Below are 105,896 nucleotides of genomic sequence, written 5' to 3'. Positions count from 1 at the left end.
CTCTGCAGTGTGGTCATTGGATGAACAGGGGTCAAGCTCTATCTTACAATCTAGGAACTATTGGTCATGTTATTGAAATGCAAAGAAACCCGAACAGACCAAAAAAATAGCTAATATGTTTGGTCATAAAGTGGGAAATGATCAGTTTTATGAACAAAAGCTATGATGACATCCCCATAAATATAAAAAGTATGTTTATATCATTGCACTCACTGCAGAGAAGCACCTCGCTAGTCCCTGTTTGGTCCCCCTTTGCCTTCAGAACTGTTTTAATTGTTCATCGATTGAACAAGGTGCTGGAAACATTTCTCAGAGGTTTTATTCCTCATTGACATAAGTTCCACCACATTCCAAAGGTGCTCTAATGGATTGAGATCTGCTGACTGTGGAGGACATTTGAGTACAGTGAACTCTTTGTCAAGTTCAAAGAACCAGTCTGAGGTCATAAAGCAATGGACATGGTCAACAACAATATTCAGTTAGGTTGCAGCATTTACAAGTTAGTACTAAGAGGCCTAACGTGTGCCAAGAAAATAAGCTCCCACAGCACTGCACTACCGCCACCAGTCTGAACCACTGATACAAGGTAGGAGAGATCCATGCTTTCATGTTGTTTACACCATATTTTCAATCTACCATAATCGACTCATCAGACCAGGTAACATAATTTCCAATCATCTGTTGTCCAATTTTGGTGCGCCAGTTCTAATTGTAGCCCAAGTTTCCTCATCTTAGCTGAGTGTAGCCCATCTGCTTCAAGGTTTGACATGTTTGGAGATGTTCTTCCGTCTACTCTGTTTGTAGCAAGTGGTTATTTGAGTTACTGCTGCCTTACTGTCAGCTTGAAGCAGTCCGGCCATTTCCCTTTGACCTCTGGCATCAATAAAGCATTTTTGCACACAGAACTGCCGCTCACTGGACATTTACACTTTTTTGGACCATCCTGTGTAAATCCTAGAGATGGTTGATCAGCTGACACCAACAACCAAGTCACATTCAAAGTTACTTAAATCACCTTTATTTATCATTCTGATTCTTGACCATGTGTACGTGCCTAAACATATTGAGTTCCTACCATGTGATTGGCCTTTGAGTGCATGAACTTCTGCATATTATCTTCCTGTCTTATTCTATGTTACGCATTCCCCTTAACTGTACAGTAAGGGTCTATGAATAAGGCTCAACAGTGTGTTCTTTGCAGTATAAGCAACATACTGGAACAGCTGTGGTATTAAAAATTTCACCATTAGAATATAATCCAGTGCTGGTGCTGATGAGGTTGGAGGTATTACCATCACCTACAGCCACCCATTCTTCTTAAGTTCCACAGCCACAGCGTGTCCACAGCATATTTCTTGTTGCTGGTCTGTCACTGGTGGAATTTCCATAATCCAGTTGCCCAGGTAACCCTCAAATGTATCTATTTCCCTGTCAGATGTCAATCAGCAGTATCCCTCCCTGTCATTGTGGCAGTCACTTCAATTGCTTGCCTCAAAGATGAGAAAACTTTAACACAGGACAAGCGTTCTTCAAATTGCCAGCAGTTAAATGTCATTGACAGTCTGTGGTCTCGAGCTGCCATGTTGCTGTGAATAACTTCCTGTATGGATACCCATTAAAATGTGGTTAACTGGGAAATAAGCCAACCCAGAGCTCTGGAGTCTCTACTGAACAGCTCTGCTCTGTAGAGGATTGCAGAATGCCCACTTTAATAAAGAAACGACTACTTCAGTTCTAAAGGAGACGCTCGTATAGATCCTGCTGCTGTCTGATGGTGCAGATGTTTGATCATCTCAGCGCAAAGAATACCTAGCTCTTATTTAAGTCAAGATACAGGTTAGGTAGATGCTTATGGATCAGTTTTATTGCTAAAAATAAAGAAACCTCATGCTGCGAACAGATATAATCGATTCATCCTTTATAACCTTTTTGTTTTTATTCCATAAAGTAGAGACTTTAAGGCTTCTTCTGATTTTGCTTAGACTTTGAAGTTAAAACTGGGTGTCTTGTGCTAAAAGCATGCGTTAGCATTTGACCTGGGCTACATGCTAACTTGGGATTGCTAATACAGCCATAACGACTGCTCAACATGATATACTGAGCAAAGCATGCTAAATATAAATCAAGTATCGGGCCAAGTGAAAAAGAAATTAACCTGCTAGTGAAACAAGATGAGAATTTAGCTGATCTGGAGTCAGCGTTTAGACGCTTTATAAATGCATTTAAAAAATAGTACTGATGAGGCTAAGTTTTTCAAACCCTGGAGGCCTGAAATTAGGAATGATCTGTAGGTGCTGGACAACTTTGAGGACTCTCAATGCATAAGAGCTCAAAAGGTTTAAAAAACGATAAGTCACTGGCATGCTATGCAAAGTACAGTGATTGCATCTGTGTTTGTGGCAAGTTCACAGTCTTTGCAGCTAATTAAATGTGTTGATTGTGGGTTTCAGGGTCAAATTAGTGTAATGAGAGGACAAACAACAATTCTCTAATCAACACTTTTGTCAACTCCAAATGATTATGGAAATTAAATATATTGTACTGTTACAAAGCATTCTAATGTGCAATTTTGTGCACACACAATTAAGAAAGCCTCATGTTAAAATTCCTAGATATGCATATATATCTTCGAATCAATATGCATCTATTTTATGGGATTTGTATTATATATGATATACATTATTGTATAGTGGCAATAGTGTTGTGAAAATAAGAACTACAGAAGGAGACAGTAGGAGCGTCACATTTATAAAGTCAAGCCTGTTGAAAACTACACGGCCCATTCTCCCCAGAAAGAGATGTGTCTTTAGCAGTTAGAAAAAGCCCTCATAACTTAGCGCCACATCTCATTTCAACCTTTTCCAGGATTTTGTTTGAATGCCCTGTATGAAAATGTGCTTTTCCACCTCAAATCTCTTTTTAATTGAAATTGCTGGAGTAAAAGGCGAAAACGGGCTTATCTCCATCCCTCTGGCTCACGGCTCCCAATAGCGACAGGTCATGTGTGGAGATCTCCAGGAATGGGTGGAATAACTCGGATTCCTTAAAACAGCGGGGACTACGGCCAGATTTAAGGCTGAGGCGTGTGACCGGTGACCACCCCGCATTTGAGAAAATCACCTCAGCTGATCGACATGCAGCTACTATGAGAGTCAAAGGCAAGTTTATACCAATAAAATCTCTGCCTGAAAGCAGGAGGGGAAAGATCAGTGTCACTTTCACAGTGAAGTGGAAAAAGCCATCTATTGTGCTCAATCCTATGTGTGTGTGTGTGTGCAAATGTGTGAATTCACATTTGGCTCTGTTTGTCTGCGACCCTGTGCACATGTCGGTGTGTGTCGTTACATTATACGCCTGCAATGTTTGTGTTGGTCCACGGGCTTCTTTGTCTGTACTCCTGGTGATGTGTGTGCTGCCCGCTGGGAGTGTGTGTACACGGCTGCGATTGGAGCCCCGTGGTGGCCCAGATAACACTATCTCTGTGGAGCCAGAGCCCCGTGGTTCTATTCAGCGTGGAGGATGAGAGGCTGGGACTGCCCAGCATGCGGACCTGCTGAAAGGAGAAGGAACAAGTCGTGCTGTCACTGTAGGCTAACCTGGCTTATAATGCTTTATAACCTCTTCTTTGGTGCCCCTCTGGGAGGCTGTGCATAGGTCTGAGTGTGCCTATGTGTGTGTGTGTGTGTGTGTGTGTGCACTTGTGGGCCCATGGAGAAGGGCAAAGGTAGGGAACAGACACAAGATGAGGGTGTAGTCAGTGTTTTATTGCCTTCATGACACCCTCTGGACAGCTTCTGATTAGAGTCAGGCATAAACGGGGTCAGCCAGCTTTGCTGAAGAGCACTCCTCCTAGCTTGACATAGACAGTGGGTTCAACTCCCCGCTCATTGTGCAAAACCACACGGTTATTCTTTATATGGAAGGGAAAGCAGACAGAAGACACATGATGGGGGTCCCTAATTAGATGCTTCATTGTGCCACAAAGCAAAAACCAACAGTGGGAAAGTCTTACGGCTGCTTTATAGCCCCTGAGGAACCCCTGTGCACGAGTGATTACACGTACGGATAAGAGAAGGAGCTCACTGATAAAATAAATGTCCTCACTGTGCACTGAAGCACATGCATTCATAGAAGATCTTCATTAGGATTCTCCTTCACCTCTCTGACCTGGCGGGAAATTGTAATCCGTCCCTGGTTTCCAAGGCCATCACGTATTGATAAGGGGAAAAAAAGACTTGGGGTGATATTCAGTGGTCTGGCCATCTGTTAATGCCTCTCCAGCCTGGCTTGACACAAGAGGAGGGGCTTAGGGAGGAAATACACCTAAATAATCTTTCCAAAAGGCTGTTGTTTATGCATGAAATGCTAATAAGGGTTCCATTTAGATTGCCTGATCCATTTTGAAAGGAAGTACGGATGGTAAATTAGAATAAAAGGGCTGAGGTGTAACACGGGTAAGTGGAGGGGGGGGGTTCTTTTATTGAAAAAGATTATCAAGGACTCACCCAAATGCATAATTGAGCAGCGTCCAAATGGTCATGTTTATATACAATAAGATGAGAATCATTACTCCAAGTGCTAGATTTTTTTAAAAACGCATTTTCCCTCAATGAAAGCTTTATTGTTGTAGTTTTTCCAGAGGAGTCTTTAGTCCCTCGAAAATGAAGACTGGATCTCGTATTTCCACACGTCCGTCCAGAACCCCCCCCCCCCCCCCCCCCCCCCCCCCAGATGTTGTTTAGTTTTGATGTGCTAATTTTTATTCATTCAGGGCATAATGTGAAAAAAAGGCGTGCAAATGAGTGCAATTGCAACAGTAACGCACAGATGGCAATCATGAAAACATATAAAAACATATGTATTCTTGAAGGCCAAAGAGGCTCTTATAATATCAGGGATGCTTGGGGCTTAAGTCACATCAGATGTGTCCCATTCTCTTTTCCACCGCCTTTTTCTCTCCTCTGTTTCTATGATCATCCACTCTCAACTAGTCATTCGCTGCAGGAGCATTTTTTTAACCATTTTCATTACTTCTGTTATGCTTTTCAGCGTTCAGAGTGCCTTAACCTTGGAGGCCTTAGATTTCTCTTTACTCTGTTATCCTTGACTTTCTTTCAGCAACAGTGTTGCTAAGAATGAGTGAGGTCGAACTTGAGAAAAACGCAGACTGTACAGTATGCCCGCCACACCGCATACCGCACGTCTTCAGAGGCTCTATCAGCAAATTAGGCCCGATATGGATGCGACTCCAGTGTAGTGCTGCAACTGTATTCCCATTTGGAAGATTATCACTGTTAAGCAGCCCAACATCAATAACAATGTTAACAAAATGCATGTGATGTGCATGCATGGATTCATATTACTCTTTTTTTAATGACAGAGTGACCTCGAAAGAAATGTATTTTAATGAAGGTTTATTAAATGCCGGCACCACTTCTGTTTATGGAGACTCCTTTGAGACGTGTAACTCTTTTGTATAACTAAGAAAATGAAGCTTTGAAGCAGGTGGTGAGTGTTGTAGTTCACGTCTAACAATGTTCTTTTTCTAAACCTAATCAGGTAGTTTTGGTGCCTGAAGACGCAAATTAAGTGTAAAAGTAGCAACAAAGAAAAGTGACCTACAGCACCTTCTCCTGTCTCCTAATGCAGACTGTGCTGTCATGCTTTCGGTAGAAGGATCAGGTAGAGGGCCATCTCTCTGGTACCCTTCATTTATTCTCCACTTGTCCAGCTACTTCAAATTTGGTAAAAATGGAACAATATTCACCTGCTCCAAGTTTTCTTGTCTTTATGCTTGGCTAACAAGCAACCAGCAATAGCCTTGCACACAATGAACTGATATAAAAATAGTATAGATCCTCAGCTGTCACCCTTTGCTTTAAAAAATGAAGGCATAATATTAAGTTTATTTTACAAAATTCTTTTTTCTTTATAAGGACTTTTTTTGTGCAAATTCATTCCAGGCCCTGTAGTGATTTAACCAACGATATATGACTTTTTTTTAGCAGTGTTTGTGGGTAATGTACTAAAAAGTAACACATTTACTACTTGAGTAACATGCTGCACTAGATATAAAATTTATATAATCTGTTGTTATCATTTTCTTTCCCTTCCTGACACACAGCTATGTTTTAGCGTCAGCACGCGGGAACCTCAGCTAGCAAGATGGTAGAAAGAGCAAAACTGTGCTGTGAAAGTATTCACTTTATATTGAATGCACTTCATATTGAAAAAAAAAAATCCCAAACGTGCTCCAGACATGATCAAGGACACCTGGTATTTAACAGAGCAGCTTCAAAACACAAAGCGCTATCATTTCTCTAGCCCAAAAACAGCTAGCTGTTAGCGTTGCTATAGCTGTGCTACGAGGCTGGAGTGGATGCTACCAATATCAAGCTGTAGAGTAAACCTGCCCTCTGAAAACTATACCCAACATGCACAGGGAACTGCAAGTAGATAATGAGGTAATGCAAGAGCAGAAACAGTGTTTGTTAATAAAAAATTAATGGTGATAGTCATCAAGTATTTTTTTCTTTGAGCAGAGCCTTGCTGGACTCGGTGTCCAACTCCAGGCCTCAAGGGCCAGTGTCCTGCAGGTTTTAGATATTACCCTGGGTCAGCACACCTGAATCAAATGGTTACTTCATTTAGCCATTCAGCTAATTTAGCAAATTAAATAAGCTGTGTTGGATCAAGGACACATCTAAAACCTGCAGGACACCAGCCTTTGAGGCCTGGAGGTGGACACCCCTGATCTAGTATCCTGACACTTACTGCATATTAAAAGTATTATCATAAAAGTTCTTATTTTTAATCTTTTCATCAAACAATCTGCAAGAATGTCAGTGAGTGCATTTCCAAAGATCTTGTATTATTCCTTTGTTACATACAGCTGCTTTAAAAGAAAAAAAAGGGAGAACAGAGCCAAGTTATTAAGGCAGCAATAAAAGTGCCAAGTAACATTTTTCTGGAGTTCCTTAAAGAACAAATGCACTCACATTTATGTTTACAATATATTCACAATGGAATAATAAAGAAATCTGTGGTTCAGCATATATGTCTGTTGCTTTATGTGTGTGCATCTTGGCATCCAGCACATGGTCAGAGAAAGACATTCTTGTCCCGTGCCTTCGGTCTCTGTGGTCGCAGGGAACAGCCGTTTGTCCCACAGGCAGACAGGAGGAGGGCGCACAACTGCCCCCCACAAACACAATTATACACCCAGACTTAGGCCAGTCACACAGATACAACTGCATGAACCCTCACAAGGTCCAACAATCGTGCCCACACACAGAGGGCTAGCCAGAGGGCAGCGTGTCAGGAGGCTGAGCGTGGACGAGAGCGTAGAAAACGAGCCAGGACGGTCCTGGAGCTGTGCCACTCACACAGCATCAGTATCGGTGCCAAGAAGCAGAGCAGAAAACAAGTCTGGACCAATCTCCTCAATGTGGCCTGCTGCTCTGCCAGGTTCTCAGCCAGAAAAACTGCTGGTTAGATCGTTGTGGAGCTCACAAAAAGTTTTTGGAGGTACTGTTCTGACCAGAAAGTTCTTCCTCCAGAAACTGTTTCTGACAGTGGCCCTGAGAGGTCAAATTTACTGCACCTTAAAAAAAACAGCAGGCAAAAGAAAAATGCTGAAAAAGTCGAATATTTGCTGCATTTGAAAAGAAATGCAGCAGAAAGCTCACTCTTTTTTTCTAGTTCCTTTGTGTTGGTGTTTTCTCAAGTTACAGTGCATTTGATCTCTCAGGACCACCGTAGTATCTCAATTCCATATATTTTAAAGGTAAAAAAAAAAAGGGAAGTCAAATTATTTATGCTGTGAGCCATCCATTAAGCCTTGGACGTGGTGAAAAGTGTTACTCATTCATCATCATTTTTTAAAATATTTTTTTAAAACCTTCTCCCACAACTTTCTCCCGCTTACATGGAAACGATGGAACTGAAGGTTATGAAGACATTCTAAGAAGCTAAGACATAAAGATAAGACAGACAAAAGGCACTGGATATGTGTTTGCACTTACCTGTGTGTAAATGAGAAAAACCACACTTGCATGCAGGTGTACGTGTGAGCGTGGGTGTGTGTGGGCGGGCACACGTGTGTGTGTGTGTGTGTGTGTATCCATCCACCCCCTCCTACTATCCAGGATATCTCAAAGCCACTAGACAGCCTCCACCACCTTCTCCTCCAGTCACACAGTTTTTCCATTCTTCACCCTTCGTCCCTGTGCTGCTGTTGAGGGCTCTTATTTGATTAGCTGCGATTTGCTTTGTGAAGCAGTGAAGCATTTGGCTCAGCCAGGGGAGCCGCACACACACACTCTGACAGACACATGCGTGGGTTCTCAGACAAAACACAAAGACACACACAGGGCACACAAGTGTATTTCGCATCTAGATTACCCCAACCATGTCTCCATCCTTGAATCGCATATCAGAGGATTTAAAAGCTAACTTACATCACAAGTAGTTATATCACATAGCACAGCTCTTTGTCTCAGGATATGAATGACAAAAAAAAAAGAAACAGGCATCTCCAAACCTGTGAGGAGATGCGAGGGTCATAGCCATGACTAAACGGTTTCTTTAATGCTGACTCACCAGCATCTGTTTACATGACTTCATGCCGCGAGCTCAAGAAATTACCTCTGATTGTATAGGAATGACAGTAGAGTGACACTCTATCTACCAGGCCTTAGTTGCACTAACAGTAAACCCGTCAATAATGAATGTGAGGTCACTGTGTTAGCGAGGGTGTGTTAGTTTGAGAAGTGTGTGAAAAAGATGCACGCAAATACAGGTTGTCATTGTCTCAATATCAGGCTCCCTGTGCCAGCAGAACATGTCAGATGTTGGGTCACCATACGCAGCAAGAACAGTTCTAATGATGGGTAGCGCTTGAGTCTGCTGCAGGCAGGTATTTTGTTTGGTTTTCCAATTGTGCACGTTGTGGAAGCATTTGGTGTCTTTCTCTGCACATTATAGACTGTATATAAAAGACAAATCTATGATTAATGAAATCTAGTTGTAGGGCCAGGAGCTGAACATTTTTGCCTTCATCATCTTGTTGTTTTTTAAGCTGAATGTGATGAGGAAGGGGTGGATCTGGGAAAAACAAAACAACAACAACAGCAAAAAACTGAGGGATACTTTTATCTTGACAGCAGTTTATAAATCACTACGCAAAACCCTGCTTTATGGCCTCTGTTGTCATGGTTCTGGGTCTGTGGCCCAGAGTTTTGGGAATATTTAGTAGTTTTCTCATTTGTTATCCTTATATTATGGTTCTGTGTATTGTTGTCATTCAGGCTTTTGTTATAATGTGGTTAAGTTTGTGTTCCAGGTTTTGGGTCTTATAGTTGTCATTCTGCTGTGCTCTGTATTTGTATTTCCTGATCTTAGTTTTGTTAATTAGGCTTTAGATCACTGGTATCATCCTACTTTTGTTCCTGTCCCTCTGTCAAGCCCATGTGTCTGAGGCTCGGTGTGTGTTACTTCCTGTTTTGCTTTGATAGTCTCCTGCCTCATGTGTATCGTGTTCAGTTTTGCTTCCCTTGTCTTGTTAACCTCGATTTATGTCATCTGTGTTTCCACCTGTGACCTGCTCCCTCTTTATCCCGTGTGTGAGTATATTATCTGAGTTTCCCTTTGTTCTTTGTTGTGTCATCCATCTATTTGTGTGCTCAGGGTATCTGTGTTTCCTGAACTGAGTAGTTCTTTGTTTCAATAGAATTTGAGGGTTTTTTTGTATCTTGTGTTTTTGGTAGTGCATAGCAGTAAAGCTGTTTTTGGACTTACCTTTGTGCTTCTTGAGTCCTGCGTTTGGGTCCTAACCTGCCTGCACGCAGCAGATTATGGCATCTTTTGACAAACAGGAACCATAATTTCAGAAGTGAACATCCTTTTGTAATTAGAAAGATGTGAAACCACTAACAAAGACAATAAACTCACTAGGAATGTGTTTACTGAGGTCACAGTACTGGGAGCTGAAGAGTCTTAGCAAAGAACAAATTTCATAATAGCTTAAATCTTTAACGATTTATTCCCATTTTATAACAGAATCTATGAAAAAATGCCAGCAATAACACAATTTGACAGACATAAAATAGTAATTTTGAACCAACAATCAAAGAGCTGTTAGCTGATATGGGGTGTCCTCAAAAAATCTGAGGAAACTGAACAAGTGAAAGACAAAAGAAGAAGTGGCAGTCCTAAAAAACAAATTCTCCAGCAGATCAAGAAGGATGGAATTATCAATACAGAAAACTACCATCAGATTTTGAGCTTCGTTTATCAGCATGTCAGTGATCTCAAACACACTGCCAAACACACAATTGATCACTACCAGTCATGGATTGGCCTCCCCAAAGCCTGGAGCTCAACATCATTGACGTGGTGTGGGATCATCTTAACTGACAATTGAACAAAAGGCAGACAACGTCCAAAGAAGTGCTTTGAATGTCCTTCAAGAAGCCAGGAGAACTCCTACTGAAGACTACTTAAAGACATGACAAGGAAGCTGCCTGAGAGAGTTCAGACTGTGTTCAAGAATAAAGGTGATCATACTGAATATTGACTTTCAAGCTCATTAGAATTGTGTGATCTCCATTTTGGCCGTATATACTGCATTTCCAGTGTATTTAAAATACAAAATATGAGTAACTGTATTCCTTTACAGTTACCGTTTAAAAAGGTGGTATTTAGAATACAGTTACTTTGTTGAAATAAAGGGATTACACGGCGGTCTTTTCCTGTTTCATATGTTCGGCTGTCCCCTCTCTATTTTTGGTAATTCCACGCCGGTGGAAACCCAAACAAAACACGCATTAAGAGGCTCTAATGTCTGTGTCTCAATCTCGCGGCCCATGTCACCCCTACTTGCAGCCCACATAATGACGTGAAGAAAGAGTTTTTAAAAAAATTAGTGTTCAAAAATTATTTAATATGAAGGCAATAGGCAGATTGTTACAGGCATAGCCCTAAAGAATGTAGCCTCATGGGCAGTGTAGCCCAACTGTAAGTAAGCTATTAAGACTCGACTGTACACTGTGTTCGTGTTTTCCTCCGAAACAATAAATGGTAAATGGCCTGTATTTGTATAGCGCTTTACTAGTCCCTGAGGACCCCAAAGTGCTTTACACATCCAGTCAGCCACACACTGCTGATGGTAAGCTACATTGTAGCCACAGCCACCCTGGGGCGCACTGACAGAGGCGAGGCTGCCAAACACTGGTACCACCGGGCCCTCTGACCACCACCAGTAGGCAACGGGTGAAGTGTCTTACCCAAGGACACAACGACCGAGACTGTCCAAGCCGGGGCTTGAACCGGCAACCTTCCGATTACAAGGCAAACTCCCAACTCTTGAGCCATGATCGCCTGTTCCTTTCCGTTGGAGCAGCCTTTCAACGCCTCTCTCTGTCTCTCGCTAGCAAAGTTGACCCAGATAACAAAGTAAAGCTAGTTTTCGACTATGAGCCGACAGGGAACCCGACGTATTAGCCAGAGTTCCCTTTACTAATAGTTTTCTATACGAGATCGCTGCAAAAAGTGCAGCCTTACCTAATGTCCACCCTACTGTTACTCATTTTATATTAACATTTAAAAATCCAGTTGGTATTGGTATGGCGGCTAACCTTCAGTAATAGTAATAAGTCACACAGCAATAGTACATTCATGTAGTTGTAAAAAGCTTGATAATATATTAAGTAATCCAAAGTATTCCGAATACGTTACTCTCATTGAGTAACGTAACAGAATACGTTACAAAATACATTTTGGGGCATGTATTCTGTAATCTGTAGTGGAATACATTTTAGAAGCAACCTTCCCAACACCGTGCATTTCCATGTATGTTTTTATATATATATATAAATAAATTACTGACTCAATGATTTTGCACAATATTATATTTGTACAAAGACAGAAACATGATCAGATATATTCATAACCATCATTGAACCCAAGACTCGTATTACAAAAATCACTTTCAGGCAAAACTAGACCTGCGACTTACAAGACAGCCCATTATCCAAACATCCTACATCAGCAAATATGATTTTCCAGGAGAGGTGGATTGTTTTTCCTGTTTTTCTCTGTTAATTCCCATCTGTCATCCGTGTCTCCTGCAATGACAAGCACAAATTTCTCCTCACTTGGTTGTCTCTCACTCCACCCTTGCTGTTCTATCTCTCCCCATCTCCCACACCCCACACCCACCTGCCCTAAACCACGAGGGGTTAATTAAAACTGATTGGGTCCTTGGAGACCACACCTGCCTCTGACAGTAAGGCATCAGGCTCATATGATCCATGTGTGTTTGTGCGTGTGCATGACTCTGTGCGGATATGTGCTTAGCACATCATGTGCTCTGATACCTATCCCGCTAGAACACCAGGACAGCTTTCAGTGTGTGCGCGGGTTTATGTCATTAGATCTGTGTGTGGCCTTTAGTATTTCACTCTATATTTGCATTCTCTGTGGATAGATACATATACATTTTAATAGTGTGTCTCCCATCTTTTCAGAGACACTTAAGGATCTCATGCTTGATGGCTGATTAGACTCCGCTCAGTGGAACCAATGGCTGCTTTGCTTTAACTTCACACCTGTCTGTCACATAGAGAGACCCTGAAGAAGGGACATATATATGATTTAAACCTCCTATCATCATCTTTACCACTGCTGAGATTAGACACACAATATAAAGTATAGTCAGCTCAAGAATCATTCTAGTTCATGTGGAAGCTGATAGGGCCAAAGCTTGCACATATGCATGTTAACAATGAAATGCATGAATGACAGAGTGATAAAGGCTGTCGTTTTGTAGGTGTGTGTATGTGTGTATATGTTCTGGCAAGGGATGTGTTTGTGTGTAGAGACAAGAACTAGTGTTGTATAACAGCACCTGGCAAGGGAGAATTGCAACAGGCACACACATACACATACACAGAGCTCCCGCTGCTAAGTTGGCAAGTAGAACAGTCAAATTAGCCACTGGAGAACAAAGCACAAGACCACCGCTGGGAAAAGGTAAAGGGAAAAAAAGTGGTAGAAGCCAGAGGAAGAAACAGAGAGGCTGAGATGGAGATGGAGCGAGAGGTGAAGAAAGAAGATGACAGAGAGGGGGAAGATGAGAAGCACAACTGGGAGTTGTATGTGAGTTGTAGAAAATAAAAGTAGGGAGCATGAGAAAGGAAGAGGAGGTAACTGAGAGACTTTATGTGCAAGGAGCTCGGGGGGTAGGAAAGGTTGTGTGGATGAACAGATGAATACAGCAATGTAATTGTATCTTAAGACAAGATGTAAAGTTCTATTAACTGAAGTAAGCCAAGGTTAGAACACGAAAGTGAATTAACTACAGTGACAGTGAAAAGGAAGAAATTCTTCATCTCAGTATACTAAAGTTTCAAACTGGGATTATATATTAGCATGTATCTATGGGAGTGATAAGGGTCATCTAACGGCTGGTAACATTTGAAGCAGGTTTGATGACTTGGTTCCAAATTTACCCCATTGCTAACAACCCTAAACATGTGGCTGTGTATCAACAGATGAGAATTTAGAAGTCAGGTTTAGGTGGAATCTACCTCATAAATGGCCTGGATAAAACTTGGCCCACTTGGATTTTGCAGATCTTTATCTACTAAAGAAATTCAAATATGTTTAAGTTCCATTTATGCAAGCCAATCAGCTTTTGTCAAAATAGGTTTATTAGGGTTAATAGTTCATAGCTTAGAGTTTGGGGGTTTTCATTGAGTTTAGGTCCTTGTCACACAAGGGCTAGAGACTGGTTGGCAACCACCAGGCAACCACTGGTCACTTTGGAAAAATGAGTATTCCCAACCAGTTTCAAGTTATTGCTGGAGATCAGTGACAGTTGCTGTGAAATCAATTCCCAAAGCTCCAGCCATGCAAGCCTAGAGCCCGGACAATGACCTCCACCCCAGCCCTAGTTAACTACTGTTCACTAGACCGAAATGTTTATTTCCAGAAGGGAGGCTGCTCCTGACTCTAGGTGAAATTGGTTGCAAAAAGGTATACACCAAAAACCTCCTTGCAATTTTTTAGGTAATAATGCTGTAGCTTTCTGCAGTAATTTGCTACTATGAAGTGGAACATGCTCGATTTGGTTTGCTTCACACTAAAGTTCCGCCACAGCTAAGTGATTACTTAGTGTTCCCATGCATACTACAGATGACTGTGTCTATCTGCAAGTGACCAAAGCAATCGCCCACTGACCAACTTTACCTAGCAACAGCCAAGAACCTTTAGTTACCACTCACCACCAGTTAGGTCAATCTACATTTTACCTTACCAACTGAGGGGGGGCGCTCATTGTGTTGACCTAGACCTTACATAAAAAAAAGGTTCAGCTGACCTTCAGATAGACTCACATAACACTTTCTATGTCTTGTTTAAGGGCGTGGTGCTTAACCTCTAGAGGGCACAACACATGCGAGCAGGTCTATCTCATAACTTGGTATATAGATTTGGAGAAAAAATACAAAATAAATTCCACAACTTAATCTTACTAAATTATCCAATCAGTGTAAACATTAAGAATAAGTGAACCCAAAAAATATTGTTAACGCCTAAAATATTCGCATGGATTTTATGCATATGATGTGGAAAGTTGCCCACTCAGTTAATGGGCATCCTCTGCACACGGCCATAAACAATCAGAAGAGTCTGTTCAGTGACAGGTTGCTTCTCCCCAAGACAAGAACTAACAGACTTAAAAACTCCTTTGTCCCACACGCCATCAGACTGTTTAACTCCTCTCTGGAGCGGAGAGGGAGGGGAAACAGGAGGACAAAGGAGGGGGGAACAACTAAGCTGTAGTGCCTCTTCACCTCACTGTACAATACCTTGTGCAATACTTTTTGTAGATAGTCAACAGTGCAATAGACTCAATACTTGAAATGTGCAATTCACTTGTATTTTTATTTTTTTTATTCCTATTTATTCTATTTATCCCCTTTGTATATTTTATTTATATTTGTCTCTGTATTTATATATGTGTGTGTGTGTGTGTGTGTGTGTGTGTGTGTGTGTGTGTGTGTGTGTGTGTGTGTGTGTGTGTGTGTGTGTGTGTATATATATATATAACAATTCTGTAACTGTAACTTCGGTCGTTGCTGTGCTTTTTTTGGAAGTCGAATTTCCCAGAGGAACCCACCCGAGGGATTAATAAAGTTCTATCTTATCTTATCTTATCTTAAAGGTTTAATAAAGAGTAGTTAAAGTAGGTTTAACCTATTGCAGATATTTTACATTTCAAACTGTCCCAATATGTGACTAGAGTTTGCCTAACTATGATAGTCACATAAGAATTGTTATCTAGACATCATTTGTCAAAATATTCTGTTTCATTAGGTTCGGTTATGGTAAACAATGAATCCATTGCAACATTCAGTGTTTTACTGCAAAATCACTATTTTCTGTTTTGGCAAATGCTGAATTGAATGTCACCAAAATATACACCAGTACACTTTTATCGTCTTGAAAGATGTCGGTTTTCTACATTTAAAAAAAGGACAAACAAAAAGTAGTTTTGATTACGTGATATCAAAACTAGTATCTTATTCAGGGTCACAAGTCCTCTTTGTCAACGATAGCAAGTTTTCAAGTTGTTATTGAAAATAATGGTGTAAGTATAATATCTAATCTATGCTTGGATTTCACTTATTGCCCCCAGCAGCTGTATTTTTGGTTAACCCTGTACCGAACACGTGTCAGTGCCAATTTCATTCCCAGTGCATCTAATACACTTCAAAAGTATAGCTGAAAACATCTGAGCAAGTAGATGTTGTGCCAAATATGTTGTTACATTTTAAAAGGTTTTCGACATGAGGCGGTCTAAGCTGCCTAATAGTGGCGTAATGATTGAAAACCTCCCAGTGGAACAGCTTTTAACTTTTGTTTTAATCTGACAAGTTTTCTTGCTTCGGATGTAGAAAACCTTTCATTTTTGGCATATGCTGCATATTGTTGACTATTTACCTTTTTAAAAAATGTCACTTAGAGAGCAACGTGTGCACAAACAAACTTAGTTTGCAAGATAAATTAATTTAATAATGTGGATAAAATGTCACGCCATAAAAAAAGGTTCAGCTGACCTTCAGATAGACTCACATAACACTTTCTGTGTCTGAAGAGATCTTGTTATGCTTCAAGGGTAGACAGTTCTCCCTCTGATGTCAAATAATAAACGACACAGCAGTCGTTGTAGTTAGGGACTGCACTGTGAAAAAGGGATTTGGTTTTACACTTTACACTTTGATTTATTTGAAAGGTAATGTCAGAAAATGCATGTTTCTGAAGGCTGAGCTGTTGTCTCACAAGTAAGCTGCATTTGAAAGCAACATGCCGACAGTCAGGGGTCACCAGATGTGAATGTAGAGGACAAAAGTTCTACTTGTGCCTCTTTAACACAACATAGAAGTCATACAAAGCCCAATGTGGTTCCATGAAAAGGACAAGGCCTCTGTTTTTCAGTTAGTATCAAAGCCTTTCATGCATGGTTACATTCTTTATATCAGTCCAATACACAAACACATAAATTCCATTTTCTATTTTTCCTCCGCATTATAATCGCAGTCCTTCACATTCATCGCTGAACCCTTGCTTGGTTGTGAGCCTCTACAAAAGTGTTTGGAACGAGGGCATCATGGCACTTGTGAACAGGCATCACAAAATTGGACATTCTTGCTTGCTGTGGGTAACTTTACATTAATGATAAATATAAATATTGAGTCTGAGGTATTTGTAGATTAGATTATACTCACGTTCACTGCTGTGCTGAGTTGCTGAGACTGACACAGATAAGTTAAAGTTACACTTAAGGACCAACTTAACATAACATAACCTGTAAACCCCTGCTAAGTAATTATTTACATTCTGTGTAATAGCATTCATAGCTAAGATATGCACAAACAGCTATGGGCAGTATAGCGAGTTTGTGGGGCTCCAGGAACCTGTCTCTTTTTCTGTACGTGCTAGCTTAGTAGCAGCAATTATAGCAACAGTTTGCTATTGTACTGCTTAGCTAAATTTAATTAGTTTTACTTCCCATTCTATTTTCTGTGTTGTTGTTTGCTCTATGTCATGATACTTGATGTTACCATGCAAGATCTGCGGATGGTTTTATAGCCATGACAACCTAAAAACACAAGGGTGCTAGCACAATAGGATTATCATGCTAAGGTTAGCTTATTGAAGTTTTGCAAACACATGATCGCTAACAACATGATGTGAACTTGCCCACTATTTTGGACGTGTGACAAGTAATTAAAGTCTCAATCACTCAATCTCAATCTCTGACCATTCGCAAACCATCTGGTGATAGGGAAAAGCATATTCCCTAATCAGTTGGTAAAAACCAGCTAGTTATTCCCTCGGTAGCTAGCATATTGCTATGGTCATAGTTTGAATGGAAGTGATGGACTTGCATACAAACACTTTCCAGCTACTCTCTGAGCTGTAGTGAAACTAAAAAGTGTGACACAACCTTGAAATGGGGACCGTTTGGTTGCCTTCAAATTAAATGTTGCACCTTTTGAAACATGCATTTACTACTGCTCGGGTTGTATTTATAAGAAAAACTACAGGCAACCATGGTAATCTGCAGCCAGCGGAATTGCCAAGAGGTTTTTGGTCCAGCACCTTCTTTACATCAGATTTCACTGAGCAAGAGCCAGCAACCCCCATGAACAACTGCAACCTAATCAATGAACGCACATTTTTCCATAGCAACCAGAGGCTGAATCACGTCAGATATAGTGGACAACCTCTCGTGCAAAGTGTGCTTGATATCACGTGACAAACATAAATACACGAACTTACATTCTTTTATTTGTTCACTGTGGTACATAATTCTTGTTAGTTTTTACTCTCTTTTCTGTGCTTCAAATGTTTTCCATTTGAAGTGCCTTGAGGCGACCGATGTGATTATTATATGAATAAAACTGAGTTAAAGAGTATTTCATGTCATACTTTGACATTAGAATTTTCACAGAACATTCACTTTCTCTGCCTGTCAACTATGGCATTGCTGGGTTTGCATTGACAATGCACACCCATGAATTTGGAGGCTGCAGCTTCTAAAGGAGGACTTTTTTATTTTATTTTTTTGGCTTTACCAACCTTTAAAACAACCAAATACAACACGTGTTGCTTGGCTTTAGTGACCAGAATTTGAGTTTTGATTTTTAGAAGCAGTTAGTTAGACGTAGGGCTGGGTATCGTCACTGATTTCTAGAATCGATTCAATTCCGATTCACAAGGTCCCGAATCGATTCGATCCACGATTCGATTTAATATATAATTTGTATGTGCATACAAATTGTATATCACCCATGTTACAGAACACTTGTTACAACAATAATGAGAAAAACCTCTAAAGGACACTTAACTACCCAGTTCTGATATTTAACCTTAAGGTTCTTATACCACCCGTGGGTGATCTCTTTCAATCACAAGGCTGACTGGAATCACTCTCAGACAGATTTGAGAAGATTTGCAAATATTGCTGCCTAATTTAGAAATACAGACAGACTGTTAGCACATACTGAGTGAGTCTGCGCTGATGATCACAGCTCATGTCATGTTCCAACAGAGGACTCAGCTGTCTGACATCTGACTGTATTCTGGTAATGTTTATATATAAAAAACGAGGTTGGACACAACTGCAGTTTTGATGACTCATCACAGTTATTTACAATGTTGATGTAATTGTCAATTAGAACCCATTCAGTTGCAAAAACCGATAAACCAAACTGATTCTGCCAAAGTTGCTTTAAAGACAGCAACTGTCTGCAAGGGGCTGGTCCGTCTTCAAAGCAGCTAATTCAAAGGCAACAAGATCAGATTCATTGCGCCTAATCACGCCATGATCTCCAACCACTGTTTCCCCCTAGTGTGATGGTTTATTAAAGAGACTCGGTTCTGTCTTTTTACTATTTCGATACATGAACGCGCCCCCATATAATCTCTTGGACTAAAGCAGAAAAGGAGGATCAGGTAGGAGAGACAGGCATATTCTCTGTAATGAGTCGGGCTGAGCCTGAGCCAGATTTGGACCAGACCCACGGCAGCTTGGTCCAGCTAATTATGCAAGACTGCAGGCAGCTCTGGCAGACAGAGCGGGACGGCAAAAGAAGAGAAGCGATGAGGAAAATGAAAGAGAACGAAGGGAAACGAATGAAAAGAAGATAGAGACTAAGTAAGTGACATGTCTAGAGAAAGCAGATGAAAGACAGGGGGTACAGGCAGGACAAAGAATGAAGGAGTGAAGGGGGTGACCGGCACAAAGAGAGGATGAGAGGGAGCGGGGGGAGGGATGCAGCAGAAAGGGGTGAGGTTTGTCCTTTGGTCGATGGTCAATTAGTGGTGGGGAGAGTAAAAGGCCACGGTGATCTGTGTGAGCGGCTGCAGAAAGCTCTCAGCTTGTTTACTCTTCTCCTGAGGGAGACAGCTGAAGAGACAACACCGAGGCCAGCGAACGTCATCAAGGGAAATATTAATGGGGAGAGAGATGAAAAGTTTCATGTATTTAAGCAGAAGAGAGAAACAAATCCATCCACTTTATATTTAGTGCAGATTCAGCTTTGTAAATATTGCAGTAAAAAACCCCGAAATTACTACATTTGAATTCTGGAAGAAAAAAAGCTAGGAATGATCTTTTGGGAAGCATTTTAGGATGAACTGGGAATCACAGATTTTATGTAAGCAAATGTAAAACTTCTGGGAAGGTGTAGGACACTTGTTCCAGTTCCAGCATTTTCCCTTTCAGACTTTAGAGTCACACAGTAAAAAGAGAAAAGGGAGAAAAAAACAAAAGAGAAACCCCACTTTACTATTTTACTCTTACTGGGCCAGTTTACGCGTTCCTGGCCAATCTCTATTGAGTGCTGGCTGATGTGGGCAGACGTACCGTTTGCACCATCCTCTCTCCAAGCATTCCTCTGTTTGTCTGCACCTCCATTAAGGGCATGCAGTCTGGCCTTTCTGTGTTTGTGTGACTGGCCGGGCTTGGCTAGATGGCTGGCACAGGCCTGGGCAAAAGAGGTGCGTATGTGTGGGCGGAATGCTAACTCGGTTTTAATTGTTCAGTAGTATCAAAGCATGTAAAAGTGTGTGGGTGTGTAGGACTGTAGTCATGTTTGAGTCATGTTTGAGGACACCAAGGTAATTTTTCTTGAAAATCCCACCCTCCCTTCTCTTACTGGGTTGATTTTGGAAGCCCCTAGTCTACATTTAATGGATGAAGAAAGCCGATACAAATGAGGTAATGACAAGTAAACCCTCTGAAGCTTTTCGGGAAGAGATGAAAGCATGATGTCAGTAGGCTATAAAGAGGAAAAAAACAAAGAAAAAGAGATGTGATTGAGGATGATGGACTCAAAGAGAGGCTGTCACAAGGGGAGTCTTTGCTCTGGGTTTACACAAGAAGGAATTCATGTCATTCATATCTACCCCATAACTGTAAATATAATTAAATAAAACAAACAAGGGCGTCTTTTACTTTAAACACCCTAGATGAATACAAATGATGTGCAAATGCTGGAAATGTCCTAACCAGTAACAGAACGGCTGCAGGAGACTCGAGAAAATGTAGCACTTTTCATTTTCTTGATATCCTGCCTGAAAACAAAGGGAAGAGTGGGGAACATATTTTGTGAAAGCTCCAGTTTCTCTGCGACACCCCTTCTGTGCTTCCCTGTGATTAGGTTCAGAGCACATCACACGGGGGGGTGAGGGGCGTGAAATCATTTGTGGTTGTAATTATGGCCTCCCCTCTCCAGAGTAATCACGAGCTATTAAAAACCACCCAGAGCTCAGCCCCGCCACCCCAACAATACCAGTTAACGTCTAGGTTTCCTCTGGGAAGCTGGAAGAAGGAAGAGGAAACCTACCTTTAAAATGACGACAAATGTTAAGCGGTAGTAAAATTGCATTAAGATAGGAAAAAGATGCAGAATATATGACACATAAATGCATTGTTTTCCCTGCTATGGTGCGAGTTCCCAATTTAGACTCAGGTGGTGAAAAGTTTTTGCACCACAGGTTCCTGGGCCCAAAGTTGGAACCTTTTAAATCATTGGTTACATAAAAGAATAATGCATGAAATTCAATCACAGCATTTCTGTCCATCGTGAACTTCCAATACCTAAAGCTACAAAACATTTTAATAGGTTCTCAGGCCTGAAATGTACTCTGGCTTTCAAAATGATGGGTTTGTTATTGCAGTGGTAATGACACTAGAACAGTGGAAAATAGCAATCAAAGAAAAACAAAAATGTCAAAATGTGTGCTGCTCTAATGCAATGAAATGTCTGGTGAATTTAATACACTCCTTTAAGAAATCTTCATATAAAAAATATAAGTGAAGGTGTCATTATATAAATGTATAAGAGTGCGGTGCTAAGAACAATGCTACTTTATATACTTCTGTATATAAAGTAGCATTGTTCCAAGGTTATTAAAGGGCAACATACATACAGAAATATATGAAAACAGTGTCATAAATTTGTGTATTTTTCGGTCTAACCTTGTATTGTTCAGCCAGGTTTAAAAAAACAAAAGTGAAACCTCACAACTTATATTATTTTTGTAAGTAATTCAATTCAATTCAATTCAGTTCAATTCAATTTTATTTATATAGTGCCAAATCACAACAAAAGTCGCCTCAAGGACTTCTAGACTCTAAATATGAGAATATATAAACAGAATACACACACATTTGTTTCATGTACGTTTACATTGACCCTGCTGGATCAGCTGGTGCTGTTTGTTTCTGCATGTTGCAAACAGGGAAATAGCAGAGTGCCCTCTGGTGGCTAAACTATGCAACGTCAATGCCTGTAACACAGTTGAAGGGTGTTTCTCCGGTCTCTCGTTTACACTATTCGTTTTAATTTATCCGCAGCTATAAATGCCAAAACCCATTAGCAAGTAACTAATATAAATAAAGTGGCTGACAGACAATGAATGATGCCCTCATTCACACCTACATCTGATTTAGAATCAGTAGTTAACCTAACAAGTACGCCTTCTTAGGTCTCGTATAGAGAGAACCCATGCAGATACTGGGAGAACAGCGTGGATTCAATCCTAGGATGTTCTTGCTGTGAAGTCAGAGTGCCAAACTCTGTATCATACTAATTATTAAAATATCAAAAATCTAAATGTTATGACTGACTAAAAACTATAAAGTATGTTAGCATGGGAATCCTCACTTTAACAACTTTTGAAAAAACAAAACAAAAACAAAAAACTAAAAAGCTAGAAAATAAATTCAAAATTTAGTCTATTTATTGAAAATTATGGGATGAAAATGCAAATAAGAAATCTGGACGTTATTAGGAAAGAGGATCATGTTTTCTCTCCCGCCTCTCTGACAGGTTCATGGGCTGTGTGCTGCCCTTCATAGCACCCTAGTTCAATAAACCTAATACCATTATCAGTGACAGTCAATTAAACATCTAAATGCCAATTTCTGAATGCTTTATGCTACGGCACAGAGGGCAATTGAAGATCGTTGGCCATTGACTGATTGGTCTGAATATGCTTTGGGGGAAATATTGAACTAGAGACACACTGAAAACATGCTTCATTTCTCTAGAAGTAACCTTTGTAATATCGCCTTCTTCTTCTTGCCCGTACATACGTTGCTTTTTTTCAATACAGCTGTCATTACGGGCTCATTTTGTGGATGAAAAAAAGGTCGTTTTTCTGGTCTCGCCAGAAAAGTTTTGTCTCGCGAGGCGGCCCCACTGCCCGCAAAGACAGGCCGCGGCAAACAGCACAAGTAAGAAAGGGCAGAACAAGACGAAGACGGATGAAAAGGTTGTATCATGTGTTTGCTTTATTGAGAGGGAACACTGGTGAAAATTTCTGTCACATTGTATTGACACAGCAGGGAGTGGGAGAAAGGAGAAGCAGAAGAGGGGCTGAGCGATACAGAGAGAAGAAACAGTGAGAAGGAGGAGTGTTTGTTCTCTTTTTCTTCCCTCCTCAGCCTCAGACTTTTCCCTCCCTTTTTGTCCATTTGATGGTGTATGTGCTTCTGTGTGTGTGTGTGTGTGTGTGTGTGTGTGTGTGTGTGTGTGTGTGTGTGTGTGTGTGTGTGTGTGTGTGTGTGTGTGTGTGTGTGTACACAGTCTCTGGCACACTTGAATCTTTTACTGATTACTTCGCACACGTCACGTCTTTCTGAAGGGCTTTTAACGCTGGAGGATTATCAGGCAGTCGGGCGCTTTTTAACCCTTTTTCTGCCCTCCCTGCTGCAAGCAGGCAGTTGATGAATGCTTCAATGACGTCCCCATTCCAAAAACTTTGACATGCACTATTTTCTAATCTTAACGACAAATTAATACACAGTTATTAAGCAGCAGGGCGTCCTCATGTTACTCGACGCGGCTGTTATACACCCTGTCATTGTCCTCTCCTGTTCACAGTTCAAATAGGAATTGAAAATGTTGCATGAACAGAGAACTATCGAGCATCATTGGCACCAGCAGTCGTGCTTAATATATTGTTTTCAGTTGTTTTGATAAGATTTTTTGTGTCTATATACTGATTACACATTAGCAGCTCCTTTTTGCAATGCAGTGCAAAATCAAAGGCAAAAAGCCTGAAAACCCCCCAATAGATACATATTTAACGTTCAATCAAATGAAGATCATTTCATGTGTCTGAGATGAGACCTAACGCACAAATTTGTAAATTTGCACCTAATCGACAGCCTTGCAATTACTGGCACTGCAGATGTCATTCGTTGACTTCAGCTCGAGGACATTTTCGAGATCCTTCCTCCTAGAAATAATAGTGAAATCTTGAAGCCTGGATTTTTAAAGCTTTTGATTAAAGACGGAAGATTTGTCAAGTTTAGTGTGGGCGTAGGGGAGTAACCAAATTAAATACGGGAAACAAGACCTTTCTGCTTGCTCACATGTGTCATCTCTAAGGTGGTCGTGTGTTTTGTCTCCGCTCCCTCCTTCTCCTCCTCATGTTTTCCTCTGTTTTATGTGTGTGTCCTGCTCATCCTTTTCCATTCAAACCCCCGTTTACCATGACAATAGTTGCCTGCAGAGACCCTCTCCCATGTATAGCCCGACCACCGCTACTGGCAGGAGCCCATTCAATCCCATAACTCGACTCAGGCTATAAAGACCCTGGCAAGACCAACCAGGCCCCCCTGTAAATGGTCGAAACCACACTTGTTCTGTCTGTCGGCTATACTATCAGGGAAGGGAGGCAGGGTGGTAGAGCAATTGGGTTTAAATACTTGGCTTTGTCAGGGGTAAAAAGGAGGCGTTCAGCTTTATGTGCCCAACAGTATAGAGCTGCAGACTGAATGGACAGGAAAACTGTTAAGGACAAACTGTCAAGTGTTTACTTTGAAAAGGAGGAACAAAGGAAATAGTGTATGACCAGATTGTTTCAAGATGAGATGTGCTCATGTGAGCTTATGTGCTAATTTACTCTGAGAAACCTTAATTATGCTGTATAACAAGTACTGGGGTTACCTTTTTAACTATGTGACCTTTCACATCTAACTTGAAATGTCAGAGAAAGTCCAAAAATATTAGCTAATCTTGTTTTAAAGGATAAGCTAAGATTAGCTAAGATTAGCTAACTAGCTAAATGATGTCTACTTTTCATGTACACATTAATTTATCTTCTGACTTTCAGGGAAATTTGAACTCATTACCAACTTTTAAAGACAGTAAAGCGACAGATGGAGTTGCCATTTATAATAGTATATAACCATTTATTTGTTTTTGCTGAGTAAGGAAAATATGGACAAAAACTTGGTCCCTCAAGTCAGGTAAAAAGAGGCCTCAAAGTCCCCTCTTAATGAAGTTAAACAGCTACAATGCACACTAAAACATAATTTCTTTGTACCCTTTCATCAATTTAGACTCATTACAAACTTGCATATGACTACTGTATCCTTACGTTCTTTTGCTTACCATGTATACGTTTTTAAAAAAAATATATACTATTATATTAGCATTGCCTAAAGTTTTACTTGCTTACTTACTATTCAAGATTTGTTGAAAACTATAATTTACTTACTGTTGCTTGGTGACTGCACCAAATTATTTGGTAGCTGCGGTGAGCAACTCCTTCAATCGCAGTTTGATTACATGAGTCACCTGTTGGAAGGCAACCTGGCTCTAAATGATCATGGCCAGAATGACTGCAGTCTCTCAGATTTACAAGGTTTGCAAATAATCACAGTCTAGTCTTTAAACACAAACTTGACTGCAACTTTTTTGCAACAATTTTTTTGCAGCAGGGAACTCTACTCAGCTGGTTGCTAACTGCTTGAATTCCTGTTGTATTCCTACATAAAAGCAATGAATCTCTGTGCATGTTTGCTGATTTTTCACATTTTGTGATCTTGTTGCCATTGTATTGCCATCTTGACCAGTATTACCACGTATAGACGCATTACATAGTAAAGTGTTGATGTAACATTTCAGTAAAACTTACCTTTTTGTTCCTGCACACCTGTAGCACAGTCGTGTGATTTCAGTTCCTGCACTGGGAAGAGGAAAATTGTGGGTTTTTGAAAAAAAAATTTAAAACTCAAATAAATATTTTCCTGTCACGTTATCTTTTTAATTACACATTTGTCACTGTCTCACACTCACATCTATGCATTAGACAAATGTAAGTCTATTATTCTTATTTTTTAGGGGCTTGTATTACTGGGCACCATGGGTGAACGGCTAGTGTCAATGCTTTAGGTCATTTTTACAAATCTTTCCTAAAATGCTCTGAGCAAAATGAGTTACAGCTGCAGAAAAGAAGTCAATTCAAAATCCAGCTTGCCTTAAAAATGCAGCCTGACAGTCTAATATGAGGACGTTTGAAACTGTAATGTACCCACTGATTCTGGAGGTCATTCTGTTTTGTGCAGATGATTGCCAAATTATAAGAAACACAGTCATAAAATGTTGCCCGCTCTCCTTGGTGATACTTGGAGGTCATATGGGTTAGCAGGCAACTGTAGCCTCTTTAGCAGAAGCCATGTATGATTGCTCCCCATCTGAAGAGCTGCATTTGCTCCAAAATCAGTAATTTACTTGTGGGGCTTTTGCAAGGTCTCCATTTGATTGGGCAAGCTGTGTTTTGTGTGTGTGTGTGTGTGTGTGTGTGTGTGTGTGTGTGTGTGTGTGTGTGTGTGTGTGTGTGTGTGTGTGCATATATGATTATGTGTGTGCATGCCTTAGACCTTGGGAGGGCTGGCTGTGCAAGTCCCAGCTTGCCCCAGCGATGCCACACAGCCTGTCAGAAATGAAAGATAATGGCAGCCTACAGCCGGGAAATGTACGATATACACCAGTAATTCTTATGAGAACAAATACACAGCCAGCTGTAACACAAAAGCTGTGATATATGAGCCAGCCACACTTACTGGCATTTTTTTTCCTGTTACAAATCTGGGATTATCTCTCTAGAGAGAGAAAGAGCTGAGAAAAGAAAGAACAAGGCACTTATCTGGAGGAAGAGTTGCATCCAACCGTTATTGACGCAGGTGACCCACAGTCAACAGATTGCAGTGTTTAAGATAAAACAGCTGACAAGTACTGCTTGTGTATCAGTGTGTGTGTGTTTGACTGTGTGTGTTCACTGACCTCACACAGCCAAACACCTATAAAGAAACAGAGCACAAATGCCTACAAATAAGCAATGAGAGGAAAGAGATTGTCATTGATTTTACCTTAATCCTTTTTAGAGGGACGACAGAAGTTGTCGCAGAAGTTGTGATCAATTGGAGGCACCAGGTCGGATGTGGAATTTTCCACCAATTTGACCCAGGAAGTGTCACTTTTGTCTCTAGACTGAATCCTCTGAGCTGTCAGAGGCCAGTTAGCCGATTACAAGATCCTGGTATACAGTAACAAAGTAACGAAGAATAAAACCAATCAATACTATAGCTCATCAATGTTAGAATTTTCAAGCAAGTGTCAGAAATACAAAGCAAGGGAGTTTTAAAGATTAAAGCAGCATGGCTGGTGATAGTGTTTGGTCTGAACTCATCTTATGGATGAGTTCATGAAGCTGTGCCAAAAATATTCATGAGATGCTGAATTGCCTGTCAAATTGTATCTCCGAAAGGAGAGGCTCTGATTTGTTGCTCTGTGGAGAGATAATGGGAGTAGATGAGGAATAAGAGCGATGGGATGTTAAGACATTTCAAGAACTAAAATTGGGATTGAGGTTGATTTGGATTGTGATCATCGGAAGCTGAATGCATTTTCTTTGCATAAATTTGTAACGGAGATAAACATACAGTATCTGATCCAGTTTTGTGGTCGTCCTGCTATAAAAAAAACAAAACAAAAACAAAAACCCAAAAACTGAAGTGAAGTTTTACATTAAAAAAAACAAATAATCTGCTGCTTAAAAGAAACTAAAATGGGTGAATACAACCAGAGGTGAAAAACGACATGATATTACATTGTGTCTTTATTAATGGAATAGAAACTGAGCCAAAAAGCATTTTATGTGATGTTATTAATCTGTCATGTGGCAAACGTTAAATCCTGCTACAGCATTTCAGTCAGGTTGAGGTCTGGACTTTGACTGGGTCATTTCAGCACCTTTATTCTTTTCTTTTTCCGCCACTCTGTAGTAGATTTACTGCTGAGCTTGGGACCATTGATCTGTTGTATGATCTAATTTCAACCAAGTTTTAGCTGTTGCACACATCGTCTCACATCAGACTGTAGAATATTTTCAGCATACAGAGTTCACGGTTGACTCAGTGACTCTAGGTGCTGTGGCTACAAATCATCGCTCCTTCACAGCTGATGTGACGTTTTTGTGCTGATGTGCTGTGGCTGTTCTTCACTGTGCATTATAATCGGAAATCTCCGCTTTGGTATTCTTAGTCCATTGTTCCAGAAGCCTTATATTTCATTCGGGTGCAACTTTGCAAGCTTAAACCATGCTGCCATGTTCTCTTTTAAGAGGAGAAGCTTTCTCCTGGCAACCCTTCCAAACAAGTCCTACTTGTTTGGTCTTTTTCTAATTGTGCTGTTATCTTTAACATTTAACATACTAACTGAGGCCTGCAGAGCCTGAGATGTAGAGATGTAGCTCTTGGGTTTGTTGCAGTTTGACCATGGAGTGAAATTGCTTGGATGTCCATTTCTGGGAAGAATAGCATCAGTAGTTCAATAAGGATGTAATTTCTGTCAAATTTCATAAATGTAAGCTATACACTGCTAAAATTAGCCCTGTCTTATCCCCCCTGTGAAAACTTTATTTGTTGACAGGTACAGGTGTAGTAAATGACTTAATAAAAAAAAAATCATCATTCAAAAACTGCATTTTGTATTTACTCTGGTTATGTTTGATTAATATTAAAACTCGCTTGATGATCTGAAACATGTAAGTGTGACAAATATGCCAAAAATTAAGAAATCGGGAAGGGCATAGGATGTGAACAAGTGGCCTCAAGCCCAAGTGATGGACTGTGATGTGCTCAGTTCCTTCAAGTACCACAATCAAAAGAAGAACTGAGGACATGTCAGATGGTACAGATGGTTTTTTGCGCAGGTATGATGATGGCGTGCTTTGTGTGCAAAATGTTTGCAAAGCAGTCACTTAGAGAACGAAACAATTAAAATGCTCAAGTTTTGTTTGGATCAAGAATACCAGCGGCACTGGTTTTACTTTCACCACGTGTCCATATCCTTCACATATACTGAGTCGTAATGGCCCCATAACACCATCGTGACTGACTGGTAACAGCCAGCAGCTGCTCCTCAGTCCGGGCAGGTCCAGGCTTGCCTTGTTCAATGATTATTCCTGCTTGTCTTACACTGGACACAATGGCCCCTTCCTCTTAGCCTTGCACAGCTATTGACCCAGTGCTAACCAATTGGAACAGAACGAAACGAGCGGGGTAACCAAACCGTTTCATTAAGAACAATAAGAGAAGTGCGATGTGGGAGAGCCACATTCCTGATGTCTGTAATGACTGCGTATATTAGTGGAAATGTGACAGGCTGTTGCCATTCTTATTCACCTCACAGAACTACGCAGTGCTTTAGTGGCTACTTGGCACTGCCACATCATTCAAGCCTGCGACATACTAGATAGTAATGATATAGTAATGATATCTCTGCAATAACTTTAAGGTACTGTGTTAAAGTCCGGGGCACTATTTAGAAATAGATTTACTTTTTATATCCAAGACAGGGATCTAGTAGCTCCCCTATTCATTCATTTATTCAAATTTTCCAGAAATTGAGCATTTGGTTAGTTTAGGTAAACCATAGTGTGAAGCTAAGCAGCAATCCTACCATGTCAGCTGATCTCAGTTCCTGCCCACATCAGCTGAAGGCTCAGCTGATACCCTTCTGTACATATGTCTGGCAAATCTCATAGCAGTTACAGCACCTGTGCAGGCCGCTTTGCAACCCACTTCCAATTCAGCTTTTAATCCTCTACCATTATCATATCTGTTGCCATGGATGCCTCCTCTTTTCTTAGTGGAGGTTATGTTTCCTAAAATAAACTTAAAACCAGTGGTGGACCATTATGTCTTTGTTCTGGATACTGCAGGTCTTCTTCCTCAATTTCACCTTATCCCTAGCATCCTCATCTATCACGCCAACCGTCCACATGTCTTCCTCCACTACATCCCTCAACTTCCTCTGAGGTCTTCCCATTTTCTCTATATTGACTATCCTTTGTCCAGTATATCCACTATCCCTCCTCTGCACATGTCCAAACCATCTCAGCGTTGCCCCTCTACACCATAAAAAAATACACCCTAAAAACAGTAATATTCCGGCAGCTGGGGCACCAAAATAACACCAGAAAATAACAGAAAATAACTTTCCCATGAAAATATGGTTATTTTCAGTAATGACAATACAGTTTGTTGCCCTAATTTTTCATTGGATTTTGCCTTTTTCAAGTGCTTTTAAACATTAAATTAGGAACAATTTAATGTGATTAAACAATGAAATTACCTATAAACAAGGTCAATGAATGCGGCAATATGAATAATAATATGGTACTTAAATGTACAGAAATATACAGTTAACAGTTGGTTTAAATAATAACGGATTGCATTCATATAGCACTTTATGAGACCCTAAAGGCACTTTACAATTCCCCTCTGGCCATCACCAGTAGGTGGTAGGTGAAGTGTCTTGCCCAAGGACACAACGACCGAGAGTGTCCAAGCCAGGGCTCGAACCAGCAACCTTCTGATTATAAGGCAAACTGCCAACTCTAGCATTATATTTGAATTTAGCAGTTCAATCTTTCAAATAACTGACACATATTTGTGAAATTATGATGCATTTGTGAATGTATTTTAACAATCTACATATGCATATGTACAGACAAATACATTTAAAAAACAAGATAATTATGTTTTATTACATTTACAGTGATTTTACGTTAATTTACATTTGAAATGTAAGATCACAGTCTATTTATGTGAATTTAATGTTATTCTAAAAGAACAGTACAAAACTGTAAAATACACAGTAAACTACTTTTATATTACAATTTTTCTTTACAGTGTAATTTAGTCTCCAAACCACTCAACCCGAGTTGTCCCTCTAATATACCATCTTATAAACCTTCTCTTTCACTCTTGCTGCTATGCTTATGTCACAAATCACCCCTGATGCTTTACTCCACCCACGCCACCCTGACCACCCTTTACCTCCTTTGTACACAGTCTATTGTTGGCGTAATACTACAAATTTCAGTTTACAATTGCTGGGCAGATCAAATTTAACGGCACAATGACAGAACAGCACTTTACATGTATACACACTTCAGCATTGTTTTTGTTTTTGTTTTGTTTGGCAAACACAAGCACAAATCATTGCATAAAAAGCAAAATCAGGAAAAAGAAGAGGACGTGGTTAAACAGCTGAGTCACAGATTGGCTGGTTTTCTTTCTTGCAGCTCTGGTGTTCCGCGTTGATTCCAAACTGCAGTTTAATGAAAAGTTTGTATGAACTATTAGAGGGATTTTTTAGTAAGAAGAACAAATATATTAAATAGGTGAATTGAATATGATGATATAGATCCATCCTTTTATTTATAGCTTTTAAGATTAGTTTGAAAAGGGACTGATGGTATAATTATTGCTTCCATAGCATCCATCCTATATGTAATACACTGATGTTAGTACTGAATTTCTCTAAATTTTATTTTACAAATGTACTATTTTATTTACTGATGAAAAATCAGTGTTAATGGGCTGCACATTGGCTTTGAGGAAAATCATTCCTATTGTCTTGTTAATATTTAAACCAGGACAGAACAGGTCAAGCTGCTATGTTAACCTTTCCATAGCCATTCTCACTGTTGCTTCACAGCTGTTAACTCAACTGTGTAAACCATGTCTGTCTAAGTAGTTTTTGCACTTATGGACAGATGCAGTGAAATAGTTGCTGCACATTTAAAATTTGCGTCAGAGTCTGCAGAAGACAACTGGGTTGGATGTTGGGTGTTCACAGAGACCAGCTCAGAGACCTGGCTTTGCATTCTGGTTTTGGGCAATGATCCCATGGTGGATTTGTGTTTCCAAGAAGCTACCAACAGTGTTTCTGCCTCTTGGCAGAAATCTTAGTCCTTGTCCTCTTCTTCCCTTTCTGCCTCTAAAGTGACCGCCTATAGGATTCTCACTTGACATCATGTCCACATTGAGATCTGAAACGACCACCGGTTGTTGGAGAAAAATATGGATTTCCTAACTGAGTGACAGTGGTTCCTGGAGGTTGCTGGTGTCATTACTCTAAAAAAAATAGACGTATTACACACATTATACAGAACACTTTTCTTAAACGTAATTCAGTACGTTACTTAATTATTCCCAGGTCTGTTTGCTGGACATTCACTCAGCTGTAACATCATTCTGGGTTTTTGCCTAGCTTAGTGTCTGCATGCTTTCTGTGCAGATGCTTGCAAAGAGCCAAAGTTGTGTTAGCAGCATAATGCAGTTGTTTCTGTCCTGGATGCAGTTTGCACTTTAGCATTGCGCTCTCATCCTTTTGTGCAATAAAAATAAAAGTCATGCCCCTATCCACACTGTAGACTGCAGCACTGCTTTCCTCCTCTGGCACAAGAACTCAAATCAGCTGATTGTAGTGCAAGTGCAAGAACCAATAAGCGGAATCAGTCGGTAAGCAGACTAACAATTCCAAGCAATTGTTTGTTGCTTTAGAACGACAATGCACCACTTACCTATCTAAAGCATCAAAACCAATGTTGGCACATGAAGTCTGGACTCCATTTACAGCTGCTCAGCACTATAGGGGTGTGCTGCAACAAACTAGAGATGCATCCCTAAATCACTTTCTTTAAATTTGCAAGAGTGTGCCCTTGCAGATGACCACGCTCTCTTAAGACGCTTTGAGCTTTGCTTTCATTTTGGGGAAGGGACTTGCTGTTCAGAGGCATTTGGTATATGCTACTAGTATATCAGTTACTCTATAAACATGAGTGGAAAAGAAAAGTTTAATAATGCTGCAGCCTACTACAAGGGGATATTGTTACTAGAAATTTGTTATAACTTTCTTCACAGTGTGGATAGAAAGCATCATCGGGTTACAAATGATGTTTGGTTCAGAATGTAGCTGTGTATATGTAATGTAATTCCTCTGATGCAATGTGTGTTACAGTGTCGGTGTTATTGTTATTTTTTTGTCACAGTTCAGTTGTAGAATATTACAACATATAACCTAAATAATAGGGGTCCTAATACAGTTCCTTGAGGAGCACCCACTGATGACTTCATGTCAGCCCACTTAGTGCACGGTTAATTTTAGCACGCTTTTCTATTTTGCTTTTGAACGTTCTCTTCTCTTTCCCCTCCTCCCGTGTGTACTGTGTGAACATCTCATAACAATTCCATGAAAATGAATCCAGTGAGACGTAACCTACACACAGGGGGGAGCACAGGAAGGAGGGGGTGGGTGGTCACATAAACATGGACACGCAGAGCGAGGGGAAGAAAGAGAATTACTAACCATCGGAGAGAGTCTGAGAGGGCATTCAGGGAGAGAGCATTGTCAGAGTGATCGCTAATGAGGTACGTGCATGTCGGTGCACCTATGTGTGAGTGTTTGTTTGTTTGTGTGTGTATGTGAGTGTGTGTGTAATTAGTGACTGTGAGCCCATGAGTGCAGGATAAGAGCAAGTCTTCAGGGCGGCTGGAGGACACATGGCATAGAAGGGGAGGATTGTCCTCTGGAGACGACAGAGACGTGTGTGTGTGTGTGTGTGTGTGTGTGTGTGTGTGTGTGTGTGTGTGTGTGTGTGTGTGTGTGTGTGTGTGTGTGTGTGTGTGTGTGTGTGTGTGTGTGTGGACGGTGTTGCACCACTTTGATATTATTTGGCACAAGTATCAACAAGATAATGTTGCATATAACAAAGTCCATTAAGAAACTAATGTCAAACCCAGCCCACAATTTCATGGAAAACATGAAACAAGACACACACACAGACACACGCACGCACATATATGTGCATGACTTGTTGTTTGGAAAACATGAACCAGGTCTGTGACCACTCGCAGTCAGTTGCCACCCTCATCTTGAGTGTATCAAGATGGCAATAAAACAATAATTTGCTATCAGCCTGCTATGAGTTTGCAACTGAATGGGGTCAAGTCGGCAATTATATGCAGTCTGTGATGATACGGCAATTAAATGTGATAAATTGGCAAAGAGCAGGCACAGAAATTTGTATGAACTAACTCATATTCAGAGTCCATTCAGAACCTCATTGATTTGAAGCAGAAATTCAAATATTCACAAGATTAGTGACATCACATAGGTGCTCTGCAACCTAGCTTTTATGTAGAAATGTAACCAAAATGCAACCAGATGGCAACCTATTGCAAAGAGACACGCTGCATATGAGTTGCACTTAGCAGCGTAGGCTGACAGACCGCAGCGTGTTGCCAATCATCAAGCAATCATCAGTTTTTTTCTAGTTGCAAGGAGGTTGCTATCTTATTTTTGCTCTGGTGTGACTGAGCCATAATGGATCCAAGCTTTAAAGAAATGCAAATGAGCTACAGCTATAGTTGCAAATACAGGGAGTGCAGAATTATTAGGCAAGTTGTATTATTGAGGAATAATTTTATTATTGAGCAACAACCATGTTCTCAATGAACCCAAAAAACTCATTAATATCAAAGCTGAATGTTTTTGGAAGTAGTTTGTAGTTTGTTTTTAGTTTTAGCTATTTTAGGGGGATATCTGTGTGTGCAGGTGACTATTACTGTGCATAATTAGTAGGCAACGTAACAAAAAACAAATATATACCCATTTCAATTATTTATTTTTACCAGTGACACCAATATAACATCTCCACATTCACAAATATACATTTCTGACATTCAAAAACAAAACAAAAACAAATCAGCGACCAATATAGCCACCTTTCTTTGCAAGGACACTCAAAAGCCTGCCATCCATGGATTCTGTCAGTGTTTTGATCTGTTCACCATCAACATTGCGCGCAGCAGCAACCACAGCCTCCCAGACACTGTTCAGAGAGGTGTACTGTTTTCCCTCCTTGTAAATCTCACATTTGATGATGGACCACAGGTTCTCAATGGGGTTCAGATCAGGTGAACAAGGAGGCCATGTCATTAGTTTTTCTTCTTTTATACCCTTTCTTGCCAGCCACGCTGTGGAGTACTTGGACGCGTGTGATGGAGCATTGTCCTGCATGAAAATCATGTTTTTCTTGAAGGATGCAGACTTCTTCCTGTACCACTGCTTGAAGAAGGTGTCTTCCAGAAACTGGCAGTAGGACTGGGAGTTGAGCTTGACTCCATCCTCAACCCGAAAAGGCCCCACAAGCTCATCTTTGATGGTACCAGCCCAAACCAGTACTCCACCTCCACCTTGCTGGCGTCTGAGTCGGACTGGAGCTCTCTGCCCTTTACCAATCCAGCCACGGGCCCATCCATCTGGCCCATCAAGACTCACTCTCATTTCATCAGTCCATAAAACCTTAGAAAAACCAGTCTTGAGATATTTCTTGGCCCAGTCTTGACGTTTCAGCTTGTGTGTCTTGTTCAGTGGTGGTCGTCTTTCAGCCTTTCTTACCTTGGCCATGTCTCTGAGTATTGCACACCTTGTGCTTTTGGGCACTCCAGTGATGTTGCAGCTCTGAAATATGGCCAAACTGGTGGCAAGTGGCATCTTGGCAGCTGCACGCTTGACTTTTCTCAGTTCATGGGCAGTTATTTTGCTCCTTGGTTTTTCCACACGCCTCTTGCGACCCTGTTGACTATTTTGAATGAAACGCTTGATTGTTCGATGATCACGCTTCAGAAGCTTTGCAATTTTGAGACTGCTGCATCCCTCTGCAAGATATCTCACTATTTTGACTTTTCTGAGCCTGTCAAGTCCTTCTTTTGACCCATTTTGCCAAAGGAAAGGACGTTGCCTAATAATTATGCACACCTGATATAGGGTGTTGATGTCATTAGACCACACCCCTTCTCATTACAGAGATGCACATCACCTAATATGCTTAATTGGTAGTAGGCTTTCGAGCCTATACAGCTTGGAGTAAGACAACATGCATGAAGAGGATGATGTGGACAAAATACTCATTTGCCTAATAATTCTGCACTCCCTGTAGACAAGCTGGAACATTAGTACAAAAATGTCACTGTGGATACACATCTTACAGTTTCAGAGAGCAGAGATTGTCTTATAACCTGCACATGCTTGATGTTTGTGAAGCTCGCAGATTAAGCAGCTACTAGATAAAGATTTATAGTGAATACACACACACACACACACACACTAGAGGGAGAAGGTTTTTCAGCATTAGTCCAGGTGGTGTATGGGACCATGTTGGGGGAGGGTGCTATAACATTACTCTCCATCAGCTCTGACATAGGTGGGATCATCAGCCAGGTGTGTGCAAGCCCTGCGGTACAGGTACACCTCCCCCTTCTCTCTCTCTCTCTCTCTCTCACTCACACACACACACACACACATATAAATACAGCCACCCCTCCCTTGCCCACTTAGTAGCCTCCTTCACCTGATGGCCAGGGTGCTGAGTCGGAGGAGTCTGTGTGTATTATTATGTGTTCCAGGCACAATGAAGAGAGAGGGTCTGTCAGTTGCCACCTGTTGGCCAGCTGTCAGGGTCCCATTTCAGGGTCACCTTTCCATCTTTCCACGCAATAGTTACATCTATCTATCTATCTATCTATCTATCTATCTATCTATCTATCTATCTATCTATCTATCTATCTATCTATCTATCTATCTATCTATCTATCTATCTATCTATCTATCTATCTATCTATCTATCTATCATACCTGCAAGTGACATAAGTTTAATTTACTCCTATCAGGCCCGAAAAACCAACCAACCATTACGACACTACACAAGGAGGTGGGGGGAGGTTCAGGGAGCACCGAAGGGGTATCTAAATGTGTCTCGTTTGATGCTGATCAATGGGTCGCAGATACCACCCTCTTCATGTTACATTACCATCTCTATGGGAGCCTTGATGGAGAGTTTCAGGGGTGGGGGTGTGCAAAATGGATGGATGGACTAGAAAAACCAAATGATGAATGAGTGATGGAAAAAGGGAGGCATGAAATGAGCATGAGGAGGAGGTGGACGTGACAGGGGTTGGATTGGAGAAGGGATCAGTGCAGAAGTGTGTGTGCGTGTTTTGGGGGGGGGTTGTGAGAAGGGAGAGATAATTTCCTCTGAGGAGTCTGAGTGGTGAGGTTGGGATGGGGAGGTGGGCAGGGTGGTGGTTGTTGTTGGGCGGGGGGGGGGGGTGTAATGGCTTTGGGTGCTGCCTTAATTACACCAAGCAGCCAGTAGATGACAGAATGAGATTATTTTTCAGGAATTGTACGCAGGGTCATTAACTTGTCACTGTTAGTTGCTCAGCCATACAGCATATACACAACACAGAAAAAGGAGATCATAGGAGACTTCTTATAGTATAAAATCACAAATCACCACAAAGTTTTAGTTTATGAAATTTAAATAAGCCCACAGAGAAAAAGGAGGTTGAACTCGGCGCCTTCTTCGTGTGAGGGAACAGTGTTACCCATTTATCCATCCACTGTGCCACCATGCTGTCCAAAGAGTCCAGACAGTTCCAACTGTAGAAATTGTGCAAACAAAGCAGTGCAGTGATTTTTTTATAGTGCTCAAGTTTTATTTCACTTAAATGCTACGTATAAAAATCTCAACTCGGTTACTGGCAGTCTCAACTTGATCAACGTATAATCAAATTCATTTAAAAAAAACAAAACACAATCTGCTGGTGATTACAAAACAACAAACAAAAAAACAGCCTTTGGAACAAAAGGTTTGGGGTTTGAATCCTGACCATGGCAAACGTCCAGTAAGTGTCCCCTGGCTAGGTCCTTCATGCTACTCAAGCTTACTTTGGGGTATGATTGAGAGACACATAACTGAAGCCATACCGGCTCAGTTGTTGAGGAACCAGGACACCACAGCAGGCAGGTCCCCAGGTACAGGGTGTGCAAAGATACCCCTGAGACAATCCAGCACATAACAGCAGGGAGCAAGAGGCTAGCAGGCAGGGCATACATGGAACACCAGAACCAAGTGGCTGGCATAGTATAGGGGAAATTGGGAGTGGTGGTTGACCATAACCAAGCAAAGATCCTGTGGAACTTCTAGATACAGACGGACAAACCAAGTGATAGTGATAGAAAGTGACAGCAATATCAGGAAGAAGGAACAGGAGAAGCTGGGGAAATAGGGTGGAGGGTGAAGGCAACAGTGGTCCCAGTGGTAATCGCAGCAGTCGGGGCAGAAACCCCAAACTGGGCCAGTGTCTCCAGATCCCAGGAACATCCAAGATCTCGGTCCAGAAGAGCGCAGTCATAGGAACAGTAAAGATACTGCTCAGGGCCCTCAAGCTGTAAGGAGTGGGGAACTTTTCTTTTTTAAATTTATCTGTCTTTCTTTCTTTTTATGCATTCATATATAATTATTATTTGTTTGTTTCTTATAATTACAATTCAATTTAAAGTCCATTTAATTACTGGGGAATTACACCCTTGCACAGGCTGTATTATGAAGCGTTACTGTTTTTTCTTTCATGCTTGCAGAACTGTCTTAAAGCATCTAATCAAGCCGGATTTTGATCAAATATGAGATTTTTAGATTAATTAATTAATTGTCAATTAATTGTTAATCCTGCATTCCTGGCCCAGTTGCATATTAATAATAAAAGAGAGTAGGACAACAATTATCACAACACCAAAGTCAACTCCAGCTAGTCGTACAAAGACGACTTCTGCTCCATTGTGTATGCAGATCAGTGTTGTCCTCTTAGCTCCTCTCTAGCATAAGTGCGCACTTATTTAGAGTCAATTACAGACAAGACTTAATGAATGCCAGAGCAATCACACGTGTGTATGTGCATGCAAACGCCAGCGTGTGCGTGTGTCCGTGCACGCTCAAAGAGAGGAGGAAGAAAGCGCCGGCGTCAACAAACCCATCGGTGCAACACGCGGTGAGCATCAGGGGCCGCAATAAGCGCTCTGCACGCTAATAAACCTTCTGCTTGAATTAATGACATTCAAATCCCCGAAAACACCACAACAGCATTGCTGTAATTTGAGCTTCGCACCCTCAGCGGCGGTCATGTTTCACCCAACCTGTAAGTTATTGGTCTCGGGTTGCCATCTATTGGCCGTTCCCCAAACGCAGCAAGACTTCTATTTGTCCGGCTCTGGGCTCTGACCAGTGTTAAGAAATTAGCCATCAGTATTTAATGGTGTTTATAGTTTCAGTGTAAAAGGGCACTATCATCATTGTCGGCTTACGTTATTGCACTCACGAGGCGTCACATCTGATTTGATTCTTTCTGCGTGCCCAAGAGAGGGTTACTGATTATCTGACAAACCGAAAAGGTCAGTTTATATGCCAATTTCATTATGATATACCATACTCAGAATTTTAAAAAGAATCACTTCTGTTAGCAGTAACGTAAAGTAAAATATCTATATTCACTGAAACAAAAAGTGTACGTGTTTTTGAATTCTGTGTATTATAATGGATTCTCCATTTCAAGGAGTGATTAATGATGTTAATGTATTAAAAACACAACTTCAAAGTTAAGAAATAAATGTGTAAAATGACAGAAAATGATCTGGTAGCTCACTGGCCAGACTGTCCTGTAATTATAAAACAAAGTTTCTGTGTTAACTCACAGAAAATGTCCTTTTTTGTGGATTTGTTGTAAATAAATATACATTTATATAGTCAGTAGTGAAAAAACAGGAACGTTTTTGTTATGTTATTGTTTATCTATTACTTGATTACTGTGGTGCAATATGAGCAGCTGTGGTGGTGGGGATGGGGTGTTGTTATCAGAAAAAGTTGTAAAATGTTTTCAAATAATTTAAAAGTCCAAAAAATGCAGCTTTTCCAAGTCCATTCAGCGGACCAGATTGGAGTCTTTCCCAGGCCAGTTCTGCCCCTGGTTGTCGACCATGGTCTAAAATAGGGGCGGGGAACTCCAGGCTTCAACGGCTGGAGTCCTGCAGGTTTTAGATCGCACCCTGGGTCAACACACCTGAATCAAATGATTAGTTCATAACAGGCCTCTGGAGAACTTCAAGACATGTTGAGGAGGTCATTTAGCCATTTAAATCAGCTGTGTTGGATCAAGGACACATCTAAAAAAAAAGATCTGTGCGAGTCACAGTCATTCATGACAATTCACAAACTCAAAAACCACAGACACAGTGGGCTCCAGTGGTGCAGTCTGGTAGAGAGTACTAACTTATGAAGCAATGCTGAGGTTGTGAGTTTAAGCATCAATCTCTGGCTATCTGAGAACAGACAACACACAGTCACGGATTTTGTCCTCTTGTGTTCATTGCCAGGTAGCTAAAACGCCACCACTTTTAATAAAACACACACACATACACAAATTCACCTTTTAACAGCTTTCTACGATTGAGCGCATGAACCCACCTGTTTTTGTTTTTGTTGTTGTTTTTTGTAAACATATATATATATAAAAAAAGAGGTGAATATTAAAAAAACAGAACATCCATTTGTGACTGGAGTGCTTTAAAGGCTGTGGTTTCCAGAGTGGTAAACAAATAAACAAAATGGCATTCCAGCCTCCAAATACTGAAGTAAAAAACATATTTGACATGATTTGTGTCTGAAAGCAGTTTCCACAGACATTAAAGTCAGAGGCTGTGCTGTATCAGTAAGGCACGCTGATGAATTTAGAGCCTTGTGTCCTTAGAGTTCACGGCAGAGCGTCCAGGAAGCTGTGACTGCTGGGTAAAAAGTACCAAATAAAACTTCCATGTGGCCACTAAGGTGTACTGTTACTGGCCAGTGCAAGTGGACATTGAATAGCCCAGGACAAGATCAGTCACACACAGATCAGTTATTAGTCCATTGTTCTCCTTGTTTTCATGCATATTGAAGGCTTTCATGCATGTTGTTTTGTATATTGAAAAAATACATCTGGAATTCACCAGTCCGTACAAAATCTAGAAATACTGATGGTTTTATCAGTCGTAAGTGCTGCCAAGCACCATTTCACACATCCTAATCTTATCAGTGGACATCAGCTTGGACTCCAAGGACTAACAGTCAGAGGAGATGTGCGTTTAGGTCGTACTTCTCGCAGAACTTGTCTGTGATGGGGATGCAGGTGAGGTACTCGCACCAGTCGCACTTCACGGGGTAGATGTAGAAGAGAACGGCCAGAGCGGAGAACAGACCCAGGAAGATCAGCAGGAAGACGCAGATTTGGACTCGCTTTCGGTACATATCGGAACGGCCGAAGCTGGTGGGTGAAAAAACAACAACAACAAAACAACAGTGACATCATTACTTCCCTCAGAGAACTGTCATTGTTTTGCATCAAACCTCTTAAATCATGAAAGTGATGAAGGGAATGAAAACACTGCATATAGACTTAGGAAACGTTCAGTCAAAGGAAAGAATAAAGAATCTAGAGGTAAGTCAAGTGAATGCTAAGCTAAGCTAACTAGCGCCAGCTTAATTTAGCTTTAAATATAAAGTAGTGGCAACAGTTTTCAGTCTCTTCAATTTCCACAACATGTGAACCGTTCCTTTCATTTCTTTATATTTTGCTTCCAAGGAGTCAGACCTTCCTTCAGCAGTAGTCCTCCAGGCTTTCTGAAGGTCTTTCACAGCTTTTCTTTGGACACTTACTGCTTTTTCACTCGTATTCAGAATCTGTTTTAAACTGTATCTTTAGGCACTTTGTTACTAGCAGCCTGTCTTAAAAAACATAGAAACGATAAAAGAAAAGAGGAAAGGAGAAGTAGTAGAAGCAGATAAACAGTAGATGAAAGTGTTTAAGAGATGCATCTGGCCCTTCAGTTAATCCCTCTACTCCATCAGACAACACTGAGGTATGCTAGATTACACAAGAGCTACACAAGAGCTGGACTGAACACACATAAAAGTGCGGTCACATTTTGACCTACCATGTAATACCATCTAGAAAGCATCTGATTAGCAGCTGCTTCATTTCTTAGCATTAAAATGGCCTCGAATGTACTGCCAATGCAGTAAAGCCTGGATAGAAAAGCACACAGAGCAATAGTCACTTACCTGATGTATGGGAGGAAGGCGAAGGACAGGAAGAATCCAGAAATGAAACCACAGATGTGGGCAAAGTTGTCGATCCAGGGAAGCAAACCGAAAGAGAAGAAGAACACAGAGATGGCCAACAGCTTAGCAAACGCTCGCCACGGTCGCTCGAGGATCTGCCAGCTCTGAAACAGCTCCACAAAAAGACAAGCCAGGATGCCGAACTGGCTGCCAGCAGGACCCACCTGGGAAGAAAAAGACAGGCACCTATAGATCGCACACAGATCGACTAAATGAAAACAATGTATAACTATGATATTTTTTGGCAACATCAACATCAGCTTGTACCTCTGCTCTATAGGGCAGGAAGATGGCAGAGGCCAGGTTGCCAGTGATGCCACTGAGCATGTAGATAATAGAGATTCTGAGCCAGCCAGCCAACTTCTCTATATCCCTCAGCACCGTCATCTGGAACAACACCGAAACCAAGCAGTGCAGAATTCTGCAGGGACAAGCAACCAGTTATCCTTAACATTCCACAAATGCATGCACATTTTCACTGAAGTATTCAGGCAACTAAGTTTTTCCCATAATTTAACATCTTCATGGCTGCTTTAAATACTGAAGGGAGAAAGGAAGAGTGCAGTCACCCAGCATGAAGAAACAGGGACAACCAGAGCCGAGAGAACTGATCAGGGACCTCTGGGTTGAGGAAAGGCAGCAAACCGCAGACATCGTCCATGCAGGCCACCTGACACAAATGAAAACAACAATACAATCAGTCAGGGTTACGGCTACAACAGTCAGTGATGCTCTGCTGCCACCTTGTGGTGGAACGTGCCAGAGGTGAATGCAGTCCACAGTCCATTCTGTTGCACTGTGTGCTGCAGGCTCCAGTGGCGCAATCGGTCAGCGCGCGGTACTTATACGACAGTAACCTGCAGAGCAATGCCGAGGTTGTGAGTTCGAGCCTCACCTGGAGCAACAATGTTTTAAATCACCAGGCTCTCACTTAAAGGAGCAAATTTACACAGGCCACTGTTTTTAAACATGCAGTTAAAAAAGGTGTGTGTGTGCTGTTTGTCCTACCTGTGAGCAGAGCGTAGCCTCCTCATGGAAGTAGCCATGCATAAAATCACAGTACTCTCTAGAAGTTATTTCACACCTGCAACACGAATTCAGGTTTTTAAGTAGAGATCAGTGTACTAATCTTTTATTCAAACACATTTATAAAGATACTGTTAATGTTTGACGCTGTTACTGAGCACGTGTTGTAAATAAGTGATCCCGATCCTCACCGTCCTTTGGTTCCGATGCAGCAGGGCCGGCCTGTGATGGTGCAATCAATGTGGGGGAGGTTAGTGTGATTCCCCGAGTTGAACCTTGTGCAAACCTACAAATCAAAACCACAGTGAAAGTTTCTCATCGGATTACAGTTACAACAGTTTAGAAAAAAAAAAACCACACACACACACACACACACACAAGGAGAACAAGGAGACAACTGTTTGCCTCACATTGACTTGAACCAAACCACTTAAATGCAATATTACATTAGTCTTTAGAGACTCTCTTGCAGTACAGTTGTACTGAGCTACAGTTGTATAATCAGACATCTTAGCCTTTTGGTATATGACTGGCTTAGAAACAGAATCATTGCTATCTGATACTACCTGATCCATGTATCTACTCGTTGATAAATAATAGTATCAGATGAACACTTGGCCCATCTGGAGTTAGGGGTAGGGTTTGGCTTTGGTTACGAATTTTAGCTGTAACACTGAAAAATGCTTAAAGACTTCAGTGGAAATGTATCTCCTAGTTTCCGAACAGTGGCCTGTTTAGCATTTGTTTTAAATAAAACCAAACCCTTAATCTAACCCTGTGGATGTTGTGAGGTTAGACTGATAACATGTTAGTGCGCTTACAGGCCAAGAAGTGATGTCATCCGGCCACTCATGCGGTGAAACAGAGGCTGGCTCCAGACAGATTCTGCAAAATCAAAAGTACAAGAAATAAGAGTGAACACTGACGTCTTCCAGCAGGGTAAGTCGGCTCCAACAGCTCAGCCCACACATGGATAAAAACAAAGTCTGTCCGGCAGACTGTTGCTCTTGTCTTAAGTTATGAGTCCTTCATCCAAAATTGTTTTCTATTAAAGCTGAAGAATGATAATCATGTTACCTGGGGTCCTGATGGCAAACGGCACCATGTTGCCGGAGCTCACTGTTCAAAGAAGGAGCACTGGGGTGCTGAGGCCACTTCACCCACACTGCCAGTGTGCTCTGCAGAGCAAAGACATGCCATGTATATTCAGAATGCACTGACACTATACGTCAATGGACTGGTTCTTGTATAGCACTATCTGAGTACTGAAAGTGCTTTACACAACATGCTTCATTCACTGTTTTCTACCTAACATGCATACACACTCCAACAGCATCAGAGAGCAACTTGGGGTTAATATCTTGCCCAAAGATATTTGGCATGCAGACTGGAGCAGACAGGGATCAAACCATCAACCTGCCCATCAGTAAGGTATCATTTTCTGAGCACAAGTTTCAATAAAATCATAGTGTGCCTGAAATAAACAGGTCATGGTTGGTGCTGAGACTCTTTCAAATCTAAGCTGGTGTGACTGACCGAACACTCCTCCTGTAGAGTCTGCAGGCAGCCGGAGCGATCATTCCTCACACAGCAGCCCGATTCTCTCTCTAGTGCTCGCTTCTCCTGGATCAGCTTGTGGATCTCTTCATCCTGACGCATGCACGGGGAAAACTTGGCTCCCAGGTGAATCAGCGCTTCCTGTGGCGAAGAAGAGATGACGTGACAATTTGAAAAGAAAAATGTCCATGTAGATCCTAACACCTCTGTCAAATAAGTCTTTCAAGACACCAGCCACAGGAAACAAACAAATACATTTGCGCATTCATTTCAACTGAAGATTGTGTGATTAATTTAAATATGGAACCTGGTGTGTTTAAATACTACTACAACAGAAAATGTATATTTTAACCATTTATTCCTTTATTTAGTCAAAAATCATACATGCATTTAATTTCGACATGCGTTTGAATCATTTAACTTTAAACTAACACTTAACCATTTTTCCATTGCTTTATTGTACTATTTATACATTATATTTATATGATATTTGTGTGTATTAGTAGCTAATACAACAAGTGTTCATGAATACATGAGCAGATTATACACACTTATGGTTAAAGAGGGCGTACAGCCTCTTTCAATTCTACATCACTTTGTTCTTTAATTATCGCATTCACAAGATTTTTAGAAAACTCGACTTCTGACCTCTGACCTTGAGGCAGAGGTCACTGAGATTCAAACTCGCCTGCGATTTTTAGTAGTGTGAAAGGCGGTGGATAAAAGACTGGAAGTACTTACAGAGCTCGGACCCACCCAGAAGTTTTGCTGTTGCACAAACTTCACGTTTTCATAAACCCCCTTGTTCCTCAGCACCTCAAAAATAAAAAAATAATAAAAAATAAAAATCTCAATATTCAAAAATTTGTAACAAAGCAGCATTAAACCCTTATAAAAGTCGAACACTTTACTTACCGAGTCGACAGTTTCGTGTTGCGAGAAGCCGATAGGGGCAATACCGTAAATGGTGACAGCCAGAATGGTAATGAGCAGGTGGACGCAGGTGATCCAGTAGGTAAAAAAAGGCCTGGAGAGGGAAGCATTTTTAATGCATTGTTTACTTTTTGCATTTAAACATTTCTAAACAGCCACATCCCGTCTCACCTGTGATCATCCATGTCTTCAATCTGCCGCTTGACGTAGCTGTCTATGCGTTTGCGATACGACCGGTTAGTGAGACGTCCGACTATGCCCAGCCCGTACGGCCTCTTCTCTCTGGCAAAAAGCTTCTTAACCGGAACCACGATTCTTTGCCCTCGCTGCTGATGGCTGTTGACGCTCACCACCTCCTGTTTCAGGCGGACTTTGGGTTGGACCGCAGAGCCGGATTTTGCCTTCCGCCACCCTCGCTCTAAAGGCCTGAATCGGGGAGGAGGAAGCATTCTAAGGGATTGCAGCTCCTTTCATTTTTTTGTGTGCATGTGAAGGATACAGTGGAGACCTACATCATGAGATGACTCCTCTCTAGTTCGTTCCTATCCAGAGCGCTTCCCGTGAGCTCGCTCTCATCTAGCTGTTTGAGGGCAGCCTCCGACGGAGTCTCAAAAACCTCGTCAGCATAGCTGGACAACTCATCCTGCAGGCCTTCCTGCAAAGACTCATCTCATAAATACATCGTAGACAGTATTTTTAATTTATTTCACAGAAATAAGCACACATGTTTTTGCTACATGAAGCCTCTGCGGGCTATCGCATTCAGAAGATTGCAGAACTGAAAATTATGCTGCAGGAAGTTCTTATCCTGAACGAAAAAATGCAAGCTTTATCAATCTGTGAATTCAAATGAATGTCACAGTGACTAAAAGTCGCTTTGAGAGAGTGTGTCCACTGCTCACTCTGGTGAAGAAAGAAGTATCTAGGTCATCGGGGAAATCCGCAGTGTCATCTTCGAAGAAACTAGGAGGCATGAAACTCCGTCTGCGCCGCCGCCCAGCGGTGCTCTCGCCTAACGTCCGGCCCTGAGAAACGATCATAAACAGGACATTTCAAACAAAGATGGAGGAAATTTTCTAAATCACATCGACAAAAGCACCTTAATAATAAAGGTATTACTTTATCATTGCGAAATGAGAGCCACAAGGTGGCTCACTGGGTTCATGGTAATAGTGAAAAAGCTCTAACCTGCTCACCTATGAACCCCTCGGCGTCACACTTAAATGAAATATCTAAGTATCATGTTTTTTGGCCTGTCTGTCACCGTTGCAACCAGAAAAATGCCCAACAGATTTACTTTCCCAAGTGGATCATTATGCCGTTTCCCATACTGGTCTACTTGATTGTCATTGCTTGTTCGATCTGCATTATTTATTTATTTTACTTTTAAGAAAAGAGAAGTTGGGAAGAAGCTCAACAGAAGGAGAGGGAAAGAAAAACAGAGGAGAAGAGAGACAGAGAGAGAAGATACAAAGGATCAGTTTGATCACCTGCTGGAAAAAAAACACAAGCAAAAAGAGAACAACACAGTAGTGAAACTTTTCCTAAATCTTCCCCAAGTAGTTTTTGGTAACTAAACCTAAGCACTGATGCAAAAGAGTGAGACCGCGTATCTTAATGATGCGATGTGGCCTCTGCGGGTTTGCACCTATATGAGCTCAGCTCTTCCAGAGTGCTCTGAAAACAAAGCAGCAGATAACTGAGCATTCACTGGTGTTGTCACGGAACATCTGCTGGTAAAACCCCCAGTAATCCCCCCCCACCACACACACACACACTCTGAACAGCAGCATAATTGCTTTACATATGTGTTCTGTAGCTTGTGGTTCACACAAGGACAGTCACGTGCACACTGCTGTAAAGTATAGCGCCTGACTTTAATCCCCAACAGGACACGCAAATCTCCTGTTTTACACAACATGCTTGTGTACAGAAAAAAAACCTGCCAAATCATTATGGTAAGTGTATTTTTTCTGGGACAAATAAGAAATAACTTAATGTAAATCAAAGTCCTTTTATGGGCTATCTTACTAGAATCTGTTGCATGAGCTTTTAATACCAGGAAGGAGGAACATGCATGACTATCTTGACAGGCAGCAGTGTAGAAGAATTCAAAGACAGCAAGACCGTCTTAGGTAGGAATTCTGGAATAAACAACAAATATACACCTTCATTAGCGCCGCCGCCGCCTTGAGACTCATGACGGCGACAGATTCTCGCTTGCGTCGTCGTGGGAGACGATTGAGGGCAGAGCGTGAGCTGGAAAATGAGCAGAGGGAAGCTGTGCCGGGCGTCATGGGAGTTTGCAGGGCGCTCAAGCCATCTACTTCTTCCACATTGCGGAAGGCACGACCCCGAGCCAGGGGGTCTACGATCTGCACACAAACACAACGCGTCGCACAAGTGTGTCGGTTCACCACAACCTTTTTCTTTTAAGCTCGATTGACACGACAGAACAGAAGAGGCAACAGGGATGCACATACACATCGATATTAGGGTTAAATTGATGTAAAAGGGGGTAAGTAGATTTTACTTCACATGTGCTTTATGTTTTACGTCTGATATGATCTTTTATACTAAAATTAAGGGCAAAGTTTCAGATAAATTTGCTAAACCAAGGGCTTTTTAGGCTACTAGCACTTAGCAGGCTACGCTGACATGCTATTAGCTACACAGAATTCACAATGAAAGGAGTACAGAATTATTAGCCCCTCCCCTCCCCCGCCATGAAAATTTAATTTTTAAGCATTTAACAGAGCAAGGAATTTCAACACAGCTTTTCCAGCATCCTAGATTTATTTTGAATGCTTACATTAGTATTACTGTGTACTGTGTGACTCAATTCATTCAATTCAATTCAATTTTCTTTATATAGCCAAATCACAACAACAGTCGCCTCAATGTGCTTTATATTGTACAGTAGATCGTACAATAATAGATACAGAGAAAAACCCAACAATCATATGACTCCTTATGAGCAAGCACTTTGGCGACAGTGGGAAGGAAAAACTCCCTTTTAACAGGAAGAAACCTCAGACAGAACCAGGCTCAGGGAGGGGCGGGGCCATCTGCCGGGACCAGTTGGGGTGAGAGAAGGAAGACATTTCTTGATGATTTTTCAGTTCTTATAACTTTGAAATGCTGTGATAACTTTCTATATCCACCTCATTCTCTCAATAATTCTTTTTCTCAGCTCTAAAATGACTTCTTTGACTTTTGGGCTGATGCTTTCTAAAGTGACGGCTCAAAGTTTTGCAGTTTTAACTTGGGACTGATGATATTAACCCTGGTAATTTTTATTTTTTTCTGAAATAATTATATTTTTGTGTAACAACAGAAATAATTGATGCTTTCTAAAGACGTCTAATGTGTTTAAAAATGCTACTTGGAAAAACCGTCATCTGTAACTGTATAATTAATATCAGTGCTGCACTCATTATTGTGACTTTCAGTGGCTTGTTGTTTTTGCGGTTAGTCAAACAAATCGTCAATAAAAAGTTCTTTCTCTGTTAAGACCCCATCAATTGAACCCTACGAAAGCGAACAAAGCAAGGCGCTAAAGCGACCCCGATTTTCAAGATGTGACATGAAGAACAGGAGGAGAGAGGTGGGGGAGAAATGTGACGAAAGAAAAGGTGCCCATCTACGTCTCCATCCCTCTAACATGCGCCCCCCCCACATTGGCGCAGGCCTACCCTCTGCATGCCATAGTGGTGATGACTGGGGTGGAGGGGTGGGAGGTAGAGGGGAGGAGGGGTCTCAGTGCTGGCAAGGGAGAGATTGTCTTGGCTGTGAAGCTCCATCTCCCTCATCACCTGCGTCTTCAGACCCCCGTACAGATGACTGCAGTGCTGCAGGCTCTTCCTCCTCCATCGCTGGGTGCTGTCGCTGTCTTTACTCACCCCAAACCAGTCAGCCGTACCCCTGGGGGAGAGGACACACTCTGCTTAGTGAAAGCATATACTTTTTTTGATGTAGTGGTAGTGTGTCAGAAATGAATCAGGTTCATCTTAGCACAAGAACTTAATAATGAATCAGGATGAAATACGGGCCATGATTTTAAAAAGTCAAGAAAACAACACTTTTATATTATAACATCTAAGATGCTCTTCTTGTACTTTTATCTCTGTCTAATGTGTGCAAGTTTGAACCCAGCTTTGAGAGCCTGGATGAAATACACTGTCTTGTTTCCTTATATAATTTACAGCCCTCTGCTGGCAGAAAAGAAGCAGATGTTGCCTCATATTCCCAGAGTAGATGACACAATATGGGTCTTTGTTTATTACATTTCAGTTCGATAAATGTGCATTCAGGTCCCCCTTTTTCCAAGAACTGTGTCCGCACATCAGGCTGCGTGTTAACCGATCAGTGGGAGGAGGGGGAGGCTGTTTAGAGAGCAGAACGTTTAGTAATAAACACTCAGCCCTCATCATCAAGAAAAACGCCAGCTGGGGAAGCCTTTTAAGGCTGCACAAGGACAGGGTGGGGGTGGCGCAGCCCTGATTACTGTCCCTCCAGAGAGGGATCTCTTAAAAAGAGGAAACAGGTTTGGAACAAAAACAAAACAACGGTAGGATTTAGACTGGATGCCTTGAGCAAGAACGGAGACGTAAACAGCGGGATTAGAGAGAGAGAAATAAGGAGGACAGGAGATCCAGACTTCTCAAAAACTTTTGCACAGTTACAAAATGTTTGTTTCCTTAAATGCAGCTAGCAATCACACAAACCTCATAAACAATATTAAATCCTGGTGGAACAACAAGGCCAAATTTCAGAAATGGGCTCATTTCAGGCTCGGTGACAGTTGTTTGTTTAGAAAAGCAGTTCTTTTTCTTTTTGGGCACATGCACGAGCAAGCGAGCACGTCTTTTTCTTTCTTTTTTTTTTCTTAGTCACCCACACAAAACGCGAACAAAACATTCAGACTGCTTGACGACAGCACGAAACAACCACACATCGCAGAAGATTAAAGCAATTTTAACACGCGTGCATTAGTCTCCACATCCTCCAGGTAAGGCTGGTACACATGAAACAACAGTCGACGTAATTATGGGCTCACACGGCATTTTGGGCATCAGGGAGAAGAAAAGGCAGAAGGGTAAAGCTTTGCACAATCCAAACAAACACTACACAAAAAATCCAGGTAGCTATAAAACAATTAGACTACTGCTGGTTCAGTTTGCACATGCCCAGTCTCATTCATTCATAGCCACATGTGGAGGCAGCAAGTGTGACCACTGATAAAATTACTATTAAAGTCAAAATAGACATTATTTTAAGAACGCATTGTAATTCACGGCAAACTCATTCAAGTTGTTTTCCTATGTACGACTTTATGTTGGTTTACATTTTTCCTATAATTTAATATTTACTTTTCAACTTTTATGTTTTCTAGAAACAATATGAATGAGTTTTTTAATACATAACTACAAAGTACAACATTGTGCTGTGAGGTAGGTAAATGGTTCATCTGCCCTAGTCTGAGAAGTCCAGAGTCTCTCTCATGAGTTACATTTTCTAAAGCCTGAAAAACGTGTGCAGCACTCTAGTTCCCTCTAATACTTGTGAACCACAATATGCTGAAAGGTCATCAGGGATTTATTTGTCCATCCATTGAAAGCTGGTTGTCTACACCATTTTTTAAAAGGCCAGCATGTCAATGACGTAGTGTCTCATTTGGCCATTAAAGAGACAAAAATATAGAAAATTACTCATAAAACTCATAAAAGTATGAACTTAACATTGACCTTGGTTCATAATTTGGATTAGTTGATCATTCTGTGCAAAAATCCTGTAGAGATTCTTGTGAACTGTGGATGGACGGACATAGAGACGGATCCGTGTCTCGCAGTTGTATAAACTTGTTGGTCCTTCAACTCAATGAGCCTAATAATGGCACCTTTAAATGTCACAAGTTAACAAGTTTAATCGTTTTTGTTTAACTTCCATAGACAGCTAAATAACAAAAATGATATGCTACCACTGAACAGAGCTGTTTCAGTGGCAGTGGGTTACGCTAGTAACCAATTATTATACACTTTGATTAGATCACAGTTAATCATCTCCTGGCTACAGTTTAATTTATATTTATCCCACATATATGACAGCTTTTATCAGTCTTCTTACTGAACTTCCTAAAGCAAAGCAAATAAGCCACTTTTTCAGAACTATTCTCTTCAAAGCTTCAAAACTTCCTATGTTTAAAGAGATGGCATAAAACAGATGAGATGTACATGCTGGCAATCACAAACCCTTCCGTAAAACTCAACATATAAGACTGAAAGCAATTTAAAATGTGAGCTGCTAGTGACTCTAAATCCTGTAGTTAATTTTGAGAAAATCTTAATCCCCCTCAAAGACAGAACAAGTGCTTTGTTGAGAATTTTCACTGACTTTCCAAAGCATCTCATGCTGAGCCAGATGTTTTGCTCTGCTCCAGTTTGCCTCAGCGCACTCACCTGTCCTGAGATCTCCAAGAGGGCTTTAGGGTATGGCTCATTCCTGATTGGGCTGGGGACTCTGGAGCTGAGTGATCTCCATCGCCAGTACTGTCCCCGCTTAGCCCCTGACTCCTAATAAACCTCAATCTGCCAAATACAAACTGATCCTTCACAAATCCCACATACAATGTTCCATAAGGGGATTTCCTGATATCCAGGCCAGCTCTACGTCACCGCTAAGCAAAGAGCGGAGGATCAGCACATGTCTGGAGTCTGCTGAACATCCCTTTCTTCTACTGTGCTCTCCTGGTTAATCAAAGTTTGAGAGAATCCAGTGCTAAACTCCTCAGTCAGACGGGAGGCTGATGTCCACATCATGACGTGAAAAGAAATCCACAGAGAGCTTCCAATTTCATCCAGCTGGACTATATAACACACAATGAGTGGGTGGATCTTTGTTTTCTGAACTTGTGTCACCAGCACACACAGCCTAAATTTCCATACCCGACAAAGAGCGTTAATTTGTCTGGAGACGTCCCTCCTTAAGAGCTCACATGAAAGGATGTGACCTACTGGGCAAAAAAGACAGCGATGCTGGTCCTCGTCAAACTGAACATTTTCCCCACATCAACAGCCCCCAACGATCTCTATCAGTGAGTCCCCTCTCCCTCTGTCGGCCTGTGTCTCTGCCTTGTTTTGCAGGAGTGAATGTAAACACCAGTTCTCCCTCTAACATACCACAGGAAATGGAACGTTAGAAGGAGGGAGAGAAGAAAGATCATCATGGGCATTAGGAGGGAGAAACGATGAAGGGAGTGCACCTTGGACATGCCTGGACATGACACATACACACATACTGTATATACACACACTACCGGAGAGGTTTATTTTCTCATCGCTCCAAGCTAAAACCCCAACGTGCTCTGCAGTTCGGAAACTCGCGTGAGCTTCTTTAAGAAGTCAAACTGAGCGTGTGAACTTGCGGTGAATGGCAAAGTTATCTACCGTTTAATTTTGTGGCCTCCTTAACATGAATAATGACCCATAAAGAGCGCTCCGCTTGTCCTCCAGATAAACAAACATCAGGGTGTCCTCCAAGATACCCCGCGTGCACACAACAAATCACACTCAGAGACGTGCTTTGTTTGAATAGTAAAGATTTAGCATGGATTCGTGAACTCTTGCGGAGGAGGGACCTCAGCTAACCTCCACGAGTCACATACAATCGCATTAATTCTCTCACGAACATCAAACGCGTCCTGTGCTTCTTCCACAAATGCAAATAAAAAGCTAATACATTTCTGCAAGATGAAATTAGAACATTAGGACACTCTCTTTTGAAGAGTATCTGTAGGTTTGAGTTGCGGCTCCGTCTTCAAACGTTTACATTAATTTAATTCTGTTTAAGCAGCCGCTTTGAAGTGGTATGACGCACATAAGATAGCCAGAATGAGCGTTTGTGTTATGTTGTCTCCTACAAACCATGTGGTCCTGTGTATGACCTGGACTGACACCAACAAACCCTCGCAGCTGTGGCATGAAGAAAATGTGACCAATGAGTTTGAAAATCTTTTAAACCACCATGTCAACTGAAAACATAACAAAGACAACACATTAAATGCTGAAACTTGTACATCTTAATGTTTTTTGGAAAAGACGTTGGGACAGTAATGTGTTTTTCTTTGTGTTGCATCAAGTGTGAACCAAAGTTAGTTTTGAAAAACACGTTTGCACAGTTATTGCTTGACACGCAGTTTCAGCCGCTCAACGCTGTCATATTTAATAATGTATCAGTTACTGCAGGCAGGCCAGTTTAGTACTGTCATACAGTACTGAGCAAAACTCATGAGTCACCCCTCATTTCTTTATGTTTTGCTTCCAAGGAGACTGACTTTTCCTATCACTTTTTAAAGTGTTCTTCTCTGGGCTTTCTCAGGCTCTTTCATTGGCTTCTTTCAGTCCCATCCTTGTATCTGACCATTTTCAGATGAATAATATTTTTGTTTGTAAAGCCACTTAACACTGACCTATGAATCATTCAAGCATAAAACAGGCACGTACCTCAAAGGATGGACCAGTGTTGTTTCTACATGTAACAGACAACTTAGCAGTAACCCATTGTAAACTGTATCTTTGGACACTTACTAACAGCCTTCTAAGTCAGGAACACATAATTTGTTCCAATTTCTTTGGCTGAATCAAAGAAAAATGCCAAAAGTAAAACAGTTTTGACAGACATAAAATAGCATTTTTGCATTCATAAATGATGACTGCCATAATATAATGTAAATATAAATATGACATGAAGCGTTCTGGGTGATAAACATGTCATCATCATAAAATGTATCAAATCTTACACGAACATTTCAAAAGAAAATCATTTTTTAATTTATTTCTATTATTTTCAATATAGCGTGTAAATGCTTCACAAATCAGCTCCATTTTTACTGAGAATTTCAACATGTTTTAAAGATAAAGCACAAACACAACACAGATATGTCACCTTTGGAGTTAAAGGTGTGATCTTACAAGCAAATAGCATCTGTTTTGAAGACTCAGTAGTTATTTGATGTCTGTATGTTAGTCCACCAGCTTTCAGTCTCAGTTTAGCTGTTTTACTCAATGTTAAGGCTGGATTAGACATTAAGCAACAAACATGTTTTTAGCATCACTGGACAAAAAAAATAAACCCATATTAACCTTTCAGCATACTGCAAATCAAGTGGAGTGACAGAGAACTGGAGTCCTTTACTTCCTTTTGGGCTTTGTCTTTGGGATTTAGGAAATCGAACCTGTGCTGAAAGCCCATTTTCAGGTCCTGTTTTAGATCAGGTGAGTAGTTTAAAGGATAGAATTTGTGTTGCAACGGGTTAAGCAGTAGCTTTTCACCTGAAAGTCTGAGTCAAGACTCACATGACAAGATGTTTCAACTAACTAAGTCCATGCTGGCATCCCTGGAGCTTGCTGAAACCCAATAATCTACCACTAGTCAAAAAAAATCAACTAACAGCTTCTACTCCCTGTTATCCTGGCCCCCTACTTCACCTCTCATGTACCTGATGATTTGTTTTGGTATAGATGAACGCCGCCGGGTCAGTATCTTGGGGATACAGGACCGCCTTCGGATGGTTGACACCCTCCTGGGGCTCCTCTGGCCCTTTGGGGGAACGGTGTTGATGCGTTCAAAGTGCACCCTTTTCTCACTACGTTCACATCGGAGTAAGAGGTTTGAAGGGAGACAAAGAGGGAAAGAAAAAAGAAAAAAGCAAGGCCAAAGTAAAAGGGGGGGAAAGAGAAAAAAGAGAGCAGGATTAATTGAAAGGAAGCAAAAGCATCTAATAGTTTAGTTGAGGAATTATTAGAATTATGGACTTTGCTTGCAGAAGCAGAAAGAGGAAATTAGCAGCTGGAGAAAATAGGAAGAGAGGACAGAGGAGTTCTCTTTATATACCCCTGTGTGTGTGTGTGTGTGTGTGTGTGTGTGTGTGTGTGTGTGTGTGTGTGTGTGTGTGTGTGTGTGTGTGTGTGTCTAACCTTTTAATGGACTGAGTGATGGAGGGCAATCTCTCCGCAGGAGGTCTGAGGTAGTTGTTGGAGGTTTCCAAGGCAGCAATGCAGGTCTGAGGGTTTTCCCCTGGCATGCTGACGCTGCGCAGGCGCCTCACTGGCTGTAACGTAAACACACATAAACACACACACAAATGATACAATCATGCTCTGTACCACTGGGAATGAGTGACTGCATGTCAAGGAACAAGCTAATTCCACACAGAAGAAGCAATCCGCTAGGGTTAGAGTTTTCAGTGCTACGGTCTTCTTCATTTGATGGAATTTACTGAGTTGCCACCAGAGATGGGCAGTAACGTGTTACAAGTAACGCGTTACTGTAATCTGATTACTTTTTTCAAGTAACAAGTAAAGTAAGGGATTACTATTGCAAAAAAACGGTAATTAGATTGCTGTTACTTCCCGTAGGCACGCTGCGTTACTGTGTTACTAAAACCGTGATTTTTTTGCTAGAGTGTCTCATGACAGTGACGTAAGCAAGTGCGACGTTTGTGACAACAGCTGTGTGCAGATCAACAATGGATCATATATCGAGTGCGGAGAGAGTATGAGCGTGCAGCGTTTAAAGCGTGGAAGTACTGACCTTACTTTGAGTTTGATTCCATAAAAAGTGACAAAAACATTAGCGTCCGTTGTGCGTGGGAAGAAAACTTCTTTTTACAGCGAAAAAAACCCCCTAAAAGCAAGCACCGAGTGCTCAACGACGTAATGGGAAATTCACAGAGAAACTCGCGGATTCTTCCACTGACCGCGGCACACCTGCACCAGGGTAAACCTCCACCTACCCCACTCCTGGTTTACAGGTGAAAATAGAGCAACAGGACCGCTAGTCTTTGACTTTATTTATTTTCTGCTGTGTTTTACTTTCATCTACAGTGGGGCAAAAAAGTATTTAGTCAGCCACCGATTGTGCAAGTTCCCCCACCTAAAATGATGACAGAGGTCAGTAATTTGCACCAGAGGTACACTTCAACTGTGAGAGACAGAATATGAAAAAAATATCCATGAATCCACATGGTAGGATTTGTAAAGAATTTATTCGTAAATCAGGGTGGAAAATAAGTATTTGGTCAATAACAAAAATACAACTCAATACTTTGTAACATAACCTTTGTTGGCAATAACAGAGGTCAAACGTTTACTATAGGTCTTTACCAGGTTTGCACACACAGTAGCTGGTATTTTGGCCCATTCCTCCATGCAGATCTTCTCGAGAGCAGTGATGTTTTGGGGCTGTCGCCGAGCAACACGGACTTTCAACTCCCGCCACAGATTTTCTATGGGGTTGAGGTCTGGAGACTGGCTAGGCCACTCCAGGACTTTCAAATGCTTCTTACGGAGCCACTCCTTTGTTGCCCGGGCGGTGTGTTTTGGATCATTGTCATGTTGGAAGACCCAGCCTCGTTTCATCTTCAAAGTTCTCACTGATGGAAGGAGGTTTTGGCTCAAAATCTCACGATACATGGCCCCATTCATTCTGTCCTTAACACGGATCAGTCGTCCTGTCCCCTTGGCAGAAAAACAGCCCCATAGCATGATGTTTCCACCCCCATGCTTCACAGTAGGTATGGTGTTCTTGGGATGCAACTCAGTATTCTTCGTCCTCCAAACACGACGAGTTAAGTTTATACCAAAAAGTTCTACTTTGGTTTCATCTGACCACATGACATTCTCCCAATCCTCTGCCGTATCATCCATGTGCTCTCTGGCAAACTTCAGACGGGCCTGGACATGCACTGGCTTCAGCAGCGGAACACGTCTGGCACTGCGGGATTTGATTCCCTGCCGTTGTAGTGTGTTACTGATGGTGACCTTTGTTACTTTGGTCCCAGCTCTCTGCAGGTCATTCACCAGGTCCCCCCGTGTGGTTCTGGGATCTTTGCTCACCGTTCTCATGATCATTTTGACCCCACGGGATGAGATCTTGCGTGGAGCCCCAGATCGAGGGAGATTATCAGTGGTCTTGTATGTCTTCCATTTTCTGATGATTGCTCCCACAGTTGATTTTTTCACACCAAGCTGCTTGCCTATTGTAGATTCACTCTTCCCAGTCTGGTGCAGGTCTACAATACTTTTCCTGGTGTCCTTCGAAAGCTCTTTGGTCTTGGCCATGGCGGAGTTTGGAGTCTGACTGTTTGAGGCTGTGGACAGGTGTCTTTTATACAGATGATGAGTTCAAACAGGTGCCATTCATACAGGTAACAAGTGGGGGACAGAAAAGCTTCTTACAGAAGACGTTACAGGTCTGTGAGAGCCAGAGATTTTCCTTGTTTGAGGTGACCAAATACTTATTTTCCACCCTAATTTACGAATAAATTCTTTACAAATCCTACCATGTGGATTCATGGATTTTTTTTTCACATTCTGTCTCTCACAGTTGAAGTGTACCTCTGGTGCAAATTACTGACCTCTGTCATCATTTTAGGTGGGGGAACTTGCACAATCGGTGGCTGACTAAATACTTTTTTGCCCCACTGTATTTGAAAGACTGAGTGTAAACACAAAAAATATTTTATTTTATGTGCTGGAATGTGCAGAAAATAGTTTTAAATGTTAAACAAATTTCTTCCAGTCAGAGAATGTTGCATATAATTTAATTTTTGCTTGATGCATAAAGTTAAAAGATTAAAACTAATAAAACAAGTTTTAAAAAAAGAGACTTTTCCATTTGATTGCATTTTGTATGATGGATTATGTAGAAAAAGTAGAATTGGGCTGAAAGATCTATCGCTTTATCACCTCTTCAGGTTGTAAATCGTGTTTTTAAAAAGTAACTAAGTAACTAAGTAATTAATTACTTATGAAAATAAGTAATCAGTAAAGTAACGGGATTACTTTTGGGGGGAAGTAATCAGTAATTAGTCACTGATTACTTTTTTCAAGTAACTTGACCAACACTGGTTGCCACCAGGTGAAAGACCGCCAGATGTTGTTGAAAGCGCTCAAAAACATTGATTTTTTTCCAGTATAACATGTGCTTGTAGTCAGAATTTTACACCTCTTATCTTGCTTTTACTCCAGACATGCTTTTGAGTCCTGTGCCTTCACCTGGTTGGGCGCTGGCGTGTCATCCGGTGTCAGCTGGATGGTTGGGATGTCCAGTTTCAGCCATGGTGGCTTCTTCCTCTGCAGGCTGCTGTTCCTGCTGCTCGGCTCATCCATGCTCGCTGCCTCTCCTGACACCTGCCAGCTGGGCAACACAAACAGAGAAGGAAATGGGTTTTTGGAAAAAGTGCTCAGACAAATTACCGAACTGTCACAAGCCAAAAAATCCAAAGTGACCAGCTTGGTCGATTAATCGCAGACAGTAGACAGAGCGTGCTAACAATAAACAGCTGTAATCCACGTGATGTGACCTCGCACAGACACAGTACTGAGGCAAATTCCTGAATAATCCAAATTATGAGCCACTAGTCTGCCAACAACTTGAAGTCTTTTCCTAACAAACTGAATCACAGTGTGGAGTGACACTGAACCACAGTTGAGCAGATCTACTATATGATCTTCTTTCAGATGATTGTGTCAACTGAATTACTGACTGAAATAAACATGCTGATATTATTAGGAGCAGCGGCCCACTATTTTCTTATTCTGGCCACAAGCAAGCTGCACCGTTCCGCCTCCGGTGTCCTGAAGTTTAACTCCTCAACACTGATAGCTTCAGTTTGCTCCTTTGCTCCAGGTAAGGCTCAAACTTAGCATTACTCTGCTGTTTGCCGTCTTACAAGCAGCACTGCAGCACATTTAGATAACTTAATGCAAACACATGACACATTATTTCAGCTGAGCTTAAACTTTTCCCAAACACCAGTTAATATTTTCTCCATTCCCACAGGATACTCAGCATTTATCTGCAAACTAAGATCTACCAGTACTTACTCCTCCCCTGGAGTTTTGGAGGCACGTTGGTGCAGCTATGTTTCACAACCACAAGGTGGCACTAAGCTGCTCACATGGAAGGCTTGTGCTCAGATAAAACACAAGCACGCCACTTGTGTGGAGAGAAATGGATGCTGTTGCACTGCAGGCCGCCCGTTAACAGACAGCATCAGACAGAAAATTTGACCCAAGCTGAGCCACACCAGCAGACGGAAAGATAAAAAAAAGAAAATAAAAGGCCGAAGCTTCCACTGATCTCAGTTGCTCACTGGTTTATGACTTTGAAGGCATTCAGAGAGTGAAAAGGGGTTTTCCTGTTTATCTGTTTCCACAGCAGCTGTATGGGAATTCATGAGACATTTCCTCAGTTTGTGAATGTTTGCTCTGGAACTTTTTAATAATGTGCAGAACCAAAACTGTCATTTGTTTCTCAAAGCTGCTGCTGCTTGATGATGTGTGCACATTTTGTCTGTTTACTGTCTCACTGTTTATTTAGTTACTCTACTCTAAAAACGATCCTGACCTACTGGCATATGTGAATTATCTGATTAATTATCTGTGTTGGTGTAATTGATGTTCTATATGTGATATATTGTGAAAAGTTCTTGCTGTGCTGAAGAGTCAAGCACCGTCTTTAGAGTAATTTTTAAACTACTTTGTGCTCATTGCTTAAAGAATATCAGACAAAGTATTGTGTAGCTATCAAAAGCCAGCAGTGTGTTTGTGGGGTTAGAGTTGTCATCAACTTAGCACTACTCTACCCTCCCACGCACGCACACACACGGTCTGGCTTAAATCTCATAAACCGAAGAGCCTAAAACTTCACTGCTCCAGGTGAGGCTCGAACTCACAACCTCGGCATCGCTCTGCAGGTTACTGTCTTATAAGTACCGCGCGCTGACCGATTGCGCCACTGGAGCCCCTGCAGGATGTCTGCATTTCAGCTCATTTTGAGAAGTCTTTCTCAGATCACAGTTACAGCCTGTGCCAAGTGGAAGTCCTTATGCATGAGTGAAGGGGACTATTACTGCATAATAGGACATCTGCATGGGGCTCTAGTGAGAAGTAATGAGCGACCACCGCCGAGGTTTCTGCTGCGAATTGTTCTGTGATTCGTGGCAGTGAGTGAAATTACAGGCTCTCCTCTTTTGCCATAAAGTCAACAATAATCTCTTCCATCATAGGTGATCCCGGAGCTGATATTCAGACTTCTGGCCAGAAAATCAAAGGCGGCAGCAGGAGTACTTCTTGATGCAAACGAATCCAGACAGGACGGCATGTACTTCCAAAGCCCAAGAACTCCTGCACACAAACCTATAGAGTTGCAGCAAAAATGCGAAGGAATCTCTTTTTTGGATAACTTGGCTTGTCATTTCGAGAGTGTATTTTTCAGTAAAATCCGATTTTCTTGTGTATCTGCTCTCAGGCGAAAAGGCCATGTCTATTTTGATAGTGATCTTTACATGGCAGTGCCTACAGAGCAGGTGTGAACTCGATGTTGTCAGTATAGGGTGGGCGTTTGCACAAATAAAGCGTGATTACTCAGCTGCAGATGGTAGTAGGAGTAGTGACACAACAAGGAGCGTGAGTTGTGCATGTTCTTTGTTGTAGACAGTATGTTTAGCTGTATTATATGCTGGAGCTATTCAGGTTGGTGGAGTCTGGGAGGTTTGGTTTGGCTAAAACCAACTCATTTCTGCTAAGCACAGTTTATTTTGGAGGGGTTGTGACAGATTTAAGTGAAAAGTGGAAGGGTTCACCACAATCATTTGTCTAGGTGGTAAAAACGTCAGTCCTGACAGAATAATCGTACTTTCTGTTAGATTGCTTCAACCTTAACTGTATTGTTCTCTAATACTCAGCCTACACTATAAATATTCATGTTAAATATCAACACAAACCGTTAGTGACAGCAGAACATAAGACTGAAGGAGCGGCAGCGTCATCCCTTATCAAATAATGTATCTCAATATTGCATTAGACTGCCAAATATTTTGTGCAGACATTCATGGTTCCCAGGGGATAAGTCTACTGACTTTGACGATCCCCCCGATTGCTCAGCCGCCACCATGAGGTTTATATTTGTGGTTTTACATGAGCTGTCTAGACTGCCATGAAATTTTGCACAGATGTTTCTCTCTCGAGGTAAATCGTTAGGCTTAATTTTCACCTTATCCAATACTTTGTTTTGCATTTAAAGTCTGCAAAACTAATCACACCCTCATCAGCTTGCTCTTTGCGCTTTGTCTTTAGTCCAGCAAGATTTCTTAATGACCTGTTTAAGATGATTATAAATGCTTTTTAAGACTTATTTCACATCCATATTGGCAGAAGAAAAGGATGAGGGATACGAATGAGAATCACAGAGCCAGAATTAGTCCAGAGCACCACCACTTTAATGTCAGCGTAGCTCCAAGCACTGTCTGGAGTTACAGGAGTGATGCTGCTAATGCAGAGTGGGTTTCACTGGAGTGGGATTTTCGGTACTGCTGTTGGTGTGTTATGGCAACCGATGTTTTTCTGACTTCCTGCGCAACTGTACAGCTTTAACACCTAACATGTTCACTTATGAGTGGGTATGTCGCATTAGCAGACACCTCACACTGCAAAACAAAACACAAGCTGGGTGTTTTATACACGCTGTAGTTTCCATTAGTGGCTACTGGCAACATGTTGGTTTTAATTTATAGTTTTGTTACTGCATGGTCAATAATACCCCGCCCCTTCCAAAAAAAGATAATTAACAAATGTATAAAAAAAAACTTCAGAATGTGGAGGTTTTCAGACACTTTAAGGCCCAAAATTAATGTGACTGGAATTTACACTTTAAAGACCCTGTTATAAATACCTACTAACATGCTAAAACACTAACAAAAATCCATTGTGTGGTTTTCTATCCAGAAATGGAAATTTTTACTGTATTGGCAGCGTGTTTGGGATCATTGTCATACTGGCTAAACATACAACAATACTTCAATCTTTCTGGATCAGTAATTCCATCTATTTTGAGAAGATCTTCAACACTGCTGTCTGAAATGCAGCCTCAACCCATGAAAGAGCCTCCACTGTGTTTTACAGATGGCTGTTATTTGACCTCTTTCCTGACCTAGATGAGAATCCGAAGCAAAAAATTTAGACCTAAAAAAGACCTAAGGCATAGGTGTCAAACTCTGGCCTGCGGGCCAAATTTGGCCCGTAGCCTAATTACATCTGGCCCGCGAAGCCATACAAAATTACTATTAGAGCTGGCCTGCTGGTATTATACCGTTCATGTACTGCTAATACTACAATTCCCAGAATGCTCTGTTGGTGTTTTGGCTGCAAATACAATTTTTATTTAAGAAATGAATTCCACTGATGTGTTATTTAATTGGAATTTCGATTTTGCATGTGTGCAATATTAAGTTATATATATACGTTTATATAAGTTATATATATTGCTTAGTATTAAGCTTTGCTTGTTCCATACTCAGTTTTTCAGCAAAACTTGTTTGAGTCCATAAGAAAAGATTCATTCTTATATTTGGAGGAAGATTTTTTTCAATGAATATTAATGTTAGCCCGCGACTTTGATCCAGTTTTGAATTTTGGCCCACTGTGTATTTCAGTTTGACACCCCTGACCTAAGGCAACTGATTTTAAATCCAGTTCTTGTGTAATTTGGCACATCTCTGTCTTTTCTCCCTGTTTCCTTTCCTTAAGAATAATGGCTTCTTGACAGCCACTCTTCACTGAGACAGACTGATGAACCAAAAGGCCAGATGCATCTCTAAGGTCCTGTGTCAGGTCTTTGTTGGATTATTTCCTATTTCTGTAAGTCATGACTTTCATGTACTGTTCATCTGCTGTAAATAGCATTTAGGCCTGCCACTTCTTCTCTTGTCCTCCACTTGTCTAGTTTCCTCAAACTTTTCAAGGAAACACTGAACAGCATGCTCAGATTAGACCAAGTTTTAGGCTTTTTGTAAAAATGTACGGTTTATTGGTGCAAAAATACTGTTTTACGTCTGTCAAACATTTTTTATAGATTCAACGAAAGAAAACGTGTGTTTTTTCAACTGGCTGCTAGCAAAGTGATTCAGTTTAAAATGGGTTCTTTGCTATGTTGTCTGTTATGTGTAGACACAACACTCTCTCCTCCTTTGAGTTGGGTTCTTTTTCATGATTGAATGATTCGTAGGTCAGTGTTAAGTGGTTTTACAAACAAAACATTCCTCTGAAAAGGTCCGGTACAAGGACTGGACTGAAAATAAGTGCTGATGAAAGACTGAAAGGCCTTTAGAAAGCCTGCAGAACAGTTGCTCAGGACCACTTTTTAAAAATTACAAGAAACTCTGGGACAGTACAGTATACAGTAAACACTAGCGTGCTACTGCCAATTTTCAAGGTGATCAAACAGATGTAATTACAATGTGGCTTTGAACTCAGATTATCTAATAAAGTATTTTAGAATTCTTCTTTGTAAGTTGAGAATGCACATGTAGATGTAGAGTGCATTCATGCACTGGGCCAACGCAATTTTTGGTCACAAAGTAAAATATCAAACAAAAGTTGGATTCCGTTCTTTTCGCCTCTCAGCTGCCTGTGTCAGTGTTTTGGTGCCTCTGCGGTCACATGAAGGAGTCTGCGCGTTCTTTTATAAACACACCCCTGCAAATAGAAGGCTTCACTAAAATCCTTTGCTTCACCACATCCTTTGCTTATTTTGTAGTGGTGATATTGTGTGTGCACGGCAACATGAACTCAGGCACTCTGATATGCACTTTTCAAGTAAGGTCAAAATTCACTCACATGCATGTACTACACAGCGCTCGCCTCAGCCCCCCGCATCAGGTCTTTGTAGGTCTCTGCTAGAAGGTGCAAAGCGGTCCAAAATCAATATCCCCATTTTTTATCTGGTTTTGTAACATTCGCCATTTGTTATTCCATAATCTTGATCTCTCTCCTCTTTTTTTCCTCTAGTTGGATTTTTCATGACAGGCAGATTAGGGTATGTAATCCCCGTGCTGTATGCCACATGACATCGCCCTGCTGTTCAGCCACAGAAGCTTGTACTGCCCACGATTCGATGGAGGTGATGCTGTGATAGTGTCGTGAGCAGGATGTGGTGTCACTGATATCGGTGAGTCAAATTGAGCAAAAAAGCAAACGATAGTGTCATCACATAATCCAACTTGCCAGTAAAGAGCCTTCATATTTCAGTTCTGAAAATTATCCTCTCCTTTTGAAAGCATTAAGACTGACTACTTGCTCTGGATGAAGTAGCATACTTTTTATGATAGCAAAAAAGAACGTTTAAAGGCTTTTAAGTTCTTATTTTGGCTTCAATTTGCCATCAAAACTCCAATGTTGTCATGTCAAAGTGTTACCTCAAAGGAAATATGAACTTCTGTGCACAGCCTGCTGTGCTTTCAGGGGACTGCAGCAGAATGGTAGCGTAATTGGATCTGCTTTACATGGAGTGACATTTGCTGACGTGTCGAGACAGAATAAAACAAAGGCATCTCTTTGGCACCGAAGCAGGACTTGTCCTGACACTGCTCCCTGATCCTTTGCCTTTGGGGTGGCTGTAGCTCAGGCGGCAGAGCAGGTCATCTACTGATCGGAAGGTTGGTGGTTCAACTCCTGGCTTCCCCTAGTCTGCATGCCAAATATCATTGGGCGAGATACTAACCCCAGATTAGTCTCTAATGCATCAATCGGAGTGTGAATGTGTGTTATTTCGCTAGAAAGCATCGGGTGAATGCACAAGTTGTGTAGAGTGCTCAGAAGAGTAGAAAAGCGCTATATAAGAACCAGTTCATTTACCATTCTGGTCTTTGAGGCTGCAACCAGTAACTGTACCATGTAAAGCTACCGTGACTGCATGTCAGTAAGCTTTGATATTCAGTGGCTCATCATGTTAAGCAGGCCACAATCTGCTCTCTGCACTGTCTCCCTTTTATTCTCTAAATCTCTTGCCTTCTTTGTTCTTTTTCTTTCTTTTTGGCTCCTCTTTGAGGGTGCAAGACTTTCATTTACTCTGCTTTTTAATATTCAGTGTACTGCACAAAAATTGTTTGGGTGCTTTGGTAGGATGGCTAAAAGAATTCTGGATATTGAATATCTAGCTATATTTAAATCAAAGTGCTGTATTACATCAACTTCTTTCATGCAAAGACCGAGTAACACAGTTAACTTAATCCATGCATCTTTAGAATATTTAGCTTTAAAAACTCTGTGACAATGTGACACTTGGTAAACTAGCGTACCTGCCAGCCCAGCTGCTGCTGCTCCTGCCAGCCAGGCAAAAAACAGTCAATTAAAACACCCAGGCATCAACTGTTTCCTGCTGTCCAGTATAATCTCTGGGCACTGGGTTGGTTTTAGTGTTACTTTTCATTGTTTCCATTGGCAGGATCCATATGAGCTTCTTTTCTATTTTCTCTCCGGTAGCACATTTAGCACCCCTGGCATTTTATCTGTGATTGTACAGAATTTCATTCAGCAAGAAGTCAGAGAAGAGCAAAAAAGGCTTCTAGAGTTCTGGGAAGTAAGCAGGCTTAGCTTAGCTAGATTTCCACGACACAAGACGTCAATGCGTCTCTGTATCAGTGACTCCAGGCACAGTCTTCTACTTTTTGTAACAATTCATGTTCTCAGAGAGAAATGTTTTCTTCATTTTAAAACCCTTGGCTCGCTTTCCCTCAAAGATCAATGATGTCTGGCTAAATTTCTGTGCTTTGGTTTCATTGCTGGAAGCAAATCCACAAATCCCAATGATTCCACTTGATTTAAATACACTTGCATGGTGTGGCCATGCCTTAATACCAGCATAATTTTATTTTTACATATTTTGAATTGTGGAAAACCAATAAAAGTTTTTCAGCTGGCTGAAGCCAGTTTCATTGCAACCTTAATATACTGACTTTTGACAGATTGCCCAGACTAATCTTTTGCATTACTGTTGCCTTTGATAGCAAAGCAATAGCAACTCAAATAACAGTTCGTTACAAACCAAGATGTGCAGAAGAGCATCTTTGAATGCACAGTATACTGAACTTGAAGCAAATGGGCTACAGCAGCAGAAGACCACACTGCGTACCTGTCAGCTAAGGAAAGGAAACTGAGGCTACAGTTTGTACCAGCTCACCAACTGCTACCAGTTGGACAAGATTGTAAAAGCATTGCCTGGTTTGATGTGTCTTGATTCCTGCTGCAATATTCTGATGGTGGGTCAAGGATTTGGCGTGAACAACATGAGGACATGGATCCATCCTGCCTTCTAGCTTGCTTCAGGGTGGTGATGTAATGGTGTAAGAGATATGTTTTTGGCAAATGCTGGGCCCCTTAGTACCAACTGAGCACCATTTAAACATCACAGCCTACCAGAGTATTGTTGCTGACCATGCTCATCCCTTTATGACCACATGGTATCCATCAAGATCACATAGTATGTCACATTCCTCAAATCAACTCAAACTGGTTTCTTGAACATAACGATGAGTTAACCGTACCTAAACAGCCTCCACAGTCACCAGCTCTAAATCCAACAGAGCACTTCTGGTATGTGGTGTAATGGGAGATTCATAACCTGAGTGTGCAGCCAGCAAATCTGCAGCAACCGTGTGATGTTATCATGTCAATATGGACCAAAATCACTGATGGATGCCACGAAGGATTAAGGCAGATCTGAGGGCAAAAGCAAGCTGTACCTACTACTGTATCCACTGAGTGTTAGTGAAGTTGTTACTTGGATTTTATTTGTGCAGTTCTTTCTAATAATAATGCCAGACAACTGTTAAATTTCAGGTCATATGTTTATTTTCATTTGAAGGATATATGGTATATTTAGTAAAGAGCCCTGGTGTTTCCTTTGCTCTCCAGCAAGAATGTGTTATAAAACTGACAATTATCAGTGCAGTTCCAAGTTGACTGGCTTGGACTCAGCATAAGATTAAAACTCAGACAGCCCAGGAGGGTTTGAACTTTATTACATTGGCACTGCTCTGTTCTAATAGGCACTACAACCTGCCAAACAGCACCACTGGGCCCATTTCAACTTCAGTGTTAAAGTAGTTTTTCTTCGCAGGGCACCGCTTTTCTGATTTACTGCCATTTCATTGCATTCATCTGTTCCTACAGATCCTTTTGCACACAAAAACCCTTCTCCCAGAGACTTCCCACAACTGTGCATCTCAGTTCTTTTAATTATTTGTTATGGTTATGTAACAATGCATGAAAATTGAATTGCATTGAATTATCTTGCGTGCTTCTATCATCCTACCCTCAATTCCAACCCCCTACAAAGGGACTACATTTGCTCTGGGCTCTCATCTGTGCCAGATGTTAGTCATAACACAGTAGGTCATTTCCTTTCTGTTTGCAGAGTTTGGATGATGAGTGCATGCGTGTGTTTCTCTAATCTGCTACTACCTCTAAACAAACACTAATAAATGATTAAACATCTGCCGCTACAGAAACAGAATTTCGGTCATGTCAGTAAGTAAAAACAAGAAATGATGAATGACAAATAAAAGAGAAGAGCAGTCACGTCTTTCCTTGCCAAAAACATTAATTAAAATTGTATGTTGACTTTTGGACTTCCTGACTTTCTAAATTTGGCAGCATTAAATGCTTCTTTTAGAGGGTTTCTTACTGTAAAAACATAAAAGTACTGTGCTGAATAAAAGATTTACAATAACATGTATAAAAGTAATTTAGATCTTTAGACATTATTAAGAGGAGACTTTAACTTTTGTGTCTATACCCCAACTCCTGGTTATAAGACGCAGCCTTATTTAACATTTTGGCAGCCACTCTGAGGCCGAACGCTGGCCAGAAAAGATTATTCACCACAGAAGTCTAAGTTGGACTCATTGCTAAATCGTGTTCTCAGCTGCATATCCGAAACATGCAATATGTTTGAAAAAGAACAAATAAACGAATAATATGAACATAACAGTTTATATTACCATCAGTCTTTGTGCCATAATCCAAGCAGCCACCTCCTCTCGTTGATACTATTTTTGCTTTTTCTTTCTGCAGCCTGCTTATTAAATGCGCTGGATGACAAAATGATTTTGCCCAGGTTAGTTATAATTAGGCTCAACCCAAATAAATGAGACTCAAATTTGACAAAATAAAAACATTGTAAAACAGAACAAGACTGTAAAGCAGCTCCTCAGAGACATCAGTGTTCAGAGTATTCAGCTGCACTGAACTGAATTATCTGGACTCACGATCAGATGAATTCAGCTATTTATCAATTATAAAATTCTATGTCCCAGACACAGGAAGGAAAGTGAGGATGTCGACTGATATTCATACCATTATTTGGTGATTTAAAAAAAAAGATTCCCGATATATCGGCCAACATATCTTTTTTCTTTCAGATACATGAAACATAAACAGATTTCCTAACATTTGTCATATGTAGTTATTTGTTTACTTATTTACAGTATCCCTCCGATGTCTATCTTTTAAATGTTCATTCATTGGCCAATATAAATTCCAATACTAATAGATTGGTAAAAAGCTAACAGACTGGTAAATCGGTAAGTTTCTATGCATTCTTACAAGAAAGCCCACCACTGATTGCCTGTTTAACATCAATCTGTAGATTGTTCACTTACAAGTTTGATTGTGCTGCAAAACGTGCTGACAGACTCACAGTGGGGGGTCTTAATGAGTTCAAACCATCTGTCTAAACACTGCTTTGATTGTCCTGCGGCGTCTGTCTTTTATCTTCTTACCGAAGATTACACGACAGTGAGCAATTCATTAGTTAATCAGCCGCTGTGCAGATCAGCGCACAGGGGTGCGGGAACATATCCCACCCACTTAGACACACACACACAAAACCACCAAAAAGAAACCCACACGCAAGTGACGCTGCTACTTAAGGCTACTGTATGTGTGTACATAAACACATCCCACTGTCAAACACAACACACTGGAATAATTTATAAAAGAGACAGGCTGATTAAGACCACACTGTAGTCTAAACCTGTCACAAAGACGTCTTTGACACCTTGCATCCCATTCCTTAGTGATGCTTGGTTTTCTCATTCACAGAAGATGAACGTTTTTCAAGCAATTTTTCCATCTGCTTTTGAATCTTTGCACCATCTGCCATGACAAAAACTCTCAAGAGCTCCTCATCTATTTTAGAAGAAAACCACAGCCCTCACCTTCCTCTATAAGCAACCTCCCTCTGTGCCATAAAACTGCTTTAGTCAAACGTGATCTGGTTGCACACTTTGTAAAACAATTTTGAATTATTAAATGAAGCTGCAAGGCTTCTTATTGACAGAATCGCTTGTTTACAGCAGTTTGATGTTTCAAATGTCACAAAAAAGAATAAAATGTCAATTGATTTTATAAACTTTTGAAACTTTGCCTTGAGGACACTGGTACAATCAGAAGCAGAATTAAAATAAACAGAAATGTGCCGTGTTCATCCTGTCTGCCTTTCACAGCTACACTGTAGGCTAGGAAATGCCTCACATTCCTGGAAAGTACCTTGCAGCCTACTTCTACTCTAATTTGTCAGCTGCAGTATGATAAGTGTGAGAACCGTGACCGATCAACATCAGACTAGATATACGATGATCAACTTTTCCAAGGAATGTGTTACTAAAAAGCAGATTTTTATTCTTGTGAAACTGAAAAGCTGACAGGGAATAATATTGACTACAAGAGATGCGAAATCTTTAAAAAATTCAATTTGATATTGTGGTTTGACACATATTAATAAATGTAATAGGGGCAAGTTTTATTATCTCTAGTAAAGCTTTATTGCTCTCCCTTAACAATGGGTTAGAGGTACTATCACCCAGTAAAGGCTAAAAAAAAAAGACACTTTTTATTCAGTTTTATTTACAGACCACCAGTTTGCAACAAAAGCCTTTTATGCTGTAAGGAAAAAAACTTACATATATGGAGAGTAACCCATGAGTCTCCTGTAGGCAAGCAGAGAAATGTTCCCTTTTACTCCAAGAACCAGATTTTATCATTACTTTCTAATAATTTATACACTCTAAAATCTAAATGCAAAGTTTATCTGCTTACAAATATGCTTGGCAGAATTGCTAGAATGTCCTTTTGCCTTAATGCAGAGGGCAACGGCATAAAAAAGCTGCTTAGCTATACAAAGATAAACAGAAGCCCAAACAATGAGAGCAGGTCAGAGGTCAAATCTGCCTCTTAGTACAATCATGTCTCTCAACTAGTGAGCTATCGAAGCAGGATGGATTTAATTGGGGCAGAAGCGGGAAGTAAAAAATCGACACCTACACTTCCTGCACTCTTAGTTTTGAATAATCCAAAAGTCTCAGATGTGTTTCACAAAGGAAAAAAAATGTCTCCTATGAATGTCATTAAGAGATTAAAGGATTGGCACAGACTAACGGCATCAAGTGTTTCCACACTGTAGATTGACACGTGGCCCGTGGGGAAGCAGTTTCAGACTGACAAGCAGGAAAGACGTGCGTGCATTCAAAATCCGACCCGCTGCACTTTAATTCACACCCACACAATTCTGATGAAGCAGTCTGCATAGGAAGACAAGCCTTTTTATCTGTGCAGAGCTAGCGATCGCGTCGAACCTCAAGGTAACCATTGCTGGGAAGCAAACAGTTCATAACACATCAAACTGTGACAGTGATGCCAGTAAAAAAAAAGTGGCAAAAGTTGCAAGGATGCATTCATTAAGGCTGGGAAAAGTTCTCCAAGGACGTTATAACGTGATAATGGGACACGACCTCACGCTGCCTCTTGACTTGAGATGACCTGGAATGCATCAAGGCAGAGAGGAGAGGAAAAACAGAAAAACAGATGGAGAGAAAATGGTTTTTATGTCATGTTGGGAGAAGATGAAAGATGGGTAAGAAAAAAAAAAAAGACATGCTGCACCAAGTCAAAGAGCATAAAAAACCCAAAGGAAATCCAGTGCAAAGCAGAGAACAAACAGTGTGATACTGTGTGGAGAGGAGATGGACACAGAACACACAAAATATCCCTCTGAAACGAAAACAGTCATCTGCATGTCCAAACAACATAAACAAGCTGTTTGTTGTGTATGTGTATGCATCCATGTACACGTCTGTCTGTCTGCTATGCCAAACATCTGCATCCGTTTACCTGTTTCTGCCTTTTAGTTACAGAGTTTCGTTTCGGTGCATGAAATCCTTCACATGTTCATCTTGTCAGAGCATTGAGAAGCCTGTAACTGAATTTCCTGAGCAATGCAGATACGATCAAGCTTTGAATTACACTGCACTATTAGGACGTTATTTACACATTAAGCAAATGAAGCATTCGTGTGGCAATCGCCATCTTTGTGTACTGAAACTGGATGTGACAAGCGGATATGGATCACACTGTCAGACAACACATCAGTCGGCATTTGACTCGTCAGTCTCAAGTCCGAGGCCCACTTGTCCTGTAAACTTTCCACAGACTTGTAACCACAGCTATCGTCCCCCTGGTGGCTATCAAAAACATTGCAAGCTTAAAGGCTAAAAGCACTTCTCTTCATTTCGCTCAAAGCACTGAATCCATCTTTTATAGTTTTACGTATAATCTTTTCGGATTAATTGATGGTATCATTATTAGTTTAAACAGTAGGTAATTATTGGCAACTGCAGATAATTCAACACAAAAGACTCGATGGAAAACCTCTCTGTAAGAATTAGCCTGCAGCATTGCCATTCATCACTTTAAATGTTCCAACACCTCATAGCTTCATAGCATATATCGCTGCCAAAAATGCAGCTGGAGAGAGCGCAGCAGTTTACAGCCCCTGTGCCTGGTATGGGACTTGAGATGATGGTGCAGAGTTTTGCCAGCAAGAACGGAAGACTGGTTCCCCCGCCTACCATCCTGGTCTGTTATAAGGTGGCAACACCAGACTGAACAATAACGTGAGGGAAGAAGAGACAAAAAGAAAGGAAGAAAATACTGAACAAAAAGTCAGTGACAGAGGGTAAGAGAGACAGAAGCCAAAACAGAGTGAAAGAGACTACACAGTAACAGCCCCGGGAGAGCAGACTGAGACTGACGATGGGTTTTATGTTTCATGGCATCTTAGAATCAGTGATCATTAGATCCTCAATAATAAATAAAAGGAGCACTTTATAAGGTTGATTCTGGGCGCTTTTAGGACTTCCCTTTCAGCTAAAAACAGGACTAGCCGACCAATCACCATGCTCTTCTGGGGCGGGCAAGGGGAATTCATGTAAAACCAAAGACTGACTTACGCCAAATAACTCTGAGTCTAATGGTTAACCTGGGTTAGAGCACTGCGTTCTAGCTGAAATAGCCAGAAAACACAAGATTTAACCCTCATTTAATGTCAAAGGCAAAGATAAGAGTTATACATAACCAGAGATGGGAAGTAACGCATTACAAGTAACGCGTTACTGTAATCCGTTTACTTTTTCAAGTAATGAGTAAAGTAAGGGATTACTATTGCAAAAAAAGTAATTAGATTACTGTTACTTTCCCGTAAGCACACTGCGTTACTGCTTTACTAAACTGTGATTTTGTGAGAGTGTCTCATGACACATGCGACGTCTGTGGCGTGTGATCAACAATAGATAATATGGAGTGCGGGAGAGAGTACGACCGTGCAGCGTTTAAAGCTTGGAGGTACTGACATTACTTTGAGTTTGATTGGTTAAAAAGTGATAAAAACATTAGCATCTGCTGTACAATCTGCGTGGGAGGAAAACTTCTTCCTAAAGCGAAAAATTAAACTTCAAATCTGAGCAAGCACCTAGCACGCTGCCACGGGAATGTGAGATTCATAGAGAAACCCCCGGCACCGGGCAAACCCCCACTGGCTCCACTCCAGCTCAACAGCTGAAAATAGACTTAAGGGCAACAGGACTTAGTGCTGCTGAATCTTTGATTTTATTTGTTTTTCATCTATTTGAAAGACACAAAACATTTTATTTCATATGCTGGAATATGTAGACAATAGGTTTAAATGTTAAACAAATTTCTTCCAGGTCAAGCCAGTCGCATATAATATAATCTTTGCTTGATGCAATGTGCATGAAGTTAAAAGATTAAAACAAATAAAACAAGTTTTAAAAAGAGATTTTTTTTTCATTTCATTCAATTTTACATGATGGATTATGCAGAAAAAATAGAATTGGGCTGAAAGGTTTGGTGCTTTATTCAGGTTGTGTTTTAAGTTTTTAAAAAGTAACTAAGTAACCTGCCGCTAACCAGTGAAGTAACAAGATTTTTTTCTTGGAGAAGTAATTAGTAATTAGTAACTAATCACTATTTTCATGTAACAAACTAAACAAAGCATTAAAAAATGACTGCTCAGGGAAGAAAAAACGAATTTCCACAATAAATTTTTACCACCATTGATTGCAAACACTCACATCAAGATAACAATTTAAATGTTTCTTTAAATGTGGTGTTGATGGCCAGTCTGAGCCTTGCACAGGTGCAGACTAATCGAACAGCAAAATCTGTCTAAAACAAATGAACCCTTGAACTCAAGCCAAAAGGACTTTAGAAGAACACTCATATACTGTAAGTCAGTGACCTTAACTGGCTAATACTGTCACACTTGCGATAAATAAGTTACTAATTAATTAAATAATAATATAATACAATAACTGTTAAAAGGGGCTTTAAACCAGCCAAACACTGGGGCATTGAGAGAATGTAATAACTAGGAAAAGAAATATTAATAACGACTAAAAACGAGACCAAGGGAAGGGTTGACTCGCAGGGAAGGGGACAAACAGCACATGCGCCTCATATGAAGCTGTTTTGTGTTAGCTGCATGGTGACAGGAAGGTCACCACTACAATAAGTGTCTAGTCAAGTGTGGGCTCGCCTGGAGACATGAATAGGCCTCCTCAGCAGCCGTCTAACCCTCCTACTATTCCTCCTTCCTGCCGTCTCTCTACGTTGCCAGCAAATCCATGCTGTGAGCGCCAATACAACAGCTTCCTCTGTTGGCTGGCCTTGTATGAAAAGTTAATGGTAATTGCCCACAGATGCCACATTAGAGTAAGATACCGAGGGGGATAGAGAATTGGCTCTGAAAAGAATATGAAGGAAAAATGGTGGTCATAATTGTGGTTTCAAAGAAACACAGAGGAGTTATTCAGGATTTTCATAAAGCAGTCTGGCCGGGGGAAAGCATTGTCATCAAACAGACACTGAAGAAGTGTTTGGAGGCCACATAATGGCCAGATTAAAATTCTTTTTTGACAGGCAGCTTTCTATTCATCCGGACTTTTATTTTTTAAATTTCGAGATAAAGATGATCTTTTCTCACTGATTTTCTTTTCATGCTGAGTGAAAGTATTCTCGCCAAAGTCACAAAGAGGCCGGAGTGATTTGATGTTCCAGCAATCCTCTACGCTTTATGATATTACCACCTGCAACAAGTCATTTAGCAAGTATGTCTCCAGTTAGAGTGCAGTAGCTGTGGAGCAATAATTAGCCAACAATGATGGATAAACAGATAAAATATTTGTCTTAAAGTTAGGATTAAATAGTAAAATACACTGGATACACAGCTGAAACATGCTAGGAATACTAATACTGCCTAAGAATTCTGGATAACTAGGTAAGATTAATATTGTAATACTATATTTTCCCAGCTGGCCATTACAAAGAACACAGGTTTAATTTTGGTACCAACTGAAAGACCTCCATAGTGGGTACACTGCTAGCTGTTCATTTTAATCCATGTAGAAGCAAGTCTCACCATTAGGCAACCATTCTGGTAGCACCTCTGAGCAATTATTATCTAAATGAATGGAGAGAAAGTCTTAACTTTTCCAATAAAACTGCTTGAGTAGAATTACAAAGGATTATTACTGGGAAAAAAACAAAGCTTGTTCCATAGTGTTGACATGAACAACACCCCTGGTGCATTCCAGAGCTCTTGAGCAAATGCCGTGGTAATTCAGATTTTAGATTTAGTAAGCCAAGAAAAACAATAAGTAGACTTACCTGCATTTATGCTAACAAGCACATGTGCCTCACGTCCTTCCCTGTTTGTCTGTTTATTGCTTCTTTGGAGGCATAGGCGAGGCAACCGCAGCCTTTGTCATTCCAGAACTCTCCTAAAAATTTGATTCAGGATACTTGGAGCGCCATCTCTTTCACTTTTAATATTGAAGTAAGGTATTGTCCCTCCAGTATCACTGCACACCCACTGCAAGTCTACTCTTCAAAAACTCAACATACACTCGGGAAATCTGTTCATGCAGCTCCTACCCAACTCATCCTGAAACAAATGTTTCACAGTAACTGCAAGACTGCACATCTGCCCATCGGTCATCACCCCATCACACACTTATCACACTGATCCACTCATGACTGTTCCGTGACCTGCATGTCCGCACTTACACTGTATAAATAAGTGAACCCACAACAATCTGTTGCACGGTACTTCATCGAATTTATGGAGTCTGATTTTTATTTTTACGCGAGACTTGAACGATCGAGGAAACTTTAGAGAATATTAAAATCAAACTAAAAATGCATACTTATGTCAGAGTGCAGAGGTTTCTCTCTATTTATTGCTTACAGTAAATAAAAATAACACACATATGAATGTGAACACCTTTTTTTTTATTATCTGTCACTACTTGCATGGTGCACTGAAAGCACCTGTCTGATCTTATCTGAGGAAAAAAAATGAAAGCGCAAGCACCATGTAGTGACAGGAAAAAAAGAAAAAAGAGGAAGAGACACAATAATGGAGAGAGAGGATTAGAGAAATCCCCGTCCAGATCTGTGCAGATCAGCTCAAATCTTGATCATTTGTTTCTTGGGGGGTGGGGGGTGGATGCAGGGTAAAACAAGCTGCACATACTCAACTATTTAACCATTACCTGTTAGTGCACATTTAGGAAAGTCATGTCATCGTACTGTTAATCATTCATGCTGCAGCTGAAGGTCTGAATTTGTTGCCAGCCATGAAAGGCAGCCGCGGTCTGCTGCCCCTCTGCACACTCTGACTGTAAAAACAAACTTTTTTATGCAGCCAGCACCAGACAGTTACCAAACAATCAGACAACTCCTCTGTGTACACTATCTACCCAAAAGTATGGGTTAACTCATGTTGGACTTGTTAAAGATGGCTAGAGGATTCACACCTTTTACCTGGCTTCACTACAGAATTTGAGCTAATCTGCTGATGCCTCAGACTTTCCTCTTCCAGAAAAACACATAGGTAATTTGTGTGGTACACGTGCATGTAAATCATGTGCTGTGCTGTTGTCATTTTTAGATGTAACAGCATCCTGGAAGGGCAGGAAAGGCAATGGAGGCAAGTGTTAGTGCCAGTATGCAATTGCATGTGCACGTGCAGGCACACAAACGGAAGTGCACAAGAATAACAGAGATCGTCAGCTGCCCCGGCACAGAGAGAGGAGACTTTAAGTCTACCTTTTTAAAGTAAACCTTGTTCTGCTCTGCAGCTAACATGAGCCTGACGTAGCAGCACACACTCAAGGTTCTCCCTAAAAGGGCCTTCCATCTGTTAGCTGATCTCCATGACAGTGGAGTAAAGATACTGCATCAACACAAAAGAGCTTCTGGAGAAGCAGCTGAACAATATGAAGAACTACCACAACAGCAGCCAAGTCAAAAATGACAGAAAAGGCACGGAGAAGCTGGTTAGCAGCAACTCAACTTTCAAAATAAGAGTCAGGGGATGACACAATATTCAATATTAGTACAACAATTGTGATTGGATAAAGAATATCTAAAAAGCACTGCAGAGTGCACTTGTGATTCTATGTGCAAAGCTGAGAAAGCTTAACTATTTAAAAAATCTAAATATTGTGACAGTACGATTCAAAAGCTTTTTGAGTTTTCTCAACTCGTGATAGTTTTTGTTGATTTTACAAATATACACACATTTAGACAAGAGTTCTGACAACTTGAACTTTCTTGTTCACATAATTGCACTATACTGATGGGCTTAACAATAAAATTTAATGTTAAAAAGCTAGTATTAGAAACATAAAATTTGCAACAGCCGGCCAGCTGGTTGTATTCTGGTTATATTCCTGTAGAACGGGAAGTTTGCTGTGTGAAAATGTGAATGTCTGTCTACGTAAACAGCAACAGATGTGCGATTTTTGACAGTTTATCCCAGTTAATTACTGTATTATCAGAAACAGACTGCATGTAACTACCAAACTTGACCTTATTCAATTGCAGATATCTGATAACACACTGACTCCAGCATGTGGCAACATTTACGTCAGGTTTTAGTGACAGTGTTGGAATACTTAATCACCTCATTTTGGAGAAAAAAAATAACAGATGTGACATAACTTTATCTCATTGGATAAAACAGACAGCTGGGATAGGCTCCAGCCCTACGATACTCTGAATTGGAGAGTAGAAGAAAATGGATGAATCACTAGATGGAACAGATATTCCAAAACTCAGCATATTGCAAAATGTTAAAAATCTCAATAATATTGTATCGTGAGTGAGGCATTGTGACAATACTGCATCATACATTGTCAGCAACTAGGAGCAAACACAAACCCAAAGGTCAAAGCCTAGTGCACTCCCACTGCCAATCATAAGTCTGGAAAAACAAGAATGGATTAACCTCACGGGAATATTTTAAGTAGATGAACAAGAAAATTCAAGCTGCCAAAACTCAAAAACGTATTGATTCAATTTTTGTTGATATTTTGCTTTTTCTCAGCTTTTTCTTTTTTATGTTGTGTGGAAAAAACTGCATGTAGTTAACCCAAACTGGGGGTTTTCCTGAACTATAACCAAATAGGTTTTGTGCCAAACCCTAACCAAACCACAAGTGAAAGCAAAACATAAAAGCAGCCAAGACAAAGCTTGAACTCCACTGTCAAAGGAGCTTGCAAAGAAAAGCGTCTGGACTTCTTTAAGTTGCTTGAAGACGTTTCACCTCTCATCCGAGAAGCTTCTTCAGTTCTAAGGTCAAATGGTGGAGAGTCCCAGATATAAACCTAGTGGGAGTAACCCCCCACAGAGGGACAAAAGGACCCCCTGATGATCCTCTAATCGCCTGAGCCAAGGTGTGAAACTGGGTGTGGGTCCCCATCAGCCAGAACTCCACTGTTGATCAGAAGTCAAGAGTTTGTGTGTGTCTGCCACTTAGACTGCAGACTGGCCAGGGATGCCTGCAGCAGCCAGCTGAAATGACAGGCACAAATCGCCAACACAACCATTTAGTTGGAGGGTTTCTTGAGATGTTTAGGAGTCATCAAAGATTACACTTTCACTGAGTCAGTTTAGCATCAGTATACCATTGTTTAAATACTTCTAAACTGAAATTGCCACTAAGGCTGGGGAGAATGTTGCTTCTTTTGCAGTTATTTGATCAATTTGACCTCCTTTTGTAAAAACACGCCTTTAGAAAAAATGCCTTTTAAAAAACGGACGACCAAAGGAACCACGACACCTCCCATTCAAATTTGCGCAAACCTATTTACCGACATATCCTACATGAATGAACTAGTTGCCCGATAACAAGTAGTTGCATAAATCACATGAAAAATGTAGAGTATGGCTTGTAGGCACTAGAGATGATCCACTCCTGGGCAAGCTGCCATGAAAAATGAGTTGTAGAAAATGCTTGAGGGCTCCTGTAAAACCAACGCAGTTTTCCACCCTGGTGCACCCAGCGGAGAGGGCTCAGTATAAACATGAAGGTGCATTTCACTTGTGAGAGCAGCGGCCCAGAAATAAACCTGCTATTGTCACCGTCGCTTTTATGTCTAACTTGTTCAAACAAGCTCGATGCGGCAACCTCAGTGCGCCCAGGCAAGAGACAAAGACACACCTGCGAAATGTCTTCATGCTTTACAGATGCCTACCGTTTTACATCTAGGTTATGCTGTTGGCTTCCTGTTTAGCGCTGTGGGTGCATGTGTGCTGTCGTACTTTTGTCATCAGGTTATATTAGGCGCTTTCAGTTCTAATTTAGGGCCACCATCATAATCAGGACTTCACAGCAGAGGTGATTTATGACACCATGAGCTGCTTTTCCACGTGTATTTATAACAGAGTTGTAGAGTGATGAAAGGATCTGTAATAACAGCAATTTAAAGCAAAGTTTAAAATCACCCACATATATTTCCTTTAACGTGAGAAATTGAATGTTTTTCGCTTTAGAAATGTTAGTTTGTTTTGATTATTATATTTTAAAGATCAAATGATATGTACAATCTCCAACCACTCTCTTTGGTATGCCTGTTCAACTCAAACATCCAATCAGCCAATCACAAGCCACCATCTCAGTGCATTAAGGCGTACTTGGTCAAGACGACCAGCTGAAGTTCAAACTGAACATCAGAATTGAGAAGGAAGGGTAGTTAGTTGGCTTTAGTGCCAGACGGTCTGAGTATTTCAGAAACTGCTGATCTTTCGGGGGTTTTCCTGCACAACCATCGAACCAATGATGGCCTGAAAAAGTGAAAATATCCAGTGAGCAGCCTTGTTGATGTCAGAGGTCAGAGCTCACAGGAAGACAGCAGGAAGTCAGATAACCACTCTTTTAACCTGAGGCATGCAGAAGAGCATCTCTGAACACGCAAAATGGCGAACCTTAAAGTAGATGGGCTACAGCAGCGGAAGACCACACCAGATGTCACTCCTGTCAGCTAAGAATGGAAAACTGAGGATAAGATTCACAATAACGTGGGCGACCGTGGCTCAGGGGGTTGGGAATCGCATCTGTAACCGGAAGGTCGCCGGTTCGATCCCTGGGCTCTCTGTCCTGGTTGTTGTGTCCCTGGGCAAGACACTTTACCCTACTTGCCTACTGGTGTTGGCCAGAGGGGCTGATGGTGCGATATGGCAGCCTCGCTTCTGTCAGTCTGCCCCAGGGCAGCTGTGGCTACAACCGTAGCTGCCTCCACCAGTGTATGAATGTGAGAGTGAATGAATAGTGGTAAAGTGCTTTGGGTGCCTTGAAAAGCGCTATATAAATCCAATCCATTATTATTATTATTATTATTAATAATTGGGCAAGTTATGCCTGAAAAAACGTTGGTTGGTCTGATAAGTCACGATTTCTGCTGCAGCACTCGGATGGTAGTGTCAGAGTTTGGTGTAAACAACACAGCAGCATCGATCCAGCCTGCCTTGTATCAACAGTTCAGAAAATCATAGAAAACAGCAGGTTTACTTGTTTAGAAGTGGTATAAATCTAGACATTTTTCATAAAATACTTCATTGTATGTCCAAATTCACTGCCAGATCCATTTCCCTCCTAAATAAAGAGCATCCTGCATCCTGTCTTATTAGTAACATCAGGTACTACTAACATACAACACAACACAGTTACAGCTGAAAGAACAGAATCTTAACGAAACATGTGTTTGTGACAGCTGAGCAATGAATTTGTTTTTGCCACACTCCATTAAGTCATCACTGAGATCGCAGGTTTTAACCCTGACCAAAACTGCTGTGTCCCTCAGTAGGGAGTTTTTTACAGCTGCGCCAGGTGATGTGTGTGTGTGTGTGTGTGTGTGTGTGTGTGTGTGTGTGTGTGTGTGTGTGTGTGTGTGTGTGTGTGTGTGCGCGCGCGCTTTACAAGTGTGTGTGCAAGTGTATGCTCCTGCCATCTGGCCCAAAAATTCAGCTCCCTACCACGTTTCCGAACAGGAAGGCAAAACAAATCCTTGATGACACGGGTCAGTGGTTTAATTGTCTCTGTGGGATTCCTGCGCAGCCAGCAACTCTAGCAGTCCCCTTCATCTCAGCAACAGACGAGCCTGCAGCACTCTGAAATCAATTCATCAGTCTTAAAAACCTGCAAGTGCCCTAGCGTGTGTGTCTGTTTGTGTGTGTGAATCATCCAACCCTGCCTTGACTTACTATATCATTTAAGAGTAGACAACATACAGAGATATTTTGCCAGTGGGTAACAAGGTCTGCCTTATTCTGACTTTCCCTTCCTCTCTTTCATACCTCATTAGACCCACTAATGGTCCTTATGTCTTGGACTTCCACCCATTTGACAGACCAAGGTATGTGTCACACACATTTGCTACACAACAGCGTGGCGTTTTAATTCACAAGGCTTAAACTCCCTTAGTACACACACACACACAACAAGCATGAACGCACAGTGCCACCAATGGGTGTTTGGTGTGAGCCTCGGGAGACCCCACCCAGAGAGCCCGTGTGCTGCAAAGCAGTTAAAACACAGCGTACCTGCACCACGAGTGAGATGCTGACAGCTCAGCTCCCGCCTTATAAATACTACACGGTGTGTATTCATTGAGCAGCGACGATGTCCGCTATGACAGGCGACGTTATTCCCACCTACCTTCAAGATGAGGCCGGTTCCTTCTGCCGAGTACAGCACAGAGGGGTCCCCGCCAGTGAAACGCTCACTGCCCTACATAAGTTCTACCTGCCTCATCACGCGGCCAAAAGGAAGAGTGGTCTCCCTGTTAAGCGCGAGCTCCAGATGTTAGTGAGGGCGGTACCGTGTTCACGTGCCATAAAAATGTGAAACAGCTGCCAGCTGAAGCCTCCGTACTATAGCGCGTACACCGGATTCTCCGTCAGCCACTGAGCTGCTCATGTGTAGTCTCTCACCCGGTCCGCCTACTTTGCCGCTGCCGCCGCCACCGCTGGATGGACGCCGACCGACAGACCGACCTAAGGGCGACTGGAGGGCGCCGTCTATCGGCGATAACGAGCAACTACAGGCTAGGCGATAAAACAGGCTAAGAGTAATCTACATAGTTGTAATTGTAAGGTTTTTAGGCCAGGGAAGATTAGAAATACCATCTGGTCTCACAGTTATTTAAGCCGGGTTTTTTTTTTCAGTTTAAATTAAAAGTTGTACATCTATGTGAGAATTACCTACTTGAATAATAAAGGTTGTTTGCTTTAACACTATTTACTTTCATTTATTTTTCCTTGAACTTTTTAGATTGTGAGCACAGTCAGCCAAAACTAAAAATTATAAAACAGTATCTGAGAGTGTATTGTTGTTTCTTTTCCTATGAGTTTGACCTTATCCCAATACAGTATACAGAAATCACTGTAAATGTCATATGCAGTATTTTAACCTAGTTGCCATAGGGCAAGAGGCAGGGTTCTGGGACAGGTTACCAGGCTAACACATGGAGACAGATAACTATTTACACTTATGGGCAGTTTAGAATCACCAGTTAACCTAACCCCACTAACTGCATGTTTTTGGACTGTAGGAGGAAGCCGGAGAACCCATGCAGACACAGGAGAGAAGAGCCAAACTCCACACAGAAAGGCAGGATAATGGATTTGACCCCAGGACCTTCTTGCTGTAGGGTAGCAGTGCTAACGAACATGCCACTGTCCTACCCCTCATTCCATCAGTTACAGCATGAGCAAGGTCGATATAGCAGAAATCCAAATTTCTGCTAATTTGGATCTGGAAGCAAAGTGATGTATGAAAAAGTACTTTCCTCAACATTCCTTTATAAAGCACCTTGAACACTAATTGAGAAGGATATATAAAACTCCTACAATTTCTTAAAGCCTATAAAAATGTCACAGCAGTAAAAGTATGTGTATGATCAGGAAATGCCCTTAAAGCATTACAAGGAATAATAATTCAATTCAATTCAATTTTATTTATATAGCGCCAAATCACAACATAAGTCGCCTCAAGGCGCTTCATAGATACAGAGAAAAACCCAACAATCATATGACCCCCTATGAGCAAGCACTTTGGCAACAGTGGGAAGGAAAAACTCCCTTTTAACAGGAAGAAACCTCCGGCAGAACCAGGCTCAGGGAGGGGCGGCCATCTGCTGCGACCGGTTGGGGTGAGAGAAGGAAGATAAGAAAAGAGACATGCTGTGGAAGAGAGACAGAGGTTAATAACAGATATGATTCAATGCAGAGAGGTCTGTTAATACATAGTGAGTGAGAAAGGTGACTGGAAAGGAAAAACTCAATGCATCATGGGAATCCCCTGCAGCCTATGTCTATTGCAGCATAACTAAGGGAGGATTCAGGGTCACCTGGTCCAGCCCTAACTATATGCTTTAGCAAAAAGGAAAGTTTTAAGCCTAATCTTAAAAGTAGAGATAGTGTCTGTCTCCCGAATCCAAACTGGAAGCTGGTTCCACAGAAGAGGGGCCTGAAAACTGAAGGCTCTCCCTCCCATTCTACTTTTAAATACTCTAGGAACAACAAGTAGGCCTGCAGAGCGAGAGCGAAGTGCTCTAATAGGGTGATATGGTACTACAAGGTCATTAAGATAAGATGGGGCCTGATTATTTAAGACCTTGTATGTGAGGAGCAGGGTTTTGAATTCAATTCTGGATTTAACAGGAAGCCAATGAAGGGAAGCCAAAACAGGAGAAATATGCTCTCTCTTTCTAGTCCCTGTCAGGACTCTTGCTGCAGCATTTTGGATTAGCTGAAGGCTTTTCAGCGAGTTTTTTGGACATCCTGATAATAATGAATTACAGTAGTCCAGCCTGGAAGTAATAAATGCATGAACTAGTTTTTCAGCGTCACTCTGAGACAGGATATTTCTAATTTTAGAGATGTTGCGCAAATGGAAGAACGCAGTCTTACATATTTGTTTAATATGTGCATTGAAGGACATGTCCTGGTCAAAAATGACTCCAAGGTTCCTCACAGTGTTACTGGAGGCCAAGGTAATGCCATCCAGAGTAAGAATCTGGTTAGATACCATATTTCTAAGATTTTCAGGGCCGAGTACAATAACCTCAGTTTTATCTGAATTAAGAAGCAGAAAGTTAGCGGCCATCCAGGTCTTTATGTCTTTAAGACATTCCTGCAGTTTAACTAATTGGTGTGTGTTATCTGGCTTCATGGACAGATAGAGCTGGGTGTCATCTGCATAGCAGTGAAAATGTATGCTATGTCTTCTAATGATGCTGCCTAAGGGAAGCATGTATAATGTAAACAGAATTGGTCCTAGCACTGAACCCTGTGGAACTCCATAATTAACCTCAGTGTGTGAAGAGGACTCTCCATTTACATGCACAAACTGGAGTCTATTAGATAGATATGATACAAACCACTGCAGTGCAGTACCTGTAATACCTACAGCATATTCTAATCGCTCTAATAGGATATTATGGTCGACAGTATCGAATGAGTCCACTGTCAGAGGCCATAAGAAGATCATTTGTAACCTTCACTAAAGCTGTTTCTGTGCTGAGCTCTGAAACCTGACTGAAACTCTTCAAATAAACCATTCCTCTGCAGATGATCAGTTAGCTGTTTGACAACTACTCTTTCAAGGATTTTTGATATGAAAGGAAGGTTGGAGATTGGCCTATAATTAGCTAAGACTGCTGGGTCTAGAGATGGCTTTTTGAGTAAAGGTTTAACTACAGCTAGCTTGAAGGCCTGTGGTACATAGCCGATCATTAGAGATAGGTTGATCATATTTAAGATCGAAGAATTAATTAATGGCAGGACTTCTTTGAGCAGTTTTGTAGGAATGGGGTCTAAAAGACACGTTGATGGCTTGGAGGAAGTAATTATTGAAGTTAACTCAGAAAGATCAATTAGAGAAAAAGAGTCTAACTTAACATCAATGGTACTAAGAGTAGCTGTAGAAAAATAAGAAAAATGCTCACAATTACAAATGCCGCCAGTGTCCCAGTAATTCAAATCATTCCAAGAGCAAATTGTACTCATATTGTAGGATTTAGAAGTGTTAAAAGAGACAAAACATTGTTAACTAAGAAAGCATATTTAACAACTGGACATATTCCTCATTATTAGGGTCTAAGTGAAGAAATAAAGTTTATTATGTTCCAGAAGCACTAAACATGCATGAAATCTATATTTAAGATCCCGCTAGACCCCAGGAATATTTGTGTACTGTTAAGCTAGTGAAACCTAATGTAATGACTGAAGAGCAGAATTGTCACGATCAGAAATACATAACCGATATGTTATTGCATTAGTTCAACAAGGTTTTGGAGAGATGAAGATAATGGCTTTGGCTTTTTTGTTTGCCACCAGGTAAAGAAGTGAAAATACCTTAAATCTATTTTGCATATATTTTGGCTCAATGATTCAGTCAACATATATGCAAAGACTTGAAACCGACAACAACAACACAATTAAATGCAAAAATAAAATACAATAATTTGGGTAACTTCAAGGTTAAATATTACAAAAACATATGCATAAAAAATAAAAAACAAATCAAAGCATGAAAAAACAGGTCAAATTAAAAAGAGGGAATCAATACAGACTAACCAAATGCAAAAAAACGAAATAAAATTATAAGTTTATCACATTTCATAAATGAAATAATGTCTGCATGAATTTTATTACTATTGCTGATGCATTAAATGGCATTTTCTTTATTTATCTTAGATATTGTCGTTTTAAACATCCATATTTCTCTGTATGTCAAGGATAAATCTATCCAAGGGTCCTACATATATGCTGGAACAAACATGTCATATATATATATATAGTAAAGTAATTTTATCTTCTTGGTCAGAGATCTCTTCCAGCACAGGTACTGCAGTAGTGATTTATTCGCCCTAAAACAGACTCCCCTTCAGGGTCAGTGTCTTGGTCTCCTGGATCTTCTTACCATCCTCTTCTATACAAAGCCATCTAAAGTCTTTAATAGGTTCATCTGACCACTGTCTCTCATCATAACCCCCACAACATTTAGTTCACACGGCGATGTGATTGTTGTAAGCGAAACAATATTGCCCACAGGTCATAGCCTAGAAAACGGATCATATTTGCGGTCACAGGTTGTGCAAGCCTGGCCAGGTGTTCCTGGGTGTGTTAGGGATAAATTTTCACTTCAGTAGAAATGGAGGTTACATGAAAAAATAAAGAATGCAAGGCAGTTATTTAAACCTGCAGAAATGGTATAATGACTAGAAATATGCATACACAAAAAATCAAAGCAAGAAGCCATTGAACCTTTGGAAATTTGAGGGATTACAATGTCCAAAAGTAACTTAAAGAACTATTCAAGGATGGATGGAAAGGAAAGAAGCTAATGTAGAATATATTGTATTTTCAAGTTGCTTTTAAAATTAGGTTACATCTAGTTATACACAAGAAAATGTAAGATGTTAAAATGAATTGGGAACCAGTTGCTAAATAAAGTGTTTCAATTATGCTTAAATAAACATGCTTACAAATTTGCACACTAAACACCGGTCTCCTTGAAAAAAAGAACCATTGCCAAAACTGTTTAGCTTTGCTGAGGTTTGAAAAGGGATGTTGTGTGGTAAACAGCTGTGTGCAGTTTGTCTTTTCTGAGTATTGGAGAGCAGGTTTCCTCCTGCTGCCTGTTTAGTTGTGAGTTGCTTGGCTGCATGCAGCACTTCAAAGGCCACTTCCTTCTACTGCTGGAGGCCAGAACAGGAAACATCATTTGCCAAGTTCTTTTTTCTCAGCACTATACTGAGAGGGACAGAACCTCCGCGATCGTAAATGCTGTATCGACCATCCAAATCCTGGTTTAAGCTCATTTACAGACACTCAGGTAACAGCACAAATACAAGAAGCCATAAACATGTGCACACATGTCACTTAAAGCTATTTCCAGTTTGTTGTGTGGCACATCACGTGGGAGTACAAAGAACCGCTTCTGTCTGTAAAAACTGCTTGTGTTGAGGAGCTGCACCAAACTAGCTTTGAGGATAATTACCTTGGGTAATCAGAACAGACTCGTGCTGTGCTTTTAGGAGACTTTTATCAGTGTTAGAGGGAAATATGTTAACTTTTTTGAGTATTATTTTAAAGGTTGAGATTTAAAAAAAACATTAGAGTACAATTTAACACAGGATGAGTGAAAGATAAGTAGCTAATATAAAACAATCATAACTGTATGGTTGTATTTATTTTACTGCTGACATGCAGTTTATAAACATTCAAATCACACAGTCTGGAAACATGTTGGAATGATTGTGCTTCTTGTTGCTGGATTGAAAACTGCTGTGTTGCCAAGACCTGATTATTCATAAATGCAGATGTTGTACAACCTGGAATTGTACAATCACACCAGTGAGTTAGTGGTTACTAATTTATATAAGGCAAACAAATGTAAATCAACAAATAAAGTCAACAGCATACAGGTTTGTTTGGGGTTTTTTTGCCTCATATTGTTGGACTTCATTGAACTGTCATTAGATGGATCCCACAGCTTATTCGGTTTATTTGGTTTTGAAGGCAGCAAACTTATTTATTATTAATATTATTTCTCTAACAAATAAAGGGCTCTCTGTGTGTTGTACTGCTCACTGAAACATGTACTCCTGCTGATGCTGGCTTTTTTTGTTACAGCAGGTAGAGAAATCATTTTATTCGTAAATAAAGGAATCTCTGTATGTGTGTTCATCTTTCTTTCATCCTAGTCTAAGTGAGTGAGTTTGAAGTCATTTAGGTAAGCGGTGGTCTTTTATTGTTTTGTGAAATAAACAAATAATTTATTACACATAAACCTCCAGCAGAACTAGGCTCAGGAAACGGCAGCCATGTGCCATTAAAAGCCAGCAAAACTATTTGGTTGGTTTAATCAACAGTTATCAAAAATTAATAATTGATTTAATCTTTATATTGCAACTCAGCTCCAGTGGTGCAGTCAGCGTGCAGTGTTTCTAAGGCAGTAATGTATGAAGAAATACTAAGGTTGAGGGTTCAAGCCTCACCTGGACTCTTCAGTGTGAAAATTATGTTACATGACCATAAATAGCAATTTAATCTGTGTTAGTCTCACTACTTGATTTAAGTAAACGTTCATAAAAATCATTCAAAATCTTCCATTTTCATTTAAAAGAGCTTAACAGAATTTCAACACCATTAAGGAAATCTTCAGTCACAGTCTGGTGTTCCAGTGGGGCAATCAGTTAGTGCACAGTACCAATGACTTAATATACTGGAAAGCAGTTCTGAGTTCAAGCCTCATCTGGAGCAGGCAGCTTTAATCAATAGCAAATATGGTGAACAACAAAGAGCACATTCTAGAAAACCTAACAGTCCACTTATGGACCATCCATTTCATTTCTTAAGCACTACAGGACACATACTCTACATTAAAAGGCTTTTTAAATCCTCATGGCCAGTCAGTTTGAAGCAATAACTGGAATATATGTCTCTAACAAAAAAACTGCATACTTGTTTTAAGAATACAAGCTTGGTCTTTGTAGGTGTGGACAGATTCACACTTGGCACCTGAAGACTCAGAAGACTGTTGGTGCTTGTTTGAAATCATATATCTTGCTCTATGGTGGTGTCATTTTAATGTATTTACTTTTATTTTAATTATCTGTGCATGTTCTCATTTTTGTGAATTTGTGATATTATTTATAGTGTGGCTACAAACAGTGGTAGGGCTTACCTACTGACAGGAGACCATTATCAAAACTATGTTCCTATAGATGTTCAGTGTATGTAGGCGAGTAATTGTTTGGAGTTGTTTCTTTCAAACTGAACGATTCTGGCTTTTTTAATCTCATCTCTTTGTTTTTCTATTCAGCTCAATTCGTGCGTTAACTTACTTTGGCACAGTATATGTGTAACACTAAATTCAAGTCGACAATCATAATAAAAAGGTTATTTCTAATTTACCATGTTAAGCTTTGGTAATAATTTTGAGCCACATAAGAGGTTTTATGTGACTTTTGACATGAGAAGGGTTTTTTTTTTTATAGCTTATTATTCTTCCAATTATTATTGATGTAATGTTATTTAATCACTATAAATATTAAAGGGCCACTTGAGTAACTGTGACTCTTCAGCATTAAACATCACTTTTAATGTATATTTACCCAAACAAAAAGACACTCTTGCTGAGTTTTTTTGGTTCACCATATAAAACTGCTATGGACAGCTAGAGTCAATCAGGAGAATTAGGAGTGGCTTAAAAGGAGAGGAGCTAAAAATAAAAAATAGCTTGTTTCAGTGGATGATCTGACGAGCTGTTAAAAAAAAAAAAAAAAAACGTGGATCTGGAAATGAGCAAAACAGCTCCCCAGTAAGTTTACCATTGCTAGAAATCCAAAGTTTACAACTCTGAATTTTGGTATCCAGAAGAAACGTTTAGTTTCTTTATTTGTTGTTTATTTATTTGTTTAAACTTCACTCAAGCTTCAAATTGGAAACAGAAACAAGTCCAATAAACAATATTAGCTTACATACAAGGCTCACTGAGTCCAGTGAGGTAGTTTTACACTGGCTCATTTTCACGTCTTGTGTTAAGATCAGCAGAGGCATTAAAACTTGGCTTATATGTATGTGATCTCTATGTGCACTGCAGTGTGGTTCATAACGTTATGGGCTGGGCTCACACCCACTGTTCTGTAACCGGCAACTTGTGGACCTGCAGATAAGAGCAGCTGAGACAAAAAAGATTATCATCCAAATTACACTAGTATTGACTCATTTTCTTTATTTTAATGTTGCTAACAGAAGCACTAAATTCTGTTTTAATAGTTGCTAAGGTTTAGAGAACATATTCATTAAAATAAACTTATGATTCAGTCTTAGTTTTTTAAAATGTTACTTTTTAGTGTGCGTGTGTGTCTTTGTTCATTACATGGGAGCAAAAAGCCCTGAAGCAGATACAGCAACTAATCTGCTGAAATGCCTATAAATTAAAAACTATTAACAATAGGCTGAAGAAAAAGAATTCTACCATCAATGAAGGGGGGGGGGGGGGCTCAACTACAGCTGCACCTTGAGCTCTACCCCACCAATGATATGGTAAATATGCAGTGTGACGCACATACGGTAGCAGATAGTGTGGTGGTGTGTCGCCCGCACCCTGCCCTGGCTGCGGTCTGATAACACAGAGGCAGAGAGAGACAACACATCTGCTGAGAGGTCAACCAGTACAAGCTGTTTTCTTCAGACAGTAGGAACTATTACTTTTGCTCTTTCACTCATCCTTCTTTTTTAGCATTTGGTTAACAGGTTAATGCAGCGCAAAAAATGGTTGATTAGTTTCTTGTTTGTTTTTTTGGCTGTAAAGACCTAACACTTTGCATATTTGGCTACAGTGGTTCTGTGTATGATAGGCCACAATGTTGTCCAAGAAGGAAAAAGACTTAATTAAGGAAATATGGGAAAGACTGACTCCTGTGGCAGCAGAGATTGGAGCAGATGCACTCCTTAGGTAGGTTGAGACTTACCTGTGTAACCTTCATACTTTACTGCATTGTCTTTAAATGGTTTTGCATGAAGATTTAGGCTCCTACACACAAAGTAACATCTCCAGTAAGAGTGTGTGTTGTGATAAATAGATTCCTCTACCAATAAGCTTTCATTTCAGTTTGCAGATGTTAATATTAGATTTTAGTATTGTTACAGGATCGAGTTCACACAAATGATAGTTGGTGACCAAAGACAGTCAACATGTAGCACTTACTCTGTTGCTCCTATCATATCAGCATGGAAATAATTTCACTTTTCCCTTCTTAAGGATGTTTGCCTCTTATCCGGGCACCAAGACATATTTTTCCCATCTAGACATCAGTCCTAACTCCTCCCACCTGCTTTCTCACGGGAAGAAGATAGTCCTGGCTATAGCTGAGGGGGCCCAAGACATCAGTCAGCTAACTGTCACCCTGGCTCCCCTGCAGACTCTGCACGCCTACCAGCTTCGGGTAGACCCCAGAAACTTTAAGGTGCCTAAACACCTCAGACCTATTTACAGCCCTTCCATCCCCTTCTTGCATTGGATTTTTTTTTAATTTACTTTTAATCTTTTAATCAGAGATAATCAGTTTTTTGTTATTCAGATTTTCCTATTAAGTATATCTACTAATCCAGTAAAGCCTGAACCACAAAATAATTGCCAGAAACTCATGTATCAAATATGATGCACTTGCTACAGGGTTAATATATATACTTGTGCAATTTCTTTGTTGTATGCTATAAGGCGTACAGGTGACTGCAATGTATGAAATTGTATTTATTTGTGCATTTTAATTCTGCATGCAAAAGATAATCCTATTAGTATGTAGGGATTTTTTCAGTAATTCTATAATAGAGTTTAACTGAACTAAAAAGAAAACAACAGATTTACTAACTGTAAGTCTGCTGCTGTTTTGTTTTTCCAGCCTGTTCAGATGACAAATCAACTAGTTTGTTTTATGGAGGAGGAAAAAAAATGGAAAAATGTTTTTTTTAATCTTTTGACAGCACTAATTAAAATAAATAATACATTTGATTAAATGGGTTCCTCCAGGAATATTGAAATGGGGTGCAAAAAGGCAGTATGTGAACCAGTCGGGAAATCTGAAAAATGGTTAAAAAAAAATTATAAGTGAACAAAATGACAATGTGTATAAGTATACGGTATTGTATTATACATATATGACAATTGTGGATGTTTGGGGAATTACAAGCTGTGAAACTAGCCGTTGTGAGGCGAGAGGGTGAGGAGGAGACGATATTTTTAATGCATTGTTTGGCACTTAAAATTATCAGACATGCTTTCTGTGCAAATTACACAATACTACATCACTATATTAACAATAACACACTGAGGACGACAAATGGCAGTGTGTGGGTTCATGATTTTCAGAAAACTGACACATACTATAAATTATGTAAGTATGTTGTTCACTTTTTACCAATCTTTTGTGTTTCTCCTGCAGCTGCTGTCGCACAGTATGCTCGTCAGCCTTGCCTGTTACTTGGGGGATGAATTCACACCGGTGGCTCACGCCGCCATGGACAAGTACCTGTCAGCGTTTGCTGCTGTTCTTGCTGAGAAATACAGATGAGACTCAAGCACTGGGTTTCCAGAAAGCATACGAGGCATTTATGATGCTATGTAAAATCTTTTTGTTTTTCTCTGTATGTGTCTCTGTCATTACTTTGTTACATTTTTAATGGTAAAAAATGTGCAATTCGTGTGTTAGTTTTTGTGCTGTTATATTATCAAATAAAAACAAATCGAATCTGTGGTGTTTCACGCATTATCATATCACGTTCAAAATGCATTGTGTTGATCATTTTCAAGGAATTCATCATTTGACTGAGTTAAGTTTTTTTAGTTGCTCACCGTCATGTCAGCTGATAATTTACATTATTTTACTTAAGCAAGCTTTCCTACTGTAAAATATTTTCATAATAAATAATACATTTACAACTACAAAGGCACATTTAATATTAAATCTAATCTGTTTTTTGTTTTATTGTTTTATTTTTCTAGTATTACAGAAACAAAGGATTCAGGTTTTAACACCAGTGAATTGGGAGGACTCTCCAGGTTTATCTATGGACCTCAAATAAAGTATTTACGGTACACAGAGCAACAGTGCCCCCATTTGGTAAACTGGTGGTAATACAGACGCATGCTGATGCAATATTCAAAGCAGCTCATAGACAAGATGTTAAATGTCAGTTTTTTAGATATTTAAGTGAAATAACTTCTGTAATTTACAGACATCTTTGTTGTGAGGTTGATTACACAAAAATTAACTTTTTTTAGGATTGCCAAAACGTGCTAATACTCTTTTTTACTTAATGGGAGTGTAAATGTTTTTAATATGACAGCAGAATGAACTGCATTCATTTCTTCATCCTTGCTTTTACCTTTGCTGGGTTTTTGTTGTTGTTGTTGTTGTTGTTGTTGTTGTTGTTGTTGTTTTTAACATTTTGAGTTGATTGTAGCAGTCATCTCATGTGAAGAGCATGAGAGATAATTTATGCCTTCTGTTTGTATCTGCGCACAGTTACGCACGGTTGTAATTTTACAATCTACATTTTACAGGCTACATAATCCAAATAATGCCAAATTACTCATAATTTAGGAGCTGTACTACGCTTAAGTTAAAATCCTCAGACTTCTTTCCCAGTAAAGTAAAAATGCACAGGCTTGATAGTTCCTGTGAACCCTAAACTTGCAGAGACTGGTGTTCTCACCTTTGGTTCTTATCTGTAGCTTCGCGTACGTGAAAATCCATGAGTCAGACAAGGTTGAAATATTTTTAATGAGAGGGAAAAAAGACAAAACATCAGAGACACAGATGAAATTTTTATACACCTGACATCTGTGAGGACCGTGCCCTGTTGGCCTGAAGTAAGAGTCTGCTTGAAGCAATCTTAGCATTAAAATAACTGGGAGACTGTGCAATATGTAAGGAAGCAGTTACAGTTAGAGCACATGCTGAAGAGTAGGTGGGGTGTGGGTGTAGATGAGATTGGTAGAGGAAGGGCAGGTGATTGGGGGGATTTGAGAAGATGAGAGTTGGAGATAGGGAGGGTGAAGGGAGCTACTGTTGTTCAAACGTTGAGCAATCAGCAGTCTTCTCCACCTTTCGGCTGCTGTATTGAAATGTAGTACTGTGGGACACCCTAAAACGTACATTTTTCTTCATAACTCACTAATAAATAATACATTTTCTATCATTTTAATAATAATAATATTACAGTAATATTACATTTAATGTAAGATGTCAGAATATCTAATTATGTGAGGGTTTTTTAAAAAAATTTAATTTTTATATAGTTAAAAACCAGGTGTAGATGTCAGGTACGCAGTGGGGGGAATAATTATTTGATCCTGGGGTAAATTTGTACGTTTGTAATTTGCAGGTTTACTGTACAGTGACTGTACAGAATATCAAACAAAAATCTAGAAAAGCACATGAGACAAACATTATAAATTCATTTTCAGGTCACTGAGGAAATGATTATTTGATCCCTACAGTCCAGCCAGAATTCTGTTTGTGCTCATTTCTTTGGAAGTGAGAAAAATACAAATTCACCAGAGAATAAAACAATTATTTCCTCATCTGTACCATCAGACTTCTGTTCTAACGTCATGAAATGTGACGTCCTTGCAAGTAAAAGTGACCCTAGGTAATTTTGAAGAGTCTAATTCAGTCGTTAGTATCATAGACATGTTCACAATTTCTCTTAAGAATATTGTTTGAATACATGAATTAGATACTTTTAAAAAAACCCAAATAGCCTGTGTTTAATAAGGAGCTGTGATTTAGCTCTTCAATACACCATTTTTCAATGTCATTTGGTGAAAAATATTTTTTTATTGACAGAAAAGTTTATTCTCATGGAAAGATAAGGTCCTTTTGTTGGGCCTGATTTTACAGCCATGACTCCAGATGTACATTTACAAAAGTTACTAAAGTGGAAGAAAATAAAAACTGTAACTGGTGATCTCTCTCTGGGCATTTGTTCTCGGTAGGTTATGAAGATATTCTTCGATCGTTATGTGTTTGTAGTTTTACTTTTTCAGGGTTGAGTTAGCACGTTTATTGTGTAATGTATTTTCTGAAATTATACGTTTTTGTTTTCCATTATTTCATCAAATGTGAAAAGCATAAATATCTACTTCTATCTTGTTGATAATGTTTAAAAACACAGAAGGAGCCCGTTTAATCTTTCGTATTAAAAATGAAGCTGCTGTGAGGACGTTGAACACGGCGCTGTCTCTGGTGCTGAAATTAGTTTGATTCCACTGCACTTAGCTATAATTTTGTATTTTCTAATTAGTTGTTTTTGTATTCAGTGTCCTTTTTTCATTCATTTTTTTAAGTGTAGTGTAGGTTTTTTTCTGTTAATTCAGATTTTTTTTCCACACCTCATTTTATTTTGTAGCTTAGCTTCGGTTAACTACATTAACTCTTCTATAAATAAACACAAATATCTTTATGCCCAGTTTGTGGTGTATAAATAGCTCTATTGTAAAGATGTGTAGAGGTGAAGGGCTAATTGATCAAGTAGTGGGGCGGTCACGTGCCCGCCCAAGTCCATGGGTTCACTGTTGAGTTCTCATTAATTTCTGGGGCTATTCCGCCACATTTGATAGTTTGCGTTATTCAGCTATAACTAAATAAACTAATCAAATGACCGAGTGACGTAAAGTCATCCGCATGACCATTTTTATCACTGCCAATTCTATCACAGCACCCTGCTGCTTTTCTGTTTCTTTCCCCGTAGGATTGTCTCCCACTTCTTTAATGTCATTTCTCTCCCTTACCTATCCTCTTGTGAATTATGAATTCCGCCGCTTTTCACAGGCTTAATGTCAGAGTTACAGATATATGGGACAGCTCAGGAACTGCACTGTATCACAAAGTCTTCCACCGTGTAAACCTGAAATCAGTGTTGCAGCTGACCTGTTCCGCTGTGGAGAAGAACAGCTATTGAACGGCTTAGATTTAAGACATTAATCTTAGACACTTCCACCCTTTGAGTCCCGTCAAAACTTTCAGTTTTGTTTGTTACAGATTAGAGGGAAGAAGGAAACAATAGTCTAACGCGAAACTTACCGCTGTGGGGAAAGGGGGGAGACGCGTCATTTCGGTTGTAAGATATGCGATAGTTGATGTGTGTTCATTTATTGGAAGCGAGTGCGTAATTGTGACTGGTGGGTGGCCCAAAGCTGTGAGCGGAATGCTAAATCTTTGGCTCTGTCCTCTAACTTGGTCCTTCCTGCTGCAGTGGGCAGACAGAGATTTTAATGTTGCATTAATGTATTTTCTATCATTAAAAAGGGGTAGGTGTCAATGTGACTGTGTTAGTGCGCAATCTGCAGAAAAAATAAAAAACATGGGCAGTGTGAGCATTTACGCATGAGACACATTAGCTATGTCTTCATTGCTAAATAGAGGGGTCGGGATCTGACGGTAAATGATGTTTGGTGTTCTTCTCGGTATAGCACAGGTCAGCTATACACATGGATGTCAGGTTTTTGATGGAATAGTTTATAACAGTGTAGCTCTCCTCTGGATAAATCTTGCGCTCCACCTCAGTCTTGTTCCCCTGGAACACACTCATTCGCGGTGCTTTCTAACAAAATACTTCAACCTTACAGAAAACCATGCTGGTTCTTCTTCCGCCTCCTCTCATTTATCTTAACAGCAGAGACAAACACCTGCAAATCTCTCATTTGCACTCCCTGGTATGGTGTGTACACTTTTGAGCAACTAATCTGCGCTGGACATTGGCAGGCAATTATGGATTACTGATTCCATCTTTGCAATTAAATTAGCCCAATATTATATAACCCAAAGATCGTTCCACTCATCATTCTGACAGCTCTGATAGCTATAGTTCAATTAAACTATTGACCTAACTAACTGCAGTTATTTAGTGTCACTCCGATGCCCTCAAGTAGCACCACACCTTTACCTATATAGCTTCAAAGATTATGAATTAATAATTGTGGGAAAAGGTAGACAGTTGATACAGATTTCAGTGCTTTCATTTTTTTCTCTCTTTTCTAAACATAATACAGCGTTCCTGCGGGAAAGTAACAGTAATCTAATTTTTCTGCTCTTGCTCTTGATGAAGGCGGTCGCACTTTTCTCCTCTCCTCCTCTCCCTTAGCTTCCCTGCTTAGCCTCTTATGTCCTTGTCTAGTGTCATGTTTTTTGTATTACTTTTCCCTGGAACACTCTCTCACAGTCTGTTCTCTAAAACCTAAAAGAGGAATTATGGATTGGATCAACTGGTCCCTAGATGCAATTGACACCCCTTTCTCAACGAGAAGTTTGGGCTTGGGTGGGCCTGAGTGCTGAAGATATCTACCTATTCGGAATCATGGTAACAGGGTTCTGGCTAATCGGAGCTGGCTTGGCCCTGACTTATCGAAGAATTAAGAAAGCAGAACCGGCTGTTCAAACCCCCACAAGGCTGCCCGCTGGGATTGGAACGATGGGAGAGGCGTGAGTTTCTCAAAATGGGCTCATTGAGTGCAGCACGGATAAGATCTTGGAGATGCTACGGCTGCTAGCTCGGAATAACATCTCTGGGCGCAAATTGGATGACATCTCGGGGAGGCACGCTGCCGTGAGTTCTCAGAAATCGGATCCTTGAGCACAAGAAATGACAACATCACAGAACCCAAGTATGGCGAAGCTCGCGGCTCTCCAACGGGAGATTGAGAGACCAGTGTTGGACTGTAGAACTGCTTTGAAATTCATATGAGCTGTTCGCACTAAAGTAAAAACACCATCACTTATGCGGATACCCGTTTGGCGCCAGCTGCAAGGCTGGGGCTGAACAACAAGGACACCTGGGTTGGCTGGAAGACTGTTTACTTAGCCTAGCAGGGCGAAGGACACTGTCTCAGCTGAACTCACACATACATATACACTGATATGCACACACTCATCCCCCCTCCCTTTCCAAACGCCTTCGACGCTTATTCCCTTCCGATGCTGACGGTGGATCAAGGAGACCAGCGCACGCAGACCCGGATGCACTGTCTAAATCGGCTGTCTCTCACCCTTTACCCACCCCTGTTGCTTGTCATGAATGAATATGAATGAATATTCTTTATTGTCATTGTCACAGGTACAATGAAATTGAAAGATGTCTCTGGTCAGTGCAACATCACAAAAGATAAATACTTAAAAACTATAATTAAATACTTAAAAACTATAATGATAGGATATAAAAGATAGAAATACATATAAAATACAGTATTCTGATACCATAGATACACCCAAGCAATCCAGGCCTAAGGCCCCATACAGACACTCAACATACGACCTAGTTGATATATCACTCAAACAATCAATCACTCAATCAATTTGTTAGCGCATCCAACAAAACATGTCTGAAAGCATTCCAACATCAAGGGCACAAATGACAACAGGGGCAATGAAAGTCATCTACTTTTAGTAGCATTGAGACATGATATTGCAATTGGGTAGAAACTGTGTTTGAGTCTGTTAGTCCTTGTGTATGTTGTTCTATACCGTTTACCTGAAGGCAGCAGTTCGAACATGGAGTGTCCAGGGTGTGAGGTGTCCTTTATGATGTTATGGGCTCTTTTGAGGCAGCGGGAACTGTGTAGGTCTTTCAGTTTGAGGAGAGGGCAGCCGATTGTCCTTTGGGCAGCGTTGATTACTCCCTGGAGTGCTTTCCTCTGAGCCACTGTGCAGCTAGCGTACCATATGCCTATGCAGTACGTTAGTATGCTTTCGATGGAGGCTCTGTAGAAAGACACCAGCAGTCTCTGTGTGATGTTGTTCTTCCTAAGCACTCTCAGAAAGTACAGTCTCTGTTGTGTCTTTTTCAGTAGCTCAGAGGTATTCACACTCCAGGATAGGTTTCCCTCTATGCTGACTCCCAAGAAGCGGAAGTCTGCCACCCTCTCCACACAGTCGTCGCTGATGATTAGTGGTTGGATTTCTGTCTTGTGTCTTCTGTAGTCAATTATGAGTTCTTTGGTCTTTGGTCATGTGTTTCTTTGGTGTATTTAGAGTTTTTTCATGTGCAGAGGTGTTTTTTTCTGTTCTCAAACTGGTCTCCCTGTTGGAGCTCAGTCTGGGAGGAGTTATTTTTTTCTCCTTATCTTTCCTTATGTGGTGCATTTTCCATTGTTATACCTCTCTGACCTGTCTTCCCCATGTGATGTTTGTGTAATGTATGTGTGGTCAGAGGGTAAGATGGCGCCTCCATTACGTGCAATAGGTCGGCAGCCTTAGGAAATTTCCCCTTGTGGGACCAATAAACGTTTATCAAATCAAATCAAATTACCATTTTTGCAATAGTAATCCCTTACTTTACTCGCTACTAGGAAAAAGTAATCGGATTACAGTAACGCGTTACAAGTAACTGCCCATCTCTGATTGAGAGTGAGGAGAGCGGCATAAACAGTGAAATAGAAAGTGCAAGCAAGATAAATAAAGTACATTTAAAAAAATATAATCTTAAAATTAAATGCATGTATGTTTGTTTGTTCCAGTTGTAATTTACAACAAATCCCCAGCTGTGCACGCAATTCATCGCCCAACAGAAAATGAAATAAACAAAGTAGTATCTAGTATAGTGAAAAACAATAGGGTACTCTCGTTAGAATGAAGAACAGCCTGTTACTGGTCATTTTGCGGTTATGGTTGTTTTTATTTACAAATCCTATAAAATATATGGTTTCTATTTTGAAGTTGTTATTATTTATTAGTTTAGTTTTTATTATAACCTTTGCAAGAGTGAAATCCGCTCTCATATTTCGCCATGTTACAGTCTAAAAACCTAAAAGTACAAACGAGATCCTTTATTTGCCCTCTACTCGGCATCCAGCCCCCCAGTGTGATATAAGATATAACTTATAAGCATGTGTAAAATTTTTAAAAAAAATACAAAGGGAAAACGTAAACTTTGCTTCAGTGGGCCTTTATTTCTCTTTTGAGGTGATCCATAACATATTGAAACGGGCGTTAGATCTCCTTCTGGCTTCCAGATGCAGACGGATCTACATTTTAGTGGTACTGCTTTCCGAGAGCGGACACCACCACGGCCAAGAACTTCTGGAAGGTAGCCTGAACCTCTGGGGTGAAAGCGGAACCCAGTTTTCCAGCAATAACAATGGTCAGGCAGTCAGAAAGCAGCTGCATGGAGAAAGAAAAAAAGGTATAAGAAAATGTCGTGTTTGCATTAAAAAGAAGAAGAAGAAAGGCGGGTTCTGAGGTTTACCTTGAAGTTGTCGGGGTCGACATGCAGCTTCTCTGAGTGCAGGACGCTCAGCTCGGCGTAGGTGGCTTTAATGTTGTCCATGTTCTTCAGAGCGCGGTCCAGACCGTGGAGCACTTTGATTCCGTGGGCAGCGACTTTCGGGTTGGTGCTGATGGCTTCGGCGTTGTAGAGGTTACCGAAGGAGGAGAAATACCTCTGAGTCCAGGGGTAAACGACCAGACACCTGCAAGGGAGAAACACACGTGAGTTTGGCCACAGGGCACGTCATAGGAAGGATTGTCCTCTTGCAGAGGTGTTCCTTACCTGACCAGAGCCTTGGGCCCAACGTCGTTATAGTCCAGGTTGGAAAAGATGTTGGAGATGATGCTGCGTTCGTTTTCGCTCCACTCAACCATGGTGGCGTTTGATTATGATTTTTTTCTTCAGGCTTGAAGGAAAAGGCTGAATAGTGCTTCACTAGACCCCCTGCATCTATTTAAATGCGTCGAAGCTCCCCCACCCCAAATGAGAAGTCTGCTGTGATAGGCTGGAGATGATGCGCGTGAGATAAACTGCAGACTTCACCAGAAGTTTCTGGATTTGTTGATACGGTTTTGTTATTCGTGTCCTGCGCAATTTAAGCAAAGCCAAAAACAAAATTTCAATTAGCGCAGTTATTGTGCGGCCAAAGATTCCAAAGCCCAATATTTTATGCGCAAAATATTCCCAACATATTCTATTACAGTTATTTCAAATGCAGTCCTCAAGTCTCTGATAATTCTTATTATTATTTTTATTTTATTTATTTTTATTTATTTTATTTATTCAGCTGTTATTAGCTGAATCCTGAGTTGCAGTTGAGTTTTTTATTTTATTTTATTTATTTATTTATTTATTTATTTATTTTACTTTTAAACAAATCACACAGAGGATAAAATTCATAAAATGCGAAAAAGGCCTTTTGAAAATTATCTGTCAACATTGATTAAAGTGCGTCCCCCACTTTTTAAAATCTAAATAAAGTGTGTATATATTTTAAATGTGAATTCAGATTTTTTTTTAAAATATGGAAATGCATAATTCGTCTGTATCTGCCTGATATTATACAAATAAAGGTTCAACAACTTCACATCTTCACAAAAATATCAACATTATATAGAAATATAAGTAAAAAGGCTAAACATTTATGCGGAGAAAAATGAAAGAATTTATTTATTTATTTAGTCTTTATTTGTCTTTATTTTAAATGTGAGGAATGGTTGCCAAGCAGCTCGAGAGTGTTTGACGCTCTTTAAGTTATATCTCGTAAACCACACCGGTGTTATCTGCAGCAGCGAACCCCCCTCCACCCAAACCCCCCTGCGTCCACAGATGCATGTGTTTTGATTAAGAACACTTGAGCTGGCTGATAAAGGCCGTCTGCTCTATTTTCTACCACTGATAGGAACTTATTTTATGAACCGAGCCAAAAAAGAAAAAAATGCTGAATTAAAAAATTAAATCTGATAAATCTGAGAAAGCTTTAAACAGCTTCAATTTGATAAGAAGAGCTGTTTTTTAATCGTGTATTTTTAGTATATCCTAGATCCACCGAGTGTACTTGCATATATTATAGAATTTTGCGCTCTTTTCTGTAAGTGCGTAATGTGCATGCACGCATTTTTGTAACTCCCACCTGCATCCATAAATGACCCACATTCTTTGCGATCACGAAATCTGTTTTTTTAATAGATCATTTTCTTATACTTATATTGTACTTCATTGGTAAAATTGTTTAAATGATGATCACATCACGAGAATATACTTAATTTTTTTATTGATTGATTTAAGTAGTACGAATCGAATCGAATTGTTTTGTAAATATTCAAAATTATCATTATTATTATTACTACTACTATTACTATAATTTACTTGGTTCAGGCCTCAGTAAAGCTGGAAGTAATAGAAAAATGTGTTCAGTTTTATGAATCAATCAGTTTTATTGGCATTAATTTCACAGCAACTCCTTAGACACGAGTTCACTCATTGTTCTTAGAACTGTAGACTTTCTGCACATGATATCACTCCGCCTGAGATGTTCTCCACTCATCAGTCATCAGGGGACCATGTGCTTCACCTCTAACTTCTCACAAACTTGCAAAGCAGAAAATGTGGTTACGTTGCACTTTTGGTATCCTACACGAAAAAATGCAGAGTGTTTTTGCAAATTCACACCCAAGATGTCACCAGCAGATATCACCCTCTGCGTTGGCCTAAAGCCAAACAAGTTTCTATCAGGTCCGGTGAATGAGTCCTATCTGCGTCACAGCTTGTGGCTTGGTATCAGATGCCCTGGGTGTGACCCAGGGGGGCAACTGAATTTAAGCACAGCTCCTCGCCGGGTAGCATCATCAGAGAGAGAGAGACAACCGATCCAACATGAGTCTGACTGAGAAAGACAAGGCTGCCGTCAAGGCACTCTGGGCCAAGGTCTCCAAGGCTGTGGATACTGTTGGAGGCGAAGCTTTGGGCAGGTAAGGCTGTATTGGCACTTCTTTATTGAATTCAGTACAATTGAATTTTATTTATACAGCGCCAAATTACAGCAACAGTCGCCTCAAATATTTAAACACACTTCAGATGTGTGTTTCCACTACTTAAAATAAGCTCGTGCTCCAGGTGAGGCTCGAACTCACAACCTCGGCATAACTCTGCAGGCTACTGTCTTATAAGTACCGCGCGCTGACCGATTGCGCCACTGGAGCTTGTGACCCACCATGTTCATCTCTGCTTCCACAGGATGCTCCTCGTGTATCCGCAAACCAAGACTTACTTCTCCCACTGGCCGGACCTGACTCCCGGTTCTGAGCCCGTGATGGTTCACGGAAAGCTGATCTTGGGTGGAGTCACTGAGGCCGTGTCCAAGATTGACAACCTGAGAGGCGGCCTGCTGGAACTGAGCGAGCTGCACGCCTTCAAGCTGAGGGTGGATCCATCTAACTTCAAGGTAAGACGCGGATCATGTGCATTTGCGATTTCAGTTATAAACAGAGGTTATTGTCTGTTCCTATTTCACGCACGGTTAATTTATGTAACAAAGTAATCCAACATATTGAAAAGATTGTTCTTAAGAAGATCGAGTTTATTGACTATGCATTTGTACTAACAAACAGTCTGTTTATTAAAAGCGATTTCTGCCGAGCAAACTTCATATATTTGGTGTAAACTGTTTCCTCTCTCTGCAGATCCTGGCTCAGTCCCTTATGGTGGTGATCGCCACTATGTTCCCTAAAGATTTCACCCCGGAAACTCATGTCGCCTTCGACAAATTCTTGGCCGCCGTGGCCCTGGGTCTCTCTGAGAAATACCGTTGAGATGTCGGCAGCGAAAAGCGCAGTTTGTGACCATTAAAATCATGGTTGGAAAACGAAAATAAAGCATGTCGCCAAAAATAATCCTGCTCTGTGTGTGTGTGTTTTTCTTTTTTTAAATATCTCACTGTGTCGTTTCACACCTGCACACGTGACACTGCAGAAAAAAGTCCCAATAAAGAGTTTAGATTAAATGGCAGTGTTCTTTTTCTATGGGGAAGAACTGAGAAAAAATGATTTTATGTATTTTTCTTGATTTATTTTATACTAAACAACAATCCATAGATTACAAACTGCCATGGAATAACAGTATCAAAAAGAAATATCCAAAAGTATGCCCTTTTTTAAATATATGGAATGAAAGACAGAGCTTATGGATATATTGAATCCTGCACCACAGCTGTAAATGGAGTCATTTCATTATGATTCGGAGTTTATCATCACCCAGAATGATCCTGCAAAAACAGGAAGAGACAGTGACACTGGTGTATCATTCCTGTGGTTTAATTTAGTAATCCAGTTATGTGTAACTTCTCTTACCTGACCAAAGCAGCGGCCACAAGACCTCCCCCAATGGGACCGACCCAGTACACCCAGTGGTAAGTCCAGTAACCGGTCACCACAGCTGGACCGAAAGCTCTGGCAGGATTTAGACATGTTCCTGATATATCACCCCTGCACATAAGTGATAAAGTTAAACAAGAGGAAAAACAAGTTTTTAAATCATTTACTTAAGCACAATATAAAATCCTGCTTAAGTAGGCCAATAATGCAAAACACTTTAGAATATGCCTAAAGCACCAAAAGCAATCAGACCAGGATATCATATATTTTTACAATATTATTAATGGGTCAGGTGAACAACACTAGAGGGCAATTTTAAGCCAATAGCACAAGTCATCTTCAAGTGCAGGATCTACCATGGATCGCACTACCAGAAGGAAACATTGCAGAAGTTGAGGACAGCTACACGTATCTGGGAATCCCACAGGCAAATAGCAAGAACAAGATCCAGGCTATCAAATTAATATCACCGCCCTGCCTGTGATCAGGTAAAATGGTAAATGGCCTGTATTTGTATAGCGCTTTACTAGTCCCTAAGGACCCCAAAGCACTTTACACATTCAGTCATCCACCCACTGGTGATGGCAAGCTACATTGTAGCCATAGCTGCCCTGGGGCGCACTGACAGAGGCAAGGGTGAAGTGTCTTGCCCAAGGACACAACAACCGAGACTCGAACCGGCAATCTTCCGATTACAAGGCGAACTCCCAACTCTTGAGCCAAGATCGCTGCTGGACAGGGCCCTGTGTCTCACCCTGCCAAGACATTGATTATGACCGTACAGCCCACCAGGAAAGGAGCCAGTGGGGTTTTCGTCCTGGTATTGACAGCCACCAGCAGCACCACCAAAGTTATCAGGCAGGTCATGGCCACCTCTCCGAATATGGCTCGTGACAGCTGGCTGTCTGACTTGAGGATAGTGAACGCTGCTCCCGTGGCATTGATGAAGCGTTCTGGAGGGGTCATCAGCTATGAAACAGTAGAGTTGTGGTGAAAATTTCACAGGATACTCAAACATGCATTTAGAAGATGTGAAGGTGCTGAACCTTCAACTGACCTTGGCCATTCCAGCTCCCACCACTCCTCCAATCAGCTGGCAGACAATATAGAGCCCCGCCATCATCAGGTCCATCCCTCCACACAGGTAGATGGCAACAGTGAAGGGAGGGTTAAAGTGAGAGCCACTGGGAGGAGGCAAAGGAGCAACAAAGACAAAGTTGAGAACAAACTGAGCTAACTCCACTCAAATCTGGTAAATGTCTACACCGTAAACCTTTAACCCAGAGTTATCAAACATAAGGCCCAGGGGCCAGAATGGGCCAGCAAAGACTCCTGATAAACACCTCCCCATGAACACTCATGCTACTTCAAAGTAAAACAAGGTGATAGATTAACAATGAAATGACAGAAAAGTTATTTTTGTCACTTACTGTAAAAATTTATTTTTGTTACAATGAAGCCACAGTCAAATAAATAAATCTGTGCATTAACAAAAATGGTCTGTTTTATAATTACAGGATAGTTTGGGCGATGACCTATAAGAAATTGTTATTTGTTATGTGATTTTACACATTTAATTCAAACAATTTAACCCCAAAGAGTTATGCCGACAGATTTCTTGCATTTTCTGCAGTGACGCACTGTCGAAACTGACCTTCCTTTTCTTATATAAAGACATCACAAGGATTAAATGTGTCATGTGGCACGCTACGTCAAATCCCTGCTTTACCCTCTAGATTTTTTAAATTGATTTATTTGCATCAATCATACATACACTGCCTCGTTTATCTACAAAAGATATCCTGAAAAGATTTAAGGTAGGTAAATGAACTTTATCTTTAACCTTCAAGTAACCAAGGTTAAAGTTTGACATAAATGATATTCAAACAAACAATCCAACAACTAAAACATAAATGCCAACGTTTGACTTAATAAATAACTTTACCTGATTTTATCCATGACAGCCACCAGCACGGCTACAGCCAGACCGTGCACCAGGGCTGGCTGTAGCCGTCCAGCTTCTGGTACGTTCTCGATCACAGACACACAGCCGATGAAAACAAAGAACAAGGTCCCCACAATTTCAGCCAAGCAGGGCTGGTACAATCTCTCGTATTTGTTAGGTTGAGGTTTCAACACGGGTTTAGTCTTCATAGGCTCCATTAGAGCAGAATCTCCCATTTCAATTTGCTCCTCGCCCATTGTCGCTCCTTATTTGCCTGCACCTGCAGCTGGCTTCTCTGTACTCGGACCAGTGTGCCGAAGTGCCGAAGGTGCTGCAAGGTGTTGGGGTTTATTAATAATCATCCCCCATAACCTGCACACTGCAAACATATTGCATCACTGGTCATAAAAGCATAAAGAATGAATTATTGAGCCATATAAATGTTCTTCACACCTGTTCAGCCATGCTTGGCAGTGTTTGAAGGAGTGCACTTAAGTGACATCTTTAAAAAAAATAAAACATAAAACG

General features: G+C 40.6%; 5 protein-coding genes and 3 non-coding genes across 13 annotated transcripts; 3 read left to right on the top strand and 5 right to left on the bottom strand.

Annotated features, from left to right (window-relative positions):
* Nucleotides 1–39,919: 39,919 nt before the first annotated feature.
* Nucleotides 39,920–81,750, bottom strand: rhbdf1b (rhomboid 5 homolog 1b (Drosophila)). 5 transcript variants are annotated; one of them, XM_026179062.1, is made up of 20 exons: nucleotides 81,430–81,750; nucleotides 58,290–58,431; nucleotides 55,209–55,342; nucleotides 54,731–54,877; nucleotides 48,930–49,158; nucleotides 47,403–47,609; nucleotides 46,137–46,259; nucleotides 45,747–45,889; nucleotides 45,406–45,660; nucleotides 45,217–45,328; nucleotides 45,043–45,117; nucleotides 44,281–44,442; nucleotides 43,822–43,922; nucleotides 43,566–43,629; nucleotides 42,936–43,030; nucleotides 42,727–42,802; nucleotides 42,288–42,388; nucleotides 41,986–42,139; nucleotides 41,659–41,882; nucleotides 39,920–40,861 (listed from the first exon to the last, which is right to left on the bottom strand). In XM_026179062.1, exons 2-20 carry the CDS (start codon nucleotides 58,401–58,403, stop codon nucleotides 40,666–40,668), a joined length of 2,712 nt encoding a protein of 903 aa, XP_026034847.1. In that variant the 5' UTR covers nucleotides 58,404–58,431; nucleotides 81,430–81,750; the 3' UTR covers nucleotides 39,920–40,665. The 5 variants fall into 5 exon arrangements, with proteins under 5 accessions (XP_026034847.1, XP_026034849.1, XP_026034848.1 ...); XM_026179064.1 differs by having other exon boundaries at nucleotides 49,050–49,158; nucleotides 81,430–81,749; XM_026179063.1 differs by lacking the exon at nucleotides 81,430–81,750 and adding an exon at nucleotides 75,096–75,614.
* trnai-uau (transfer RNA isoleucine (anticodon UAU)) lies at nucleotides 42,528–42,621 on the top strand. The gene is made up of 2 exons: nucleotides 42,528–42,565; nucleotides 42,586–42,621. It is a non-coding gene; the product is annotated as a tRNA-Ile (tRNA).
* trnai-uau (transfer RNA isoleucine (anticodon UAU)) lies at nucleotides 59,947–60,040 on the bottom strand. The gene is made up of 2 exons: nucleotides 60,003–60,040; nucleotides 59,947–59,982 (listed from the first exon to the last, which is right to left on the bottom strand). It is a non-coding gene; the product is annotated as a tRNA-Ile (tRNA).
* Nucleotides 81,751–89,856: 8,106 nt separating the features above from the next.
* On the top strand, nucleotides 89,857–92,039 carry hbae4 (hemoglobin alpha embryonic-4). 2 transcript variants are annotated; one of them, XM_026177620.1, is made up of 4 exons: nucleotides 89,857–89,982; nucleotides 90,128–90,243; nucleotides 90,550–90,754; nucleotides 91,730–92,039. In XM_026177620.1, the coding sequence occupies exons 2-4, from the start codon at nucleotides 90,152–90,154 to the stop codon at nucleotides 91,856–91,858; spliced, it is 426 nt and encodes a 141-aa protein (XP_026033405.1). In that variant the 5' UTR covers nucleotides 89,857–89,982; nucleotides 90,128–90,151; the 3' UTR covers nucleotides 91,859–92,039. The 2 variants fall into 2 exon arrangements, with proteins under 2 accessions (XP_026033405.1, XP_026033404.1); XM_026177619.1 differs by having other exon boundaries at nucleotides 89,857–90,243.
* A 7,175-nt stretch (nucleotides 92,040–99,214) lies between these two features.
* hbbe2 (hemoglobin beta embryonic-2) lies at nucleotides 99,215–99,994 on the bottom strand. Its single transcript, XM_026179060.1, has 3 exons — nucleotides 99,834–99,994; nucleotides 99,531–99,753; nucleotides 99,215–99,445 (listed from the first exon to the last, which is right to left on the bottom strand). The coding sequence occupies exons 1-3, from the start codon at nucleotides 99,923–99,925 to the stop codon at nucleotides 99,317–99,319; spliced, it is 444 nt and encodes a 147-aa protein (XP_026034845.1). The 5' UTR covers nucleotides 99,926–99,994; the 3' UTR covers nucleotides 99,215–99,316.
* A 1,888-nt stretch (nucleotides 99,995–101,882) lies between these two features.
* On the top strand, nucleotides 101,883–102,943 carry hbae5 (hemoglobin, alpha embryonic 5). The gene is made up of 3 exons (XM_026179061.1): nucleotides 101,883–102,022; nucleotides 102,288–102,495; nucleotides 102,734–102,943. Exons 1-3 carry the CDS (start codon nucleotides 101,928–101,930, stop codon nucleotides 102,860–102,862), a joined length of 432 nt encoding a protein of 143 aa, XP_026034846.1. The 5' UTR covers nucleotides 101,883–101,927; the 3' UTR covers nucleotides 102,863–102,943.
* trnai-uau (transfer RNA isoleucine (anticodon UAU)) lies at nucleotides 102,160–102,253 on the bottom strand. Its single transcript has 2 exons — nucleotides 102,216–102,253; nucleotides 102,160–102,195 (listed from the first exon to the last, which is right to left on the bottom strand). It is a non-coding gene; the product is annotated as a tRNA-Ile (tRNA).
* Nucleotides 102,944–103,015: 72 nt separating the features above from the next.
* aqp8a.2 (aquaporin 8a, tandem duplicate 2) lies at nucleotides 103,016–105,682 on the bottom strand. The gene is made up of 5 exons (XM_026179059.1): nucleotides 105,369–105,682; nucleotides 104,481–104,607; nucleotides 104,178–104,392; nucleotides 103,400–103,534; nucleotides 103,016–103,314 (listed from the first exon to the last, which is right to left on the bottom strand). The coding sequence occupies exons 1-5, from the start codon at nucleotides 105,623–105,625 to the stop codon at nucleotides 103,272–103,274; spliced, it is 777 nt and encodes a 258-aa protein (XP_026034844.1). The 5' UTR covers nucleotides 105,626–105,682; the 3' UTR covers nucleotides 103,016–103,271.
* Between the last annotated feature and the right edge of the window lie 214 nt (nucleotides 105,683–105,896).

The sequence above is a fragment of the Astatotilapia calliptera genome, chromosome 8, assembly GCF_900246225.1.
Source record: "Astatotilapia calliptera chromosome 8, fAstCal1.2, whole genome shotgun sequence".
NCBI classification, from domain to species: Eukaryota; Metazoa; Chordata; class Actinopteri; order Cichliformes; family Cichlidae; genus Astatotilapia; species Astatotilapia calliptera.
The sequence above is the reverse complement of the archived record's forward strand: the minus strand, read 5'-3'. Positions and strand labels throughout refer to the sequence as shown.

Bases quoted from the DNA above. Each gene is read 5' to 3' on its own strand.
- hbbe2 (XM_026179060.1), bottom strand. From the start codon at position 99,925: ATGGTTGAGTGGAGCGAAAACGAACGCAGCATCATCTCCAACATCTTT. The intron at 99,754-99,833 runs GTAAGGAACACC...TCTCCCTTGCAG, and splicing joins GGGCCCAAGGCTCTGGTCAG to GTGTCTGGTCGTTTACCCCT. The intron at 99,446-99,530 runs GTAAACCTCAGA...TTCTCCATGCAG, and splicing joins TCGACCCCGACAACTTCAAG to CTGCTTTCTGACTGCCTGAC.
- hbae5 (XM_026179061.1), top strand. From the start codon at position 101,928: ATGAGTCTGACTGAGAAAGACAAGGCTGCCGTCAAGGCACTCTGGGCC. The intron at 102,023-102,287 runs GTAAGGCTGTAT...CTGCTTCCACAG, and splicing joins GGAGGCGAAGCTTTGGGCAG to GATGCTCCTCGTGTATCCGC. The intron at 102,496-102,733 runs GTAAGACGCGGA...CTCTCTCTGCAG, and splicing joins TGGATCCATCTAACTTCAAG to ATCCTGGCTCAGTCCCTTAT.
- aqp8a.2 (XM_026179059.1), bottom strand. From the start codon at position 105,625: ATGGGCGAGGAGCAAATTGAAATGGGAGATTCTGCTCTAATGGAGCCT. The intron at 104,393-104,480 runs GTCAGTTGAAGG...ACTGTTTCATAG, and splicing joins TGGGAGCTGGAATGGCCAAG to CTGATGACCCCTCCAGAACG. The intron at 103,315-103,399 runs GTAAGAGAAGTT...CTGTTTTTGCAG, and splicing joins GTGGCCGCTGCTTTGGTCAG to GATCATTCTGGGTGATGATA.
- rhbdf1b (XM_026179062.1), bottom strand. From the start codon at position 58,403: ATGGATGAGCCGAGCAGCAGGAACAGCAGCCTGCAGAGGAAGAAGCCA. The intron at 42,803-42,935 runs GTGAGGATCGGG...TTCGTGTTGCAG, and splicing joins TGCATCGGAACCAAAGGACG to GTGTGAAATAACTTCTAGAG. The intron at 40,862-41,658 runs GTAAGTGACTAT...TTCACCCACCAG, and splicing joins GCCTTCCTCCCATACATCAG to CTTCGGCCGTTCCGATATGT.
- hbae4 (XM_026177620.1), top strand. From the start codon at position 90,152: ATGTTGTCCAAGAAGGAAAAAGACTTAATTAAGGAAATATGGGAAAGA. The intron at 90,244-90,549 runs GTAGGTTGAGAC...TCCCTTCTTAAG, and splicing joins GGAGCAGATGCACTCCTTAG to GATGTTTGCCTCTTATCCGG. The intron at 90,755-91,729 runs GTGCCTAAACAC...TTTCTCCTGCAG, and splicing joins TAGACCCCAGAAACTTTAAG to CTGCTGTCGCACAGTATGCT.